Consider the following 144,179-nt stretch of genomic DNA (forward strand, 5'->3'; position numbering starts at 1 on the left):
AAAAAAAAACAAACACCCATAACTGCGGTTTCAATCTGAAATACAGAACTGATCACTGATCTATGCAGGACACACATCAAGAATGAATGAGAAGAAGCCACATAGAGTGAAAATGTTTCACTTATCTCTTTAATATTGGATAAAATACAAAGATTGATATATCTTTACCATATTTTGTATAATAACTTAACACAAATCTAGTAGAGTGATGTTCACCTTTGTCCTACAACCATAGAATTTTTGTTTTTTTACAATTTAGTTTCACTTTGACTCTTCTTTGTCAATATCGCCACCTGCTGGATCACTCTAAAAAGCAGAAATGACTCTGGACTTATCAGCCATTTCACCATTACTCACCACTTTAGAAATATAGATGTGTTTACCTTCTGCTGTGTGTTTTGAAGTCCCAATGTAAAAAAGAGATTTGCTATTTATTATGCCAATGTTTATGCATCGGTTTTAACAATTAAAGTGTCAAATCAAAGTGTGCTGGTCTCCAACCAAAAATGATATAGAAGACGAAGCAAAAGTCTGATAAACAAATCTGCATTCTGGTTTTAAACTTTTCCTGAATTGTTGCTTTTGTGAAATATTGGCAAATTCTTCCCTCTCTAACCCCTTTTCACATCTGGAAGGAAACTAATAACAGCAGCTGTCAGATGAAATGTAGTAAGGTCAGATATTACCAAAAAAGTATAAGTGTAATATATAAATACCATGGCATGGGAATAGTCAAGTACAACCACCTCAAAATATACAGTAGCCTACTTGATAAAATGTACTGGTGATCAATAATATACACAATGAGCCTCAACAACCCATTAAAAACCATAATGTATTTTATTAGAATATAGATACAATCTAAATGTATTATTTTGATATATAGTGTAAATATGAAATAGGACAGTAGAAATGATGCTGAGTAATAATGCCAAAACTAATAATAACAGTGCCACAACATGACTAACTAAAAATGAAAGCACAACTTTTCAGCCATGACATACTTAATCTTAAAGCCTTTAGGAGAAACAGCACTTTCTGAAAACCATAATTCCCTGGTCTGCTGAGCGCACCAACGCATATTGTGAAAATGAGTTTTTCTGCACCGAATATAGCAACAGAGTATCTGTCTGAATAAGATTTAACAATACGTAATGCTATTTTACCAGTGCAAAAATAATGTTAGGAGGAAGATAATACAATTGCCAAAGCACTTGGTTATTACAAAGGATAAAGATGTAGTATTTGCATTTCTTTTTTCAGTTCCCACCCTGCACTCCTATAATTTAAGCATTGAGAGCATTGTTTTTGTCACATAATGGATGAATGAAATATATTCTTGCATTGATCATCCTCAAAAGCGATGTAGAAAGGTTCATAAAGGAGACAATTTTTTCTTTCTCTTGTAGTTAAATGTTATGTTTGTTTTTACAGAGAATGACTGGTATTATTCCTGGGTATTATTCCTGGCTAAATTTGATATTTGTAAATACAAAATTACAGCAAACTGAACAACAGCAGCTCTGAATAGCAGAGTCTGTGTGTTTTCAATAATAATGTTGTCGTATGCACTCGGGCTGTTTTTATTCATGAGAACACACATTGATATGTGTTCAGTTTAAAATGCTTGTGTCTGTATGACTTGCTCAACCTTCAAAAAGTATTGAGTTTTTTTATGAAAGGGTTTTTGTTTGAATATGATGTCAGCAGACAAGAAGAGAGAGAGACAATTTAGATTCAAAAGGAGACACAGGAACATTCAGCGAGGGAAACAAATATCTTGTTAGCGCTTTAAGTGCAGTCTGATCAAGGACATCTCAACACTCAAAGGGGGACGGAAAGATTTTCATGTGAAGTAATGTAATGACTTTTTGACTTTTATGGTGAAAAGCATGACAAATGAAAGGAAATTGAAAAGGAATTGATGGAAATAGAGAAATTAATGAAACGATTAAACTGAAAAAATTAGAGGGGGGAGGATGGAAAGTAGGCAAGACAAAAGAGAAGGGCAAGAGACTGAAGAGAGGATGAGAGACAGCCCTGCGGAGTGAATAAAGAGAAAAATAAGAAGACGTCTTGAGACAAGTGGCAGCAGCTGAAGATTAAAAGGTAGAAGGAAACTGAGGGGACAGTTCTTCTTCATCTAGAAACAAGGTTACAGAAAAAAGAGAGAAGGTAAAGTACAGACAGAGTTTAGAGCTTCTAATGTATAACTTAATTATGAAGACTAAAACTTTTTGAATGGTCAGAAAATTAAGTGGCTGTCAGGCAAATAAAAAGTGATCGAGGGTCTGAGGAACACTCAGTGGGAGGGGGACAAGACTTCAGTTAAAGCATCTCAACAGAGGCCCACAGAAGTTTAACGAGACGCCTGGGGAGATCAGAGCTGATACCCCTGCGGATTCTCCTGCTACCAGCGCTGCTTTCAGCTGGCTCAGGGGGAAATCTGAAAGCATGCTATGAGAGAACCACTGGCAGAGCTTCAACTCTCTTCATCTCAAAGAGATCTTTTTCTTTGGTCCATGACAAAATCATTGCATTATGAGATATGACTCTGAAATGTACTGAGAAAATGTTGTGGGCAACAACAGAAGTGGATCAGTCTCCTGTCAATCATTGGAGAGCTGAAGCAATCGTAACCTATGTGTTTTTTCATTCATTACAGTTTTAATATTGCATCGGAAGACTGATTAAAAAAAAAAAAGAATCGTACCCCAAAGAGTCAACTTTCAGCAAGATAGGTGGTTCCTGTTCAAAGCTTATATTTCAGCACCAGCAGAGGGCAGCGTAGGACCAAACAATGGGAGACTAAGTTGTAAAGCTGCACATGGTACAGTAGGTTCAACTTTTATATTCATTTCTTTTCATATAAAGCAGGTGGAGTACTTGTCAAGTGACATTGGAGAAAGTGGAGTGACATCATGTAAAAAACTTGCTTTATACCCCCCCCCAAAAAATAAATAAATAAATAAATAAATAATTGTTCTACTTTCACATGTGCAACCAGCAAATTAGCTGTTTTTCTTTTTTAAACACTGGTGAAACATGGAAAAGGGCGACTCAAAGTATCTGTAATATGTAATTACAGGTGTCAGGCCAATGTGTGTGAAGATCATGAATGGAAAGGAAATGTGAATATTTGCTTTGCAAGTAGTGTGCGCCCCTATAGGTTTTCTGTTTGCGCTCCTAAAATTTTTAATTAGGGGGCCACTGTGTAATAAAAAAACGTTAGTCTGGAGCCTTGCAGTTAATAATATACAAAGCCAGGCCTTGCCGTTTGTACTCATGATATGGCTGCCGAGCACAAGCGTATGTGTTTGGATGAGGAAAGCAAAGCACCTGCAGGAAACTCATACAAACACCCAGACATCAAGGACTGAACCCTGAACCCTGCTGCTGTGAGCAATTAAAATGTCTGTTCTCATTTTACATTATCTTAATATATCAGGTGGTTCATCACACACATTTAACATCCTCTCACTTAAAACCATGCCGTGAGTTTTCTAGTATAAAGTGCTCCAGCAGGGAATTTTTCTGCCTCACTTTGGTTCACCGGTCAGATTGATTGGCTCTGCCCAGCCTACAAGCGCTCTGCCATTGGTCATAAACACACAGGCCTTCAGGTGTCATTCCTGCTTAAAGGGAAGACTTGATGGCTGACCAGCAGTATCTCACTAATTTACATAGTTGTAATGCACATGTAGATAACATGACTGAGCTCACTCGAGTCTGACTGGGTTTAGTCATGCTTGCAGAGGCTGTGTGTGAGAGAGTTAGATAGGAAGATTCATAACATGTGAATCTTCTACGTGTGTTTATATCTGTATTGTATATCCTGAATCCGTGAGAAATTCAAATTGGATTTCCATCCTATGGAACTTGCTGTGTTTCCAACATTTGGGATGTTGCCGGGTTCATGAGATAAGAAATTTTGTTTAGGGTTTTCATCGTAGTCCAAAAACAGCTGCCCCGGCATCCTGTTTCCTTGCAGCATCTCCCATGGCTCAAATGCTTTACTCTATCGGGTATTTAGAGGTCTGTGTTGAGTATTCTGCACCTGTGCCAGCTTCAGGGCTCCTGCTTCAGGCTCTTTGATGTGTGGGTGAGGACAGGCGAATAGCAAAATGGACAGCCACAACAGCTGCTCCTCTCCCCTATGACCACCACCTCCCAGGCTGTGGGGGGGCTATCCTTAAAGCCAAAAAACCTACACACACAAACAGGCATACACAGAAATGCAAGTGTCTGCGTGGGGTTAGCCAGCGGCACAAAGACAGTGTGAGAGTGTTTGACAGAAATAGTTCAGAATTCATATCTGCTGCAGAGTGTTTGTCTGAGCAAACTCACAGACAGAGGTAACTGATACCACAGTGGCTCCAGTAGCATAGTAGCATGTTGTCTTAACATGTGAAGCATCTGAACATGGCAACCATTGGTTTTGGCACAGGACTTATATTCAGAAATAATAAATTTAAAGCTTCATTCCAAGGTATTAAAACTTGTTTTCTTTCTTTAGTTTCTCCCTTTAACGGTAAATTATCACCAAAGAATGTCCATGAATGTTTACAACATTTTAGTTACCAGGGTTACCAACTTAATTGTATAATTTCCAGAGACATTTTCTCTTATTTGTATCATGAACAACATTTTGAATCCACTGACCTCCGATTTAAAACTAATGCTGCGTTTTAGACAACTCAGAACTCGGAATCTCCTAGTTGAAAACTCTGATTTCCGGCTTCAAAGAATTTGAGGCGCACCACACCAGAATAACCAAAAACATGGCGGACTGGGACAAACTTTGCATCAAAGTGCTTTAAGGCATTAAACATTGCAAAGGGCAAACAATTAAAAAAAAAAAAGCATTTTTAAATAATGAAACAGATCATTTCAAACTGAAGAGAAATAACAACATTTAGCTACTGTGTCCCACAACATCCATATCAGGTAATATTACAAACTGTTTTAACGTATTTTGGCATTTGTAAAAGCTTTACACCTAATCAATGTTCTACCATTGATGATGTTTGACTGCACCAGTGCAGATTGTTGTGTGACGCCAGACAACTGATTCTAGAAGAAGTCGGGGTAGATTTTTTTCTCCAACTTTCCTGAATGGGAGCTCAGACATGTTGTGGCGTTCACTTGCACTTTTTCAAGTAGGAGGTTGGAAAAACCCAATTCCAAGTTGAATCTCGAATCCAGCATAAGACCAAAGTTTTGTAATGCTAGCCAACGTTAGCATTAAAGAAACCTTGATTCAGCAACAGTTTTCATCCATTTATTCCTCAAGAGCTGTCTCCAGCAATTAGAACATTTTTGTTCTCCCTCTGTCTCTTTCTTTTCTGAAGGTTGCACACTTAGCCTACTAGTTAGCTCCAGCCCAGTAGCCTAAACCCACCTGATACAGGGCCACTGTACTGCCACAGCCAGTCTGAAGAGGTGTGCTGCTGAGAGGACATGTTCTAACCTTGTGTCTGGCACAAAGGAGCTCTTGGCAAGACTAGTGAGTAAACAATTGTTAATGCAAACAACTGCTGTAGCAATACCAAAACTTACAAGTAGCTCTTTTAGCAGTCCATATGAAAAGAGACTGCATGTAGAAACTGTTTCCTATCTCCTCTGTGGATTATGTACTTACCGCTAAATTGCTTTCTTATCTTTGCCACTGTCTCTCTCGGGATGACATTTCATTTTTTTTCTATCTCTACATCTGTTTGTCATTTTGGTGGTTTTGTTCTGTGGCTGCCAACTCCTCTATTTTGAGTTTGCCTGTTTGTCTCCAACCATGTGTATCCGTCTATTACAGTAATCTGTCACTTTCTGTATATTTGTTTCTTCTCCAACCGTGTGCGTGCTCTTTTTCCTTCAGACTGTCCCACTGCAAGTTCTTTAGCTTCGCAAGCAGTCTTTAATATTTTAGTTAGAGAGTGATTGATTGGTTCTGCCTGGCCAATCTAGAGAGAGGATCAATCAATGAGATGGATGATACAACAACGTTAGCCTATTCAGAAAGCCCATTCTGTTTAAAATCATAATTTTATATTTTACCAAACATCCAATATTACAGAAGAATTAAAGACATATAATGGGGCAGTTCATGACAATTCTTCGAACAGGAAGTACAGTTACCCACTGCTGCCACAATCGCCTGTGGGTGCAGGTGCTCCCTCCGTGGCTGCTGAGCCACACCAGTTAATTACTACCACTCGAGTGTGTCAAGAGGAGGGAAGAAAAACTGCTGCAGTTGGCAGAAATAAAGATTGAGTGACTTTTTAAACTTTTAAACTTGATTTCACCTCAAAATAGAATTAAGTTTTTAGTAAGAGTTCATCCAGAGACCTAGAATAAACAAACAAGCAAAGACCCACACAAACACAAGCACCATCATTATGCACATATCATTGGTGCCAGCACATGGTTGTGGCATTACTTGAGCGTGTAATACACTGCAACTGTGACTGAGGCGTAAATTTGTGGTGTTCATGGTTTGTTTGTGTTGACGTGTGTGTGTGGATCTACCAAGACTTGATAGGCCTGACATCCTGTTAACTTTGATCTCTGAAATAGGCTAGTCGTCACATTCATTTTTTTTCTTACATTAGGTGACATTATCCCTCTGATTCTCTTTCGTTAAGATTCATGGGCATACTGTGTAATCGTCAGCCAACAAATTCACAGTCTGTGTACTGTATGTGTTTGTGTGTGGGTGTGTGGTGTAATTGACACAATGTGGTTTGTATTCCTGATGAACAGCAGTGACCATTACAAGAGAAAACATGATTAAAACAATCAGAAAGATGGGGAACATCTCCCAGTTGGTGTCTGCAAGCTGTCATGTTACCTTCATCTGTCTTCAAGCCTTCTTTTCAATGACACTAAATAATTACACACTCAGCCCTCACAGCTGCTGGACCGAGTACTCGACATAATCTGTTCACCACACTGGGCCGATAAAGTCATTCTGATTTTTATTTTTTATTTTTTTCTACAAAAATATTTTACATTAGAAAACACAGCTTAAAATATACACAGCCCACTTGGTTATGCAATACCTGCAGAACCGTTCAACTCAAATATATCAGTCTATAGGTAAATATATCTTTACAGCAAGAATAAATCCAGGGGCCATGTTGTGACTCTTGTCTTCAGAAGGAGCATGGGGGAGGTGAAGGAAATTGTCCGACAGTCACAAAAAGGCTCTATGAACTCTATAACCTGATCAAAGTAATGTAAAATAATCAAGAATATTATTTCATCTGAATCTGACACAAAATATACAACAGAACTGAAGACGAGGGAATGCGACTGACCCGGAGGTGAAAATAATAAACCCATGGAAATATGTTTGTGAGCAGGAGGTTCCTCACTTCGGAGTGGAGTTGAGGGATTTAGGCGAGGAAACCGGTGCTGAGTTCATCCACCTACTCATCCGTGCATCTGTCTAGCTCTCAGTAAGAAGTTTTCACACTGTCTGCAAGAGTCGGTGCCAAGACATTCATGCTTATCACAAGCACTTAAGTCGAGCTGGGTCTGACCTTACATTAAACCTGGATGGATATGGGTGATTTCCGGGGGTTTATTAACAGTCAGCTCCCCAGTTTACAAAAAGCATTCTCTCACTTCCCTGTGGTGCTACACTGCAATGCACAAACATCTGGTGTATTTACTCACCAACAGAGGTGAGCCAAAATTGTCCCAATGAGTTCTGAGGATTATCGAAAGCAATACTGATATTGTTTTTGCACACAGGCACATTATTATCGTGAGGGTTATCCAAATGTCACTTGAGAGCCCAGTTTCCATCCACCTCTTAAGGGAAAGACAAAACATGATCTGCACAGCTAGATACCACCACAGGAATGTGTGAAACAGGTTTTTTGTACTCTTCAACTAATTTTGTACTAATTTTGGTGAAATGACCTTGTAATAAAGCTTCTACTGTAATTTTATAAAATAGGCAACAATGTGTGTGTTGGCTTGTTGTTCACCTTCGCACCTGCCAACAACTCAGGGTGCCTTTCATCTGCCATCTCGTAAATGAACCTTTGCTGCTGTAAACTTGCTGCTTATAAGGAGAAATTACCACTCGCCCTCTTCATTACAGAGATGAGGCAGTTTGACCATTCAGTAACAACTCTGTAAAGCATTGTGAGTGGGTTGATGCCTATAAGGACTACATAAGTTGGCTGTGCCCACCAAATGACACGTAAAATAAATAACAGCAAAATTAGAGCAGAAAAGATACCAAATTATATAATAAAAACTAAATATTCCAGTTGTCTGTTTTACTTAGTGTCCACTGGCCCTCCACCAGTCAGCTCAGGAACTTTGTCCCATGCTTTGGCATCATAGCAGTTCAGAGTGGAGGGCCAGCGAGAGCGTCCAGAGTGGTGGCAGCAGCCAGAGGGGAGATGGGGAAAGGCGGACGCCCAAAGGCGAGGCGGTGTCAGAGGTGCAGGAACACACCTCGTATCCGTTCTCTGCGTGGTCTGGGCGGTAGTGCCCATTGACTCTCGTCTCCGTGCTTTTGGGCTCTGTGTTCGGAGAGTCCGACTGCATCTCGGTGCACAGCAGCCAGTCCTTAGCGATGAGGCGGGGGAATCCCGGCTCCACCTCCATGTCGCTGCCAGGCACTCGCCAGTACTCTTTCCCCTTGAAGAAATAGGACGAGCCTTTGGAGGGAGAGGGCAGAGGGATGACATTAGTATCTGCCTGCAACATGGAGCAAGGCTGTATACTCCATTATTCATATAGAATTGTCTGCGCTCTCATTTGAAACACACAACAAGCACAAAACACATAAAACAACACAGGCCTTAATTTCGTGAACCACTGGTCCGATCCAGAGTGGAGAGTGCTTACAGTATGTTTGGTGCTTTCACACCGGTATTACCTCACTGTCTGAGATGCAGTGAAAATAATACTTTGATCAGTATTACTGGAGATATACAGTATATCTGTGGGTGTGTAAAAGCACATCATGATCATGAAAAATCATAATTTTTCATTCAACACTGTAACAGTTTTGTTTCACACTCATGAGTTTTGGACAGGAGAGTTCACATCAGTTGAAAGAGCAGCATTGATTGTTTCTTCTGTAGCAAAACATTTTAAAAGTTTGGACAAATAATAGTTTTCCTAGTTTTTCCTCCAACACTCCTCTTGTCTGTAGAGAGTAGTATGATCAGTTCAGTGTTGTTTCCTGTAAAAGTTGTATTTTTACTTGTTAACCTCCAGCTACACTCTCCTGACTGAAGGAGAACGTCTCCAGAAAAAAAAAAACAATTTCACAAAACAGCACTTTGCTCAATGTGATCACATAAAACTGGAGCTCTTACTCTATTGACACAAGCTTGGTGTAAAAAAAAAAAGCATTTGGCTGGTGAAATCCATTCTTTATATGAAAGTAAAATCTAATCTGGCACAGACCAGTGTCGCCAGTCACCAGGTATTTTTTTTCCCTCCTTTTGTTGGTATTGGATGTTTTGGGACTGTGATGATGTAACCAGGGAATCTGATAGATGATGTGATCCAATTTGAAGGTGGCAGATGCAGCCTGTATAAACTTGGATCTTGTGCAGAGAAGCTGGGTTGTAGCCAATAACTGCTAGTGATAGCTGCAAGATTGAGCACCCACATTGGAGGAGACTGAATAATTGAAAAGCAGCAGCCGCAGCATGCACAAACAATCCCTGAAATAGACTCTTTGGATAGTTGGTGTATTTTGTTTGATTTGAATAACTTAATTGGTAAGACCATAACCAAAGTCATAATATGTTTATTATGTAACTACATGTAACCTTATGCCAGTCCTACAGAGGACAAAATGTCATGGAAATAGCAATAAAAAATATAATTTATGAATGATCAATTGTGCAATAAAATAGACATTCATAAAAAAAAAAGTATAAATAAGAAAAGAAATTGAATAAAAAAAAATAATAATTGTAAATCAGTGTATTAATGTTTTAGGAATCCATACATGATATGACTACAAATACGTACCTAATTAACTGACAATTGGCTGTCGTAGACTGATGTGTAACATTGATGTGGGAACTAGGTGCTGAAGTTGATGTTGTCTCCAATGGCACAACACTCATCATTTCACTTGTCAATCAAATGTTGTATATACGTATGTGTTGAATATTTCAAGAGAGTGAAAGCAAAGGTGAAATCTCCTGGTGCACAATTATGTTCTTCTGGGTCCCTGAGCAGCATTAGAAAAGATAGTTAAGGTAGGCCGTGGATGTGGCTGTTCAACCAATCAGAGGGCTTGAGTCATGCCATCACTAATTTGTCTCCTTGTGCCTCATTTTAACAGCACATGGCCCAAAGTGAAGAGGGTAAAGGGAGAAGTTACATGATAAGGAAATCAAACAGCTAATAGGAAATGGGAAAGCACATTGTGCTCTGACTAAAATCTGGATTCAACCTTTCAGTTCAACCGTTTTTTCATCTTCTTTTTTTTTAACAGTTTGTTAATGAATTCATTTCATTTGTAAATTCTCATTATAATGCCTCTTCTCATTGCACATTAATTGTAACGCAATTCATTGTAACAACTGAATTCATATAATTATAAACAAATTGAACACACATGTCCATTTTGATGAGACAGTGAATAAAACCAGCCAGAATTACATAGATAAAAGAGTTTATACTGCACATGCATCAGAATGAATGTAATTTTGCAGGGTCTCTGTGGGGGTGTTTGGCAGCACAGATCACAGCGATCGTGACACTGTAATTGCACTGTGCCACTCGATCATTACTGGACCACCCCCATCCCCCAACCCCCCCCTGAGCCTGCCCTTTCACTTTAGGATACTTAAGTTAATTGGAGTAACCAGAATACCAAATAGGAACTGGCAAGATAAAAGAAAAGAAAAACTACAGCCTATGTGCTTCTGATAAAATACCACTTTGGGGGAACAGTCCTTCAACTGCATTGTGTCATTGTGAAAAATAGGTTCACTGTCCAACACAAGTGATAACCTTAATGATAACAACAGTCCTTTTTGTGCTTTAAGTGCTTGACACAAAGAAATCTATAAAAATCTTATTTTGTTGATATCAGAGGTTTGTGCACATTCGCGAGATTTGCTGCGTTGTAAATCATTAGATGATGTAAACACAGAAGAACATCATCCGCACAAACATCAACAGAGCCACTGAGAGCTACTACTACAACAAGGCTAAAAACAGAGATCAAATACATTTTTTTCCGAACAACTTTTTCATGTCGCGGCTTCAGGACACTTGGGTCAGTACAGACAAGCAGTATGGAGGTATTTGGATGTTTCATAGTGTGTGTTTTGGACAATTCAAAAGTGAGCATTATCCGCCGCCATTATATGAAAATCTGTTGCCAGCTGAACCCCGCCTGGAACTCCAAAAGTGTTTTGATGACTCTGAAAGTTCTCCAAACCCTTCATTGGCTATGACGGTGAGTAGAAAATTGGTGAATTATCTATTTTGGGTGAAGTATCCCTTTAACTGACCAATTCCATTTCCATGTTTTTCCATATTACATGTCGCAAACTTTTCTTGTTTGTATACAATATGTATTGCACGTCTACCCGTCCTGGGTGAGGGATCCCTTCTCTGTCGCTCATCCCAAAGTTTCACCTCTTTTGTTCCTGTTAAGAGTTTTCTTGGAGTTTTTTCTGTCTAAGGGCAGAGGATGTTGTTATAATACTATGTAAAGCCCTTCAAGACAAACTACTTTACTGTGTTAAACATTTGGCGTCTAGGTTTTGAAGCGCTTGTTAAAAGGTTTAATTCACTGGTGTGGTTACACGGTTGAGGTGATTGACTGGATTGTTTTGACACCTGTGATCATGGTTGTGATCGTTTTAGAAAGGTCTGCATTATGATTTTGTGTTAAGAGGAATACATGAGCTGTTGTTGAGAAGTGCATGAAGAGTTGTGAGAGTGAATGACGTTTCTGGTGTGTGAAATGCATCAAAGCAATTGAGATAAACTGTAACACCAGTGTTAACTCTGTCAGACCTTAGCTACACAGGATATTGTTAAAGCAGAAGTGAGTGATATATTTGTGTTAATATAAGTCTTAAATAGTTATATCTTCCGACAGCAATCACTTACATAGAGTGTTTGGACTGAAACACGGGTCTCTCAGTCCCTCTGCTCTGCTCTGAGCCGAAGAGAAAACATTTATCGTATCCTACAGTTTTTATCCAATGAGGAGAGAGAACGGCATGCAGGGCTGTGTGTGCAGCCAAGGAACGCCGTGAATGTGGTGACGTAGCGACGAGGACTGTTATGGTGCGTTCAAGGAAACTCGTATTTTTCCGACCGTGAAGTGGTACCAGTTCGATCTGGTACGAGTTCACCGGTCGGAAGTTACGAGTGGCCGTTATAGTGACTTTCACCGGTAAAACAGGTCGGAAAAACACGAGTGGGTTGCCTGGAACGCTACAAAGTCGTAAGTTGTGACTTGAAGCTGTAATTTACGATTTCAAAAGCCTGCCTGGAACGCAGCATTAGCGAAAACGACCGGATCACTCACTTCTGCTTTAATGCTAGTAGGATCAATTCATTGTTGGTTGTGGTCATTTTAGGGGATTTGCTGACAATAAGTCAACAAAAGATACCATCAGCCTTCACCTTCTCTCTTCTCTCTTCTTGAAACTCTATTAACTGTAGCTGGAGAAATGTCTGTTTCAGGTGGTTTACTCATTTCCTGCAAACACCACCGTAGTAAAAAACAACTCAGTTCAGTTTAAGTTCATCCTCATTTTAATAAAAAGGACAGACGGCCCTCAAAATACCTACACTCTAAAATTCCTAATGAAAAACAAAAAGCAAAAACCTGGACTCACTTCCTGAGTACGGCAACAGAGGTTATAGCTTCGACTCTGCTGATGTGACACAACTGATATGTGAACTTCCTCTACAGGTATAGATAATATTCATGCCTGAAAAATTTCATTTTCCTCCTTATGGCTAAAAGGCTTAACTATTCTTGGATGCCATACTGATGTCAGCAGCTATGATTATTGTCACCATTAGAGCTACATTAATACCCTTAATGCTTCTTTTTTTCCCTCCACAGCAACCATTCGCTATGGTTTTACTACCTTCTCTGCCTCTCTGTGATTTCTCTATTTGTCCTCAGAGTCAAACCATCTATCTTTCTAACATCTCCTACTTTTCTATCGTTGTCTTTATTATCTTTATCCTCAGGTGTCCCCATACCGTATCTCCTCTTGTCTGGATTCACCTTCGCTTCCTCTTTTCTTCCATCCCTCCCACTCTTTCTGATCTATTTTCATAATGAGGTGTTGCTGTATCTTCTCCCTTCTTCTTGCTGTCATATCACTCTTTTTCTCTCCCTCTGTCTGTTTCTATCTCTTTTCTTTCTCTATTCATCCTGAGCTGGTGAAACAAAAAGAGACCAGGCTTTGATGTGGCTCCAGTTCCCAGGCCCCATGGTCTTTCTATGCGCACTTGTGCATGTAGGTTTCCAAGTTTACCCTTCCAGGCACTGAGGTGATAATGGCCGGGGGTGAAGCAGAGTGGGGACTGTGCAATTGGCCTCTCTCTCTGTCACACACGCACACACAAACAAATGTGTGCACGCATGGATATACACACATGTGCGTGCACACATCAAAGAGCTTGGAGCAGGACCTCCGAGTCTACAAGCTCAGAAGACAGAACACAAACCACTAAACACCTGACAGGGAAAGAGCTTCCTTGTATTCACATGCTGCAGGGGGGGATTAGGGACATCCTGGCTCCCACTGAGAGTGGTCTCGAATATCAGCACTCTATGGTTGTTTTTTTAAGGGGTATTTTTAAAATCTAGCACCACCCAGGGCCAAATACACACAAACACACATACACATACACATACACATACACATACACATACACATACACATACACATACACATACACATACAGGCCAGTCCAGTCCAGTACAAGAGAGATGCTGCACAAATTTCCTCAAACAAATGCCATTTGACTACTTTACACCTCTTGCAAACGTGATTGGATGAGTTGATGTGTTGATGGAAGCAGGCGTTGTGACCTTGACACTCAGCTGTTACAGTGGAGCTGCTCATTGTGATTACACTGGGCCTGCTCCAAGGTTTGACTGTGTTTGACTGTGTGAATGTGGAGCAGAGTGTTGGCAGAGACGACCGCGTGTGCTACGTCAAAATAACAGATAAAGGTTAAAAAAAAATATTTTGACATATGAAAAAAACAATCAAATGCAAATGTGCCTCTAATCTGCATACTGCAGCTATGGCAACAACCAGGGACTGCCAAAATACAATAAACTCAAAAAAAAATGAACGATATAAGAGAATGTACTGTAAGAATGACCATAAATGTTGGAATATGGAATATTTTCTTTCAGACGGGATGTTTTATCTACCGGCAACAGAAGTCAATTCAAACTAATAAATAAATTCAAACTATTGTCACAAGTATTATGTAATACTAGCAAACAGTTAGTGTTAATGTATACTTTTTTGACAGCAAATGTAAAATACCACTGATGAAATTCTAAAATTCTAAAAGCCATATTAAATGTACAGTATGTTTCATTCATGTTGCATGTTTGCCGTCTCTGAAAATAATAAAGAAGTTGCTGATAAACAAGAGTAGCCTACTCAAAAAAGTGGTGTAAAACCCTGAATAAAAACAATAATATCATATCAATCATATCAGTATAACGTAAATTACTATCTTTGTCACCACCTATTAAGGTAAAATTGAGGTAATGTCACCAGTTATTACTTGAAACATTGTACTTTACAGAATATTGAACCCAGTGAAAATCTGACCTGATTATATTGCTGAATAAAAGGTAAAGGGGAAACCAGAGTTCATACTGTGAGCATTAACAGCTGTACCAAATTTGATTGCATTAAACAAACAGTTGTTGAAATCTCAAAACCACAATGCCAACGTCATGACAGCACAAGAGAAAAAGTCATGGGATCAATAAAAGGCTTTAGGATACACCATCTTGGTGTCATGGTTTGTCTCATTTCCTGTTTTATTTTGAAGTTCAGTGTCCTGTCTTCCTGTGTGCTCCCTGCTATGGTTACCTCATGTGTCTCACCTGTGTGATTGTATCACCTGTGTCTCGTTTCCTGTCTGTTCTGCATTTGGGTCATTTTTCAGCAAAACAGAAATGTATTTTTGGATTAAGGTGCTGTCTGTAACAAATATTACGGTAATAATCCATCCAATACTTGTTCAGTAATGTCAATAAAAAAACAAGAATATCAACCCCACAGTATCATGCTAAAGCAAAAGTCAAGGGATCACCTAAAAAAATGTAAAAAGTAATGTGCAGTCAATTGTCAGACTCACATTTCAACCCCCAAAGTCATGCCACTAGCATGGCTTTAACTACAATGTTTTACTACTCCTTGGAAGTTGCCTCAGAGTAATCATTTGAGCCTGTAAGACTTTATTCAAGGCTTGAAGCTGCATGTTTGCTAACTTGCATAATTGTTCCATCCTTGTCTCATATTCTCATATATTCTGTCTTAGTTCATACTTCTCTGAGGATTTCCTCTGAGAAGGATATTGCACGGTCTTGCCTTAGGCCCCAGAAATACCAGAGATACCAGTGGTATCTGATAACTCTGGTGGAGTGTTTCATCTCTATTTTTCTCTGAGAAATATAATAAATTATCGCTGGAAGAAACAGACAGTGGTGATTCATCATCTCTGCATCGAATGTAATCAATCAGAATGTCTTTATGATCAATTTTTAATCAAGATAGAGGAGGTCAAAATATCTCACTGGCTTCTTTCTACACACCTTCTCACTCAATGTGATGGATCACTTTTGGCGATAAAGTCGTGATCATTTATTTTGTGAAATATCCAAAAAGTAGCAAGACAACTTTATTAATCTTCAGAAGTTCTTTGAAGAAGTTTTGTTTTGATATAGAGAAATGCCAAAAGACTGCTTTTTTATTAGTCTATAAACTTACCATTTTCACATCTATGGGCTCAAGAGTTAAATCCTGTCCTTGCTCAATTGCAGCAGTGGGTATGATTGTCAAATTGTCTGTTTTGGATAATCAAGAAATTGAGTGTTAAATGGTCTGTTTTTTGTTTTTTTAAGCATACTGGGAACTTCAACCCCCAAACAAGACTTTCAATGTCAACGTTCACCTTCAGTCTCAAACTGAAGAGTGAAACAATGCCATGAGACTGTGTATGTCAGTAAATCAAAGGACCTAGTTTTCAACATTGGGTCTCTTTTGGGTTGTCTTTTGATTTGTTTTTTTTTAACAACACTAAAACTAAAACCACTAAAAGGACTACATCTCCCAACATTTCTGAAGTATACCTGGGCATATCTGAGAAGAGCTAGATGAAGGTTTCTAAGTTTCTAGAGGATACAATTCATCATCTTTCAGTGCTGTGCCAAGCATTACTATGGACACTGATGAACATAGAAAGTGTTGGTTTTTTAGGCTCCTTACCGTCAGACCACCTCATGGCGTCGTCCAGCTGTGGCGGCAGCCCCTTCCAGAGCGTGCTGTCTTTAGGGTAGCCCAGGTCCATACGCCTCAGGTGGTCATCGTAGCGCCAGTAGCGGCTGTCCTTGAAGAAGTAGGTTTTATCGTTGTGGAGCCAAACAAAAGCTGCATCTATGCCTTCCAAGGGTAGGCCAAAGTCACTGATTGAACGAGGGTAACCTTCCTCCACGATATTGTCTTTAAACACCCAGTACTTTAGACCTGAAGAGAGTGGATGTGGAAAACCTACAGTTATAAACATCACTCACAGGAGACAGTGTATCCATTTTAGATGATACATTTAAAAAGATGAGAGGCATATTTGTATAAGGACACTCTTGAAATAAACATAAAAGATTTACACAAATTTTTGATATGCAGCCAGAGATGAACGTTCCCTGCCTGGAAAGCTGTTTTGAATTTCATCAAATCGTGCCCTTGTTTCTGCACCTCTGTTTTTTTTATTTATTTATAAATTGCATTTGTACCTTTTCTGCCAAATGGCACACAGAGAAAAATGTGCCACATTTTCCTTCAGAGTAGCAGCCACATTGTAAGGGAGCTGTGAACTGTCTCTTTTCATCAGGCCTCTTTATAGTGAGAATGAATCACATTTTAAAAAGTCAGTGGGTCGTCAGCAGTTTTTGGGAAAATGTTCTGGATGCACTGTATATGCTTCTCTATGCATATTTGAACCATTATATTTATTTAAACTCATTTCATCATTAACCTGTGACAGAAGGATAAGGAAAAATATCAAAACATCAAACCATAACACTATTGAACCAGACTAAACCAAGCCTTGACTGCGTATTTTTGTTGCTGTACCTTTGAAAAAGACTATTTTGTGGTCTCCAGGTCTCTCATAGACAGCGTCTACACCGTCCAGATTTGTTGGGAGGCCCCTCCAGAAGCGATGGATCTGAGCCGGACGCAGAGACACCAGGTGCTTCTCCCGAGTCAGTCGCCAGAAGTATTTACCTATGAGGAAAAAAGACGGATTTGAGTCAAGAGGACCAGCGATATTCAGGTTGCTGCTGACGACTGATAAAGGGGTCTAGTGGCTTTTTTATCCGTTGCCTGAAGGGGGAAACTTAAAACAGCGCAAGAGCATATTAATGTGATGAGGACTTAGACGGTTCATACTGTCATTGGGCTGTTTGTGTGTATATAGGCATTTTATATTTAAGAGGGTAGCCCCTTGAGATGAATCATCTCCATGAGACACACAACACAGAACATACAGTACACATTCAAAGCCAGATTCTATCCCACCAGCCCTTAACCCCATCATAAGAACAAACAACCAGAGGCAATCATCAGCGATATCAAAAATAAAAACATACATTGAGGATACAGTGGGTAAATTATGCAATTAATTGCAACAACATGTTTGGAGGTCTTAAAGAGACGTAACCGATGGACGGATGTAACAGATGTGACCGATCTAACATAGGATGTTAAGTTGTTCCAGTCAGAAGGAGCTTTGCATTTGCATGCACGTCTACTATTTCTTTGGAAACCAAGTGATGTGACACCAAGTGTTGAGGAGTTTTATGATCTGTATGGAACTAAATATTGTTTTAAGTGGGATGGATAATCGAAGTGGCTGGACATTAACAATGAGCATGTTGTATCTCTATCAAAGCAGGGACTGTTTCCTTTCATCAGCAGTTCTCTCATGGTCATATCGACATTCAGCAGAGTTTACCAACGTGCTACGTTTCAGAACATGTTCAAGGCTCAGTGAAAATGAGGGTTTACATTCTTTACAACAAAACAGATTCATGAATGCCAGACAGTATTCTTGTGAAAGACTGGATCAATTGAATGTCTGAAAAGAACAACAACACTGAAGATACAAAGTGATTTTAACAATGATAGTTTGTGTGATCTCTTGTGACTTATATAGAGGATAGAAAATGGTTTACAAAGCAGTCAGTTAAAGTTCAGGAAACTTTGTTAACACAAGGTATGTGAGCCTGCTTCTTGTTTCTGTTGTCAGTGCGGCTCGGGGTGATCCCTCCGGAGGGGAAAAGCATGAAAGCCTGATGTAATTTTTGGACTGCAGTCTCTCAGCAGGGCTCAACTGGCTCAGTCGGGTGTCTACAGCTAACCCACCCCCCCCTCCCTCTCCTCCAAGCCCGCATCCTCATCCTCTTTCCCTTTCTCTGTCCTTCCTTAATGTGCGTTTCCTCCGCTTACGTCCGCTCATTTAGCTAATTTCTTTTTCTTTAATTTTTTTTTTTTCCCCACGCAGCTCTGTAGCTTTGCGTCCAGCTTTCTCTCTTTTGTGTTGCTGTACCTTTGAAAAAGAAGGCCTCCCCTCGTATCTGGGCCACAGCATCAAAGTGACTGGAGCATCTGTCTGGAGCATCTCGCGCCAGCCTGAGAGATGTGAAGAAGACAGAAGGAGGGAGGATTATAAAAAAGAGAGAAAAAGAACTTCTTGTGTATAACTGGACATTTATAACACTTTAAATCTTTAAATAGCACAAAGCATGTTGTCTCTGAACTCTGATGTTCCCTAACATCTAAAATGACGTATTACATGAGCTACTGTATGTATGAAAAAAATGATATGACTGAAAACCATGAATAGATGTTTGCTTTAAATGAGATATGTTTTCATCATCTTCTTTATCCATCCAGATTTTGTTAACACTTTTTCTTTCGCCCCGCTGTGTCTGGAAAGATGAATCAGTGAGAGCAGGCAAAATAAAGGAGGAGATGCTCTCACGTTGACAGGGTGAGGTCCTTCATTTATCCCCAAGGTTTATAAGTGATTTAAAGCACTGATGTGGCCCGCCTGCCAATGACGAAGCCATTAGCACCACGGGGCTGTTGAGTGGGAGCTCGCCAGGCCTTATATTACCAACAAAGAGCTCTATTAACACCATTCACTGCCTCGTGGTCAGTATCGGTGCTCTTGTCAGGACCTAATCCAGCTTTTTTTTTTATACATTATGAACCTGATGGAGTCAGTGGGAAATGACTAATAAAGAGAGTGGAGGTCTGAGACTGGAGAGCAAAAGATGGTTAAATATAACGTCACTCCATTACTGTTTCCTGATGCCTATGTGTGAATTCATATGCTTGAGTGGTTTTTTTTTGCGAAACTAATTTGAATGAAGACATTTAGAGAAGTGTTTTTGGTTGGACCTCTTGGGGGCTGCTTTATGATGAATGCTTGGTGGTTTGGGTGTCTGTGCGTGAGTGTGAGTTTGTGTACATTCAAAATACATAAATGGACAAATTTAAGTCTAATTATCCGTTATAATCTAAAAAATACGGTTGATAGACTCCCAAACTTGCTTCAGGGAATTACTTAATTAGACAGACAGGCTCCCATACTCACTCTCAGCCTCTTAGCTAATTTGCTCTGTTGGCACCACACAGTTTCAGATCAAGGTCCAAAAAAAGTGCTTTTACAATAAATGTAAAGTATTCCTGCGTGGATTCATTACCTTGTATCTGAGTGGAGGTAGGAAAAAAGTCAGAAAATTAAAAAACAATCACAATGTAATTATACTGATGCACAGGGAATCCTCATAGAACCCTCTACAATGACATGCAGTACAGTTACACTGCAATAACATCACCTGCGTGAAACCCATTGAATTTATCTTATTGTCTTAACAGCATCGTCACATTTGCATATAAGCTTGAGACTGAGAGAGGAAGTGCGTGATCAAACTGAGGCCATGAGACATATCAAAAAAACAGCATGTCCTATAAGATGTGTCCTGAGTCAGCAGTGGAGCAAAGCATCAGTTTTGGTACCAAAATTGTACCGTGCCATTTGATTTTTATTGACACCGTTCTCTCTGGGGCACTCCTGGCAGGCAGTGTCATGTTGAATGGGATTTACAGAGTGAGCGAAGGATGGAAAACATTTGCTTTCACCCAACAAAGCTGCAGCATTGATGATGCAGGGTCACTGCTTTTTATCTGGGCATGAAAGTAGGCTCCTGCAGTTAGAGCCTGAGGGATTGTTGAATAAACTAAAGTGAATGTTTTTTTTTTCTTATTTTATGAAGTCTAGTTCTGTAACTTTTTTTGCTGCACGTCAAAGTTGCTGGATCTCTATGAATATTTTACTCACAGGACGGTGGTTCTGTTTTCGGGAAGGTCCAGCAGGACAGGAGGCTCGGCCGTCTGGGAGGGGTTGACCGGTCTGTTTGTGTGGGACACCGAGTCCCTGACACCTGGGAGGAGATACATTTCCAAATTACAACACATTATATTCTGCTTATTTTTCTTCTTAGGTGTTTGCTCTAGTCACGATCTTGTGTAATGTTGTTACTTTCCCATTTTGTCCCATTTGTTCCAGGAATAATTCTTCTCTTTTCTTCTTTTTGTCAGTTTCATCTCTTTCTTCACCTCACTCCACTTCACTCCACTTCAGTTTGATTTAATTCACATGCCCTCACCATTTATTTCTGCACTTCACTCACCTCTTCATGTTTATCATTCTCCTCTCTCACACTGCTATTTCCTGTATCTGGGAACGGTGTGATAAGGTCATGTGCCATAACGAAGTCCAATTAACTCCATCCATATTTTCATTAAATCAATAACCTTGCTCTACAGAACTCATCAACTGCTTCCAGTGTAAGGAAGGTCTCACTACCTTCAGTTTGCTGAGCTGTCACCAGCGACATACATAATTACAGAAGAGGCTCATGAGTCATGGTCAGTGGAGTAGAGGAAGATTGTGTGTGTGCAGATATGGGCAGAGATTTCACAGGATTGATCAAAGAGGAAGTAGAGACATCTTCCAGAAATAATGATGAATTATAATAATATATTCTAATTATACCTGCTGCGCAGCAAAGGTCGGGGCCGGACAATTTTAGGCAAAATTAGGCAATTTGAAAGTGAAAGTTCCAAAGCTGTAGCACATTGATTTGTTATGAATTTTCAAAGTTTTGAAATTTAGAGGCGTGCTGTAACGCCACCATGAGGACTATTGTCATGTGTTTCCAAGTGAGGACATCTAGCATTTTGATGTGTCATCATCATCACCCTTGCTGGGGCTTGAACTCACAACCACCAATAACCAGCTCCTAACTCATTGAGCTTATTGGCCAGCCAGCAGTTGTCAAGGCAGATTTCAAAAAATGTCAAAATGTCAGAAATACTGTTATTGAAATCTGTTTTTGCTTCATAAGAGAAAATATGATGTTTAAAAATGCCACTCTTACATTGACTGCAGTTGTTCCCATGAGAGCAGAATTCAAAATGTTCTAGAAAATTCAATTTTTGAGATATAATTCTGATATTTACCAAACTTCATCAACCATGACTCCAAAATATTTTCAGTTTGTTTTTCAGGAATAATTGGATGGTATATGGTTACAGTACTGTTTACAGTCAAATGTTTTCATTCCTGGCAGCTTACGCTGCCCAGCACCTAATAAAGCCACCCGCTTCATAGTTAAATGACCACTCTATTTTATATTTTGACAGCACGATTCTCAGTTTTAATCACTGACTGAAATATCACTTTTGATGTGTGTGTGCTCACTTAATATTACACTTGAGGCAGATTTATTAATGGAAATTCTAATGAAAATGCAAATAGCTTGATCCCTCCTCCAAAACACAATCACACACACACAGAGTAGGTTGACTTCATGTTCCCTCATACCGTAGAGCTGCCAGACGCGGACCTTGTCTTCATAGGGTAGGTCGTATTTCAGAGGGTCTCCCACTGGACCCTGGTAGTACGGCCTCATGATGGACTCTATAGCTGAGGTGTGGACCAGGCCGATGGCGTGACCGAACTCATGAACCGCAACTGCAAACAGGTCCATGCCGTGGGAGTCTGGTGGAGACAGAGAAAAAAGATAATTCAAAAAAATATGCCAACAAGATGATATCATGATGGGAAACAGTTCAACAGTGAGAAGGCAAAGCACCAAACAGCACAAGCCAAAGGTCAGTGTAGGCGGATCCATAGACCTGCTTCTGACCCTGGTTTAACATGGACAGACACTGCTCAGCATTAATGCGAGGGGGTGAACATGTGTTTCTATAGTTACAATATACTGGTAATCACTTAGTAGATAAACATGGAGAATTTTCTTTTTTCCCAGTCACCAATAGCCTGGTTTAAGTGATCAAATATGTTTAATATATTGCAGAGTTTGTGCATGAAGAGGGTATGAAAGGGATTCAATAAATGACTTCTGGAAGATGCAATGGTGACATTTGCCAATGTCACCTTTCCGCTTCATGTCTGTGTCCTTAAATGACCCGCTCAAACCCCTGTTCAGGTATTTTATCCTTTTTCAACTCATCTGCTTATGGTGCAAATTAAGAGGCATGACAGACAGCTCAGGAGGCTTTGAGTGCTGTTCGGTGTGTGGTGTGGTGAGATAACTGTGGTAATACTGCCTGAATCCCTGGGCTGCCAATCAAAACCTGAGTGCGGAAAGACACCTAAAGAGCCTGCAGGCTATTAAAGCACATTCCCCTCGATGTTCAACTAAAAAAGAAAAGAGAAAGCCACCAAAACTCCTTGTCTGGCTCTGCGGAGAAAGACAAAACCTAGGGCTTGGAGATTTGGATTTGCAAAAAGTATGGAGAGCCAGCATGTCAAGCCAAGCTAGCTTAGAGTTCCTTGGTGGCTAGGATCAAGTCTGCATTCAGTTAACCTTATGTTGGCCTCAGTCTGGGACTTGCACTCGTGCTTTCAGTACCCACCTGGGGTATTCAGGAAGCAAATGCCAGCTCTAATCTACAGGAGCACATGGTGCAGAGAGGAAAGGTGAACAAAGGGAAGGATAGAGAGGGAGAACAGGGGCTCAGAGCAGAGTATGTACCATATCATCATATTTACGGCCCACGTGAGGTGGACAGGATAGACGTGATGCCTGTGGACAAAAGTAGCAGCAGAGAGAATTGAGTTGGATAAACTAGATTCATTTAGGGAAGGCAAGGACAGAGTGAAAGACTTGTGTAGCTACAGAGACTAGTGAATTCTGTTATATTACAGGGTTCAGTCTTTGTTCTGCTGGAGCCACTAAAAAGCTTTTTTTTTTAAATCATGCTGAGTGTTTTCAGTGCATGATGCAGAGGAGAGGAATTAAGGACTTCACTCCCCAGACCTGTAAACGTCCTGTCAGCCATTCCTCCCCTGCTCAAAAATTAAGATCACAGCCTGGACTCAGTTGCTTTGATCTAGTTCAAGACGACCTGTGCAAGACATCTGTGTGGCTACCTCAGATGTTTCACACATCCTTTGCTGCATGCCCTGAAGTTAGCCTACAGGGCCGGCATGTTTATGGATGATGCAGTGGACAAGAGGCTGGAGTTTGGACTTTGACAACAGTGGGAAGTTATTCTAGGAAACTGTTTGAGAAACTTAAATCTACCATTGGCAAATTCCTTTCACAGTTCATAGTGAATAGTTCATTTACGCTAGTGATTTACAAAGTTGATCTGCTATAAGAATTATCTATAGCTATAGTAAAGACAATGCAAACAGGAAGTCACTTCACATCTCAAGATACGGTATAGGTTATACAAGTGAAAATGAGTGAGAAGTTTACTGAGAAAATTATGCTTATAGCCGATATTACCATATTTGGCAATTTAGGAAAACAGTGCTATACAGTATATGAGATCTTAAAGAACCTTATTTCTGTTAAAGTGTAGTTACAAATCTCTCAATTTCCCATATTAAAGATCAGACATGGCGAAGCCCTGAAATACATTTTTTTTTTTTTATGCACAATTTAAATTTCAGATTTTTTTGGTCTTAAAAAGTAATACCTTAAAAGCTGAGGGCTTTTTCTACATTTTAATAAATGTGTGAAAACACCACCCTGAAAGGAAATTATTTTGTTGGAGTAATTATTTCTTGGAGCTTGTCATACTGAATTCAGGAGGAATGACATCCTGACAGCCACATTTCCAGCTGTCAGGATGTGTCCCCCCACTGTTATGGTGGCAAATTTGGGAATAACAGGCTAAAAATGACAGGGCTTAGTTGTTATAGGTGGTAAAGTCAGCCTGTGATCTTCTTGTCATATACTGAATCCAGGGGGAACAATATTTGACAAGCACATTTCCAGCTGTCAGGATGCTGTTATGATGGAGAATATAGGTAGTCTAGTAGATAAATCAGTTGTATCAATGTGACTGATTTTGGCTATAATTTCTTTAGGCTAATATTTATGGACTGCTTCTGTGGACTTACAGTCTTATATCAGTTATGACCATGGCATGCAACACTGCACACTCAGTCTTTTAAAATCCAGATGTTTCCATAGAGATGTGTCAACAAGATTGCTTATTATCTACGTTATACCTGAGAGATGATTCTGTTACGTAGCAAACACTATAATTTGGCAGTTAACGCATGCAAATATCTTGTAACAATCAGTCTATGCACAAGCCTATTGGTGTGGTGAGATGTGATGTGTCCATCTCTACACTTTGTTATTACTAGTTTGAACTTTTGAATAGCTGCGGTGACTGTCTCCTGCTCTCTCAACACTACTCTCACTGGATTTCCAAGTCAGGAACATCACAACGTGACATGACAGGAAGGAAAAACAAATCAATACAACATGACACAATGAGTCACACAATCCAAATCATTCAAAGTGCCATCTTCCTCTGAGGTGACAACTTTAATTCATTCAGTCAAAAGGGGGATGCACTCAATGCAACAGCTGAGGATATTCTGCCTGTCAATGACTGTGGTGGCCCACAGCCAACAACCCGTCCATCCGCTGTGACACAACACACTGCTCTGTGGTTTGGGCCACACAGGGATAAAGACTAGACTAAACAAATAATTGAGCTACCAGAGTTCATTGCCAACAACATGCCCATTCTCCAAAATATCTGCTACACCAGGCCCTGGCAGTTTACATCCAACATCATTAACAACTGCACCCATCCACATCATCAAACCAACTCTGGACCACTGGAGCCAAAACAGCCAGGCACCAAAACAACTTCTTCTTGTGACTACTGCTCCACATCGATGCATCTGCAAACTCGTAAACAGAATGGCAAAAAAAGCACCAGAGTATATATATACACAGCAGCCATTGACCCTGTGCTGGTCATTGTTTTCTCAGCCAAGGAGGTTATGTTTTCACCTGTGTCTGTTGATTTGGGGTCTAGGCCAGAGAAGAACACATTCAACTTTGGTGCTGATCAGTTTACAAGAACCAGATCCTGGATCACTTTTTCTACCATTGCAATGCCGGGGTAATTCCTCATGAATGTAACGGTCAATTTTGTGCAGATTCATAGTCTTGAACTAAAAGATATGCATAGGATTGTTTGGTCTTGGTGTGGGTATACGTTCCATGCTTTTTCTCCTCCCTCTTGACAGAAAGACAAAAGTCAAAGCTGTTTTAACAGCACTGGAACATATCCATACTTATTTCTAGTCCGGAGTGCCCTTTACAGCTATATTTATCTTTATTGGTGTTATTATAACTATAAAATCTCCCACCAGTACAATGTGAAACCGATCGAAGCGTTTTAGTGGCAGTTCTTCTTGCCATTTAGTCGTCCTTTTACATTCCTATTCAAAGGGCAAAGAAAAGGGTTATTGTTACACATGTATACAAGAAAGCTGATGAGAAAATGGTGAAATGCAAGCTGAATAATGGACCTAGAGTAACGCCTAATTAGACAATGATGTGGCAGCTGCACTCCTTTTTGGCTCTGTTTAAACCAATGTGACAAGGTTATACTAAGGTAAATATTCAAAATGATGAGCTATTTGTTTGCCTCTGTGTTACTGGCTAAGACAGCACTTTCCCAGGTTGTAAAAAGACAAACAAAAATACTCCATACATAAAAGAACAGGGTTCTTTGTGTTGTACAAAACAGCTGAAATGTTGAGCTTGCTGTGGATCAAATACTGTGTCACACGCATCTACTGTATCGATAGTATTTTGTGTATGAAATCACCTTGATTTACACAAAACCCTCCGGTTCTCCAGGTAAGCATCATTTGTTGTGCAGTGCAGTGAATACAGAGCAGAAGAGAGCGCCATTTATTGTGATATGGAATGATGTAATTACCCTGTCCTCCAGTACTTGGGTAGTCTGTAGAGTGGAAAGACGCAGCTCTTATATTACATGTGAATCTTTGTAACACAGTGACCAACTACTACATATTGCAGTTGAATAATTTCAGATAGTTCTTAGTCAATTTTTATGAGTATCATATTATTTCATGAAGAATATTCTGGAGAACAGATAGACATTATCTCCAATGGCATAGAAATGGAGCTGAAACTTTAAATTTCTACGGCCGCTACAACAAACAGCTCTCTCCACAGATCTCCTGCATGCTCATTGAGCCCTCATCGAGCCATGTGCATGAACACAGCCCTGTCTTATATCATTTAAACCTGCTGATGTTGAAAGCCTGTTCCCTTCCCACCCATCTAACAGTTGTTCAAATTCAACAAGAGTGACCACAAGCAATCTAATGCATGTGTTGCCTCATATTTCATTCCAAATTCAGTAGACAGAGATACATAAACACAGATGCATAAAACTCTCAGTCATATCCTGCATGCAACAAAGACTTTTTTGTAACTGTCACAAAGCATAACATTTTTTTTTATTGTTGCAGAGTTCTATCATTCTGTTCCTCTTGTGTTTATACCTTGTCTACGTTTGTTTATTGTCCCTGGATTGTGGCCCTATTGCTGTTTTCTGGGTCTGAGTTGTTTAGCAGTATCGTTTTCTTTCGGTTTTCTATTCTGTATGTGCTTGAAAGTTGTGTTACTTTAAGCACCAGTATAGAAAGGTAGAGTTGTGAAATCCAGGTCAGGTGTGATGTAATACACTGTAAAGTGTGAGTTTAAAGAAAAATATTACACTTTAAAATGATTTAAAGAAGTAGCAATGATCCTGCCATGTTCCCTGTTCTATTAGAGGCTATAACTTTACTGCACAAGTAACAACTACCTCCTCTCTACTAACAAATACGAATAATAATAATGGTTTACATCTATATTATAGTGCTTTAATTGATACTCAATATCCAAAGCACATTACAGAAACCATTATTCATTCATGCACATTCACACCAGTGGTGTATGCTACGTCTGTAGCCACAGCCTCATACGCATTCACATGAGGCAAGGTGGGAAAGGTGTCTTGCCCAAGGACACTACGACAGTGAGAGAGATTCGAACCACCAACCCTCCGATTATTGGACGACCCGCTCTACCTCCTGAGCCACTGCCGCCCCAGACAAACAATCAATGACCATGACCTAAATTGTTTTCTAAGGAACACATTTCCGACAGTACCTTGTAAATATTTACATGCCTAAGGGGACACCAGAATTTCCACACATTGTTGGCTGTGTGAACTCATTCTATTTTCTAAAAAAGAGTTGAAATATCTTGAAACAACACCAGGCTAAAACATAGTAGAATGGGCCATGTGGTCAGCGCAATAATGGGCATACATAGTTGAAAACTGTTGTGGACCCGCTGTAAACATCTGAAATAATACTTTTCATAATCATAGTTGCCTTGTGCCTAATGTCAGCCAGTTTCAGCCCTCTGTTTGTTTCTCTCCTCCTCTCCCTGCTCATATGTAGCATTTCAATTCAGCCAAATTTTCAGAAAATGTGTTTCTGTTGTCAGACAACAGAGCAAGTATGAAATAGTGACTGGAGTGCAGTCAATTAAGACAAACATGTTAATTTCCATGTCATTTCCAAGCTGCTGCTCTGCTGTTAAAATCCTTATTCTATAACCATGACATCATCTGACAAAAACACCAAACAAACATAAACAAATCACAAAAATTAAAGACATGAATGTGCTGCGATTTCGACTTTCTCTCTTTCTCTAAGAAAAAGGGGCATCACTGACTCTTCTATGGACAGTAGCTACTGTAAGGTTTGTCCAAAAAGTAGCTTGATTTGTCACTTTGTGTTTTTTAGGAAAAAGAACCCACAACCTCAAAATGTAGTGACAAATGCACTAAGTTAGAAACTGTTTAAAAACATATTGTGAAAAAGCAAGAGCCAGTGAATATACTGAGGGTCAGCTGTGTGACAAATGATGCAAGTCTGTCACTCAGTCACACAGATTCACATTTACATGTTAAGTCATAGCCAAGAATTACCAACGAAAATCTTCAGCTTCAGTTCACACTCTTAGTGACTGAATGATGATTTATAGACAAAAATCAAAACAAACAATTTTCTTCCCTATCTTGATACTTTCCCCTCTTCAACAACAAAACAGGCGATTGTACAAATGCTTAAGATACAAGGCCATACCTGTTACATCTCACTCATCAAACTAATCGATCTGTCTCCTCTATTCTCTCTGACATAAACAGTACACACAAGGCTGCATGCAACAACCACACACACACAGAAATTGGACACCATAAAAATTCACCTGCTTAATGATGCTTTTGTTTTAGTCGGGGTAATCAGTTTGCAGAAAACAGATTGCCGGCAGAGTGGTAATTAATAGAAGCAATCTGCTGCCCGTCAAAGCAAAAACAGCACTTCCAGACCTCCACATATGTGATCTCACTGAGATTCAACCTCTCACGAGTCCTAATGGACGCCAGGACTATCAGTCACACAGCAGGGGTGGACTGGTCCGCTAAATGTGATGCTTAATAATATTCCACTATTCAGCATCATCAAACACATTAGGAAGATGGCCTTCGTGGACCCAGATTTAGGGTCCTGCTGAGAACAATGCACCGGGACATGGGGGAAGGGAATTAGCAAAGGCAATTACTTACTCAACTGAGGATTTGTCTGATAAGGTTCATTTTTCTAAAGATGATTACAGAGCTCTACAATCTGCTGAGGCACCAACATTCGCTTTCACCTATTGGGCTGACCTAACGACTTTACATGGTCTCAAGGGATTGCGATGCATTTGAAAAAAGAGCTGCAAAGAACTACAATTTATGGATCCCAAGCTTTGCAGGAGCTGAGTCTAACAAGCAGAGAGATACGAAGAGGCAGATACTGACATCAGCTAGACAATGCCTTGGAGACAGACTGGCGATGGTGGAGGAGGAAGAAGAAGTTGTGAGACAGCAGCAAGGTGAAGCTGGCAGAGTGTGACATGAAGAAATTAAGAGTTCTTTAATTAACTTTTTTTCTCATCACGCCTCAGTGCGTCAGTCTAGCAGCTCCAGAGTTGTAGACAAGGCAAATTCACCTGCTGCTATAAAACACAAAAAATCCAGAGGAAGGCTGAGCATCACTCCCGAACACCACAGACGAGGAGAGCTATCTACCAGGTCTGTGGCTATCTTTGGGGAGCCGTTTAAAGATATTTGAAGAGAAGTTTCTGTCAGAAGATTAAACAGTTAAAAATAGCAGTGTGCACTTGCTTTACAGATGAAAAAAATCCGATGCACTGGATGTGAAATTCACCCTGGAGGGGATTCATCACAATGATGGAAAGAAGCAGCCTTGAAAACAGAAACGTCGAGCAAAGGTATGATTATTTGCAGAATCAGTCCATATCTCCTCCTTCCTCCACATCGAAGGCCAGTTTAGTGTGCAAACATACTGTGTACCAACACCCTTCAATCTCCCTGAAGTATATAAATGTGAGTTGCTTTGCTCACATAGCTGAAACTGACACTTTTTGTGCAAATACCTTATACTTTAGATTGAGTTATACTTAATTTATACTGTAGATTACAGTCATATAGACCAGGTCAAACCACTGACCCCTCCCTCATTCACTTGCTGCTGCCATTAACCAAACCTATATATTTGCAGCTGTTCTTGCCCACCCCTCCACCCCTGATTACCCCCACAAACTTATTCAACCCCGCACCCCATCACAACAGCATAGTGCGCCTGTCCTTCCACTGCTGCGGCCCGGTGGGAGGTCTAATTGGACCAGATTGAGCTGCTGTCCAGTGACATATGGTTCACAGCCCTGACAGCGCAGAACAAAGGAGGGAGAGCCACACAGGTCCTGGCCCCATCACAGACTCACCAGCTGGGATAGACAGGCTCATACGCAGACACACACACACACACACACACACACACACTGCACTCTCCATCCTTCAGGCCGGGGTGCAATCTAAAACATGAGGTCAAAATGCACCATGGGGCACTCAATCCATCTATAGACCTGTCTTACTAACAACGGTTAAACACAGTGGTGTACCGGCCATTGGGACAAATCCGAGCTGGCTGCTACAACGGTGTGCCATTCAAAAAAAAAATCCATGCAGTTTTTACCAGCCTTGCCCATTTCTTCACTGGAAGCATACTGCAAGCATATTATTGGACCGGGCTCATTAACATTTGTAATCACAGCCTGCCACAGCCTGCCACATGATCTTTTGTTCAATTTGTCCATGTAGCCTTAGTGAAAATAATAAATCCAGGGAGGACACTGACCCAGAAACAGAGCTGCAATACCTAGTCAGTTTATTCAGTTTGGAAGTCGGCCCTCGGGGTCAACGATATCATACTGAAAACACACTGAACTTCTGTACTCACAAGATATTTGTTATTTTCTGCCACGGGGCTGGAGGAGCAGGCTAGTTCATTGTCAGTGGCGAGAAAATAAATCACATCATGACAAAAGGACAGTCTTTGATGTTCTTGGAGAAACCTGAGCAAAATTCAGATGACCATGACAATTTATAGCACCAAGATGACCATGCCATACATCAAAGGCAGAAGGTTTCTGGTCTTTACTGGGTGTTAAGTTATAGAAAGTGAAATGCTTATGGTGTGTAAAAATACATTCCCTATACATGGTCATATATGGATTGTTTGAAATTAATGATGAAAAAGGGTATAACACCTGATAATTTGCCTGGATGCTTGTGGGATGTTTGTGCAGGATTCATCATGGCGATGCCCCATGAGAGGCAACTTGTTCAGAATGAAGCAACGTCAAAAACAGCACAATGGCGCAAGTGAGCTGTCCTGTACAGTGCATTAAACAAGATAATGTACACATAACCCTGGAAATTACACACTGTCATTAAATCTGTGTGGTAAAATCAGTCAGAATGTCAGCGCTGCTGCTTCATAAAACACAGCATGCTTATACGGATCGCTCTCTCTCTCTCTGCTTCGCTTCCAGCTGTGGAGGAGGTATTCATGTCAGATTTTGTCAAAAATTCATCTTTCATCCAAGAATTATTCTATTTGGGTTGTCTGAGGATGAAGTGAGGAAGAGATGTTGTTGCTGTAGGGTTGCCAAGTCGTGCAGCCCTCTTCCTCTCCTGTAAGGAAAACGGCGTCTTTTCGTCACGAATCAGAGTAGGAGGAGTTATAGCATTCCCACATGTCACAAATTTTTTGGCATGACTTCACTTCATCTTTTTGGCTTTGGGGACTTTTTAGCAGATGGTTGTATACAGTAGTACATGGCATGGTAGTAATAATTACCCTCGCCCTGCGTAGGTTCTATATTTGCAATTCTATAGAACCAAACACTAAATACAAACATCTGTCGCCCACAGGCTGCACATAAGTCAGTGGAACACATGAGTCTACAATGACAACAATGCATCTGTTCATCTGTGACTGAGACTGATTCATTAATTGTGAATCTGACAATGAGAGACGGCGACTTTATGAACCTACAGGTTTCTCACCCAAAATGTATCATGCGATGTCAAGCTGAGAACCACAAATAGTGCCAGTCTGCTTCAAACTATACGCCTGTTGAAATGTCTGAGGATACACATCCACACCAATATTTTTTCATTTTAAAAACCCTTAAACCAACAATTCGACAAGCACAGTTACTTCCACATGGCGATCAGCCAGAAGTCGCGCAGGTGAGAAAATAGGCAGGACTGGATTTTCTCTTTCAAGCTCTCTCTCTCTCTCTTTTTTATCGTCCTTCACACAGCTACTTCCACGCAACACTGTCAATTCCTTTGTGCCAAAGTGTGTACAGCATATCCAAGTTGTTAGAATTTTATTGTGCGACACAACAGGGATGGGCAGGAGACATTGAATTCTTGGCAAAAGATCAGGAAGGCAGTGTGGTAAGGCGAAGAGCAGGATACTGAAGACAGGCGCTGAGTGGAGGTATAAAAACTGATGCTTTGTGGGTGAGTATTTTTCAAGTGTGTCAATCTGTTTCATTTCCTGTGGTACGTAAGATGACACTAAATTTACTTTTTGAGTGTTTGGGACTTTAAAAGCTGAAACCATCATATGTCCATCAGCTCAACTGAAATCACAGAAGATAACAAAACCGAAAAACAATTATATCCCAACATTTTATATTGATTTATATTGTTTATCTTATCAGCCACTTCAGCATCCTCAGGCCACTTGTCTACCAAACTTTTACTTTATCATGCAACAAAATCAGCCTGATAGAATTTAGTTCCAAAATAATTCTGATATATTATCATTATTTTATTTATGTACAGTAGTTTAACTTTTTTGTGTCCTAGGATTGATCAACTGAGATAGGTCTAAGGGTGCACTTTATTTTGAGATAACATTCTCTAAACAATAATCACTGCAATAATGTCACAGACTTTATTATAGTCACTTTTAGCCTGTGAAGAATTAGAGCTAGGTGAGTTTCCCTCAGTGACTGGTGAGTTGTTTTGTTTTTCTGCTGTTTTCTAAGGTCAAATTTGAACTTTCATGCTTGACTTTTCTTCTCTTAACTGGAAGCCTGTGAGAAATGCCTCAGTGAAATATTTCTCCCATCATCTCTGCCTCTCTTATCACTACACTCCCTCTCTCCACTGCTGTCCATCCATCCTTCAAAAAGAAGGGATGAATGGAGGTACAGAGAGAAGGAGAGAGGAATGTCATTTTAAGTTAAATCACCCACATGAAGGGAAGAATAAAGAAAAGCAAGTCAGAGAAAAGTAGAGTTAATGATTTATGCTGTCATTCATGTGACCGCGCTGAAACAGCCTCTGTCTGACGATGCATTCAGTGCGACTAGATCGCTCCATCCGCTCATTTAATCCAGATGAGTGGACTTAAAATGCTCCCTCGCCCTCTTCTGCTCACCACCTCCCTCCCTCCCTCCCGCCTTCCATCCTTCCGTTCTTTTTTCCCTCTTTTTTTCAGTAGAGCAAAGGACAGTGGGCAGAAAATGAGCTTGATGCTAAGTGACAAGACCACAGAGGTTCAGAAAATGTGACCATTTAGTCACATTTTCAAACGTCTTGTTGGACCACCAATAATTTCATTTGCACCACAGTGAACACACTCACACACATGCACACACACACGCAGCAACACGCGCAGACTTCACAATTATTCATAGGATAACGAGGACACGCACAGTTCAGCTAAAGTGCAAAGAGAAGGCGAGTGCGTGATGACGTCTGCAGCCACAACAGATAGTGCACTGTGAGCATGTGAATGTGAAAACAAGTGAATTAATTCATCAGTGAGTGTGAATCCCAAACACCAGAGCACGCATGTGGTGTGTTTTCCCAAAGCTGTCTAAGAATGATGGATAATTCCAATATATAAGCTTGTCTAGTTTTGATTGACAGAGCTGATTGAATTTCATTTAGAGCTGCTGTCATCCTGTCCTCGTTTCAAACTTGCACATTTCCCTGAGCGAGTAATCAAGCTCTTTGAAAACTGTTTCATGAAAGGAATTTTGGCCGGACCGATCCCACATCACTCAAGGCAAAAACACACTCTATATATGTGTGTGTGTGTATGTGAGTTACACTGGAATAAGCTAAATACACAGCCTGTGAGCCCAAGACTAGAATAAACACAGCTTTAATAATACGGTATAATATCTAATGTGGCTCAGGTCAGTAATTCATAGTACAATGACATAAAGGGTCGGTTCTCCAAAAACACCAAAACAAAATGAATAAAAACAAAAACTGAGTTCTGCCCTCAGACAGGTTCAATAAAAGCAGGAGAGATTTAATATATTTTGGGTTGTAACTAATATCTATACACATTCATCTTTTTTTCTATCTATAATGATGAATTGTTTGCTTACTGAAATGTTCGGTAACAACTCTCCAAAACCAAAGACATTTAACTTATAGTGATATGATTTAGAGGAAAAGCAGCAAATATTTAACTTTCAGAAAATGAAACCAGGCAGCGTAGGACATTTTTGACAAATGCTGGGCTTGATCTGTCAGCTGACCTCATTTATCAACCAGCCTAGCTCAGTGGCAGCTTTGCTTTGAAAAACAATGATATTTTTACTTGGAGTATAGTTCACTGACACCACAGCCAGCAACTTCCACTACTGTCTAAATATTTCAGGGTGTCATCATGTTCACAATTAGCTCAAAATATCAAAAATCTAATCTGATCTAATCTAGTATGATATAATATTACTATGTGATTAGGAAGTAATCAAGGGGAAACTATTCCCAAATGGCCCAATGAGGGCTTTAAAGAGTCAATTTCCTACTATAAAAAAGAATATGTGTGCCATATGTGAAATGCTGCCATTACATTATGTTTCAGAGGACATACACATATTGTAAAATTGAGTTTATTTCAGTCTGCTGCTGGATCAAAATGGATGCTATGTGTGATCAAATGCAGCAAATGGAAACTGTTCTATGGGCTGATTGCAATGTGTTTTACCTGGTGATCTGAAGGTCCACGCCTCATCATCATCAAAGTGCGTATCCCCGGCTGTGAACCTCTCTCCGGGGAAAAACGCGTGCGCCACCGTGCCCCCTGGCCCGTCAAAGGGATATCCATCATTGTGGTCGGCCTTAGTGAAGTCGATTTGAATGTCTGCATCGCTGCTGGCCACCTCGTGGAAGTTAAGCGGCGCGATGTCGCTCCAGACCTTCAAGGCGTAGTACATCAGGGCTCGAACCGTGTCCCTGCCCAGTAAGGCCGAATCCTTTGGAAAGGTCCTCACTCTGAGAGATGAAGAGGAGAGAGGGAATATATTATATACAAGAAGAGAGAGGAGAGGTTGAGGATGTGGTAAAGGACATGGGAGAGTTGAGAGGGAAGAAGAGGTTGCTGATGAGGGAGGTTGACAGGAGTCTTGGCAGAGGAACAAAGAAAAAGTGAAGACAAGAGAGGAGATGTGGACCAAATGAGAGGGGAAGAAATGATGAGAGACAAGAAACAATGAAAGAAGAAAGAGGAAAATTAAAGGAGGAAAGGGTAAGAGGGGTAAAATCTGTGGGAGGTGACAGGAGAGGAAGAGTATGTGAAGCACAAGGGTGACACATCAGAGCAGAACATGAAGACAGGGAAGAGATGAGACGGGTAAAAGTGTGGAAGAGGAAGTTGCTGAGCACAGCAGACGGAAACAAGTGAAAAAGGAAAAGAGGAGGGGTTGACATACAGTAGGAGGAAGGATGGAGAGCTCTGAGCATAAATCAGAAAGGCACAGAGGTCAACTGTGTTTGCCACTGGGACAGACCTGCGTGAAAACGAAAATTCCTGTTTGCATTTTTAAGGCGATTCCATCGGTTTTTGTATTTCATGCTTAAATGCTCCTGTCGCTCACTTATACGGATGATAACTTCAGAGTACAATGTGAATTGGAGGAGATTATTGCAACAGCATTCGGGATCAGCTCATCAGCTTTCACTGTCTTTTCCATTTCTTATTTAATCCCCCCACCACCACCACCCTAACATAACATTTCTCGAGCCATTTCTTTGTGACAGCCACAGCAGAGACGGGACAAGAATAAACAGGGAACCACTCAGACGTCACGCTAACTTTGTCTGCCCTCTCTCCTTTCTCCAGTTTCTAGTTCTCCTCATCTTTCCCCCCTACTTCTTTCTCCACCCATGAGCCCTTGCCTTTATCCTGCTTCCTCTGCTTTTACATGATGCACTTGCCTACTTTCTCCCCCCCCACAAGAGCAATTTGTCTAAATACAAAAAGCAATTTGGCCATTTCGGGCCAGGAAATTCAATCAGTGTTCATCTGTAAGAAAGCAGGGCTCTGCCCCGGGAGGAGAGAGAGAGAGAGAGAGAGAGAGAGAGAGAGAGAGAGAGAGAGAGAGAGAGAGAGAGAGAGAGAGAGAGACTTGTTTTACCATCACAGCTGGTTCACAACCTTCAAGCAATAAGTTCAAAATGAACAAAGTGGGACACTGAGGGAGCATACTCTCTATATAGGAAATCTAAAGTGAACAAGATGGAGTAACAACAAGACCGATTATGTTACCAATCCCTGCAATACATGAAAAACACTAAAGGTGTTTTATATTTCAGAACATTTTCAAATGACTTCCTTTCACTAACTTCCTAACATATTCACAGCGTGTGAATCCGGGAGCACTTCATATACTTCACAGCAAGATTTTATTGACAATTCTGACTGCAACAAATAAAACAAGACAGAAACGCTCAATAAAGAAAGGAGCACAAACATGCATATTGACTCAACTATTGACTGTCATAGACAGACCTGAGGACTTGGACAATACGACAAGGCAATATATCCCACACACTGTAAAACCTAACAGTACATGTTAATAAAAGAAGTAAGTTAACGTAACTCAAACTCTGAAAAAAGTTAGAGTCACTTATTTCCATTAATTAAATGAACTCAAAAATGAAATGTTGACGTAACAACTCAGTTGCTTTGGGTGCAATTAAAGTTTTGGAGCGTTTAAGTGTTGGTGATGTAATTCCATTTCATTCCACTAACTAATTTTCCATAAGTCATGTTTATATTATTATTTAAAAAAAAAAAAAAGTCCTGATGACCATCCTGCCATTTAGCATGTTTCATTATATTTTTGTCATTTTGGTTCAGAAATCAGTTTATTGTGAACAAGTAGCCTAAACCAGAATGCATTAAAAAAAAATTAAGCTCTCATAAATCTGTAAAGCTATTATATAAAAAAAAAAAAAAAAAAAAAAAGTAAATAAATAAATACATTGATAGGCTACACTCAAATGTCCGAATGGCCCGGCTCGTGGTTGACCCCCCCCCCCCCCCCCCCCCCCAAAAAAAAATAAATAAAACAAAACAAAACCAGAGGGAAACACTTTTTGTGAGGACTCCAAATCCCTACTGTAGTTCAGACAGTGAATGCACCACTCGCAGCCTAGCAACACACAACCCACTGCACTCTGTTTGCACCGTTTGCACACTACCGACGCCACTCTCCGCCACCAACTTCAACCTGGCCCTTCTGCTTCAACCTGAGAAGAACCTGTGCTGCAGACGGAGCGGGAGGCAGGAAGTCTCGCTACGTCGCTCACGAAGCCTGGGATATCTGCAGCCTGCCGCCGCCGTGAGCTAACGTGGGCTCCACACTGCACAGCTGAGTCTCTCCTCCTGACGAGGTGACGTTTTTTCCTTCGGCGAGCTGTTTGTCGGACTGTTTGGACTGAAAAAGCGCGCTGGAGTGAGGGTAAGTTAACGTTAGCTGACGCTTTTCAAATGTTATGCACTAACGGTTAACGGCTAGCACGCAGCGGCTCAAAATAACCGTCCTGCTTTTTATTTGTTGCAGTTACATTCGTTGAAGAAAGACGGCTGCTGAGTCTGCGTAAGTTAACGTTATATGTGAACTGCTTGCATTACAACATACATGTTAGTTTTCAGGCTTCCCGTGTAGCTAGCCTGAATTTATTTAGTGGGAGCCTCGACTCCATTTGGCGCCTTTTATAACGTCTCCGCTCTGCTGGCTGATAACTGCCGATAAAAGTACAAATTAATTTGGTCAGGGAGAAAACTACATTTCTGCAGTGGACAGAAAAACGTGTTTACTGAGCAGACTTGTAGAAAGACTAGGCCTAATTGTTTGATGAAAGTAGGTCGAAATGTAAATTGCTTGAAAATACAGTTAGACATTACATGGCCAGTATTCTAACTTATGGTTTCCCCTTTGCCTTGCCTGTAACGTTAACTGGCTAGTTGCTGTATGCATCCCTGTGGCTGGTTTTTTAACTGTATAAATAAATTTGGGGGGTGGGGGGGGGGATCTCACCCTGAGGTTTCTCCTGTTTTTTCTTGGGAGTTTTTTCTCAGTAGATGTGAGGGTCAAAGGGCAGAGGATGGGAGAGAGACAAACTGTTTTTTGAGCTAATAAACTTGCCTTACCTTGTCTTTTTTTTTTCATGCAGCTCTACAGTGAATTCCACAGGATCACAAATCTAAATTTACCATCTACATTCTATGCTTCACTTGACAAGTACACACGTCAGCTGCTACAGCTCTACAAAAAGAGGAAGACTGGCACTTTTGGAGAGAAGATGGAAGCAATTATGATGGCATATTAGGAACAGGTAATCTTGTATTTTTATTTCATGAATTACATTATTGAATGTGAACAGTGAACACTTACATCCCTTGCATACACTGTCTTTGTGCAACAGGACAAAAATCTGTGCAGCTCAAACTGCAGCCCTGGCCAGCCTACCACACTACTTGAAGGAAGATTCATCTGAAGCCTTCAGAACATGCAAGGTATTTGTGTGTTCTGCTTTCTCTTTCTTGGTGCTAAATTCTGATTTATTGCTCAAATTAATATTTTTTCAAAATAGTTATATCTTCCGACAGCAATCACTTACATAGAGTGTTTGGTCTGAAACACAGACAGTCACTCTGCTCTGCTGTAAGCCGAGGAGAAAACTTTCCTTGTATCCTACAACCTTTATCCAATGAGGAGAGAGAACGGCATAAAGGGGCGGTCCTCCTCTTAGCGCGGTATAGCGTGTGTCTATGTGCAGGCACAGATGAGGGATGGTGTTTTCTTTTTTTAAATAATCATGCTAGCATTTCACCATCTCTCATCTCTACCAGTCAGCCTGGAAAAAAAAACTGGGGATTACATTATTGCAACTAATGGGTGTTATAATAAGATTGAGTAATGAAACACTACATTCCTAAATTAGTCCATTCAGTTATAGTTTAGAAATTCTTTATTTAGTTTCTTCTTCAACTTTCTTACCAAAATCTGGAAGGGATAATGTTATGGATTTTTATCATCAGACTTTTAATAAGCTTGATTTGTAAAATTATACTTTGACATTCCTTTCTCCTTTTTTTAGGATGGCTTGGAAGCCGCCCAGGAGGGAGCAGTGGCTCTGGTGACAGTGGTGAATGAGGAGGAGGTGCTTCAAGTTCCCTTCAAAACCCACCATGTGTCCATTGTTCTTGAAGATATGGTTGTATGTCACATAGATCATGGACCGATTTACTGGTGATTTTGTTTGCATTGGTGTATACACTGCATTTGAAGTACCCGGAAAAGCTCAGTGGCTTCTTTGAGTTCATTCAGGTTATCCTCCTTGACCTGGATGATGGCAGGAAGCAGCTTAGGCCTCAACTACAGGCCTTAAAGGACAATTCGGGCAAATTCAACTCGGGGATGTATTTTCCTAACATTTTAGGTCTAAAAGAAGGAATCTGAAGATTTTCAGTTTAATTGCTCCTGTTTTGCGGTGGTTGTGTCTGTCCCCGTATCGCCACGGCAGCGATGAATGGGAGCGGATTGAAGTTCTGCTGCTTAGGCTGTTTACATCCCTCAAAGCCGCAATTTTTTTCCACAGACAGCGTCAGATGGCAACTCAAACATGCACCGAGAAGTTTATTTACTTCAAGCAAGCCGACATGTTTGTTAAACTAGATCTAATTCAAAGTCTCGCGCTAGACCCAAGTTGCCGTGCTCGGTGTATTCAGGTGCAGTCGGAAAGCTACCGTTTGTGTCATAAACACAGGAATATCAACTCTTGACTTGCTGTAACGGTAGCTTTCCGACTGCACCTGAATACACAGAGCACGGCAACTTGGGTCTCGCGGGAGACTTTGAATTAGATCTAGTTTTACAAACATGTCGGCTTGCTTAAAGTAAATAAACTTCTCGGTGCATGTTTGAGTAGCCATCTGATGCTGTCTGTGGAAATTGCGGCTTTGAGGGATGTAAAAGCAGAACTTGCATCCGCTCAGGAGCAAGTTCTTAAACGGGAGCAATTAAACTGAAAATCTTCAGATTCCTTCTTTTAGACCTAAAATCAGGGTCCAAAACTAACTTTTTCACTTACCAGCCAGGCTGGCTGGTAAGTGAATTTTTTTACCAGCCAGGCAGATATTTTACCAGCCAACCAACTAAAAAGTGCTGTATTATTTAGCGTGTCATTTGGGTCTTATATGCGATTCTCAATCAATATTTTAGTAGTATGCACTAATACTAGCAATTAGGGGTGTGCAAAGCATCCGGTATTTGTATTTGTTGAGGGGGGGAAAGTATTTCTATTTGTATTTGTGTTTGAGTAAAATTCAAAATAGGTGTAAAAATCCAGTTTCTTTGAGATACACTTCTAATTCTAATCCATTATGAATCCCACCACCACCTGCTGAACAGACAGAACATAAATAAATGAACTATCATCAGTTCAAAAATCTCTCTCTCTCTTACAGTTGTTTAGGATTGTGTGTGGTGTTTTTAATCATATATTTTTTAAAGAATAATAATTAGTTTAAAAAATATTTTTATCAGTAATTTCTTTTTTTCAATTACTAGACGCTTAAGGCGACCCCATCTGAATTCTAGGCGACCCCACATGGGGTCCTGATCCCAAGGTTGAAAAACACTGCTCTACTGTCTTTCCTGTCTGCTCTCAGAGTGTGTGTGTGGGGGGGTAATGTAGTGTTGATTCTCTCTCTCTCACACACACACACGCGCACACAAACAAACAAGCGCGCGCGCACACATGTTCTCAGCGGTGAGGTCTGACCAGAGCAATCGACATGTGTCCAACCACCAACCCAATCAGACGCGCGGGTTCGGAGTCCGGACCGAGAATTAAAAGTTGGACCGCGCTGGTCCGTGCTTCAGCACCCGCCGTGTGTCGGGCCGCGTCTGGTTTTAATTAATACGGGGATAAACAACAGCGTCGCGGTCACCGGAGCTGATCACTGCCCAAAGCAATGAGAGCATTTTTTTTTTTTTACCGGGCGCGCTAAACCACACAAACGGGTAAACAGTAACAACAGTTATCCACCTCAACGCTGTGAATGACGGCCTGACGCGCATACCTGACCAAAGATCGTCTCTGCTGGAAAGACACATTACTCTGTCAGGAAACAACATACCAGCATCGTTCTCCACCAGTAACGAAAAAATGAAATTTTCGTCTGTAAAAAATAACTCGCCAGAGTGGCGAGTGGTCTTAAAAATTTACCAGCCAGAGACAAAATCTACCCGTAATTGGCGAGTGGCGAGTGTTAGTTTTGGACCCTGCCTAAAATGTTAGGAAAATACACCCGAGTTGAATTTGCCCGGAATTGTCCTTTAAGTAAAGTTGTTGTAAAGCATTTGTTGTCAGCTGTTTCCACACAAAATACCATGTGGCTGGCCAGTTGATTTATTTTGTTTAGACAAGTGTTAAGTGTAGGTATGGTTAATCATTTTACTGTGCATATTTGTATGGTGTAGTTGATGCTGTACCGTGATTGATCTGAGCCCCAGAGAGGCTTAATAATTTCACTATGCATGTAAGGTGTCACCAGTTTCAACACTGTTAAGATACTGTGATCTGGGCCCCAGAGAAGAAAGTCTCTTTGGTTTTGAGTGTTAAGCATTCAACTAAGTATGGTAAAACTTTTTTAATGCTTAATAATTTTACCATGCATGTAAGGTGTCACCAGTTTGAACACTGTTAAGATACTGTGATTGATCTGAGCCCGATAGAGGCAAGTCTGTTTTGATTTTGTTTTGGGTGTTAAGCATTCAACTTAATAAAACTAAGTTATGATACACATATTGAGTTTGTATTATGTTAATAGAACTCAAATTATTCAAGGCAATCGGTTTCCTCAAATGAACTGAGTTGTCAGAACTAGAATGTAGTAATACAATTTAAGTTACTATTACTTGATTATGATCAATTAAATCAACACATTTTAAATGAGTTTGTAGAACTGTTACATACAAGTGAAATATACTTATTAGTCTTAAGTTCATTGAACTGAGTAGACTGGTAATTATAACTCAATTTACCCAAGGTACCGTAACAATAAATACTTAAGTTACTAGAACTCAAACAATTAAACTACAGAAAAATATTTGGTTTAAGTTTGTCAACTTAAATGGTTCAAGGCAATCGGTTTCCTCAAATGGTTTGAGTTCAACTAACTCATCAGGTTTTACAGTGCAGACAAAGACGGAATTGGACAGGCACATGCAGATATTGATGCAGTTATTGGTGTCTGAATCAGAAAGGAAAACATATCGGAAGTCTGAGGTAAAAGAGATGCAGCAGGTTAACGAATATTGGCATCCCAGTGTAAGACAACCTCACAAGAAGACAGATTTCTGCATTGACTTGTACCAAAAGAAAAATGACCATCTGTGAAACAACCTGAGTTGGTAATTTATGCATGATTTACATAGAAAACGGACAGTGAAATTTGGTTAAACAGTGCATGGAGAAATGTTGAGTAGGTAAACAAATACTGTAAACTCTGTGTGGAGAGTTGAAGGTGAGTGTGCTTATATATGTGACTTTTCAGTCAATGCTGGATAAAATGGCTTATAAATTAATTCAGTTTTACTCAAGGGAAAACCAGTTGTTTATTCTGTCAGGTTGGTGTTTTAATCCAGTTTTTATAAGTATTTTTTTATTTGCTGTTGTAATTATAATTTCCGTTCCAACTTGGTCTAAATCCATTGGTTTTGAAACACGTGGACTGGCTATTCTAGGGGGGCATGATAATAAAGCGATAAAAATGTGGAGTAAAGTTAACACTGCAGTCTGGAGAGGCAGCAGGGAACATGGTACACTAACAGAGCAATGTGTTGCTGTGCACAGGACCAGAAGAAAAAAAGTGTCTTAGACGCCCACTGAAATAACTGGTAAAGTGTATGCTTCATGTTGAATATTTTCAACATTTGTCTTCAGCACTGCATTTTTCTCACTGGTTGAATGATTGTGATTCCTACACACAAGTGCTACAGCATGCTTTGTATTAGCTGCAGGTCTGCAGTATTTCTGCGTGAATCAGAAGGAGCCAAACTTCCCTTTGTTTTGATGGGAAGAAGTAGTGCTGAACATATTCAACATGAACCACGCACTGGAATGGATATTAGATTGTTTTGGTGGGCGTCTTTAAGAAGTGTAAAAAACACGTTTTGTTTTTTTTACTTTTGTCCCCCGTGCACAGCAGCACATCACTCTACACATGTGCAGTGTTCCCTGCTGGCAGCACTGATCCAAAATATGGCAGGTAACACGCTGGCTGCATGCATGACTAGCTCACACAACAGCCTGTCAACTAACTTGCAATATCTCTTAACTCAGGAGTGTAATTGAAAAAGTAGGAGCAGACAGACTAAGCAGACCAGCATTTTGTTGTATCTGTAGATCCTAGTTTTATCCAGTCCTTCCAGAAAAATGCAGTGTTTTTGTGATTGTTGCAGCGGGTTTTCCTTAAAAATACAATGGAATATGCAGGGTATTTATGCAATTTTATGCCATGAAATTGCAGGAATTTGCTAAAACTGCAAAAACTGTGGGAGCTGGGAAAACATGCGATTTGATGAAGAAGAATTGAATAGTGATTCCCCTAACACCCTGTTCTCACTTTTGTGTCTCTTGGACTGTCTCTTTACACACGCACCTCGCTGTCTCCTTTTGTTTTTATTTAGCTATGCCTCCACTTTCACGTAAGACATCTGGAAACTGTTTTGCACAATCTTTTGCACTTATTTTTATTGGTAAATGAGACCGATTTGTCTTATTCACCGCAGGGTTTGATCTTCTTGCACGGGGCGATAACGTTTCATACTGCATAATTGCATCACTTCATAACGTTCCCAAGGCAACAGGGGGGAAAGGGCTGCTCCTGTGTGAAGTAAACATGCAGTATTGTTCAACTTTCTCTGAATATATTCGTGACTTCTTTGCAACAGAAATGCGTCATTATGAAAACGGCCGGCCCCTGCATATCTAGCGCATTTTGCGCGGAAATCGACGATTTATGTGGCGAAAGTGCGTTGTCTTCGAAAAAACCGGACCTCCGATAATGTGTGGGCTTTGGCTGATTACACGTTGAATTATGCGATCGCATAATCGCAATCTTCTGGAGGGACTGATTAACCCACACTTGTTGTTCCCAGTTGTGACAACGCGTGTCACCATATCAACCAGGACTGAAATTTTGAGCCAGCTGTAGCTACAATGTTCGCCACCCTCTCTCCCACTGCATGTTGCATTTACAAATGTCACTCCACAACAAAAATACCACAAGAACCTTATTATTTCTGCTAAGTTTAGACAGGCTGCAGCAACCATGGGGCTGTCAAACTTAGTTTGTGCCAATCATGTAAAACATTTGGGTCACAAATAAGTTCAGAGACTGAGATTCTGTCACTACAAACAATAGTGTTTGTAAAAAGCCCCCTGTCAGCCCCATTCCTTCTTTTGTTAAGTCTGGCATCTTGAAAGCCAAGTTTCTGTCAGACAAATCATTTGTTTGACATCTGCTTCAATTCATACTTGAATTGTTTATGATTAGGACTTTATACTGAGCACCGGTGACTCATCCCTCTGACTGGAGATTCACCCCCACAGGTTGTTTTTCTTCTTTTTTTGTTGCTCTTTTACCAGCCTAGGATCAGTGGTCATGCGGGAGGTAGCCTACCACAGTGATTCATACTGAGAGTTTCAAGTGTTGATTTATCTTGTATATTTATATCTTTCCTGATTAATGGTGAGCTCCAAAGGTTGGACTGTTCTTGTTTAAAGACCAGCTGAACTGTTAAAGAAAGATTCAAGAGAGATTCATAGTATAATCAGAATATTTGGGCATAGGTCTTTTTAATACGTATGGTTAGCGTTTCCCAGTGTGATACATTTACAGTATAATGACCCGAACACCGAGACTGAGGTGCCTTCAGTTTGGTGACATTGTTGTAAAGAGGAATTGTTTGTCCAGCTCCCTTATCGCTGTGAATGGCTCTGTGGACTCATGCCAACCCTGACAGCTTACAACTCACAGAGGTTTGAAAGTTAATGCGTTCCAGCAACATTCAACTAAAGTTGTAATTCAGGTGAGTAAAGGCTGGGTGGCTGCGTGACACTCGTTTCTTTACTTCAGAGAAGGTCACTGAACATGTTCAGTCACTAAAAACCCCCCACAAAAAACAAATAATAAAATACTGAGAGAAAATGAAGAAGAAGATGAAACCAAGAGGACAGTAATGGAAGAGGAGGAGAGAGACAAAATTAGTTGGAAAACAGAGCCCTAACATCAGAGTGGGTAAGAAAAAGACGGGTGAAACGGCAGAAACAGGCACTCTGCTGTTTCAGAAACATTTCTGACAGCTCCCTGTGGCTTCATCTTCAGCAGCTCTAACTGTAGTCAAAATCAAGCGATTTGTTCTCCATAAGAATGACGAGTTCCTTAAGTTGGAGCGTTTCTCCAAGCTACTACACTCAGAGGGATCAGTGATCACACAGACACATTTCCGTCTCTGACAGAGGATCTGATGTCTCCTTTTCCTTAGCCGCCAAAAATGTTCCTCATTACAAAGAGCTTTTTAAAAATGGCTTCTGTTACAGACTTGTTAGGTGGTACAGGAGGTTGAGCATGAGAGAGCGAGAGAGACAGGGAGGGAAAGAGAGGATCCCCTTTATGCTGATGATGGATAGGTGTATGTGAGGGAGGGCAAAATTTAGGGTTTTAAAAATGTAAGACTTTGTGAGTGCTCTTTGCTTTAACAGACACCTTTATCAAATGAACCCATTATGTTGAATTGGTCAGACCACACAATAGAATGTTTATTTATTTCATTTTTACACCAGAAGCAATTCATTGTATCAAGGCACTGTTACCTTTACCTTTAGCTGGCTTTAGGGTCAGCTGTCTTTTTCAGATTAATACTGTAATTATACATAATAATATGTAAATCAAAACTTTTTTTCCCCCTTTAGCACTGCAAATTTGAGTTTTTGTTATTATGTTTTTCACTTCTCAATCCAGAGTCATGTTTTCAGGACCAACCTGGTTCTTTTTTTTCCTCTTTCTCATTGTTTTCTTTAGTCACTGTATGATATCTTTAAGTGGAACTGTTGTTTCAAGTTTTATTAAACATTAATGTTTTCATGTTATCCTTTTTTTGCTATCTAAACCAACATTGACTTGAATGGACTTCAGGATTTGTAGGTCAATCCAAACAAGCAATAACAACAATGACCTGGTGACACTGGATAATTTAAATTGTACTACTTGGTAGTAAACGTTTTATATAAGTATCATATGCCAGAGCAGGTTTGTTGTGTTGCTATATTTAGTTTTAACAGCTCAGTGTTTTCCCACAGTGTGGCATTTGACTGATGTGGATGTACCCAGGTTATTTTCTGCAGCCAGAATTTACAAATGTCCCCTGAACTCCTCATAAACAGACTATAAATAGATGATCAGTTACCGTGGAGCACACAACTCCAGAGTAGCCGAACTAGAAATGTGGTCAAAAATGGGCTAGTGTTTGAAAAAAGTGGAATAAGGTTCTAATGTAAGATGAATGTGATCTGTAAACTGCTGGTCTGCTCACTCTAGTAGAGCCTATACTGTATGTACAGACTTTACACAGCACATTGGTCTGTTCCATATCAGACCTTCAGACCCATTTCCACATCACATGACTACCCATCTTTTGTGTTAATTTGTCATGTTCCGCAGCTCCATCAGACACGCAGGCGTCCCCAAGGTAATGGAAACAGCCCATGTTGCTGTTGTAAACTTCAGATAACAGCTGGTGCTGGCATTTGAGTGACAGCTGAGGGAGCGCTAGTCTCAATTTAGCAATTTAGGCATTTTATCATCATTCAAAAACAAAAGCTCAAATTAATCAAAGTAATTCTATTTGGCTCTATTTCAAAGTCATATCAGGTCTACATTTCTCTTCACAGGGGACGAGCGAGGAACACGTCTACAGCTCATCTTGTTTCCTGCTCCCAAAGATTAGGAAAAAAGTGATTTAACAGGATGAAATTAGTGGGAAGGACGGCAGGCTGATTAAGGTAGACTTAATTTTCTCGACCTGTTTAATTCTGTGGCACGAATTTGCTCATTTGATGAATGAATAAGAGCAAACCAAGTTTACGTGCAGGTAAGTGGGTGAGCTTAAGCTGAAATGGAAAGGCGCTAATGTTTGCACTCCAACACGCACGCACGCACGCACGCACGCACGCACGCACGCACGCACGCACGCACGCACACACACACGCACACACACACACACACACACACACACACACACACACACACACACACCTGTTTGACTTTTAAGTTCCACATACTTCTTACAGACCTTTTCCACACGTGGAGGCAGAATGATGATTCAGATGAAGAGAGGTAGAGGGGGAAGGAGAGAGGGATGGAGAGAAACAGATCAAGAAAACTCTGAGTCTCTTTTGCTGTCCCCCGCCTTCAGCCTCTCAGCAGGCTCTTACCTCCTGTGGCTCTGCTGTTCCACAGAGACATGAGCTGACATCAAAAGTAAAAAGTACATGGGCACACAAACACACTTCCACACACACACAGTTACACACACACACACACACACAAATAATATTCACCTCCTGTGCTCCACTACCCTCCGTAGACATAAGCTGATTACCCTGCAAATTGAAAGCTCATGTGCTGACGGTGATTCATATGCACCTATGCGTTTGCAGAAGCGCACGTGCAGGAGCACGAGCACGCAAACATACCCACAAACATGAAAATATTTTGCTGACAAAGACTCATGCTGTGTATTACCAAAAAGTCCTCATAGTTCATTACACACACTCACACACAGGCGCGCGCACATCATGTCATTCAGGCTGAAGATGAAAGACACTAAATTAAAAGGCTCTGCATGAGTCTCCCCTCTCTCCACAAATCTTTTTCTTCCCCTCTTCCATCCTCCTCTCTCCGTCTTCCCTCTTCCCTCATGCTCAGGCTATTACAGTCGCCGACTCTCAGATGGTGATGTGACATGTGGAGAAAAATACGATGGGCGCTAATAAGATAACGCTGAATCACGGCGTTATAGTTATTCTTAAGGTTCCACTGAGCAATTTCACAGGTTGGTGGCCTCGAATGGCAGCAGGGAGATGAATGCAGAGGACTTCAGCACCCCCAGAATTATGTAGCACGCCGCCCATTAACTCCTCTGTGTGGAAGAACCACTTTGTGACACAGACACAATGATGGATTTGAGATTGACCGATAATAGACCAATAATATGAGGAAAATTCAAGGCACATGCCACCCTGGCATTGCAGCAATCTATTACCCAAAATGGCTAATTCAAAAAGAGGGAGGCATCAATGTGATAACTTTACTGTGTTCAAGCTGTACAAGAATGTATTTTATTTTTAAAAGGTGATTATTCCAATTACTGCCATTTTGTTGCTACATTTTTTACATCATACTGGGTGCATTAGCCCTCAGTCCTTGCTTTTCGGATTTTCTGTCTTTCAAGATCAAAGTCAATCAAATCAGTTCAACCTGCTTTCTTCGTTTGCAAACGGCACAGGATTCGGTCCAACTTAATCAGCTGATGAAATCTGAAATATGCATCACAGGTGCCAAAGGAATAAGTGAATGAAAGAAGCATTTGGCATGCTGTGCTATGCCTGGCCATTACTGCTGGCAGGTTTATGTTATTACTTCTTATAGTCCCAGAGCTACTTCTATGGCTATAGCATACCAGTGGATACAGCTGTGGAATTTCCTAACACTCACTCACAACAACTGTGAGCTATAGCTATAATTGGTACTTTGATGGACTCCTGCTGCTGAGTTATGACTATGGCTACATTTAATACTCTCATTACCAACCGCCTTCGTCTTGAATATGGCTTTGCACTTTTTTAAATAACCCTCACTGGGGAGTTTTGAGAGCTTGACTGTGGCTACACCACACAGGTGTCATAAAACAACGGCTTTGAGCTTCAAGCTATGTTAATACAGTAGTAATGCACAACGTAAATGTAAAAAGCGCAATGCCACTATGGTACCTACATCAATGGCTTTTCATGATCATTAAGTGCGTCTTGATGTTCCTCCATCTCTCAGGCTTGTACTCAGTTCATTCTCCTTCATTAGAAAGATAACAGCGCAGGTCTAAAGAGATGGATGAGTGCCAGTGATTTTGCAATCCCAAATTAGTGTGTAAAACATACTTACTAACTGTATTAGATTGATTAGAACATATGCAGAAAAAAAAATGTTTGTGATTTCTTTCTTTCTTCTTTGTTATTGTTATTCATCCTCTTCCTCATCTTTTCTCTCCGCCACTCAGCTCGCTACACCTATCTGTTTGAGTTATCAGTCGGGCTGCTAATGACTGCCAGGCTGTCTGGTGTGATAATGGGCTAACAATATGAGATAATGAGCTAACAGTGGGCTGTTACACAACTCGGCTGTTAGTGTCTGTAATATACTTGGGTGAGTGTGGTTTATCAGTGTGGGTAAAAGACTAAGAAAAAAAAGGTAAGCAGGAGTTAAATTGGGATTAAGGACTCAACTCTGGCACAAATTCTCCCACACATAAAAATCTTTTGAAAAATGACAGTACGTGAATAAACTAACACCTCTGCATGTACACTGCATTGTTTTTACTTGTACTTCTTCTTGATTTTAAAAGAGCTGTAAGCAACTACAGTAGCCTATATTACAAGAGTACAACTGACAAGCAACCGAGCCATTTTAACTAAGTTGCTCCAGTAATGATTGCAGTCTTTCTGTGAGTAATACAGTCTGATTAGGTTCTTAACTTGACAGCTTTCTCATTACAAATCTAATGGATGTCAATTTAGTATATCACTTGCTGGTTATACGCTAAGTCGTCAACAAACTGTTATAAAACCCCAATAACATGAGACCTAATAAGACTGATTTGGGATCTGGGAGCAGTGGTGCTGCATAAACATACTGTCAAAACCAATCACAGATTGATACAGAGATATGTATATCTGTATCTTTGTATTTTGCTTCAGTTTGTGAAAAGTCAGTTGTAGTTGGATCCAAATCTGTATTGCAGATAGAGCTCTACAGGAATTGTGGTTTGCAAAAAAAAAAAAAAAAATCTAAATATCTAATACAAAAAGAACCTTGCTCTCAATTAAAATGAAAAATAAACTCTATACATTTGTACAGTAAAACATCAATGGACTACTTTATTTTGATGTATTACTTTCATAGCTGTGGGCGGTATTGTGGTTCAGTGGTTAGCATTATGACCCCACTGAAAAACGGATGTGAGTTTATGGCTGGCCTTTCTGTTTGCATGACTTCTTTGTTGGGTTTCCTCCACCTGCTTTCTCCCACAGTCAAAGACGTGAAGGTTAGATTAACTGATGGTCCTTAATTGCCCATAGTTGTAAATGTGAGTATTTGAGTCATTTATCTCCATGTGTCAAAGCTTCTTGCCCTTCAATTGGCTTCAGTCCATCCCCTGGTAACCCTCCAATATAGCTAAATGATGGATGGACCTTCCTAGATTATTAACAACAATGAAACAATTAAAATTGGTATTAATGTGATATGTAGGTTTGAGCAATATAAGTAGTTCGATTCTTCTTTAATTGGACTGATGTGGTGGATCAGCGTGCTAACATTTAGTATGCATGTCAGATTGCATCTGACTCATTGGCTGCTTTGCGCATTATCTCCATTTTGTCAGGCCTGTTATTCGCCCATATAATCTAATGAAGCAGAGATACCATGAAATATTAGATGATAAAAATAATTTTCTAAACCAAGCAGTGAGGGAATCACTATGCAAGTGGGTACCACATCAACTGAGAAACAGAAACAGAAGCCAAGGCAGCACACCCAGAGAATTACAGCGGAGGCCAACATATGCACAATACGAGCGCTTTGTTATGGCGCCTTACTGAAAATCTTCTCCATATGGAAATCTCTCTGGATCAGAAGTTAGCACGTAATCCACAACTGTTCCTGTGCACTGTTCTACAAATCTGAATGCCGTGAATACAAAGGTGTTTCACTGGACTGAAGACAAGCCCGTCTTATTTCAGAGTGGAGCGAGCTGACAGGAGCACGGTGTATGATTGGCAGCAGTACAAAGAGGAGAAAGAAAGTTAAAGCCCACCTGGAGGGAGGCAATGCATACATATCTGCGTGCATGTGCATATTATCCTGTACAATGCATTCTGATAGTACTCAGATTGTCCTTACTTTTTTATTTGCTCCTGGGATCCTTCACTGCAGAATTGTTTTTTTCCCGTAGGCTTTTCCACATCTGTGGCTGAGGCTCGACACAGTCCTGTCTGTGAGCTGTGCAGGCAGCTCCTCCAACCACATGGATTGGTTATACTCTGATATGCTAGCTGTGAGTGCTTATGTGTGTGCCTTTCAAAATCATGTCAATCAATGGATTTTATCCAGGTGGACTCCAAACAAGATGTAGAAATATCCGAAAAATCATCAAGAGAAATGGGAGGTTAAATTACATGTATCATAAATAGGACTGTGAAACGATTAAAAAAAAAGCAAACTTGATTAATCGCAATACTACTCTGTGATTAGTTGCGATTAAAATACTAATATCATATATACTTAAAGCAGATATCAGTGGAATGTTTTTGTTAATATAAGTCCTAAATAGTCCTATTTTCCGTCAGCAATCACTTACATGAAGTATTTCAGCCTAAACACGAGTCTCTCCGTCACTCTGCTCTGCTGTAACCCGAGGAGAAAATTTTCCTTGTGGGATACAAGTGTTATCCAATGAGGAGAGAGAACGGCATGAAGGGCTGTGTGTGCAGCCAAGGGATGCGCGTGAATGTGGTGACGTAGCACGAGGACCAATTGATGCCTGACAAGGGCGGGGGCTGCTAACTCATGGTGCGTTCAAAGAAACTCGTACTTTGTGTTTTTCCTTCCTGTGAAGTCATACCAGTTCGATCTGGTACGAGTTCACGGGTCGGAAGTTACGAGTGGCCGTTATAGGGAACTTTCACAGACAACAGGATGGTAAAAACATGAGCTACGGGTTACCTGGAACGCTACCAAGTCGTAGTTGTGACTTGAAGCTGTAACTTACGGTTTCAAAAGCCTGCCTTGAACGCAGCATTAGCCGAAACGGCCGTGAAGCTGATATCTGCTTTAATGGGAATAAAACCGCCCCTTAATCCTCAGGACCTCTTTGAGCAGGCGACAATTAGACAGGAAAATGCCAATTTGACTGATAGTTCTCATGTATTGAACAGTGAATATGCTCTTCTGAAATCTGGGAAAAGATATAGGCTTCCTTTGTGCAGGAACAATCGATATAAACATTTCTTTGTGCCTGTATCAACCAAGCTTCTCAACAGTAAGAAATGAATGTGACGTTATACGAACATATAGTATATGGAAATTAATGTATACTTATGCCTCAAGCTATGGATACATGCAAGTGAATGGATCAATGTATGTTATGAGGTTATGTGATATCGAAATGAGTATGATTCCAGTTAGTGTATGGATGCATGTGAGTGCTGGTGTGAGTGGATATTTACATCTGTATACTGTATGAGTGGGATTGTCCAGTGTTGGTCTGTGCTTACTCCACCAGTCTTTTAACCTTATGTGTTGCAACTTGTTCCCTATCTCCAGGACAAATTTCTCCCTGGTGGAGACCAATAAAGTAACCTTAACCTTAAATGCCTGTGTATCCGACACACCTCAACCTTCCTAGACAAATCACATCAGAGGCTTCGTTGTGAATGGTGAACTTTGTTCTCCTGAAGCTGCCGTACATCTGACAGGCCACTGTCCGACACAGGAAACACTTACGGACATAAGTTTACAGCTAGTCTGCCATGGCATTGAGTTTTACCTGATCACAGGCAGAGTGGGGTGGGTCTTCACAGAACACAAGATGCTGCATTCAAGACAGAAATACGGGACAAACCCCATCCTGTATTGATTCAAAACAGGATGTGCTGTTTGTTCCTCAAATATAGGACGTTACTGTATTTTTTTTAACCCGTTAACTTGACAGCCCTAGTCATAACAAATTTGCAAACATTTCAGAGACTTTGTCATGATGTGGTATTGAGTTTAAAATGAATTTCAACGCATCAAGCTGCAACATCACAATTTGTGACAAAGGGATTTTATTATTTTCTGAATGTTTTATTCCTTTTCCTTTTTTTTTGGCCTTAAAATGAAGCAAAATCCTGCTGAGCCTTTCATAGCTGAGGTGTGTACTTCCACAAAAGACAGGTTTCATCCTAAGGCTCAAGGAGGTAAACTTATCAAATATTTCACAAATCTGAATACAAATCAGTTATTTTGGTCTCTAATTAGGACATCTGTGTTCTGATTGTAAGGATGTCTCTGGATTTAGTGTTTGAGGATTCACCCCTGATTGGAAACGACCCTCCCAGGCAGCAGCCTACATGATGACAAAGATTCACAAAATGACTACAGAGGGTAACAAAATGATGAAAACACAAAGTAAGGACAAACAGAAACAAAACAATGACACAGATAAATAAGTGACACAAAAGACTACAAAAAGACAACAATGGATGACAATGAGACATGAAATGACAAAAAATGAAGCTGCCAGAAGGATACACACTGACGAAGAATGACAAAGTACAGTTCCCAGTGATGACATTTGAGAGATTCTAGCAACATGTTGTCATATTGGTTTCTGGATGATGAGTCAACAAGTCAAATTATATTAGATTTTAAATGTTTATTTTTCTATTTATTTGTTTATTTTGTATATTCAACTGAAATAAATAATGCAGGGACCTTAAGTTTCCAAGACAGAAAGTTAGTGACATGGTGTCTAGGGGAAAGTGTGATGGAAGATCCTGTCACCATCTCATGCTTCTTTACATTGATGACACTCATGAGATGTAAAGATGGTTCAGTGCAGTGAGCAAATTGTAAATCTAGTAGCTATATGGTCTACGATCTGATTGATTCAAAGAGGATACAAATCCATCACCTTGTCATTTTATCCTATTGGACATCTCTGTTAAATTGTGTCATGATTACTGTATAGTCTCATGAGTTATGACCAATCCACCACAACCACAGCCCAAAAATGTAATGCCTCCAGCCCTGGTTGGTGCCATTGCAGAGGCATAAAAGTACATGGTGTGTTGCGGTACCACTTTGAAAAAAACAAACCACAAAATTCTCACTGACTTTGGTAGAAATCAATTAGGACTGGTTTGAGTATTATTTTAATAGCAGAATGCATGGATTTAAACCACTTAATATCATGTCAGTTCAGTTGATCTAATTAACATATATACAAATCTGTCTGTCTGCACCTTGTTGTTACACTGAGGGAATACTGGTAAGTAGCTAACTTTTTATTTTGTAGGCCTACATTTAATGAGGTATCTCTGTCCAGTGAAACCTCTGTAGATCCTAAGAAAAGACAGATGTGTTTGTTGTTTATTAAAGGTCTCGCTAATCAGCCTGCCACTTTTACAAAATGCCCTTCCTCTGAGCCAGAATTGATCCAGGAAGCAAAAGATTTCCAGCTGGAGGACGAGTCGTCGAATTTAATCTAAGGTTGCACAAATGAAAAAAAAAGGTGGGATTTTGGTCTCCACGCTGATGTGACATACTCAGCTGGATCTAAAAGTGTAGGTTCAGATAAAGTGATCTCATTTTGAACAAATAAACTATTAAACAGACTTTTTCATTATACAACTATCAGTCCAAATTTTAGGCCTAATGCTAACCTGACCCAATCACTGGTGTTTTCTCCCAGAGGAGAAAACAGAGGAGAAAACACCAGAGGCCAAGGGAAGCCACACTTTGTTTAATAGTTTTGGTCATTCTTCTGTGCCATTGTTACCATCTCTTACCCATTTCACATTGAGTATTTCACAACAACTGAAACAACGCCCCTCTAAATGAATGTGTTGTGAAACACTATTGCACCAGTATTGACTGGAAGGTCTGAGGGGAGGCCAGGCATCCCTTGGTGAAAGAGAAAATAATTATTAACCAATCAGATGAGGCTATTGTCACGCCACTGTCAAACTGTGATAAGTCAGGACTATGCCAAGGGAGGCCAGCCACCCTTTGGCTTCACATCAATCAAATCAATGTCATTGAAATCAAATCGGCTAGTAGGAGAAATAACCGTCAGCAACAAGTGCAGTCTTGGAGGGTGGAGATTTGGAGGTTGTTTTTTTTTGTAAAAAAACAATTTAACTAACTCCCACTACAGCAGCAACTTAAAACTAAATCCAACGGCAGCCAACACCAAAATTACAGTTGCGTATGGAGAGGAAACGTGGGATTCGGACTTTCAATGAGGAGACACGGAGTGGCTAGCTGGTAGCGCTAACCTTCAGCGGCTATTTTGCTGACCGACAGGCAGGTCAATGGCCTTCCTCTTCAAATAGAGTGAGTAAAATACACACATCCCTTCCTCTATGTCACTGACTCAACAACCCATGTGTGCATTTTCTTTTCTTTTTTTTGATGTGGTTGTATTGCTTATTGTGCCCTGCTTGCTTGGATTTAGCTGTAGACAGTCCACTGAAGTAGTTGTTTTATTGCAGTTGTTTACATAAAGAAAGCATCATGGACAGCACCCAGAGGGCCAGGTTACCTGAATAGATGTGATTGTTTATAGCTTCTTTTACCCTTAAACATTCTCAATAGTCATTTATTTGATAAATGTTGCCAAATGATGTGAATCTAAAACTTGAAACGTCTAGGAAATATCTCTCTTGAGTTGAGTTTGTGAATGAAAGCTTCTTTTATCAAACTTGTACTGTGCATTAAGCAGCCAGTCATGCATTTGGGTAGCGGGGCTGCATAAAGTTGTTTAGGAGGACCATATGTATGTGAGAAAGTGTGAGGTGTGAGAGAGAGCGCTTGTGTATCGGTCAGCACTGTTGTGTGTGTGTGTGCGCACATGTGTTGAAGTGCCGGTTAGATAACAGGCATGTGCTTAGATTAAAGGTCTTGTCTCATGGCCTCCTCAAAAGATTTCCCCGCACCTCGCCACTGGACCCAATTTGTGAGGGCACCATTAGTGAATCTAGGACAACCACTGAATATCTCAAACTCAAACCCTGTAACTCACAATTGAAACCCAGCAGACCCTTCAGAAACACACATGCTAAGTAACATACACTCATCTTTTTTTGTAAACATAGGGGTGAATTGAACATGGTGTGTAGAGCTAATATGTCATAGTTCCCTACCTCCAGGACAGATGCCTCTTATTCCATTTGTTCTGAGGAGTGAGGCTTCGTTTCCTGCGGCCGACTGTCACCTCAGCCTCAGACACATCTGGCAAAGAACATCTGGGAGTTTTCATTAGGCCCAGTGTGGCTTGGTCTAGAGAGGGCAGAAGAAGAGTGGCTGACTGAGTCACAGAGTTGCTGATTCATCTCTATGGAAATCAAACAAACCCCCAGCCACATACCAAAGACTCCGGTCTCCTTGAGCCCTCCAAACTTCTGCATGGCTTTGATGGCCTTGGTCAGGGCCTCCTTGGTCTGGAGCTGGCCAGTCACTGGGTCGGGGGGCGGGAGGTAGCCGAACCTGCTCAGCCAGTCCTGGAGAGGAAACAGTAGACACAGAGTTCAAGAGTCACACCACCAGGCATTTCAGTGACTCCAAGCATCCCAAAAGCTGCTGAGAAGGTCTGACACCTGCTCATTTTTACTGTCTGTAGATTCTGAGTGTGTGAACACATGTGCATTTAAGCTCTAAGGTTAATTACCATACATATCTCACAGCTTCTCATTTGTGTGAAAGTATGCATGCGTTGGTGCAAACAATACTGTATTCACAGACAGAGAAAGAAGCCTGTAGGCCATGACAATCAGTCACTCACACATTTGTGCTGTTAGAAATGTGTGTGAACTACTGCACCATGGGACCCCAGTCCTTCTATTTATTTTTATACCTCACACATCCTGTACCTTATATCTGCAAAGTTCAGTATGCACACAAACGATTGAGTGAAAGACGTAGATTTTCAGACTATTCAACGCTAATGATGCTAATAAAGATTTTTGATGCGTGTGAGATCAGTTCACAGGATGATTTGGATGGATGGGACACAGAGTCCAGCAAAACAGAAGCCTTGTGTCTATTAAGGACAGCTCTGCAGCTCCATTTCCACTTGAGACCAGTGAAGTTGCTGCCAATCAAAGCAGCCCAGCTGAGATCATTGATTGGATTTGAAGCGTATAAGATCTCACTGATGGAAGCGTCTCAGCTGCAACCTGAGCGCTGCTTTTCTTCTTTTTTTCCTGGTCTTTTTTTTACCCTCCCCTGAGATATTTCTTTGTCTTGTCTCTCTCTTGCTCTCTTCCCTTTATTGGTGTCAGCTGCACTAAAGCCTCCCCCTCCCTTATGATCTGACGGCCAACAAGAGATGTCAGGTTTTAAATAGCTTTTTGATCAGCGCTCATCAGAGGTGAGCGACACTGATCGATACAAAGACATCCCCTCCCTCCGTTGACACGACTGGGAATGACTTAGCTGGGCTGAAGTGATGCTCTCTGGTGGCTGATGATATCAGCCTCCTCATCCTTGACTTTACCATCCCTGCACTGGGCTGGGGAAAAGTATTATGGGTGGGGAAATTGAATTGACCCACAGCAAAACCTTAGAGGATGAAAAACAACAATTTCTTGAGAGAGTTTCAAAGTGTAATGCCAGGGGGAAGTGGAAGAGGTCAGAAAATTCAAAATATAGTTGTTAAGTTAAATTGACTCTATGAATCAACTATCTTTCAATGAACACAAGCAGTGGCAGGCAATAAAGTCAATAAAATCCCCAAATTCATTTATTTTCAACAGTTATTTTTGTTCACTTTCTCAGTAGTTATTATGAGCAATGAGTGTACAGGCAAATATGAAAGAGGTTGGCGATTTTTTTTTTTTTTAATCCAAATAGTTTTTCTGTAAACAACCTTCACAGTTTACTGTCTGTTGGTGTGGCACAAATCCATACAACACATTCACTCTCATTCTCAGGGTTTGAGTCTGTTATGTGTTTAGACTGGGAAAGTGATCAGATGAGGCTCTGCCACAACTCAGAAAGTATACAAGAACATTATTATATACAAACTATATTGTGAAAAAAACAGCATGCTGTATGGAATTACATTGTCATGACTTCCATAACAATGAAAATAACACCCATGATAAGACATTTTAGTGGTGATATTGTCAGATATTTTCTGATTTTTATTTAGTCAACCTCTGTCATTTCTTGGCATTTCAGTCTTTGCTTAGTCAAAGACAACAGTAACTATATACAGTAAGGCCAGTTTGTAGTCAGTGCCTGTAGGCGGAGTGCTGCTGGCCAGTGTAGCTGCACAGGAAATATAACTGCTGCATTGAATAAAATAAAATATTTTATTATCTTGTATCCCCCCCTAAATGATATCTGTTCAACTGCAACTCCCCCTTTTTTCTTCTTTTTTTCTGTCTTTTTTAACACACTGCCCATAAACTCCTCCATCAAACTTTTTTTGTGGAGCCAGCAGCTAATTCAGAAACTGACATAGTAGCTCATGGGGGATAAAAAGCTGTAAAACCTGCTCAAGAGTTCAGTGACGTGCTGAAAACAAGGTGGGGATAGTTCTAGGCCTGTGTGTAAAATATAGGGCTGTCAAAATTAATGTGTTAACGCATGCAATAAATAGATAGAACCTAGAGTCTGTGTATGCAGTCTACGGGTTGCCACCCGTCCTTTGAAATACGGAATCTGCCCATAGGAAGATTGAGGTGTGCAGTCGGAATCATGCATTTATTAAAAAATAAACTCTGACGTGCTCACATTTCAAATGTTCTTCCAAAAGCATGCTTCATGGTCTCTCTGTCACACTTCAGTGTGCTAGTATTCCGCTATGGCAGTATCGCCACTGAAGAAGCCTTTTCATTACTTGTATTAATAAAGTCAGAGAAAGAGAGTTCATATCGCAATGAATCACAGAGTAGTATTTTGATTAATCGAGTTAACGTTAATTGTTTGACAACCCTAGTAAAATACTGCTAACAAGTTGTCCAAGTTTGAACCAAGAAACAAAAAACAGAAGAAAAAAAATCTTCAGGCTCACAGAGTGAAACGGCAGCAATTTAGAAACAGGTTTTGACAGTCTTACTAAAAAACAACAACAGTGATTTTCCCCTGGGAATTTCCCCTTTGAAATAAAGTTAAGAGAATTAACAGATCCTCTCTAAATCTGTTATCAACCACAAGTCAACAGATACATACCGTACATATGTAATAGACTGGCAGCTTGTCCAGGATGCACACAGCCTCTCGCCCAGTGTCAGCTGTGACTGGCTCCAACCTGTTTACCAGTGGGAAGGTGGTGCTCTCAGATATTTGGACCCAGATGGACTTTGAATTCACAACCTCTATGTATCACTGTGCTGCATCCCAACATCAAAGCCCCTTTGCCACTGTAGTAACTTGTTTGGATGCTGTGTTGTGTTCAGTTCTTTTCTTCTGCAGACTTGTTAACCAAAACTAAAGAACATCTTGAGTGGCACTGAGTGAAGTTTAAGCTCTGCTTTGAGCCAAAATCAAACAACTAAACGCTGCAAGTAAAGTTCTTTTTTATTTTTCTGTTTTATTGTAATTTATTCAAGAAGAGGAGTGTAGACAATAAAAGTTTACAGTCATAATAAACAAGACTTAAAGGTCATTTGAAGAAAGCTTAAATCACACATATTAGAAGTCTTGTTCATAGCTTTCTTGCCAAGTCCTTGATAGACAGTCTAGACAGAAGACACTTTATAAAGTATTTTCAAAAAACTTTTCTTTCAGTTTACCCTTCAAATATGTGTACAATAAGTTAGTTATTTCATAAAGTAGCAACTTTATTATATGACCAGCAGCGATATGCTATCTCATAATAAAGTGGAAGTCAGATTAGAAAAGTTCGCAAATAAATTCTAAAAAAAAGAAAGAAGATGAAAATGTAGTGACCCTCACAAAGAAATCCTCATTAAATGAAATAACACTGGAAACACTGTGGCTGCTCCTAAGAAAGGTTATTTGAAAATGGCACCCACTTCTCATTAAACAAATAATTATGTGTGCGTTTTTTTTTTAAGTAATGCAACAGAACTCATTAATTAAATAACCTTGCGACATGAGAAAGAAAGTTGTAATCAAGATCAGTTCACATCACACTAAAGTTTAAATGAGCAAACAGAGGCTGTGAAGTTGGGACTCTCTAGTTAAATGACAAAATACGGTCTTCTTTTTATATCAGGTTACTTCCCTTCATCTGTGCAGTTCTTCTAAAATGAATACAGATAAAGCAGAGGCATCAGCTGCACTGAGGCTGGTATTCACTGACTTCTTGCAGGGCAAATGCTTGCTGACGTGGGGGCTTGACCCCATGTCCCAACTAAGCACAGGGGGTCCTTACCACCTCTGCTCAAATGACCTGACCAGTCCAGGTTTATTAGCATTCAGTTTTTATGTGCTGGTGTTTAAGTCTTTTGAAAAGACAGACATAGATTCTTAGAAAATATATTGTGTGTGCAGGACTCTAAATAAAGCATCCACAGCTTATGGTTTAAGGAAACTCAAAGCAGGTGATTGAAGGAAAAGGGTGTAAGGTTGGGAACATATTTTGGTTTACTACAGAAAAAGACAATGTAGTATTATGTAGCCAACAGTTACATCTTATTTTTTGATCAACATACTGTAGCCCTGTGAGCTCCAAGTGTTTACACAAACTGGGGCAAGTTTAAAGCAGAAGTAAGCGATCCGGTCGTTTTGGCTAATGCTGCGTTCCAGGCAGGCTTTTGAAACCGTAAATTACAGCTTCAAGTCACAACTTACGATTTTGTAGCGTTCCAGGCAACCCACTCGTGTTTTTCCGACCTGTTTTACCTGTGAAAGTGCACTATAACGGCCACTCGTAACTTCCGACCCGTGAACTCGTACCAGATCGAACTGGTATGACTTCACAGGTCGGAAAAACACGAGTTACGGGCTGCCTTGAACGCACCATAACAGTCCTCGTCCCTACGTCACCACATTCAGGCGCATCCCTTGGCTGCACACACAGCCCTTCATGCCGTTCTCTCTCCTCATTGGATAAAAACTGTAGGATATGAGAAAAGTTTTCTCCTCGGCTCAGAGCAGAGCAGAGTGACTGACAGACCAAACACTCTATGTAAGTGATTGCTGTCGGAAGATATAACTATTTAAGACTTATATTAACACAAATATATCACTTACTTCTGCTTTAATGTAAAATCAGATGTTCAACAGCAGTGAGCACCCTAGGATCTTATTTTCAAAATCACATTTTGCAACGATTCGACGGCAACATTGGCAGTGAAATCAGACTTTGCTGAATCAAATCAATGAATCGTCGACTATTTGGGATCAGCCAAAACCATAAAACATCTGCTAATATCTAAATGTCAGGTAGCCTATGGGAAATTCAAGTGTTTTATTCCTGCCAAAAAGTTTGGGGTCAAACGAAGTTTCAATTTTTTGCATCAACTCACACTACACCCTAACTATAACATTCATTAGCAAGAAAATAGGAATTAGTGTCCACAGGAAACCCAATAATTCACAGACTAGCCCTACCCCTACTTCATCAACTTTTACATTGATTTTTGATTGGTTGCATTATATTTTGGTATGCAAAATTTAATAATACTTGTTTTTTGAAGTTAGTTTTTTTGAAGTTAGTTCAAGTTTTGTTGTAACTCAAAGACATTTTACCTTTCATCCAGTAATAACCATAACCTGCAAATCTCCACAGGCGTTGAAATTAATCCTCCATCAATTCATTTACAGTCGTGTCATTAATTGTGCAGAGCCCCTGCAGCGTTCTGCAAAGCGACATACTCATGTTTTCCTCCCTCCTCCAGCTACATTATGTGAATACTGGCAGCTGTGCAGCATTTAATCAATCCTAGCAACACTTTTCATCACTGTCAATAAGCTGACATTTATCATTGGCTGTATACTTTGGGGGAGACAGGGCTGCACTCATGCACAACTTCTCTAGTATGGTAATATTAGACTGCCTGCTAAACTAAAAGTGCCTGAAATTGTAACACCTACTGCACCAGCAGTCAATTTTCCTCAGCATGCAATCCAGGCAGATCCAGCTGTTTATCTCAGACAATTCTCTTGCCTCCTATGTTTGCTTTTTTCCCCTTGTTGTCTTTTTTTCATTTGGACACCTCAAGTCCCATGATCGGTTGACACACAGACAGTTACGTATGATGTGCAACTGTGAGGCAACAGAAATTACAATTAAGCTGTCAAAATATTTTACTATTTTTACTGAGGTAGTCTTTCTTTCATGTGTGTGGTTTGTATGTAGCTATTGGAAAACGTCGAGGGGATCTTTTAATCTAATTTGCCATATGAGATCATTTTCTTTCCTGTTCACCGAGACATGTTTCACTAAAACAAACACAACCCACACATGAGAAGAAGAAACCTGTGGGGAAGACTCTTGTAAGCTTTACAAATCTGCAATTTGCGAGCAACAATTACAAGAGAAACGTGACGCTGCCACCATTTGTCATGAATGTTTGCTGCTCACTTTTGTGAAATCAGCCCACGCTATGTCCTTGGGGGGGATTGGATTTACACTGTTGCATGTGATGCAGCACTTTGATCTCAGGTATTCCCTTAAATTGCTTATTTTGATTTCAAAACGAGTTTCTCAATTTCAAATTCAAATGGTGTGAGGTCCTAAACATGTCGGCTGCAATTCCTTCCCAATAAAACATTTCTCAGAATTAAAAAGCCTCAAAAGGGGGTTTACTTGCAGTAACTGCTCTTCCTAACTACCTATCTACATGGTTTGAATGATATCTTGGAAGTAACTGGACAAAAGCTTCTGCCATATGAGTGTGATATCAAGTCTCTTAGGTAACTGCTGTATCTCTTGGAGCATCACCCCTGAAACTATTGGCTGGTGTGTGTTTCAAACAGTGTCTGTGTACTTGAGTTCCTCACTATGTTTCCATGGTGTTAGTAGTGAAAAACACCACAGGGACACCTTTAATTAACATTAGGTTTGAAGCCCAGAAAAGCTGTCACCTAAGAAACTTCTGCTTATAATGCACCGACTAATTTCCTACTTACAAAACTTCTTCTCAGATGCAGTTCATTAAAATACGAACAGTGCACACAAACACACACACACACACACACACACACATGAGGATCACATGCTAAAAAATACATGTTCAAATCTTTTATTTATGTCCACACTGGTCCATTAATTCACTGAGGACAAAACACACACTGCACACACACACTTGCCTTTCACAGCCTCACATAGTTGAGGCAGGGAGTGGGTTTTACAAGGTCTGGGTTATTCCCAGAGTGTGATTCAGTATCTGGATATGAATGATAATTCATCTCTGTGACCTGGTCCCTGTATTCCATTAATATAATATCATCTAATGTAGAAAAGAAGTCACAAATTCATAAAACAAATACAGACAGAGGGAGAGTAGGGCCTATAAATATTCCTCACAGAGCAAGCAGGCCTACATCTCTCCTCACCTCATTAGAGTTTATGATATTTATAGTGTGGTACTTAGAGTATATTCTGGTATGATGTATTAAAAGTATTTATAGAGCTTGTTGGAGATAGGAATTAGGAAATGACCCAGACTAACTCTTAAAATGACTTTGCTCACTCGCAATGTTTGGTTGTGGACAAAACAAACTTAGAGAGAGAGACGCTGCCTCTCTGCAACAGAGCTGCTGTATCAAGCCAAGAGGAAAAATCATTTTAAAGTAGAAAGTCAAATGTCATGTGCACGAGACACTGATGAATGTGAAGTGCTGCTGCTGTGTTGCAGATGCCTGGTCCCTGCAGCACACATGCCCATGTAGTCCCACTGTGGTAGTTGTGGGTTTACTGTAGGTAGGGTAAAACCCACACTAATCCCAGAAGGGCCTCACAGAGATTTGCCCCCACAAGGGCACACATGGCCTTTGCCCTTTGAGACCCTCATTGTAGACAGGACAAAATTGTGGGCTTGCCCAGGGAATGCCCACATGGGCCCCCTACAGCTAATTTGCCCTTTTGGGACCCCATTTAGGTTTTCTGTGGTCAACCCAGCGTGGGCTCGCCCGCCCAAAGGGGCTGCAATATGTGTTAGCCTACAGGGGTCCCACAAAGGTTTGCCCACACAGGTCAACATGGCCTTTACCCTCTGAGGCTACAATGTCAGTTTGCCCTGTGTGGGCTCAGAAAACCCACAGGAGCCCCCAAATATATTAAACCAGACCAAAAACTGTGGCCGCAAAACCATGACACAAGTCGAACCATGGATTTTATGAAGTGTTCCACTCATAATACCACAGTGTTTGGTTATGTGCCATATGATCCATTTAGCTTATATACGATGTTGGCTGATGTCAAGTTTGGCAAGAGAAAAGAAAAATATGTTTTTCTATCGTTCAGACAGAAAATGCTCATGTGTCACGAGTTGTGTTAATGTGCAAGCAGCATCTAAAGAAAGTTAGCTTCTCTAACTGTTTAGCTCATCTTACAGTGACATAGGTGAAAGGTCACTGTTGATTAACTTTGACCTCCAAATAGAAATAACAGCATCTTGTGTTTTAGCACCTGCAGCTTTCTACAGTTTTACACAAATAGATAGCAAACGCCTCACACACACACATGACGTCCGTGAGTGACTACAGTGCCACCGTTACCACAGCAACATTTCTCAAAAGCAGAGTGTTGAAAGAAAGAAAGGAGAAAAAAACGTGACCTACTCTGTCCCACAATACCTCCCTGTTTATCCCTGACCAACAGCTGCCGAGCTCCTTCAGCTACAGCCTCACTGACAGGAAATGAGTCACTGGAGACATTTAACCCCGCGACCTCAGTGACTCTCAAAGGGTCATGAAGTAGCACAGTCCACTATAGTGTTTACATTGTTCCTCACTACCTCGAGGATGAGGTCAGATCTGCTGCCGACCTCCTGCGCTCTTAGAGGAATGCCAAGCAGCAGTGGAATAGAAAGAAAGTTTGTGGAAAAGTGAAAACGGTGAGCGATGCACCATTAAAAGTTTTGAGATGCTATCATGTAAGTCCATTAATGAATGCCAATTAAGGATGAAGCTTTCCCCGCTGCCTCCGGGGTGCTTTCAGCTTGACAACAAAACACAGAGACTTTTGTTTCACTCATGAACAAAAGAGAGGGAGCAGAGCAGAGAAGAAAATGTTACACTTCATGCACACAATGCAACAGATAAAGAAAACAGAAAGGCAGAACTACTGAGGTTGCAAGCTTCGAACTTTTCCTTCCTCCCTTTCACTTTCAGAGGAGAAAACACCACAAGAATCAAGAATCAGGATCTTATCCCTGGACTTATAGTATCTCTGTGGAACTGTCTAAACATATGTTTCTTAAATAGCTGAGCAAAAGTAAGTGTTGGAGGGTTAGATGAAAAGGTTGTTATACAGTATATTTGAACCAGTAACAGTGATCCTCACTGCTACATGCAATGCAACTAAGGAGTAGAGAAAGCAAAAATGTATTATTAATAAACAACAGTAAGAACAACGTATGTGCAACATTTTAAAAATAAAAACTGTCAAAAGGCAGCCGACCACAAAAACACAGCAGATATGATGCAAGTTGCATGGAAAGCACCTATAAGAGCATTGCACCAGTGCAAACAGTGCACTATTCTTTGTATTGGATGTCTAGTGATAAACAAAAGTCAAAACACGAGAGTCAAGGAAATGACTGCGTAAAAATCATGCAATGATTTGTCATCATTTGTTAATCTCACAACACGCTCCAACAGTAGTCGATTTCATCAGCCAAAAAACAGTAACCATGGAAACAAGTCCCAGGTGTGTCCAGGTCTGTTCATCACTGTTTTATTGCCCCCCGGAAACTTCTGTCATTCTCTGTTTGGTTCTTCTGTTATACTTGGAGAATTTATGTCTGGAAACGCTGAGCAATGAATTAGACCGTAGAGGTTTTCTTTACTTGCTTGGGTTTATTCATTTTATTTTATTTCATTTTTTTTTTGGGGGGGGGGGTTATTATTTATTTATTTGTGTTTCTGTTTTTGTCTGTAACTGGTGGCAAGGTAATATTTTCCTTTTTTGTACACTCTAATTATTTGTGCCTCCTCTAAACTCACTTCCTAGAAATCACTAGAGAACCACAAAGAATAATTGAATAGTTCCAGATGACACACACAAACACGCGGACACGCACACACACATCCATGTTCTCAGCTTTGTTGTTCTGTTCACTGCACTAAGAGAGGGGGGGGGGGGGGGGGGGGGGGGATCTTGGCTGTGAAGCTCCTTCATGCAAATTTGTGATTTGTGATATTGGGCTATATAAATGAAATAGAAGTGACCTCATTTTACTTGACATTTGCATCTTCACTGACCAGCAGAATCTCGTTAGTGCGATGCGGGTGGTATACGATCTCCGAATGCAGATTAAGATGAGACAGGAATCAGACAAGAAGGCCCCACAATGCACTTTTTTTTTTTTTACCTGATTAAGAAACAGCTTTGACCAAACAGTAAGCATAGATATTTTTCCTCTTTTTACTTCTGTTAAAAAAATGTTCTGTCATCTAAATGACATATAAACCGATAAAACACATATCACACAGATGTAAATGTCTCACATCCAGAAACCCTCTGCTTCTCATGTTGCGCTGCACCGAGGAGATTTCTCTCAACCAAATTTTATCATAACATCCATGGCTGTTTGGAGTCGGCGCAGAGATGCTATCATTATTCAAAGCGGTCGCAGCGCTTCACGTGTTATATCACCAGCTTATTCAGAGAGAGATGCTTTACTCAAAGTATTACACTGGGATGATGTAGGATCCGAGGAATGAAAGCTTGCTTAAGTGTGTTTGACTGAGAAGCTCCTGAAAACAGTCCAATGGCGTATCCTGAGTGTAAACACAATTTACTGACGAAATGAGGATTTAGTCTCATTTGTGCAAACAGATACGATCAAAGGGGGAGAATAGGGAGGAGAACGAGAGAGAAATTGAGGGGTGGGGTGGGGGGGGGGCAGGCAGCCTGAATGACACCTTTAATCGAACAGAAAATTGAGGCTAGATTGCCATGCAGGCGGCAAAAGAGTGAGAATTAATCCATGGCTGGAAATCATCCGTCTACTACTGATGCAATTCCCTCACCTTTCCTGTCACCACCCTAAACTAAACATGACCTCTTTCTTTTTCTCTCTCGTGGTGCGTATGCCTCCATGCGTGCCACAAAGAATTATAATGAATGACTTGAGAATTAATATGAATAAATGGGATCTAAAAACAGCCAGTGTTTGAAATAAGATAAGTATCAATTTCAATTTGGTCATTTGCGTTAATTACATAAACAAAATCTGAGATTCCTTTAAGAGAGTTAAGAGAGCTGTCATGAGTCAAGAACTGAAACTTTATGACATACACTTGAAAAGCAGTAACCCACAGAAGCTATACAGTATATCATGTGGAAAAGACCTTCATGTATCAAGAGGTGCACTCAGGTCAACAGGCGCGAGCACTGAAATTGAATCTGAGTCAGTGGTGAGAAGAAGATCACTGACCAGTGATGTGTGTGTGTTTTCTTTTTTTGGTGACTATGACTGAAAGCTCACCTTACACAGGTCAAACCAACTGACTCTAAAAAACAACTCTAAATAGAAAAACAGAGGGAAAAGTCTGAACTCACACCAGTGATCCATTTTCAGTTAAATTAACATGGACCGGTCAGACAAACTGTGTGAATACGAAGAAAGACAGACTCAAGAGAAACACAGTGCAGTGTTTTCAAATGCATTCTAACTGATAGAAGTTACAAAATGTTAGCAGGCCATTGCTTTGTCTAAAGTGAGTTCTACACAGGCTGAACATACGATTAAACCAACATTACCAACTACACTTTTGGCCAGTGTTGTGCAACGCACTCAATGATCGCTGTTCATTTGCAACTAATGAACATGAACATAAGTGGGGGTAAAAGCACTATAAAGCTGCCAAGTGCAGGAAAAAAAAACATCAGAAGAAGCACTGTTTTACAGCAGCACTCGAGAATCGACAGCACCCGGCATAAGACTGGTGCTCCCAACATAAACGATGCAAAGCTGCTGATCCTGCTGAATCTAGTTTGTATGAAGAACTTTTTATTAATAAATCAGTCCACATTTCCATGGAAGGAACTTCACATTTTTATGGAAACCGTTCCCGCTGGGTCTGGGGAAAAAAAGAAAGTCCAAACATCGGCCACATCGACATTAAATTTCAAACGACACATCCAACCAGTCTTTTGAAATATCTGCGAGTGATTGATGATCACAAGAATTCATTAAGAAAAGATCATTAGGAATATGTTGAGTGGATGTACAGTAGTTCAAAATTGTTCCCTTCACTTTCTTTTTTTCCCCCTTCACTTTCTTTTACCAGAGGCGTTTTCTTCTTTATCATTCTTATTATTTAATTCCTGCAATCAGCTGTGATCAATGTTAATAAATTGCTGCTGAATGCATTTTGAAATACTTTATTCTTTTCTGGGTATTTGTCAGTTAAAACCATAAGAACCTAAAACAATGAGGCTTATGTTACTGATTGGACCAACATCCACACCGCAGCTTATACACCTAATTATCTGGCCCAGTTGATATATTTAGCATTACTTGTGAATATATTGCATAACATTTCCAGGGGATCCACAATGAAATTCTTCACGGTTGCATCTGCTCAACTGATACGTAACAATGCCCAACAAGTAGGCGTCAGAAAGAATAGAGTGTGTATAAGCTCTTATATCCATTTGAGTGGACACCAAAGAAAAAATAATCAACAGAGTGGAAGGAATAAACTCCTTAAGCTTCCCGTGGACTAAAATGGTCTGTTTTCTTTTATAAAATAGGTGGGACTTGCCACATGGTTTGCTCCAACTGGTCCCCATCCAAACTGGTAATAAACCTCTAGATTTGGTTTTGTTTCATCAATTTTCATTTTTATTTTGTAAAGGGGAATTTATTTTCAGTTAGAATGAGTTATAATTTAACAGTTTTTCTCAGTTTGTATGCAGTGAACAGGAAAGACAGATGATGGAGAAAAGCATGGCATACAATAAAAGTCATCAGTTAGATTCCAGCCCACTATTTTACAAGCAGATGGCACACACGCCACCCTGCTGAAACACTCAATCACTTCGCCTCAGGAAGTATTTTGCTCTGCTGCAGATACAATGTGCATATAATGGGACACAAGCCTGACTTGATGAAAGGATACAGAGCATTCAGATGGATGTTCTTCTCCTGATGCCCCGTTTCTATTCAGGCCGAGGTGTGAATGTCATTTCCTAGACACTCGGGAGTCGAATCTGCCCTAATTTGCATGTTTGTATGCGTGAGAGCGTGACAACGAGGATTAAAATGTGACTGTAAGTGAATCATTTAATCCCTGTTTTAGGAACAGCTGGTTGTACGGAAAGCCGAGACTCCTGTCTGTTCCTGTAGGCAGCGAGGAAGGGAGGTGGAGAGACAGAGGAGGTGTTAAGGGAGAGATGGAGAGAAAAAGAAAAGACAAGAGAATACAAAGTGGAAAGGGAGTGGAGAGAAAAAGAAACAGCAGGGGGATGCAAGAAGAGAGAAGAGAAACAGTTCATGCCCAGAGAATATTGTCGTGCAGAAAGTAAGACACTATGGAGATGACGAAAGAAGGTATAGGAAGAGGAATGGTAGGAGAGGTAGTTGGATATGTTTTCATACGCCACAATAAGCGAGGGTTAGGGCTCGGCGATATAGAAAAAAAGCATATCGATTAAAAAAAGAATCATTTTGATCAATATCGATAATTATTGATAATTATCTTATTTTTTTAAGTGTGGCCCTGGCCGTTTTATGCTATTGCTTAATGACCTACTTTTAGTAGAGAACACACAAACACTGAATTCAAATTTAACTCTTTATTCAACCACCTTTTACTGAAAGTTCTGAAAGAAAAAGAAAAAAGAAGTAAAAGTAAGTGACCAGAATAAACTAAAGTGACCTGACAACAGAAAATCTAATAAATAAATATTTAAATAATTTCTTGATGAAAATAAATAAAACAAATAAATAAATACCGTATTTCCTCAAATAAGAGCTGATATTCAATAAATAGCAGCAAAGTGCTACAGTGTGCGCAACAGCGACAGAGACCTATGTCCGACAGTGCAGTGAGGAGAACAGCACGTGGATGAAGATGAGCCTACTGAAAGATGAGCTTGGTCTCTAATGTGTTAAAAGGAGGGATTTAGAAAAAAAGAGAGAGGGGCAGCAGCGGTGTTTTTCTATCTAACTTTTTATCAACCTGTTTTTTCTTTTTCTATCGCACCACGCGTATATCAATCAATATTGTTATCAAATTATCGCCCAGGCCTAGCGGGGGTCTCATTAATCAAGAGCAGGTTTATAAGGGGCCATGCTATCCACTTTGCAGAGCCTGCTAATCACTGGTTCATCAGAAGATTTTGTTTCCCGGCAGCAACTCCCCTCCATCTCTGGGCTTTTCCTGCTTTTTCCCCTCATGTCTTCATTTGACAGGGGAAAGGAGAGACATGCAGTAAAGAACTCACCTCCATCTGTGAGAGGCCAACGAGATGCATCAATGGCATCCCTGTGTGTATCTAGGTCTTACATTTCTACAACGGACATTTCAGGAAATTAGATTCACTGCAGCCTTAAATTAAAGGTTACCAAGTTAACCTGCTCATCATTGCAGGAGACAGGGGATACGTCCTGGCTAATGACTCAAAGCCACAGGAGCAAAGCTAAAACCAAGTGCATGAGTGAAAGAAAGGCCCACACACACGCACGCACGCACGCACGCACGCACGCACGCACACACACACACACACACACTTGACAACCACATGTATTCTGCATGTGAACAAGCATCGTTTTCTTCCCACTTCCAAAAATCACTCCATTAAAAGAAGGGAAAAAAGCATGTCCGCTTATCAAACCTTTTATATGTTATGTCACTTTTTTGGGACTGAATGTGAAAAGAGGACTGAAGACATGTCAGCGAGAGATTAAAGATAAACAAACTGATGGAGCCAATTAGAACAACCCCCTGAAACTGGGGCTTAATTTAACAAGCATAAATTTCAGTGGCTCCACGGAGGGAAAAAGCCCCCAAACCTTCTTTGAAGTTTCCCTCTCTGTGGGCGGTAGTGTGGCATGGCACCCAGCCAAGGCCCACAGACACAAGGAGCGAATAAAGTGAATAAAGCTCGCCCAGTGTCTCCTGATAGAGAGGATAGAGCAGGAGGCTGTAAAGTTGCACACAAATGCACGGTCACAAATCAAACACACACGTGAAGGGTTAGGCTCTTAACTTATCACAAAGTCAATCTTTATTTGTTTGAACACAGTCTGTGCGTGTTTAGATTTATAAAGCCGCATGGATCTGAAGACAACCTTCTCAAGTTTTCTCAGCCTTTTGTAATGTGAACAAATGTGTCAGTGTTCATTATCTGAGAGGGATTGAAACTGTGTTTGTGAGTTGCATCTTGTGGAACTTGTTTTCCCCTTTCTCTCTGCATCATCTTTAAGAATTCACAAAGGTCATTTGTAATGGCATTATAACTGTTTCTCTGTTAAACACAGAGTTAATCAATATCACATGTAGATTGTGTTTAATCTCCGTGACCTTTAAGGAAATGGAAAATGTCACTCAAATCCACTTCCGTAGAAACCGGGAGCGGTGTACGTCATAAAGCGATCTTGCGTCATTGTGTTATTGTGCACCTTGCCTGGGGCTCAGACAGCGGAACGTATTCTATGAGGGTATCAGAGATGGTTTCTATCTTTGTAACTTCCTCTCAGAGTTACATTCAGGAATACATGCTACAGACACCAACATGTATTTATGGACTGTCCTTGTATGAAGTTTGCATGAAAGCCAGAGCTGCCATGTGCTGTTATAGTCATCCTTACAGACAATGTCTCTCCAGTGTTAGCTGAGGAATGTGGGCAACTGGCATGTGCACAGTATGGATGCACATGCAGAAACACACGCACATGCATGTTTGACTCTATTTTTAAACTACAACCTAAAAGAGCATGGGCCCTGTTCTTAACTTTAACCCAGGAGCGAGATTAAGCCTTTAGTCTAGATTGCAGTTCGCACAGTCATATAAACTACAATCATGAGTTCCACTTGAAATTCTGCAGACTTACTGGCTCATTATATTCACTTGATAAGAAGTTGAGTATCAAGACTGGACTAAAAAAAAGTGGCCTAATTGCCAGTGATAGTTGGATGGAGTAGCTTATCTCTGCCACCCACTCAATCTCTCTTGGTCTTTCTCCCCCTCCTGTCGAATTCTCTTCATTTCACTTGGACCTTCAGAGAAATGGGATCATGAACACAAAACTGTCTTGAAGTTGACTCCAAAGATGATAAGCAATCATCTACACCCCCCCGCCCCCTTCCCCACCCCCATTTCTTTCTTTTTTCATCATTCGCTCCGCTGTGACTTGTTAAGAATTGACAAATGCTAATGAGAAACAAACTATGAGATCACCAGTGTGGCAGTGACACACATTCACATGCAATTGCAGAAACACACAATCCATAGTGACACACAAACAAGATGAAACTGACTCGCGCTCTCACATGCAAACACACAGACAGACGCACATACACGCACACAAGCCACATTTATTATAATTCTGCCAATTTCTGCAAGCAATTTCAGAGTAGCTTTGTTGTTGCTTTCGGGTTTTCTTGATCGTGCTATTAAAGCCGTCTATTGGCAGTTCAGTTGGCAGGGCTATAGATTATTTTAGGTCTCGGCATGCGAGCCAGCACAACACCAGAAACCACTGTAATTACAAGATTCAGTCGGTCCTTTGAATAGCAATGGCAACTAAAACCTTGATCTGGTCGAAGACAACGAGGAGGGGCAGCGCTCCTCGGGTTAAAATAGAACTGTCCACATGGAGTTGATTTGAGGTTTTCTATATGGGGAGGCCCGGGGTGGGCCTGCACAAGTAATGAAGTCAGTTGAAGCCAATGGAAAAAGACCATAGCATGCAGCTTTGTTGTGGAAAACGGCACTCGCCTGCCCATGATATTAAATCCATCACTACTGTAAAAATCAAACACGAGCAGACAGCGTAGAACTCCTCTGCTGTCCTTTAAGTTCAACTAAACTGATAATTATGAGTTCTTGAGAGACAGTAGCACAGCTCAGTCATTTTACCACAACATTAAGTCACGGAGCAAAGGATGAATGAATTAGTTTGCACGCATTTTACTCAGAAATGCACATGCATGAATAAACTCTACAGCAGCAGTTCAGCCAGATTCACTCACGCCAACCACTTTGATCAAAGAGGGAACCAGAAACAGACGCAGATCTCAGTCCACGTCTCAAATACAAAGCTTTCCCATAATATCAACTTAAAGTCACATGCTCATCCAAATTTACCTCATGTTGTCACACATACTGAAAAGTGCTGCAGCTGTGACACATTAGTCCCACACCACCAGGCTCCCAATAAAGTGTCATGGCCGTTAGGATCCTTGTTGAGTTTAGCCTGTGAGGATTATTATAAACTCCAACAATCCACTCACAAACTCGTCCCTGGAGGACTTTTACACTTCACAAAACTGTGATGACAGATTCGATAGGTGCAGACAGAAGAGACCGGTCGGTTTCCACAGTATCTCCTTCTTCCTGAGAAGCCGAGAACGTGCTATGTATCATGCACTTGAACAGTCTCCTGTGCTCTCTGTCAATCATTACACAGTGATATATTCTATCCTACTGCGTAGTCATCTCCTGCTTGAAAGAAAAGTGCCCTCATCCTTGATAAAAGCCCCATGATACGGAGCTACAGACAGAAAGGTCACACCGCTTAATGGAAGTGGGGCAGCGGTACTGAATGTACCCGAACGGTCCAATGTGACAGAGCAATGAGCAGAAATATGAGTTGGCTTGTGTGGTTTCTGCAGCTGCTGAGGACAATTAAGTAAAAACATCTACACATCCAAAAGTGAAATCTCTCCCTGAACCAGCAGGCATCAAACTGTTCCTCCAAGTATCGTCTTCCTCTTCGTTCCATATGTGCTGCCTGATTACTTATTTCAGTACAACAATCCCTCCACCGTATACCGCCTCAACTTTCCCTGCATCCACTTTTCTGTTTGAGTCCCCTCTACCCCTGAGCCTCTGGGTGCAATCAGAAGAGCCATAATGCACTGGTAGAAGAAAGTCTCCTATTTGGGGCTGGAAGAGGGGAATTGAAGAAAGCTGAGGGGACAGAATAAGATATTGGTAGAAATGTGCACTCATGAGAGGCAAGAGAGAGCTAATGAGGGGTAGTGGTGGAGGAGGAGGTGGGCAGGCTACTTGCATGAGAACTCAGTATTATGAGGTCTGCTGAGGAGGGAGAGAAATGGAAGAAGCTGGAGGAGGGTAGTCTCTACCAGCCTTTTTTCACTCACTCTCTTTTATTCAGTGCGTTCAAGACCAGATGGTATTCTCATTGAAGAAATTATAAGGCAAATATGAGACTGGCAGGGTGTGGTTGTCTCATCAGGCAGACGCCACTCACCCATTTGCTTTTATTCCTTAAAAACGCATAAAACATGACAGATATTTAACTGTCCTCAGTGAGAAGGATTAAAGACGCCCCTCAAGGTCATTTTCCACGAGATTAAATGGTAATATAAGGACTTTTATCAGCAGCCGATCTGGTCACCTCACTATCTTACAACAGCTGCTAAAGCAAGTACAGTACTGCTCTGGAAGACAAATAGTCTCTTTAGAAGCTCAGTCATTCTGTGTTAACACAGGAAACTGCCATCGGGAGTAAAATGATCCAGTGAGCAGAAAACATAGTGCAGATCGCACTGTAGCTGTTACATAGCAGCTCCCTCAGATGCTTAAATTGCAAATTGGTGGGCGAAGATAACAAAGCTTGAAAACTGGATGCCTAAGAGCTCTGGTTAAGTTTGTGGTTGAGTTAATTACAGTCACAGTGTACAGTATAGTTACAAAAGAGACAGATATGTTCAGAGCTCAAGCTCCACTAAGAGCCAAGTGAGGCAGCACGGCGGCGCTGCTGAAGTGTAATGGGACTGCAGAGCAGCAGGGCTGGAGATCAGGACACGGTTCTGTGGGTATAGATGGCTGTTTTTCTGGATCAAGTCCCAAATGTATAGCGGCTATGAACACAACTGGGCCGAGGTGGGAGAACCTCATCAAACCCTCAACAACCAATTATCCACCTGCTCCCAACAGCTGAGAGCAATTTCAGGAGGAGTCCCATTTAAAAGTCGATCAGCCCGTGGCAGGGGGGGAGGAGGGAGCTCCTCTTGTCTGTCTGCCTGCCCAGGTCCCTCAGTCATCCCACTGTAGACCCCCCCACCCACCATCGCAAACCAAGCTGGGAGAAATCTGTCTGCTTTCAGTGAAACCGTTTATTGTACTCCAGTGTGTGATCCCATTCGCTGCAAGGACACTCACACTATACACTCTACCACTATTGAGTGCGAGGGAGAAACATCTAATTAGAGCTGAAATGATTAGTCCGCTAATGATCCTTAATTATCACCCACAGTATTTTAATGATCAATACATAATTCTACTCATTTTTCAAGCAAAAATAACTAAATGGTTGACGAGTCAAGCTCCTCAGTGTTATATCATTGTAAATGAGGGTTTCAAAGGCTGGGCGAACAAGACACCTGAATACTTTACTTTTGCTGATAGATTATTATTATCACTTTAACACTAAAACAACCATGTGATAATATGAGAAAGCAATTTCTCATGAATTAAATTAATAATTAGATGCAGCCCTACTTCTAAAAACAAAGTGGATCCTTCTGAACTGTCTGTGAATCAAACGATATGTTGACATCAAAGATAAAATCATGCTCAGAAGAGGTGAAAAAGTGAAACATATTCAGAGTAGGATGAGAAATTCCCAGCATTTTTTATTGTTTTTGCAGGGATTAGAAATCTGCCACATCTAAATCTGCATTAAGCAATAATTGGATATTATCATGGGATCAAATCAATTCCAATGCTAATGTTTGCTTGTGCTGCCAGTCTCACTGAGAATAAGGATTCAGCTCTCTGCAGCTTTAAGCCGCTTTCAGCCCATTGTTTTGGTTTTGGTTTGTAGGTTCATGAAAAAAAAAAGAAAAAAAAACCTGCGGGCAGCTGCTCCCAGCGCAGCAGCTCATACAAAGCAGCTGAACAGCATGAAATGGTGGAGAGCTGCGGTGAAACACATAGCTGATGAGATAAAAGTTTTAACTAAATCTAGATACTTTTCTCAAGAGCTGGTGAGCCAAACCAGAGATAAAAGCGCAATGAATTTAACACTTGAGATTGGATATGCGGTGAGAAACTGAATCCCAGCGATGCCCACGTTGCTCTGTTTCTGCTGCTGATGTGTAAGATGCCGAGTGTTTGCTCACACACTCACATAGAACTTGATAAGGGATGATATAGTATCAAGGCAGGCTGAAACACCAGATGAGACGCATCCATCTACCCAACGTGTTGAATCTCCAGCGTAAAAATAAGATTAAAGCAACCGATTATAATGATGAGAGAATGCACTGTTTGACAGTGATATATATGGATCTAGAGCTGCAGATCTGTATTAGACCTAAAATATAATAATTCATCTTTTAAGACGTGCTGCACAGTCCACCAGCTCCTCCATGTGCATGTTCTCCTACTACATCTGTATGACTCTGTGCCTGCTCCTCTCTGTGCATGCACTCAAATGTGCATCTACACAATGACATGGGACTGTCCTCAGCAAATAGAGGGACAATTTATGTCTGCAGCTAAGTGTATCTAAAACCAAGGGGATGAGTTGTTGTCTCTCTAAAAAAAAAAAATAGAAACACAGAAAAAGAAGAAACAAAATGACAAAACACTGGAAGATGCAAGCACACTGAAGTTGCATGAGCAGTGTTGTAACATGAGGAATTGCTGTGGAGGAAAACTGAGGACAAATGAGGAATTTATGTTGACACCAGAAACATGAATGCAAACAATTCATTAGGCTGTTGTCTCTGGAGCTGCTAATTAGCAGAGGCACTATTTCATCTGCAAGTTCTCTGCTCATTAAACTTTCAATATACAAAAGCTGAAGCTTACACTCAGTCTAACCTATTGATGAATAGCTTAAGTTTGCTATGTGATGATGATCATTGGAGGGGTAAAGGGTGAGTTACATACAGATGCATAACTATATGACTTATTGATATTCCAAATATTATATTTATTCTTTTTTTTTTTTAACAAAATCATATCCCAAAGAACATCCAAATTAACTCATCCTAAATAGTCTGGAGTGAATTATTTATTCTAATTATCTAAAATGAGGCTCATGAGCATCTGCTGCTGCACGACCTCTCATTTTAGGCAACCCACTTTAGTTTAAACTTGGAGAAGCCTCACAGGCATGACTGAGATAAACTGAAATAGCCAATAAGGTCTTATGGCTTGGTTTGTCACTGCGCTGGAAGTGAGCCTCGTTTGCCATTCATCAGTGCAGCATATATTCTATGTCAGCATGCTGTGGAGGAGGTCGATATTCCGCCAAGGCAAATACATTTACATTTATTTATTGCAAGCCATTACAGAGACCCTGATCCGTGCTTTGGAGAACAGGCTCCTATTTTATTTCCCATCACACCAGCCTACAGCCTGGAACCAGGCGAGCTCACCCGTGCACTGGACTGCTGCTGCTGCTGCTGCTGCTGCTGCTGCGAGGTGTTAAAATTCAAGTCAAGTATGGAGAAGACAGCGTTTGCCTCTGACATCCAAAAGTAGGGTAAACTGAGCTTCCTCATGGAGCAGTGCGGGTAAGAAGACACATCACTGAAGTCACTTGTGACATCAAGTGGGAAAACTTCCCACCCACCATGTTCAAAAGTGATAGCAAAACTTACAACCCCCCCACATGCACAAGAGACAGCAAACTTACCACCCCCATGTCCAGCTGCTCGGTCGTCAGGGAAGGAGCCGCTCCAGTCACTGGTAAAAACCACAATATCGGCACCAGCAGCAGCAGCATCTCCGGAGAAATATTCCTCATCCACTTGTGAAGAACCAGAGAAACCATGATGCCCTATGACAGGCTGCTCCTGCAGGGCTCAGACACCGACCCCGACAGCTGCATCCACGGGATAAATCACACGCCGACGCTCCGGTAAAAAAAAAAAAAATGCCCGAATAAGTCTACCTCACTGTTGAGCGCAAACACATAAAACACATTAAAACCGGTAGCGGAGAAGATGGGATCTATAAGTTTGTTTTCCCCACAAAACGCCACTAGTAAGTATCGCTTAAGTGGAAACAAATAGGGGAGAAACAATGTGTGTGTTATTGTCCTAGATCAAGTCCATCAGAGGTGATATCCCTGCAGCGAGCGGCGCGAGCTCCTCTCCTGTTCCAGCACTGGAAAATGAAAGCAGCTGCGTGCGGTTTTGTCCCGAGCAGCAGCAGCGGCGGCGGCAGCAGCAGAGACCGCGCGTTGACGCACACGCGCGCGCACGCACACACACACACACTCAGTGGATGAGTACTTGGCCCGAAGGATTTAGGGAAAAGGAGGGAGCGAGGGAAAGAGAGCGAGAAAAGGGGGGGAGAGAGGGGAGGAGGGGTTCAGTGCGCTTTTCAGCCCACTTGGACACTTTTGAATTGATGACGCGCTCCGTGCGTAATTTGAGAGTCTCAGGGGTTAAGACCAAAGCCATAAAGTACAATGTCTTGTTGCTCTGGTGTCGTTATGTGAGGAATTTGTCAGAGTTAAGTGGATATGACTTGCCTTGGAGTGACTCCAGCTTTGAATCAGTAGCCTGCATTTGATTTTAAATTTTACGTGTGGCCTTAAAAAAAAGAAAGCGGAATTACAGGAAATTAATCAGGTTGAATAAATCTTACCCTGAAAAATAGGGAACATTATATGACTTGCTGCAGGCTACTTGTTTGCTTCTGTTCAGTGTACAGTAGACCTGGGGCATACGATTTGGCGGTTAACCTGATCATGACCTGAATGCTAATCACCATCATCATCATCATCACAACAGTGTCCAAAGACATGAGTCAGTCATTCATTGCCTAAGACCAGACTTAAAGGGCCATGGGGCAAAAATGGGATGTGATGCCTGATTGATCCCTCCTTGATCCCTCCAACCACAACCATCTCTCTGTATATTGTGTACTCTATGTACTGTGTAAGAAATAAATAATAATTTGACCCAATATAAACACAATAAAGTGTTAAGACCAGTCAGTCACATTATTATTCTGACATTGGCGATGACCTGACCTTTCCTTTAACTCCACCATGACGCTGACACTTGTGGGATTGCAGTGAAATTTGGTTCATATAGCCTAAGGCCAGGAACACACTGGATGTGTGTTGTGTGCATGGCGACTGTGGAATGTCTTGGTTTTTATTTCAGCGGCATGTTAACTCGCTAGAGCGGACTCAACTGCTTGTGCGACAAGTATATGACACACAGACGCTCATGCATTGTATTTGTGTGATCTGGTGATTCATCATCTTGCCTGTTTTTCCACGCGTGACGTTCCTTTCTCCCGACAAAAACAGACGGAATAATGACCTCGTTGATTGTCATATTGACTTCATGCCTCCAACTTTACATACAATAGGCTCTTGTCATTGTTGTCTGGTTCTAGGCTGATGCAGGAAGGGCTGGCAGTACGTAGCAGCAACGTTGCAGACGCAAAACCGGTGTGAACATGTGCGTTTGTGACACAGTCGTCCACCACGCACACACAACTCTGGCAGTGTAAATGTAAACCCACAGGAGGAAATTAAAAACTTTGGTGACTCTCTCACTTTCCAGGTAGCATCATCAGGTCATCTTTTGGTTTATGTGAACAAAAAAGGCTCACGCACATCCAAAAGTGCAACCAGGTGTTGAGTCCAGGAAGGCGAACATCAAAAAGAAGAAAGGACTCGCCACACTGTAGAAGCTCCTATACAAAAATTTATTGGAGGACTACATAAAAAAAATGTATGTAGTCCTCCAATAAATTTTTGTATGGGAGCTTCTACAGTGTGGCGAGTCCTTTCTTCTTTTGGTTTATGCCAAACATTCCCTTGCGTTAGATATAATTTCCCAGTTTGGGATCAATATCTATCTATCTATCTATCTATCTATCTATCTACAGTATCTATCTATCTATCTATCTATCTATCTGAGGAGGTAGACTAATCATAGTGTTGGAGTTTCTCCAGCTCCTCCTCTCCTTATGGTAAAGTGTTGTGAACCCCAGAATAGGCTTCATGGTCAGTACAACACTTTGTTACCATGGGTTTCTATGTGAATGAGATGCCTCACAAGCCTCACAAAGGCCACGCTCGGGCCTCACAGTGGCAGCTAGAATGGCTTTAGACTCTAAACCTTGTTGACAGTGGCTCCTTCTACCAAGACTGTGCCTGTAGATACTGTAGTAATATACTGTAGCATCCTGGTTTAATGGCCTTGTTGTCACAAATTTAAAACTAATCAAACAACCACTTATCATAAACTAGTAAAATAGAGTCTCCATATGTGCCCCGAGTCCTGGGACAATTTCCTGCTTTGACACGTTCATATCCTTAAATTTCACAATGCTTTTTATATTCTCAATGTTCCTGTCCTCATTCATCGTAAATTGCCCACGCAGCAGTAAAATACAGAGGAGACACATCTGTAATATCAACGAGGACATCCAATATGAAAACACAATCTTGTAAAGTCTTCACATGGCCTGTGGTAAATGCATTTCCAGTGAAAGGATCCAGTTTGAGGTGCAGTTATATACAGTACTGTATTCAAATGTCTGCAGGGATAATCTTCACTTTTCAGAACACCATCATCTTTTATATATGCTTATATATATCATATGTCAATGTGTTATTAAATAGTTCTATTTGTAATTTTAAAACAGAGCTCTCTATGTGTGTTTAATAATCATCTGATATTTTTGGCCTGGTCTGAGCTGGGTTTTGAGAGTCACGACTAGAAGGGATGGAGAAACAGAAATGTGAAGAGGTGAGGGAAGAGGGAGGAAGTCATTTTTCAGTCTTGAAACTCTGAACGCAGTCTCCACTGACTGTCTTGTTGCTCTTTCACTGCATCACCAATGAGAAATCTCAAACCAAATCACAACAAAAGGTCATTCAATTATTTCCCCTCGAACCTCAGTTAATCACTATCATACATACTTTATCGACCCCCCTGCCCTTTGAGAGCATGTAAAGATGTCAATCAAAAACACTTTCAAGGAAAGCAAATGCTACAGCTGATACTGTACAACTACAGTAATACGGGCTTGCTATTGAAATGTGAGCAGCGAGGATTCAAAGTTGAATTATATCCAATTAAATGTACAAATCAGCAGAAGCTGGGTCACTGAAGTAGAAAAACTGCATATGTCTCTGAAATGCAAAGATGTTTTATTTTGTACCCCTCATTACATTTCTATTTCCACCATATATGAGGAAACATCAGAGGAAAACACAAAACAATTTGCTAGCTGCAGAGATAATTATGACATGAAACAGTGGTTTGAGCCAGCTCCTTGTGACAAACGAATAATATACTTATTGTGTATGTGTGTGTGTGTTTGTGTGAAAACTATTTAAATCCACCTGTGATGCAATGAAGGAGTATACTGCAATGACTAACAATCACTATGAGCTACGTGTTGCATATTAACAATGTGACTGATCGCTTGATGTGCCAATAAAAGGAGGATTCGAATTCATCATGCTCTCCTTCTTGATAAACACAGACACACATGCGCAGATGTGCACACTTCTTCCACTTCTTATTCTGATCCATTACAGCAGTCATTCATCAAGGGTCCAGAGGACAAAGACATGAAAAAATATGTTCTTTACTCAGCAGCATTAAGTTCTGCTAAAGGCCTAAAATTCCTAACCTTACTTCTTCCAGTCCCAGTCGCCAGAATATTATGATAATTGTCACATCTGAATATATTGTGTCCTCAAGCATATCTTCCGGCAAAAAAAAAGAAGCTTCAGTTATTCGGTTTTATATTAACAGAAGGTTAAAAACATTCGTTTACTCATCTCAGTCTGCTGTGCATTTTACCTGAAGTGTTTCCACATAGTCAGAGTGTTAGCCAGAAAAATATAGCTCATTTTCTTTGGTCAGATTGTATAATTAAAGCTCATTGCCGATTGTGGACATTAGCAGACTTGAGGTTTGTTGCCTGCTATCCTAACGCATGAGCTGTAATATTTGTTGCCATCACACTCTGATGGTTGTAGACCTCTTGCAGTGCTGATGATAAATGGATCTAAATGAATCTCGTCAAATTTTTCTGTTCCATCAATGTGAGTGACATGAATGTTTTTTTGTCTTTCTTACAGTGGGATGTTGTTTGAACATGGAGACAGTGTTTGATAATTGCTAATAACTTATTGAAAGCATTCTTATGTCAAAACAACACAAATGAATCTGTTTCCTTTTATTCCCGTCTTTCATGTCATTGTGTGTGTGCATTTGCTGAATAACAAGGAAGCCCCAGTGGAATATGAATGCAGCCTCAGAATAGGGATGATTGAACACCTTGTCATAGTAAAGTTAAATAGGCACATAGATAAAACTCCATATAGTATGTGCTCTGCACTTTGAGGATCGGAGCAAATTACAGTTTTTTCCAATTGCTAAAACACAATTTTGCAAAATAGGCTGGTTTTACAAATACTTAATACAATTCACAAAACCACACACCCAAACTGCAACATACCTCATATCCTGCAAAATGATGCACTGCAACCAAAACTACATATACCATTATCAAAATCAATCATCTTTTGCACCAAACATCACACACTTTATTCATATTCAAGTCTTTGTCTAACCAACTACAACACTGTTTGGCATAATGAAAAACACGCTCATCTTTAGTATGCTTAAATAATAATACTAAATACTACTACATAATACTAAAGTAGTTAAAGATTGTTCATATTGTATATATGCATCTATCTATCTATCTATCTATCTATCTATCTATCTATCTGCAACATGCACAGCAGATATATTTATATTTGAGTGAACAGAAATATGCTCATAAAACGGTACACTGAAAAAGAAAATTGCTGAAGAAAATATAGATATAGAACAACTATCACTCTTCTCACCCTCCCTCTTCCTCTTCCTCTCTTTGCAACATCTTCCATTGTTGTAAAAAGAAAAAAAAGGTGCTCATGCACCTGTGGTCTTAGTGCTTACTTCCTGATTGAAGTGGTAACAATTATCCATTGAGGTGTTTGGCCAGGTGGCACATACATTGGCCAATTGGCTCATGTAGTGTCATTTTGAATGGCAGTGTTTTGAAATGTGACTTTATGTCAGATTGTTGAGTCTTATGCAGAGAACCGTGTTCAGTGCATTTAAAAAGTGCCATTTTGAATTGCAGAATGTGTGTAAAGCAGAAAATGTGTTTAAAGTTTTGGAGACTTGAAAAGAGGTTCTGCTCTCTGTGTGTCAGTTCAAATATTTGTGCTATGCATGCCATTTTAGTGTGTTAGCAATTGGGAAAAAAACAAACTAATGTGGAGACTTGGTTCAATCAAAGGATGTTCCCATCAACTTCACCCACTCTCTGTGGTGCTGAAACTTTTCTAAAGCCTGTTAACAAACATTTATGCAAAACCCATCTACAGTATATAAATTAACACAACATTTTTATAGATAAGAGTTGACATGACAACAGATCTCACTGTATAACTACACCCCAATTAATCATGTTGGAAATCATGTTGGACCAATCAGATCATTTGGCAGCAACTTGAAACCTGGCATCTGTTTGCATTCCCATCCTGTTTCCATATGCTCCCGATTTTGATGAAAAGTGATATAAATCCAATATGGGAGAGGGTGTTGGGGGAGGGATAAAGACTCCTAACCATAGTTAAACTTTAAGAAACCAATTTATTCTCTGAAATCCATCTAAATATTGATCATTTGTTCTCTTCCTGGGCTGCGTCTCCTGTTCTATTCTACCATGTAGTTTTATTTCCCCTCCAGCATACACTGCCATGCATAAACAGTGTACAAACTTAAGTTGGTTAAATGCAAATCGTCACCCATGGGAAGTTTGAATGTAGTGAGCTGTGTTCAGCATGCCAACATGCGTGAGTTTCACTGCTGGTAATGTTTCCAAAACATTTGTTCTGTTTGTCGATATCTTTCTGGACAGTAAAATAAATCATGGTCGTGGTTATGGATGAGTTGCAATTAATCAGCCTCATATGGTGTACATGTGTGTTTGTGTGGGTGTGTATGCGACGCAGCTGAAATACATCCTTCCACTTCCAAATTTCGCCTCTCCGTCCCCTCAAAGTCTCTCTCATCCAATCTTACTGTCACAGACTCACACACTTTGATGTACAGTTCTCGTAAGTCCACGAGAGCTCCAGGCCGCCCCGCCATTAAATCTATGGTGGAAACGCATGAGGGCTCTCCCGCAGACTTTCTCCGGCCTTTATGCGCGCTGTTCTGTGGGTAGATTTTGCTTGAGGATATATTCCATAATTCATACTAGCGTTTCTCTATGAGTGTGGAGGAAGCCCAAAAAACAAATAAACATAAAGAAAACAGAGAGCTGGCAAGAAGATATCGAGGCCTGTGTGTACATATACTGTCAACATTTGTCCGTTGCCAGCGGTTAGTTTGTCCTGTAGTGTGATTCTTTAGCTGTGCTAGCTAGCGGTCCAGACTGACATATCTCAGCAGCTTCTGGATAGCTTGATTTTATACTGACATTCATGATATTGAGATGATGAATGCTACTGACTTTGGCCACTTTTCATCTGGCTCCACTATCAGCAGGAGGTTTAATTTTGTAATTTAATTTGTCCAATATCTGGGCCAATTCAAATTATATTTGCACATAACTCAACACTGTCATACTTTTGTCTGTAAACAAAAAAAAGTCATGTCATTTTTTAGATTATATTTCAGAAGACAGAAGACTGTATTGATGACTTAAAGCAGAAGTAAGTGGTCCGGTCGTTTTCGCTAATGCTGCGTTCCAGGCAGGCTTTTGAAATCGTAAATTACAGCTTCAAGTCACAACTTACGACTTTGTAGCGTTCCAGGCAACCCACTCGTGTTTTTCCGACCTGTTTTACCGGTGAAAGTCACTATAACGGCCACTCGTAACTTCCAACCGGTGAACTCGTACCAGATCGAACTGGTACGACTTCACGGTCGGAAAAATACGAGTTTCCTTGAACGCACCATAACAGTCCTCGTCCCTACGTCACCACATTCACGGCGTCCCTTGGCTGCACACACAGCCCTGCATGCCGTTCTCTCTCCTCATTGGATAAAAACTGTAGGATACGATAAATGTTTTCTCCTCGGCTCAGAGCAGAGCAGAGTGACTGACAGACCCGTGTTTCAGACCAAACACTCTATGTAAGTGATTGCTGTCGGAAGATATAACTATTTAAGACTTATATTAACACAAATATACTTCTGCTTTAACCTTACAGTGCATTTTTTTCCTCTTCTGTCTGTCTGCTGCTTGATTTCCTTCAGAGTCTGCTGTCCAGTGTTTGTCTCCATGAATGAATGGTGGCAGATTCTGACTGTCATGTGTTCACCATCCATGAGGGCGACTACCCTCTAAATTGTTCCCTGTTTACAAGCACTTGAGCACAGTTCCACCTACAGACAGCTGTAGGAGCCACTTCCTATGAAGGGGGAGGAGAGTATGCTGGATACAGTACATATATAACTCCAATTCCCCCTCCACACTGCCAGTGTTTGTGTGCGGAGTCCAGCACATTTAGTGTCATTCTTATCCAATTATCCTTAAGTGGGAGTGGGTTTACTGGGTTATAAAGCCCTTCAAAACTAGAGTGTGTGTACATCAGACTCTCAGAGATGTGCACACATGATGAAATTAGAAGTTATATTGTACTTTTTGTGTATCCAAGAAGAATATGTGTTGCTTTAAAAAAAAAAAAAAAAAAAGATAAGATAGATTATCTTTTACATACTTATTTATTTGATTCTGTGATATTTAGTGTAACAGCCTGTCAGTGTGTTTATACTCTCACTCTTAATTAAGAGACCCTCCACATCCATGAACGTGACTCAACAGAGAGTTACCCAGCACAGAGTGGTTGTGTGTGTGTGTGGTGGTGGAGGGTCACTACACTCCACCATGCAGGAAACTGTCACCATGCATGCCGATAGACTTCCTGCTTGCCCAACTGCTGTGTCTTACAATGTGTTACATTTAACTCAAAGTGAATTTAGTTTTAATATTTTAAGCTTAACTTTTAACTTCACTGCTGCCATGTGAGGACAAAATGCACTGAGTCAAAGTTTCATGTACAACCCCCAAAATTTCATCAGTGTGGTAAAATGGAGTTTACATGTGGGATGTTTGCTCCATTTGCCTGCATGTTCTAGTGTTTCCTTTTAAGTTTAGTCAAGACCAGTGCATAGTATTGGGTTTTAATAGTTTCCTATACAGTACTTCACTTGAATAATGCAATCATATTACATTTTGTTTCCCACCCTTTCTAATTCATGTCTGCTGTGAGCTTTCTGTCATTTGTTATGATGTCAGAGGAAAGTGACAATGCTTAACACAAGTGAACCTCACTATACTGTATTAACTAACTATATTAGTTTAGTTCTGCTGCATTCAGAGGTTTTATGTTTACTTTCTATCTTTGCTTTATATTTAGTGCATCTCCAGTCCTCACCATCTCTGTGCTCTCTGCTCTAACCCGGTTTCAGTTATTATTATTTTATCATAAGGAAAAGAAGGTTTAATATAGGTTTAATATTATACAGTTCACAGTCAAATAACCACGGCACAGCCACTGTCTTTAACTTGTGCACAGTGATTTTGTCAGGAGAGGTCCTGGTTATAAAACCAGGACCATGCAGAGGATTTGTGTCAGTCGTGTTGATTTAACTGTCACCAAAAGTAGATTCGAAGAAAATCCATACTTTTATGATAATAAGATAATTTAATTCAATTGTAATTTCGCCTTTGTTGTTGATAAACACATATTTGAAAGCAGTGCTCTGCAGCTACACTCCTGAAAAACAAAATTATGAGTAAGAGCTGATTTCTGTGGCCTGTAAGACTGCTCTGTCTGCTCTGGGATCTGGTAGGCTGGATGATTAATGAGGCATGGTAGAATAAGGGCAGGGGAATATAGGCAGGGCCTGGACAGTTTCTGTCACTTGGTGACCTCACTCTAGTTATGAGAAAGACCCAAACAAGTGTCTGGATGTATCATTCATTAAGCAAAACCCACAACCTCTTCAATTTCACTGAGATGTGTTCAAAAGCTGTTATATAACTCTTGATGTCAGGAACCATAAAGATGGCTTTGTTCAGACGTTAAAAGAAAGACAAGACATAAAACTGATGGCGTAAACAAATGAGTGCTTCACTGCAAAGAACAACAGAGGGGGAAAGCAGAGCTGGAGAAGTGCCACTTCAGTACATGGAGTACTGTACTCTCACAGTGAAAACTAAAATCATTTGAAAATGGTTTGTGTACAGATGAGGGTGCTCTATCTATCTATCTATCTATCTATCTATCTATCTATCTATCTATCTATCTATCTATCTATCTATCTAATTTGCTCCATCACCTGCTCCTGTTTTCCACATTTTATTTTAAGGCTAAACCCATTAATCATACGTTATTCACATATTACTGTGTGTTGGTCCGTGCACACCCCTGTGATGTTTCTGCCTTGTATCCAGTTTTGATGCGATTGATTTATGGGGGACCTAAAATACCACTGTAGCTCTGAAAAACTGAGATTCACATCAGGTACCGAGGTGTTCCCTCAATCACGCCACTATTAATTAATGACTGAATTAATACAATTAGGGCTCTGAAGTGGATGTATTGTTGTACTAAATTATTCAGTACAGGTTACACTTGATGTAAAAGAATAGGGGAGGCTTCAGTTGTGCCACTGTGATAGTCATGTTTAATTCATGGATCTCTCCAACTGCTTGATTTCATACAAGATGCAGCTCACTGGGCTCTGTGTTTGCTCCTGTGAGGTTCTGCATGTGTGAAATGCATATTGATCTCCAAATGTATTTGTGATTAGTGGCAATAGTATGATTAGACCGTTGATTAAATCTGTAACAGCCTAGCTGCCGCACTGCATAATGAAATCTGATATCCCGGCTGAAAGGGGCCACATGCAGACAAGCAACATTATAGCTGTAAAAAAGATGAATGTCCGGAGGTTTGGCATCTACCCTCTCCCTCTCCTTTGTTCCCTCAAGTGTAAAAAAAAAGCCAGCAGATATTGGATAGTGAAATGAAAGAGGCCAAGAGGTTGTGCGGGCAATAGATATGCACCTTTCCTCCGTCCATGTTAATCAGAGTGGAGAATGGTCTCAATGGTTCCTCCTGCCCAGAGGCTCTGTGAGAGTTGTGTCCTAGACTGGGGGTGGTTTTCTGAAACTGTGCCCGGGGCTTGCCCTACACCTGCCTGGAGGTAATCTTTTCCTTCTCAGCCTCCATGTTCCTCCAGCTGCAACACAATGGTGGTACACACAGAATGAAAAGTTACAAGTAGCTGATACCTTGCTACAAGTGATTGTTTGTGTTGGTTTCTGGATCCAGACATGGTTCTGCTTTGTGTATTTACAGTTCCCCTCAGTCGCTTTGCTACTTTTTCTCAGATCAGAATCTAAATTCTCAAAACTACTTGTTCAGCCTCGCCATCACCTAGTCACTTGTGCACATCATAAAACCAATTTCTCATTATTTTTTAACAAATTGCAAATGCTTTGGCACATTCATGCAAATGATTATGAACAATTGTCTGCTGTTTCCTGCATTGTTAAATGCTTATCTCATGTTGATCAAAATGCATTGCAAAAATGTATTAACAGTTGTCATCTGTCATGGATATTGTCTATATTTATATATTTCAACTAGAATTTCTTTGTAAATAAAGTGTTAGTTCAGTTAGTTCTATGAAATAGCACAGAGGTGCAGCTCACGTACCTCCAACAAGCAAGCCAATCTAGATGGAGCACAAAACAGTTGACAGAGAGGAAAACAAGGACATGAGCAGTTTCTCTGAAATAAGGGTCACAGTTGTGGGTTATGTTCTCAATCATGACCGTGCAGTGACCAAGGCGGGTCAAAGGGTGCAGCTGAACAACTGTATTCTCAATCATCCAGATACTTCGCAAAGAAATAGGTCTATAATTCAATAATGTGCACTGTACTGTATCATACTTCACATAACAGCAGCCCACTTTCACACTTTCCATTATCCAGGAAAAAAAGGCCCAGCTTATAGAAATTACATACTGCAAGAATAAGATCAAAAATAATATAAAAACATGTACATTATGTGGCAGGTCTGGCGCTGAAGGCCACACTAGGATTCAGAGAAGCACAGTACAGAAGCACAGAATTTGTTGCCACCATTATCCCTGATCCCTGCCACCATTATCCCTGATCCCTGAGAAACATTATTTTAAGGTAAAAACTGCTGAGACAGCGGAGTTTATGTTGAACAGGTAATCTTTGTTTTTTTATTGTGGAAGTTGTGAACTGTGAATCCAACATTTTTACTCTGCATACAAAGTCGGCGCCCTGTTTGGTTTCTGCTGGCAGGCTTGTTGCTCTGCTCTGCTGAAGGAGGTGTGTCATTAGGAGGCTCTGAGGGGAGGGCCATACAAGCTCGGAGGGTAGGGGTGAGTGTGTGTGTGTGTTGGGGGGGGGGGGCTTTTTTCAAATCTTTCTCATCGTCTTTCAAATCGTAGACCATAGCTTTAAAAGGGGCAGAAGGCCCCTTTTTACACTTCAACAGGCATGGGCTTTTTGCACCATGGTCACAACAAATAATGCCATTAGACTAATGGAGATACAGAGTGCTCGTTTGTTTGCATCTCAGGTTTCAGCAGGGTGCTGAAAATACACCAGACGAGCTGTATACAATGTACCATTAAGGACTGATGACGGAGTGAAGGGGCTATAGTACCAGCATGTCTATGTGCATACAGTACATGACAGTCGGTGCACAGGTGTGTATGTATGTAGATGTGCTATAAAACACACAGCAGCTCTTTACCTTCTTAGTCTTCCTAATGACCACAGGGGTCTGATTTAAGCTGATTTACCAAAGTCTGTGGCAATTTTGGGATAATGAGAGTGTCCAGCACTCCAACACCACCAGATTATGTGTGACCCACTACAGGATAGGTACTGTTAGAATTACTCCCATCCTACACCCCATTCCTTAACCTGATAGAACAGTGCTACTCAGCATGGAGGTGTGGGCTTTACAATCACCAGCCACATACTAACATCACCCTGCTGGCTGCCATGGATGCAGCAAGTGAGGACATCGCAGCAGAGGCCTGAACAAGCTGGATAAACTTTCCAAAAGGGTTCTCAGGAAGATATCCACTGTGATATGGATTACAATCTGTGGCTGAGTGGTAGGAGTGTGAAGAGGTGGAGAAAGCCTCGACTGAATTTTCCTACATCGCTGCATGTACAGTACATGTGTTTTGCCTGTAGTGTTTCCTTTTGATCTATAAATAAAACAAGCAACGAGAGTATGAATCTGAATCTTTACAATCAAATTACCACATACAGTAATATGTAACTTTGTACTGTTAAAATTGGTATGTGCCATATATAGAAAATCATCTTGTGAATCTAGCTGTAACTGCTTTGCAACTGGGCAATTTGAGGAATGGACCAAAGCAACTAAGAAAAAGTGTTGTGAAACTGATTTATCTGATGTGCACATGTTAAGCATTGCTTTCTCTGCCTACTGTATACAGTATGTGTGTGTGTGTGGGGGGGGTGCTTGGCTTCATTTCTCCAATGTTAATAAGTGTCAGTGCAGAAAGGGCCAGTTAGTATCGCCTGCTCTCCTGCAGCTCAATGGTTCCGTGAACCTGACAGTTAATAAAGAGCTGCACCATGGGGGATGCAGCCAAACAATACATCATGAAAGCAATGTTCTAGTCTTTTCTGCTTCCCTTCCTGTTTCCCCTTCACCCCCCTTTCATCTCCTCTTCACATCACACATCCTGCCATCACATCACCTGTCAGGTTGTTGATCTAACACTATGGCGGCACTACTACATTATCACACCAGATAGCACAGACATATCTGAGCATATCTGAGGTTGAAGCAGTCTAATCTGCAGTTGATTATTGCAAAAGATGATTACGGACAAGGAACAGCAAAAACAGTTGAAGCATTTATTGCAGAATTCATCTGCATCTTCAACAGCTCACATCATCATTGCTAAAGGTCTCCAAGGGAACCCCAGAGTTTCCCCAAAGTTTCCACTTTCAGATCTCAAAAACTTCACAGTAGTATGGACAAGAGATGAAAACATGGTGAAAGAGTTGTATTTTAGATTGAATGTGTATAATGTGGGTAGTCTATGTTATGGGATATATATATAACAATAGGGATTGTTGTCTTTGACTATTAAGGCAACAAAACATTTTTTATCCTGACTTTTGTCTATCCTCTTTGTTGTGCTGCCTCCAGCTGAGCTGACAGAGGAAATGCACTACCATTTTCAATAAATAATTTATTTGTGTTATAAACACAGCTCAGAAATTCCTTTGTTAATAAATGGGAAGAAAAGGAAAGTGTGAACAACACAGATGAGCCTTTGTTTATGCACCAATGTGTTCAGTAGCTGAAAAATGAATATACAAGAAACAGTTGAAGGCTTGGTTGTGTTGAAATTTTAAAACTTTCGATTGTATTTTTAAGAAATATTCACTTTTGATTGATTCTGGCTTGTTCAAAATATATAAAATATTCCCAGATTTTCATCTGACGAACGAAACATAAAAAAAAAAAAACGAGCCAAGGAATCAGCTAAAGGCAGTCAGAGGATTGTTAATGGTGTTCAGCAGGTTCTGTTTTACATGACTTTTAAATCCACAATGGACAGATACATCAAGTGTGAGGAATTTGTTAATTACATTGGAAACATGCACAAACCCTTGCTTCTGACATTCAAGTACAATTAAAGTGAATAGAGAGCATATTTTGCCCACACAAACAAAAAAACAAAAAACAAATTTGTGACCAACTATCATGAAATGGATTGTCTTCAAATTGTCGTCACTTGCTACTTGCCTCACAAAACAAGGGATGCTATGGAAAACAACTTGAAAGACTGAACAACAAGCAGGTAAATAACTTGAATTACCTTACTGTCATAAACAAGAGATTACGGGTTATGTGTTGTGGTGCTGCTGAGATGAGAACTGGGACACCAGGGCGGAGGCGCTGATCTTGCAAGGTTGGTTTTCAGTCAAAAGACGCCAGGTGGACGGCAGAGAGCCTCCATAACAAGTCATCTAACCGTCACAATTACTCCGAAGCTGTGATAATTGAAACTTAATAAAAAGGTAAAAAAAAACGTTGCATAGTTCCTCTTTAATTTTCTCCTAATAGATGTTTGAGTTTAAAGCAGAAGTAAGTGATTCGGTCGTTTTGGCTAACTTCTTGTCAGCTGATGGAGTTAGCAGCCCCCGCCCTCGTCATGGATCTATTGGTCCTCGTCCCTACGTCACCACATTCACGCGCATCCCTTGGCTGCACACACAGAGAGGACCGCCCCTTTATGCCATTCTCTCTCCTCATTGGATAAAGGTTGTAGGATACAAGGAAAGTTTTCTCCTCGGCTTACAGCAGAGCAGAGTGACTGACAGACCCGTGTTTCGGACCAAACACTCTATAGAAGTGATTCCCGTCGGAAGATATAACTATTTAAGACTTATATTAACACAAATATTCCGCTTACTTCTGCTTTAATTGTGTCATTATCAGAGTATAAATTTGTGAGTTATGGACAAAAACGTTAAGTAAACTGTCCTATCTCTAGTCCACATGAAGCCACAGGTAATATGGAGCTGAAACTTACATCGCGGAGCTGCTGACAAAGGACAACCAACATCCAGGAAAGGCAGACAGAAACCAAGAACGCTGAGGTAGTACTCATAGATGGGGACAGAAAGCTGAGGTGATTTACAGGCCAATGACGAGGCAGGTATAAGTCCAAGACAGGTGAGGCAATGAGAGGTTATTTCAAAGGTGTGTGCTGGAAAGTTTTGCATTAAAAGGCAAACAATCTGGCAAAGGCTGAATGAGTAAGAGAGATTTAAATTCTTGATTGGAGATGAGAGGCAGCTGTGTGCACAGGTGAACAGAGTTAACTGATGAGGTGGGCGTGGCCAGTAGGCTGAGTAAATCAGAGGTGGGGTCAATGGAAGTGGGAGCAGGGTGACTTGATTTACATGTGTAACGTTCTAAGACCACCATTTTGAAATTTAATTTTTTAATTTTAAAATCCCCATCACTTCTCATTTTGGAGAACTTTGATGATCAAATTAATAGGATCAATCAAGACGACAGGTTCTGCAGGTCCCTCTCAATGGTTTCAGCTTTGCTGCAGTAAGCCAGCAGACTTCTTTTCTTAGGTACCTACTGTCACCTTCTCTGCAGGCGGTCGTGGGCAGATTGTATAATCTTCCCATGTGTCTCTTGCAGGTTGATGTGAAATGAAGTTCTAATACACTTAACTTTGGCTATATAAGTTTAAAAGAGATTACTCAAATGTATTCAAAATTAAATCATGGTATTATTAATTAAAAAGTAACAAGAATATACTTAGGCACTTCTGTTGCTTCATTTAGTTGGTACTATAGAAATAAAAGACTCGTGCAGAGACAAAAGAAAAAGTTACTTGGAGCATGTGGCAAAGAAAAAATAAAGAACATGCAGATGAAAATGATAGAGAGAAAGGAAATGGAAAAAAGCAGAGTGGCATGTAGCCAAAAAGCAATGTGTGAAGTGATTACAGCAATTTTATTCCCTTAGGAACTTTTGAACCATTTCATCTCAAGTTACTTATAAACCTTTATAAACCTAGTAAGAATAAGAACAAGAATAAGAACATTATTCATCCCAAAGGGAAATTAGTGAAAAGGAGAAATGAAATAATGGTGAATAGGGAATAAAATGAAAGAAAAGAAAGGGGAATAATGGTGCTAATAACAACATAAAGGAGCAATACCAATGTAGATTTCAAAAACAATTTTAGCATAATTAAGTGGTTACTTGATCAAACAACATAAGAGTATCTGAGCTACATGGTGGTCCTAATAATTACATTATTTTGAGTGTTTGAGGTCTGTCACCTTGTGTGAAGGACACTGACTGTATTGTATGTGGGTGGAGCTATCACACAGAAAAACTAAAGAAAGAGTTCAAAATACTCCTTGGCCCATTTAGTCCATTTGTTCCTGACGGTTAAGCCACAGGTTCTCATCAACATCACTTTGGATGTTTTCCCTGGCAATGCACCAAGGGAAAAAATGCCGTTCATGGCGTATCCATCCCTGCACATATTGCCAGGCAACCAGCATTCATTGCCTCCAGGAGGGACATCTGGCTATATGGCTGGTGATCATACTCCTTCTATCTCCAAGCAAAGAGGAATTCCTGAGCGGAGTTGGGAAAAGGAGAGTATATAGGGAAGGATTGCATCATCGTATGGGATTGTGCTGCAAACCATTCACTTACAAAGCCAGAGCTGTGGAGGGCAACACTGCCCCAAATTATGAGTATGAGTCAAAACCGCCCTCCCTCACTGTGTGAAACCAGCCTTTCATTCGGTGCATCAAGAAATGTGATGACATGTTCTGCACTGTATGGGCCCATAGCTGGTACTTGAGAGCACATGAGGATATCGATGTCCCTCTGACCTGGCACTGTGACGGTGACCCTGTTCCCCATAGTGCTCCTTCTGCAGCTCCTTGTTTATGAGAGGTTAATTTTGGCTGATTGAATATGTGATGTGCTGCTTTACCTTCAACTCAAATTATGAAGCATACTGGATACTTTACTCTTCACAAACACTATAGAGCTGCTTCATTTTGACATGGTTTTGGTGTAAGGACTCAATCAGTAGCAGACAAAGTCACACTGTTGATATGAAACAACTGTGTGCACAATATGTCTCAACTTTTACCTAACCAAGCCTCTCTGAAGGAAACTTTTTTTGTGACCCTAAAGCCACACCCTCTTATTGTTGTTACTTGCAATTGGTCACTTTGATCCATGTTTGGAAATTGTGATTCATGATTACCAAATTACTTCTATGAGATGTGATAGAATAGGTGTTTTCCTCTTAGAACAGTTCATCTAGTAGACTTTGGAGGTCTTACTGTTCCAACTGTTTTTAAAAATGGGAGAAAAAATATGTGTGAGCCCCGTGAAAAGCTGTTAACACATTTGCTGTCCAAGTAAGTATCAAGCAGATCTCACTTTCATTAAGCGTGTCTTCGCAATAGAGAAAAACTGCATTCACTCCTGATTGATTTCGACCCGTTATTCATATGCAAAATACCCACATTATTAATTCCCAGATTTTTCATTTGATAAATGACACCTGAAAATAATGAGGCCAGGAATCAGATGAAGGCAGTGGTTGAGAATCACAGGGTTGTTAATGCTGCTCAGGCAAAGGATTTGGCAGCTTTACACGCTACAACAGAAAGACGACAAAGAGGTCCCATTTTTACACGTCCCTTAAAGCTAAACTAAAGCTACAATCACCGAATGGACTGGGACATTGAATGTTTGAGGAAATTGTCAGTTACTTTGAAGATAAAATCATATCTTAAGAGGAGAATTTAAAGTAGCTATCCTATAAAATATTCACAGATTGTTCATTGTGGTAGATTGAAAAACATCTTTTCACATAATGCTTCTTGTCTCACAGAAAGGCCATGGAGGCGTGCTACAGAAAACAATTAGAATGACTGACAACAACCAAGTCTATAAATAAATGATAAAATGAAGCTTTTTCATGTCCAACTAACTGCCAGATCTCACCTTCCTGTGAACCCTTTGAAAGATCCAACAAGTATATAACACATAAAAACTCTTCTCAAGTGAAAAACATCTAAATTTTGGACCTTCTCTGACCTTTCGAACCTTTCCATTAAAAATGCACAGGTCTGACTTCAGATTATTCTGGCCCCAGTGTGACAGTAACTGCAGAAACCTTCCAGGACACATATATGCTGAACAAACCTCGTCTGAAAAACCCTGTCATTAATAATGTCTAGTCTATACACACTTGTGATCGAAAGTTGTGTTAATATTATTTTCTACTACCATTAAGTCCCAAATGTTTTTTTCCAGTGTTGTCCTGCTCTGAGAAACATGCAGTGTTTTCAGCATTAGACTGACCTTCACACCAACAAGTACAAACATCAGAGTGAAAATAAAACCAAACAATATGTTAATAATCTATGTCAATCCATTCTTATTTAGGAGATTAGTCTTTGTAACTTGGGATTTCATTCTTGCGCTAATCTTGTTTACAACCCATCGTATCCATTGTGTTCAAGTCTAAGATGCTGACCAAGTAATCACAGGAAGACGTGGTTCTGTTTTCTAAACAGGCCCTTGAATCCAACACAATAGACTTAGTATTCCCTAAATTTAGAGAAAGACTGCTGTCATTAAACTGCTCGCTGATCTCACTCACAAATTTTGCCTGTAGACAATTCGGGTCCCACTGCACAGCACTAATTGCTGAATAAGCATAAAAATAGCTTATGTGGACAGTTAAGTGTTGGAAAAGTGTTGGAAAAACTACCCTGACACACATCATCATGAGCTGCTGAAGGTCATCAGGTAGTGTAGCATTAATCTGCAGTCTTTGGTGTGACATACAGTATGTTATTCCTAAAGCTCTGAAGTTGAGGACTATGACCACAGATCACATTGCCCATGACAGGACCCATCAGCTAATCTTAGTCTTAGTCCTTACAATCGATATTTAGTAGACTGGGTTAAAACTTGTTTAGCACTGACGTAATTCTGGGTTAACTACTCAATAGCAAAGAATTGTTCTTACCCAGTAATGTTTTCATTTTTGGAATCAAACTAAACTAAACTATGGTTAGACACAACTCAGTCTTAGGACAATCATATACAGTAGCTCTTATCCCATCAATGAAACTGTCACCAACATTTATTATTGAGATATATAAAAAAAAAGAAAAAAGACATGGTGTTGTAAAACCACAAAGATTACACATTGTATTAACATTAAATTAAAAAGGGTTAGATTATAAATTATAAATTGGAAGAAGTTCCAAGCGTGTGTTCACAAATATGACACATACCTACAAATAAATGGACAACCTGAAAACCAAAATCCCTCTGGCTCAGGCTGAACAGGTTAAATACCACTGACATTGGATCACAACAGATCCCTATCTCAGGTGGTTCCTACCCAATGATACTGGGTAAAGTGAAACCACTGCTGTGTTGGTGCTGCACTATATTAACCCAAACCCTGCGATTTTTATTGTGTTAAAGTGATTGTGTGACTCTGCAGGGTCATGATGGCACCTGTGTCAACTGAATTATTGTCGTCTTGTTCTTTCTCAGTCTCTCTGACAGGTCAGGGTCACATGAAGGACAGAAAAAATACATCATTGCGAACACATCTTAGCCGCTGGTGTCAGCCCTGGCATTTTGCAGACCTGGACTGTGAAGTGCTCTGAGGGAGTTGTTCTCCACGACCTTCAACTCGAGCCACCTCTGTCTGCAGCCTTGCATCATGTTGTGAGACCACTGCTGTCAGTTTCAGTAGGTCTTGATTCTCCTCTGATTCCCCGTTCCACTGCTCTGTGCACAACATCTGTGAACACCAATAAGTCTCTAGAGCCCCTAGGGTGAAGCAGCCTCTTGGGGGTTCCTCAGCAGTACACTAGATTAGGCTGATGGTGATTGGTCAGGAAATGGATACCAGTTGGTGCTTTGGGACCAGCATCACAATGAGTACTTGCGCCTGCGAGCGATTGAGACATAAAAGTCTTTCAAATACGTAATAGTGAAATCATCATCTAACTGGATCAGCTCCAACACGCTATTCACAGTGACCATAGAATAATAAAACAGACAAAACCAAGTTTCTTCTCTAATACCTACATCATTCTGTGCATTCTGTGAGAGGAGTTACAGAAATAATATCCTTGGGCAGCATCTGGAGAGGACAGGTGGCATTTTTAGCTTAATGTTGGCAGGGGAGAAAAGGTTGAAGTGTCAAATCAACAATTAGACGTCATCTTCTAACAACCCTGAACATCCATATCATGCCAACCTGGACAGGAGTAATTAAGATATTCTGCTTTGGAGGAACCAACGGGCCAGTTGGCTGACATTGCTGACACAAGGTCCAAGAGGAGAAAAACATTTAGATGACCAAACTCAACCATGTCATAAAACTCACCGCAGTAACAAAACCAGCAAAAAAAAAAAAAACACTGTAACCCAGATAATAACAACTCATGTATAAACTGTGCCACAGGAAAACTATGGATTAGAGGCGTAAGCATGGTCTGACCTCCACCTACATGAATAACAACGACAAATGAAAGGCAGCTAGTGACTCATTCTGTGGTAATTATATGATGACAGTTTCAGCTGGCTCTTGGCTTACTGCAGATAACAAGCTATTAGAGATGATGAAAGGCCCAAGAGATTGTTAGAAGAACTCATGCCTGCACACTGAGTCCACATCCAACTGCCAGAGTTGAGCTGAGACATTAATTGGGTGTAAAAGTCAGGAACTGGGAATAGTAAGAGACAACATTAAAATGATTATCACAGGTGTGTGGCTTCTATGAAAATGTAATAGTTCTAATTACAGAGTCGGGCTGTCTGTTTTATTTTTCAGCTTTAAGGTTCATGTCTAAGATGCTGGTATCATCATACGAGCAGATCCACTTTCCCCCACTCCCTGAAACGCACTCCAGAGTCTTTGTATTATCTCATGAATGTAAAATAATATTAAAGTCATTTGCAGCTGTTAAGATGTAAATACAAGGTCTCAATTAGCAGCTTCTTCTGAGTGGATCTCATTTGATGTATCTGAATGAAAAATATTAGACTTTCACACATGTCATCATACAACCCTTGAGATCTATTTCTGCTTCCTAACACGCACATTGCCATTCCTTGAATTCTCTTCAAATGCCACATGTATGGCTCAGGCGGCTTCTCTTTGGCACAATAAAAGGCTGCAGAACAACCACCTCATCCCGTTAATTTATTAATAACTGGTCTTAACCTTTTTCCTGATTATTTATTCATAGGAACATAGTTCAGATGAATGTGCTCTGCTTTGAGCTTTCAAAATATTCCATTTCCCTCTTTGATTCCTCTGTTAAATTAACATTAATGGACTCATCAGAGTGCAAGTAAACAAACTTCACAGCATTTTTCTGCTGCTCGAGAGGAATAGGCATGGTTCTCGATTCCTCTCCTTTTTATCCGACAGTCCAGATTGTTGCTGAGCGGCTTCTTTAGAGACAGTGATCACTGACCAGCCATCAGCTCTCCTTTTTGCTTTAGCATTCAGTTTGGTGAAAGGGGAAAAGAAGAAAAAAAAACACTCTGTACTCCAGTCATGCTCTTTTTGCTTGTTTGTGTTCATACACAAAAAAAATAAATCAATATGAGATTTCAGTCAGTCATAGCAATAAGCACATTTACAGAACTAGTGTGTGATTGGCCAAAGCAGCAGGAGTTTAACCCAGCCTCCTCTTTTGAGGTCACAGTTCATTTATTTGAACTTTGCTGTCCACACAGCCAGCCTGCCTCTCACCTCCTGTGGTCCTGTTTGCAAGTTATTCACCACTTATGGAAGGCAGGAGCTGACTTTAACCTCAGGGACACTGTAAAAAAAAAAAAAAAAAAAGTAAAGAAAAACATGAGTTTCTGTACGTATAGTAAGAAGTAGCCTCTCTTACAAACCTGATGACTTAAACAAACAAGGTTAACCATTACTCCTGTTGTGCTGTTGAGCTGCATTGCATCATACTGAGGCCTTTTTCTAATATTCTTCACCGTGTTTAGACCAACAGTTGTAGACAAAACACTATCTCAGCCCAACATAGTTGAACTGCACCCTTCAAAAAAAAAAGGAGAAAAGGTTGTGACTGATGCGATGTCCAAAACAACCATAAGGTTCAATCACCACTGCTCTGAAACAGTTTCAGATTAGAACCATCGCGAGTGATTGATCCCGCAGCCGGCAGTGGAAAATATCCTCCTCTCTTCCATCTGCTTTCTATGGCACCAGCCGATGACCTCTCCCACAACCAAACATCCCCTTTTCTCCTCTGCTCAGTCTGTCTCCTCCTCCAACACCGACCATGTGGAGAAGCCAGTAGTTTGAAAGCCCAGGCCAGTGGTTGCCTTTAGACTCTGTCACAGCAGTAGCACTTTGTTAATGTTTTGAATTCATCTGTGGAGCAGAGGAGAGAACCACTCCGCCGGCCAACCTAATTGTTTGTTCATCCATTTTTAGTCATGTCACTTCAGCCTGTGCTGCTGCTTTCTCTCATACTAGTGCCTGGACTCTCAACACAAGGTCTGCACTGCTACATAAATACACAACCACACAGAGGATATTCAAGTTTTTCAATACTGCTTTGGTAAATTGTACATTTCTAACAAGTCTGTCTCGGGTTATTGAAAATTCTCTATTATTCCTTGTCTCCAAATATTTGGTTTCTGAAATGTAGTCATATTTGTGTCTGTTCATTGCGTCAGAGTTGCTGAAAAGTCGCTGTCATAGAGCTGATAGATGTCAGGCCAATGCCCATTGTTCAGCTGTAGCTTTTCACCTTTTCTATTCCACAATCCTGTTTTTTAATTCAATTTCCAGCAATAATTTACTTTTTAATGGGGCTCAGTTCTTCCACAGAATTACACAGTCCTGTTTCTGTGGCTCAGTGTTGATAAGGTGCAGTCTCCTTTTCATTTTTTATACAAAAGAATCAAAACATTCACACAATGTCATGAAAACGATGTTTTTTTCAACATCAATCTCACACCTACAGTGTCTATTAAACACTGTTAAGGTTTGACTGTGTATAAGGTGCTTTCTGGCTGTGGTGACGGTGAGGTTGGATTCTACCAGTTTTTATTCACAGTGACACAAGTGCATGAACTCACAGCTCACCAAAAACAAAAACACTGACTAATCACTGTGGTTTCACACAACCACAGGTGTGGTATTGGCATAGTACGTGTTTTGTAGCAGAAATAAAAGTGTTCTGCTTGTCTTTAAATTATATCCATGTATTTATACCTCTAGCTTCCACACACACTATATACTATATGAAGATCTCTTTCTCCCTTCTGTTCCTGGCATTTAAAGTATATCTATATTTTCATGGAAATACTTCAGAATGGGGTCAGATCATGGTTATTAACAAAACCACATATTTCCTTCTCCTTCACCATGCTGCCTAAACCTAATAAAACATGCAACACAAGACATGACACTGTCTCTGGTGTCACGGTTTTAAGCCCAACAACCCATCCAAGTGCCGTGCTTTTAGCTTCTTTCCAGACTAGGGTTGCCATCTCTCCTGGATTAGGTTGTAATATTGCAAATTAACTTGGTCATTTTTCACGTGCATTTCCGGAAAACATGTTTGCCAGAGGACAGCAAAACTTGTTTTGTAGGGAGGAAGTTGGAAGTTTCACGGAAGCAAAGTGACATTTTTTCGGGGTGACATCCACTGCAGGATGTATTTATTATCCAGAAGTATTAAAGGTTGGAAACTTCCGCGGGAAGTAGTGAAGCTACAGCATCACGACTGACTAACTGAAGGTATTTACGCAGTGGTGGAGAGTGGGACAATGTGCAGGGACCTCTCACTCTGAGGATGGATGCACAGCAGGTAAGGTGTTCAGGTCATTTCCGCTGGTTGCCTCAGGACTGAGGAGAATTCTGCATAAACCTATTGACCAGGGGGCTGGCTGGCGGACCTTTTCAACCTTTTGCAATCAGACTCTGTGCTCGAGGCTGCTGTCTAGGGCACAAAAAGAAATATTTCAAATTCAGCCTGAAGAACTGTCTCTGTGGATTTGGCCCATCAGTACGTTCTGTGCAGCTTCCTCATATTGTTACCGATAGCATTCAGAGCTCTAAATCTTCACCACCGAAATGTCTCGGGCATTAAAGGTGCTGTTTTTCATGTAATATCTTTCTCTTCTGTAACAATCATTGTAATTTGAACAGGATTTACCTGCATGGATAAAGCCTTCAATTTCAGCCTCTTTTTATCAGGTTGTACAGAAACACTTTCACACCGTACCTTTCATTCCCCATCAGATTCATATTTTAGTCAATTATGTTCTTTAACGACTCCCAACAAAACACCACAATAATGGAACAACTTGTTGAATTTGGTTGAAACTGCACTGAAAAAGGTACAGTCAGTACGTTTACATGCAGAGCTTAATCGAGCTATGCTCAAAATTCGATTTTGGCGTCAAGTCGGACTTCTGTCCTTGTCTCAATATACATGCAACTGAAAAAACCGAATAACTGATGGGTCCGCCCCCTCATGCGGTGTCACCCGTTGCTTCAGCAGGTTAATACGCCCCCCTGTCCTGTTGACTTTTCTGTCACCTGGTAAAAAACTGAATATAAACAATTTATAGCCTAAGCTTAATAATAAATTCTCAACTGCAGTTCCCGACCAGACGCGCCAGTCTGGGCTGGATGCGCGCTGAGAATAGGATACGGGCTTCCTTTTTCCTCTCTCTCTCTCTCTCTCTTTTTAAAAAAATAAAATAAAACACTCTTGCTGGTTGCGCTGTGTGAAATGCATTGAATCGGCGCTGATGTTGGGTTTTTTTCTTTACTTTGCCGGGTTCGGGTGGCTTCTCTGCTCCACTTGGTGCAGTCTCTTACTGTTGTGGAGCATGCGCACATGCATTGTCCAGTTATACTCCGACTAAGGTGTATACATGACGGAGAAAACCGAATTCCAATCGCATTATCTGGGTGTCTTAATCGGAGTTCTTAACTCCGATTTCAGTCGGACTAAGGTGTTTACATGCACTTCAGTTGTCCAGTTATAGTCGGATTAAGGCAATAATTCGTTTTTTTCAAGTGTCATGTAAACGTACTGACTGATACAATAATATCAATGAATAAAACAATAGCATGTCTTTATTTTCATTTCCCTTCTTCTTTAGGCTAGTTTAGCTGAAGTTTACACATGAGTTTGTATTCACCATCTCTTAATATTGTGTGGGTTGCATTATTGTAGCATACTGTATACAGTGATGTATATGTTCTCCTATACTAGTATCCTCACCTTTGTTTTCTTTGGAATAAGGTGGGTAGTGCTTTCATGTTGTGCATGGGTGCGAATGTGTTGTGTGAATGTCTACTAAAACTAAATAATACAACAATAAAAAAATAAGTAAGTGTAATTAAAATAAATATTTGCAACCAAATTCCAATTAAAATCTGTCTGAAAATATCTGTGAGTGTTACACTGCCCGTGGCACTCTGTGGTAGTGAAGTATGGGGTCCACGTCTCAGTTGAACCCGTTGGGATAAACAACTACACAGAGTCTTCAGATTCAGAATTGCTGCAGATACATTTTAGACGCACAAAGAAAAACACCAACAAATGCCTGTCGAGCAGAGCAAATACCCACTGATAATTAACATTCAAAAGTAGAAGCACTCACTTCTTTAAGCACCCTAAATCCAGCCTCCCAGACACCCTCCATCCCAAAGCCCTCCAAACCCGAGAGCTGAGCCCAGAAAAGAGTCCCCTATACGCCAGTTGGTGCTGAGACTAAGTGCCCCTCTCAAACACCCAACGGCGTCACAATAATACTGCTTTCCAAACAGCAATCAAAGTGAATACTGTTAGAAAACAATATAAAGAAACTTCCCTGAATCACCGGAACAAAGGAAACTGAGAGCCAAATTAGATTTGTATCTTAACCTGTCCTGAATATCTCTTAACTGTCAGAGGCAGCAGCTGGCCAGACACACACAAAGACACACACAAATATGGCAACCAATAGAAAACAAGACTCAACAAACATTGTGTATTGTGTTACTGATTTCAACTACGGTAAATGATAATATAAGGAGACAGGATGCACCTTCAACTGCCAAGTTCAAACCTGCCAAATCGAGATGCCACAACCACTGGAATACATATACATATGTATTGATTGGTATTGGTATTGATTTTTGCTTTTTTTTTTTATTTCAAACTTTAGCAACATTGTTTTACTAAAACATTTGTGTTAGCTGTGCCTTCAGCCTAACACCATCAGCATTGTTATGCTAGGCTGACAAGTGAGAGAGCAGTGTGTATGAAGGTGGTTATGAGTTTGTTGTGCAGCACCATCATCATATCATAAAAGTAAAGACAGTTATTTGAGTATGTCGTTTGTTAGTTTGTGACTGGCGGTGACTGACCCAGTGTTGCTTGTGCAAACTCTTGTACTCCATGTAAAGTTTTGGGTTTATTTTCCTCACCTCCTGTCCCTATAAGTGAACAACAACAAGAGAGAGTCTTTACTTCACTTACATGTCATAGTCAACCACAAACATCCAGTTGTTGTAGGTCATTACTGCTTATTTTCAGACTTTATAGTTATTTTATTCCGCGTGTAAAAACTTGTCTGACAAGGCATACTCCTGATCTTTATTATATTATATTGCACTATTGTTGTTTAGACACCTCCTAACACAAGGCAAATATGTAGAAAAATTAATAATAGATGCACTGAGGGTTCAATCCTTTAGCGATGCCTAATTTGCAAATACCTGAGGGGGAGACTGTTTTCTTTTGTGTTTCCTTGCTGTCCCCCATTCCCTCGGCTCGGTTCTGTTGCCATCATCTTCTTAAAAAGATCAATTGTAATTCTTAGCAGAATTATTTCAACAACTAGACTGCGCAGATGGGCTGGCAAAAAAAAAAAAAATCAAAGAATTACAGCAAATAAAATAAGTGAGCAAGTGTCCCTATGTTTACTAGAGTCGAAATGAAGCACACTGCTTTAATATTGATTCCCCATGAGATTAGCCCTGAGTTTTAGATGAAGTAATGAGCAAACATCACGAAGATGCTGAGCGCGCCGAGGATGTTTGTGTGCGGCTGAAGCTGCAGCGACGCCAGCCGACATTCTCTCATGGTTCGCCAACAACAAACCGATGTCGAGCCGTGGGAGAGGTGGGAGTTTGTTGCTGTTTGCTGATGTGGTGGAAATGCTGATTGAGATGCACTATTTATTCATGCCAGCCAGAAGGATGTTTGAATGAGGAGCTCCCTCCCCACCAACGGCCCCCGGGGGATGCTGCTCAACACTAAACACAAATCACTGACTGCTGTCAATTAAACAGAGTGCCTCTATTTAGTTAGTGTGTGTGTGTGTGTGTGTGTGTTGCATGAGAGTGTAATACCGTAAATGTATCCTGAGTCAACTAGATGTACAAAGCCTCTATGCAAAACAGTGAATAGGAATAAAAACAATCAGTTATGAAATATGTTACTGTCCTTTATTTTATGCACATACAAATTCAATAATAATGAATTAACTATAATCACAATTAAGTGCATTTTTCTTATTTTTGCATCTTTATTTCCATGTAGGTATTGGATCAAGCTTTATGATGCACTTTTTATGAAATAAAATAAGAAAGAAAACACTGACAGGTTATCGCTCTATGAAATTGATAGAGCAAACTTGTTAGTGAGCAAACACAGAGCCACATTCGCATTCATCTGGAGTCAGCAGCTAAATGTTCCGGTTTCTTTACCCGCTAGTTGCTAAATTTTGCCGTCTGGTGTTTGGTGTTTGGCAGGGAGCATATGATGCATTTATCATAGCTTTTTTTTCCTTTTTTTTTTTCGAAAAATGCATTGTGCTGTCAAGAGCAGTGAGAATGAACCAAAACAGTAAAGCTGTGGCTCATAAAATCCAAACAAGTAGCTAAAAGATGCTAAAACGGGCCATATAACTGGAGGAAACTGCAGAGTCAGGTTTTATTTCTCTGTGGCTTCATCGCTGTGTTACACTAAGTATTTTTATCTGTTCCTCATTTGAAATACTGAGCAGAGCAGCTTTAAGTACTTACTGGTTTACAAACTGACAGAAACATTGATAAAAACCTACACACAGTTACTACTTCACATGCGTGGATGTGACCTTGGTTGTATATCTACTTCACTGCAGCGTTGCTACCTTTGGCATCTTTACGCTGCAGAGATGAAATCTCCAGCTTTGAAGTCACTGGAGGACAGTGGATGGAGGGTTGTGATCAGAGCTCAGTGATCACAGCAGCGAGGAGCAGGGTGAGTCAGAGCCATGCCAGCAAAACCAAGGCCAGAGAAGAGGATAAAGGCTCCTGAGGTCTCCAGAGCCCAGGGCAAAACGGTGTGTAGGAACGTAGGAACACTTCATTTCCAGAGGAAGGCACAGATCTAAAGATGGTCCATACATCATAGATGTCTCTTTAAAAAAGCTATAAACAATGTGCAGTGTATCTAGGGATTACGATACTGGAGGACTAGATGTTCCTCTGTATTTATGGCTGTATATTCTTCACAGTATTTGTGTGCATACAACTATATGTGGGAGCATCTCCTTGAGGGCATGTTCATCCCTTGCAGATTCCACTGATTGCTGCCTGATTCATAGAGAGTTAACATGTAAATACTTTAAAAAATGTATTTTATATTTAAATGCATATTTAGTTTATTAACTCTATGCATCATGTTAAACATCAACCCTGATGATTGGGATAAAATAAAAAATCTACCTTGGCAGTTACCACAAATAATAATAAAAAAAAACTTCTCTCAATTCAAAAAGAGTAGACCAAACATAAAAGTGTATTAGTTTGGTACAGTATGCTCATTTCAGTCCACATATCCACTCAGATTTGAATGTTGAATCATCCATTTCCTGAGGAAATGCACATTTATATATCTCCAATGCCACGTCAAGGACCACCATACACTCAAGAATGACTAATACTGAGGAGAATCTAGTGAATAGCGAGGGCTCTTTTTTCTGTCTTCTCTGCACCTGATTCAGTCTGAGCACCGACGAAACCTACAAAATGATGAGTGGTAGAAACGCCAGCGCATCGCATCTATAATTCAGAAAAGCATGTGTGAGCAGCTGTTTCCAGGCTCATTAGACAGAGATCATATCAAGAGTGATGATATAATGATTGATGTGATCTCACCCTTACATACTCTCTGTGAGGATCAAGGCATTTGGAAATACCTTGACAGGATATAATGGAGATGGGAAATTAATTATTAAAAACACAGACAGGTATTTGATGTAGCCGGTTTTGAAAGAAAGTAGAATACCGGCACATCGTTGTTTTGTAGGTCTTAAAAATCACAGTATATGAAAAATACAAGGTGAGTATTACAATGATGGATAAAATAGGTTTAGGATATCACAAAAAAGGAAAAAACGAATAAGAAAAGAAAATACTTGGCTGCAGTCACTACTGCAGCACTGCTCAAGGATAGATGCAGAGAGGATATGCATGATGGGGAAATTTTCTTGAAGCTATCTTTGTGAATTCTAAAGAGGGTTTAAGATGTGAGCTTCACTGCGCCATTCTCGTCTGCCTCTTCCCTTGATACAAGTGTTAGCAGATGAGTAATAGGGGGGGGAAACCTCAACATCCTGCAACTACTCAATCCCATAATGCCCCGCCTTGCCACTCACTCTGATCTGGTTGCTAATTAAGGTAGATGCTGTGACAGGGTGACCCAGTTCATCCACAGGACACGTTAATCAAATTCATTTCCTTTGTAGCTGCAGAATCGTCCCGGCAACGGGGCAGCGATCAAGTCAGTGCTTTGAAATGCGGGCACGGTTGCTTACATACATGTGTGTACTTGCGCGTTATGTTAAGTTGGTGCTTCACTGTGTACAGTATGTTTACTCTGTGTGTGTGTGCGTGCGTGGTCGTGAGCTCTGCACTTCACTGTGCTCCCATGTCTCTGTCTGCGCGCATCTTAGCGGGCCTCGTTCCGCTCAGCTGCATAAGGGCTGGATGCATTAACCAGATTAATTTGGGAGGATGGATGAGGATGGAGGGATGGGTGATAGGGAAAAGGGGGCGGCACAGAGGAGAAGAAATGCATGATAAAGTAAGAGAGTGGGTGGATAGGGAGGAGGAGGAATAAAACAGGAGGGAGTAGACAAGATGGGACTTTGTGGGATTGTGTTGGAAAGAGTTATAGCTCCTCTCTCTGTCTATTGCTCACTTAGGGCCACAGAGGACTCCGTGTGCAAATGTGTATCAGAGTCCGGGCAGCTTAGGCAGTTTCATGGAGCTGAAAAAGATGATGATAATCCAGTTAAATTGAAAAATGGGAACGACTACGGATCCACGTTCATACTCTTATTAATCCTTTCTTACATTCACGCAGCCAGATAGTTTATATGATTACTACTGAGTGGGGATAATAACTTGCTCAGTGCTGCAACGCTGAAATACCATCTTCTGCCATGTAGATGTTGACTAAGTATGTTCATGATGTAGTTTGGGAGGGGGATATGTGCTCAGAGCAGGATTTTAACTGTGCTTCGGTGATGCTTGGTTATGAATAAATCAGTGGATTTTGCGGGGCCACTTGTGTTTAATGGAACAGTTAAACGGAGTGCCAGTGGGAGAGGACAGCAGATGAACTCAGGTTATATATTAGGTGTTCATGTTTTTCTCTCTAATCCCCACATCTTCACGTGTCTGTGTGGGCTCCGTGTGGCCATCCTACACAGGAGAACTGTTCATTTCTGCAGCAATTATGAGTTATGAATTGGATGTCTGGGGGAAACTAGAGCCATAAAACATCTAGAAGGCGCAATTGTAAATTCTCCTGTCCACCCAGCTGTCACACTGAAGTCCCTTCCTCCTTGTTCTCCAGGTTCAGTTCAGGGTTAATGAAAATGGAGGTATTTTATGGCCGCTGAAGGCACTGAATCTGTACCCGATCGTTATACTGTAGAAGTAGTAATGGTTGGTTTGTTTCTATTTGAGCTTCTAGCAGCTGTGTACGTGTACGTGTATGTGTGTGTGTGTGTGTGTGTGTGTGTGTAGGTGTGTGTAGGTGTGTGTGCACGTGTGTTTGTGTGGCTGTAATAAATCATCACTCTCGCAAATGTTTTTACACAGCCCTGTCCTAGGAAATCACTAAGATTTACAAGTATCTCTGATTAGTATTGACATGTTTATATCACTCACTAGCTGAGAGCAGGCAAGGAGACGTTTTACTCTCACCTCTGTTGGTGTCGGACATTACCTGAATGTACTGGATTCTAATGAATGATGCATGTTCAGGAGTCTGTCTTGGTGCAAACATGTTGACAGGTGTTCTGCATTTTAATACTGAAATACACAGACAGGGAAACAATGTGGACAAATCACCCTAAGAAGAAGAAGAAGTTTTCTCACTGACACCTATTTTTGACCTAAATATGAATATAAGTGACATGGAGCAGGTCAAACCAGCTCAGACACCTTGAGTTACAAATATGACACCCAACTCATCACTTCAAGTGCTCACAGTTAGCTCGGTTGAGCTACTGTCCCTGAGATGCTGACCTAACTCTGCTTCTTAATAATACTGCTGCCTAATTTCTTCATAAATGTAAAGAGAACCTGACAACTAACTTCAGAAATGAGAAATATCTCCTCTGGATTGTTCGGCTGCACAAGATATATGAAGATCGGAAATTTGTTGCTGCAAATTAGGACTAGGCCTACACAGTATACTCCCTATCAGGTGAACCACCGGGCACTCCTAAAATGCTTTTAGGTCAGGTCATCTTTTCATCATGGTTAAAATAAGAACCGTATGGTTTAGGTTATGAAACTGACTGTTATATACAAATCATCCGTATGGTCTTTTCTCTGCACTATTTGTTTTAATTAGGCCGTAGTTTCTCATTTGTGGGGCAGGGATTTAGTTTGCCCATGGCGCAGTAATAGTTAAACACAGACATTGTTTTTTTTTTTTTTACAACAATTAAATAAATAGAGCACAGCGGTCAACAGGTCAATAAAACTGTCAGAACACTGAAAAAGAGCATGGCTCTGTCCTTCCCTAGACACCATAGGGAGGTCAGCATTGTGGTTCTGTTATTGCTTTGCTATCTTTTGCTGCTCGCATGTCTTATTTTGATGGGAAATTGTATATTGTCAGTTCTGCTTTGTCAAAACCAGATTAAATGCAGACTACTCCTGCTAAGGGAAACCCAGCAGGGCCATCACGCCTTCCAGTCAGAATGAGGCTCAGACAGGTTGCGACCTCATTCTTTGTTGAATGTGGAGAGGCTGGCGTGTAATATCAGAGCAGGCAGGAGGCCGCTGCTGCTCTGCTGTGACTGGCAATGAAACACGGGTGATCATGGAGAGTATGAAATTCTGCTACAGAGATGTTCATTTAAAGAAACACAGTGCCTCGTTTGGAAAAAGGGAGTGGACTTATGTAAGATGCAGGTCAAGGAAGCACAATCAGTAAAAAACCTATTAAGAGCCATTCATTTCCTGTGACTCCGGGAGTTGGAGCTGCTGTCAAGGGAAACCACCACCACCTGCCTGACACTGGTTTTGATTCTCTTGTTAACTCTGCAAGACACTTTTCCACTTTGCAAAATACACTCACCAAAGGTGTTTTTAAAATGAAGAAAAAATAATGGTAATATATATAGATGCCTATCACTGACTGTATCTGTGATTTGCTGTAATGCCCCCCTGGGAATAAAGTTAATCAAACTGAGGAAGTGAAATGACACTGCAGTAGAGATAAGACTGCCGGCACATACAGTCCTAAATTTACAGCATGCAAAACCCCTATGAGAGACAGACAATACAAACTCCCAGACTTCAGGCTCAGTGGCCCATGGTCAGGCATTCAGCTTGACTCATTAGAGGTCTTTCCAATTACAGTGGCACTGTCTGCAATTTTAATGGCACACTTATTCAGGAGCTATATTGTATAGAGAGCTCTGTCTGTGCCCCCAGAGTCTGGAGGCAGGGAGGATAGATATGAAGGAGTTTACTGTATGTTCTGGGAGAACAGTGTCTGCTGTGCTCTGCATGAGGTCCAGAGAAGGAGTAGGGGCCAAGAGGTTGCAGCAGTGACCAGGAGAGAACAGACAGGATAGATAGGGGGTGAAAGAGGGACACCAACACCACCACCACCACCACCACCACCGTTGATGCTGCTGCTGCTGTCCACTGACTCAGGCAAAAGCTCCAGCGTTCCCTCCTGTGTTCTGTCACAGTCCAATTGGCCGATTGGCATTCCTGCGTGCACCATGAAACACCCAGCTGAGACCTCGAGGGAAAATGATTTCCTAAACAAACACTGTAGCCATCCAGTGCTCAAGCAGCACAATAGTTAGACTGCAACAATTATTCCCTCTCTATCTACAGTACGACCTTCTGTGCTCTCTGTGGTTTTCTGCCTCCCTACTTCTATTGCTGTATCTTTCTCCATCTATTATTTTTTCTCTCTCTAAAGGAAAATATTCATTATGATAAAAAGAAACGGCAGTGGAACAACTCTCCAAAGAAATAGAGAGATGGATGGATGGAAAGGACTGAAGACAGGATAAGATGAAGAGTATGATCAAGACAATACTTCATATGAGAGCTGCGGCGAGATCACATTAATTTGAAATTAATGGCTGAGTAATACACTTTGTGTGTACAGAGTGCGCAAGTTGGTAAGTGGTTTTAAAAGCACCAGGGAGAACGTGTCCCCAATGCGGAGCTCCAGGAGGAGAGAAACCACCGAAGCATGAATGTGAAGGCACTCAGACATTCTTACACTGCAGAAGACTTTAGAGGATGACCAGGAAAAATGACGGAAAATACATTTAAAAGGATAATTAGTGAACTGTGTACCCATGTGTTTGTGTTCCTCTCCCTAAAAACAAAGCAGTATGAAACAAAGTACGAAAAACCTTTTTAATAGTTTTGGTATCATTCTGCCTATAAGGATTTAGGCATTTAGCCTAGCAGACGGCCTGACCTGGAGTTACTTACAAAAAAGAATGGCCACAGCAAAAATCAGTGAACATAACACCTCTGGGGGGAAGGAGGAGATTATCCACCTCACCCCTCTTTTGACATTTCTGGTGGCTGATGGTGGATTATTCTCAACCTTTTCATTGTGGTCAAACAGCCAACCAATTAACATTTACCTGTTACTTCATTTATTTGTCATTTCTAACCACGGTCTTAAATTCATTAGCCTATTTTACTGTTGAGAAGGCAATGAAAAAAAGAAGCTCTACAGTGCAGCAGCTGCATGCAACTGTGGATGACATCACATAAAGTCTGAGACAGAGCAGGCTCAGGAATCGACTCACTCTTGGAGCAGAGGTGTTTAACCCACAGTCAGGCTCAATGTGAGTCCTTGAGGTGCCCTTGAGCAAGACACTTAACTCATGACGGCTCTGGTGGGGCAGCTCATTACGACTGGATCTGGCTTGGACAGCTTTCAGGTGTGAAAATGTAGACAAATATATCCTGTGACTCTACAACACAGCTTAGACACAAGACAGCACATTAACACTCACATTCACACCTACAGGCTGTGGAGCGTTCCCCTTACATCTTGCATCTGTTTCTGTGGGAGGAAAGGAGAGCACCCCATACAGAAAGAACACACACACACACACACACACACTGGTTGCCTGGCAACCCCACCAAGATGACAAGATTACTGAAAATTGCTGCGTCGTAGCATTCCCAGTAACTTTGTCCTATGTGTTATCATCTTAAACATTTCTAGTACACATCATAATCAAATGAGACATGACTTGTTAGTTGAAACCCCCAGGTGCTGGAGAACAGTAGTACAGTACTATTATTAGCTTTATATTATACATAATAAATCAGGCCAGCTGTTTCCTGCTGCTAACAGTGCTAAGCTAACAGTGTCCTGGGTCTACTGTAGCATCATTCTGAACACTTTGGTAGGAGAGGCTTATTGATTGTCTTACTCAGCAAGAAAACTAGTAAGCATCTATCCCATAATGTCAACTAGCCTACTCAGACTCAACCAAACATCAGCCCTTCCATCAATGGTTGATCATGTGACCCCCCTCTTTTCTCCCCTAATGGTCCCCACAACGTCACTGTGTGAGCAGAAATGACTTATCACAGTGTAATTTGTACAAATACTGCAAAAATGCACATGAACTGTCATATTATATGAGAATAGACAGGTGAGTGTTAAGTGAAATGTCTTGACTGAAATGTGTTGTATTAATGTTCCTTTAAAAAGAGGATATGGTACAAGAGGGCAGACAGAATAAAGGCCTGTGGATGTTATCTCTTCACTTTGTCATTCTATAATTAATATGAGGCCAGTTGAAGTCATGCAATATTTATTACTTATTGAATTAGTCATATCAAATAATATTAATTTTCCTAGAGAGGATAACCTCATATTCCCATGTCAGTTTGGTTATATGGTCGTGCTCAGCTAACTCTGTCAGACCTTATTAAAAGCAGATGAAAGACTGTGGAGAGGAAGCTGGTGTTGGAAATAAGCATAGCAAAGGATTCTATAAATAAAACTTGGCTTTACAGCTTCACTCTGGGTTTTAACTTATGTCCAATCCCAGGTGGCATTTAAAAGTTTGCCACTGGTGTAGTTTTCCTGGAGTACTTAGCTCAACAGCAACCTCTCCCCTTTCTCCTTCTGACATCTGGAATAACACCTGAAAGAGCTGAATGTAAAAAGAAAAACACACACACATAGAAGGAGTAGGCCTATAAGAATATGTGCTACGGTAATGAAGGGATATGGGCTCATTGTGAAAAAGCTTCTTCACTCCACTCGATTTAACTCAAACTTATCTCTACCGTAGTGGCAGTGGACAATTACGTATTGAAAAAGCTTCACTTTGCTGCTTTATCAAAGCCAGCGCAGCTGTAGAGGCAGATAAAAGGCAATAATAATCAAATAAAACTATTTTCACACACACACATACACACAAAGCATTGGCCTGGGGAACAGCAGAATTTTTTGACTCATGTGTCATACCGTGTCATGGCAAGACACACACAGATGGAAGTAAGTAAGTGCCAAAAAATTAGGCCTTTTGTGATCTCATACACTTTGGGATTACTGGAGTTGTTCGGTCCAAAAACATCCAGATACACATCCTTTATCAAGGAGGCTTTGATTCCCACTGACCAGTGGTGAGTAGTGTGAAAAAATCTCTCCTCCTTAGCTGCTGTGCTGCTGTAAATTACCCGACAGTGACTGTACATTGACAAAGAATATGATCTGGCAAATGGAGCAATTTTCTGGATTTGAAAGATATTATCCTGCCGTGACCTTTTTCACATGGTGTTAAGCCTCCATTTATCCATTCAGACTGCAGGAATAAAGCTAAAAAGGATGTCTCAAGATGATTAGCCGAAGAAAAGTTACTCTGTAAAAGTTAGCAGCACCATTATACCTAAAATGGCACTACTGTGTAGACGTATTACTTTTTGATAGAGACACAGTGTCTCAGTGGAATAGCTGTACAAGATGCCAAATCCCTGAGTGTTAAAGGTCAGTAAAAAAGCTGTCTCTTCAGTGTACCCATCAACATACTACAAATGAGGATAAATGACTTTCTGCCTCGGGGTCCCCAGGGAGCCATCCATAATCGGGAGCATCTGTGTGAAGCATTGACTTTCACCAAAAACCTACATAAAAACATATTCTCTCTTACAGTTAAGTATCTGCCATACAGGTTGAAAGGTTGAGGTAGGTTGAGATAAGTTTTCAGTGTAACTCGACATAATGAAGTTGAGCTAAATTTTATCTGTGGTGCTCTGTTTCAACATATTAAGTCCCTTGACAGAAATACAAAATATTTTTTATTATATTTTATCATTTTATTGTATTTTATTTAATCCCATACCACCAACACAAGATTTCTAACTCAGGCCTCATTAAAATTCACACAATTGTCACAAAATCTATGATCCCATCAGAATATAAGTGTTATTTTCCGGTTAAGTAGTCCATAGAGTCCTCGGGGCCTTCAGAAAAGGCCAAACACATCAGCATTTCAATAGTTGCATATAAATCAATTTCATTTACTCACTACACTTACTGATTGTAATTTGGCTTCATTTTCCATTGAGTCTGCCTCAGAAATGAAGGGGCTATTGTCCTAAAACCAAAGAGAGCAAATAGAGTTATCCAATCAGATGTTTTTTTTTTTTTTTTTTTTTTTTTGCCTATAGTCAGAAAAGGTTATCTGGCTCACTCATTGCTCAGGACTTTATAACAGGATACAGAAGGCATCAGGCCTTTTGTCTTCTGTTCAGAGAAATCGGGCAGTCACTACAGTTTCACAGACCTGCTAGTTTACAATTAAAGTTACCATGCAGGGGGAAAGTAGTATATAACTGTGTGGTGACTAAGCTTTTAGTAGGTATACAGAGCCAGTGGTCCTGAGGGTATGTTTGCATCGTGAATGTTTAAGATCTTTGCCTATTGATAGTTTTGTTTTAGACCTGCAGTTAAAGACCTTCAAAACTAACAACAGGGGCTGACTAAATGTGAGTCAATGATTTAAATAATCACAAAGTGTAAATGTCATTAACCTCAATTGTTTTCTAAGCCCACTATCTATTGTGCACATAATTTCCTCATTTCTTTTCTGTCTTGCCCTACATTTCCTTTAGGACAGTAAACAGCACTTTATCTAGATTGTATCTTTTGCCTAACACGTTGTGCAGCATAAAAGGTCTCAGTCGAGCGGCAACAAGTAGCAATTTCCTTTCAATCCATATCTCCATTCTGCAATATCTACAGGAGCCTGTGAACAATAAATCCGTCAGAAATGTAATTAGTTGAATTTGATTAAACTGATGCCTCACCTTTTTAAATGCAAACCACAATAAAACAGCAACGGTTGCTCTTTTTTCCCCCTTAAACTTCATGGATACTTTCCACAAGCAAACGGTGTCTGCACAATACGTTTGTTACAAACCACAAACATACAGAAAAGGCTGTAAAACAGCAGCTGAGGAAAAATAAAAACTGCTTCTTATGTGAAACCGGTGAGGCGCTGAACAGAAAGACAGCTGGGGAGAGGAAATGAGAAAGAAAACAACAGCAGAGAGAAATGAAAGTAACAAAAAATAAATAAATAAATAAATAACAAAACACAACCCTTAATAAAGGGATACAATATAGCCCTCTGGCAGCTTCACAATTAAAGAATAGAGCAAAGAATGTCATTATCACTTGGGAGAAAATAAGAATCGTTTTCTTTTTTTTCTTAAGCAGGATGCAAGACTCTGTAGTGTATAAATTATTTACCCTACTTAAAATTCTCTGCACCAAAACACATGTCAGCCTCACAACTGATGAGCTGTTTTCTCAGTCAGGTATGAAACCAGATACGGATTTGTGCTTAAAGGTGAGCTTCACAAACAATGCCCATGACATAATGTATCAATAATGAAGCTGCTGAGGCTCCTGATGAAATGAATCTCAGATGAACACAGTGAAGAAACATCAAAGTGAAGTGAGTGTAAAAGGAGGCAGGGGGATGACGCACAGGCTTAGGTTGTTGTTTTATATGCGCACACAGCTATAGCAGGTGTTGGAACATCCAATAATAATTTGTGATAATTACAGAGTCTCTGAGTCATAGGGTGTGTGAATCATTTGTGAAGCTACATCATTTGTAATGTAATGTTTACTTTAGAAATGATGTAGCTTTGACATGCATGGGTCAGCTGTTGGCCCTGTGCAAAACCTTCAGCAGAAACCTATTCTGAAACATGGAGCTGAGTGTGGGTGCATTTCATTTCAATAGCATCATTGCTAACCCCTACATTCATTTTGGAGACCTTTTTACTGACGATCAGAACATGTGTCATACAGGTCCAGTTTGTATCATTTAGATCATTGGAAGTGGGATCATGTTGTTTTTCTTCTGCTTTTCAAAGGAACAAATTAGATGCTACAGCTAGAGGGACCACTTCTGGGGCATGTTCATTTATTTCCAGAAAAAAGCCAAATAGCCTCAAAATTACATTTTAAATGAAGACAAACTCAAGTTTGAAATTCATTATTTGATTTGTTTTTCACATAAGTTTTTTCCATGGAAAAGGAAGAAAATCTGAACGGAGGAAGTCTCATTAATACTTTTTTTTGCGATATCCACATAAAGGAAATTGTCCTACATTCAGAGTGGTTGATATTAGCAGAAATATTCATTATTGCTGTTAATGGGGTGGTTCAGGTCTTAAGGGACCAATTAAAAACAATCTCATATTTTCTACCCTTGGGCTAAATGACATTCAGTAACAGCTAGCCGCAGCTAACCATGTGTTTAATATCGTTCAGGCATCACAGCAGTCACACCAAAGAGCAAGAGAAGAAGCCTCATGTCGTCCAACATATTCTGTCCACAGTATGAGCTGAATCACTGGAGGGCTGACCCTCTGATACCTAAACTTTTCTTCTGACCAATTTAAATGTGAAGTCCTGGGTCACAAGGTTGCCAGGAAACCAGTGGAGACTCCAAGAAGTGAAATGCACCTGGCTAAGATATGGCCTGGCATATTCAACCTTGTCTGAAATGATGTGTATTTACTATCAAACTGTTTTCCCCATCATGCTGTGGTGGCAACAAAATCACTGGCTGGATTATGTTAAATACTATACCATGTTTATTAGTGGCACTCGAGTGAAAGCCAGGAATGGCATCCACAGTCCTGTTTGTGGTCAGGTTAAGCCCTTTGGCTGAGGTCAGGGGAAGAAGCGGTTTCAACTAAAAGCAAGTAAACATGTTGTGACCTCAGTCACTGTGAACTTCCCCTGTATTAAACCAGACCTTGCTTTAACCTTTAATGTACTTTCCTTAACCATCAAAAATTGCATGCTGTAATCACTATATCACAAGACTGTACTATACTGCAAAATCAGATATTTGGTGTAACTGTATTAGGTGTAAGGATGTTTGCCAATTTATAGCTATTTTAGCTATCCCTTCAACAGTCAGCCCCACAGCAGTAGAGTGAAACACAGAATGAAGGTCTAGAAACTATCATCATTTATAAAGAGGTTTGGTGCATAAGGTCCACTGGTTATAAAATCTGTACAAACAAGTGGAAATTTCATACTTCCACCGACATTTGTTGATTCTCTTTCTTTTTCCCAACAGTAACCCTTCTATTGATCACACTGATCCCAATGAAGAGCTTAAAAAAAGAAAAAGCTCACATGCACACAAAACAGAAAGAAATGAGGATAATCTCAACTCCAATGGCATACATGCGGCCTCCCAGTCACACACACACACACACACACACACACACACACACACACACACACACACACACACACACACACACACACACACACACACACACACACACACACACACACACACACACACACACACACACACACACACACACACACACAGACAAGCTCCTCTAACTGTGAAATTACTGTGTGGGCGGCTGCAGAGGTGATAGTCTGCTGAAGGTTCTGGATAACACGGCGTTACTAGAGAAAGCAATAAATACACTCAGTTGAAATACATAGCTGTTCTGATATAATATATTACTGTTATATTGAAATACACTTTCGGGAAAGTTTCCAGCCAAAATACATACTTATGTCTGCAGTGTACTTACAGCAGTTGTACCACCTGCATTAGCTATAAAAGTGATTTATAATGCTGTAACCATTCGACGGCAATCCGTCACCTTAGCAGCATTAACGGGATTCTTGACCTGCTGAGTGAAAAGAACGTTTAGGGGCTACATATTGTTCAGCTCACTGTCATTTACTCCTCAGCTGAATGGAGGTGAAACAAATGTAGGGGTAAGGTGAGTGGAAGTGGGAAAGAATCTAATCAGGTAAAGGTGAAATGAAAAATTCAATAATCTGTCTTTAGGGATAGGAATTATTAAACTTGTAAAAAAAGGCACTAGAGCTGTTCAAGAACAAAGATGAGTTGGGTACAAATCAGGACTCAACAGAAGAAGAAATGACTGGGGCAATTTTCAGCAACAGGAAATGGAAAGCGACCTCCACGTGGATACTGGCAATTTAATCAGAGCTGAAAGGCTAGAGAGCAGCAGTGAGTTAAATGAGTGGAAAGGTGCAGGCGGAGAGAGTGTGAGCGTGTGTTTTTGTGTGTATGTGTGTGCACATATATCCTTTCATGCAGTGGCCCAGTGCCAGAAAACAATGAGCTCAAAATTCCATCTGGTACATTGAAAGTTGATCCTGTTTCCCTGTGAGGCTAAGCGCTGCAGGCCGGCTGCAGCCAAATGCAGACTCTCCATCCACAGTGTTGACCTCCATCAGCCGGAGCACTAAGGCTTTGTGGACTCTTTCTTAGACCGCAGGCATTCAGAGCTGCACATTCACTGTGTTGTTAAATGCCTTGAGTTGCATGTGTTTTGGATGTATTCTGTAATGCAAATATTTCAGCAGTGAATAAAGATGTGAATCATTTCACTGATGAACACATCACAACTTTTCTGTCAAGCCAGGCAGATCACAAGATTTCACCTCTGGATTTAGACCTGTGAAGAGTTTCAAATGCAGCATGAAAAATGACAAGATGTTAAAATACTGTAGGTGTGCACCAAGGAGTCAATAAGTTATGATGACCTGGCTCTATAGGCCATAACACATACTGTAGAGGGAAATAACATAATTTAGTTCTGAGGGTTGAATCAATCATGTATGAAGTCCATAATGTTGGTGAGTGGATGTGTGAAAGATGGTGTTATATAGACACAATGAAAAGAGAACTAACAAGCCAAACAGAAGATGTAAAAGGAAGATCCAATGATAGAGTGAGACTGAGACAATGAGGATGGATGGACTTAAATGCATGCTGGGTGGACTGGCCAGGTGCATCTAAAAACACTAAACAGCAACTCTGCCTAAAGGAAAACAAAACAGAGAAGCCAAGAACAAAACAACCTGGAGGCCTTGGCAGAGCCAGAGGGTAGTCACAAAGTCTATCCCGTCTTTTTAGTTATAAGTGTACATCTAATAAGTTCAGTTAGCCAGAGCTGGCACAGAGAACCCACACTGACTGTAAAAGCCAGGAGTAGTGTATAACAGATGGTGAAAAGAGTTGTTTGCTCCCACATATATTTACAGTTTCAGATTCCAGGCAGAGTTCAGGTAGATTATCAACAGGTGGATTAGCGTGGCATCAAAAAGGGTGAAAAGGGCAGAGAATCGGAAGGCATCTATGTGGTTCTTTCAATCAATCTTCATTTTAACTCATATAGCTACAGTATACAGTAGTATGCAGCCTGAGTAGTGACCAAACAGATCAATACCACGGATACAAACAATCTGAATGAGTTTTCTTTGGCAGGAAGTCTGGGATCACCAGTAATACCTTAATGCTGCCATTGTGATCCCAACCTGGGTAAGTGGCGGTAAAGGGAGGGACTCCATTATTGAGCAACTCTCCAGTAAATGCATCCATTCGATGGGTGTTGTTCCCCATAAATGTAGCTGTAGGAGCAGCCTCAACACCTTCTCATGTAATCCATCAGGAAATTGCCCCAGAAATTACCGTTATTAGTTGCCCAGCATATAAAATCTTCCTGTCACCGCCTCTTGAAAAATATGGACATTATTAGCAGCAGTAATGCAGTATATGTGGCAGAACTCATGCAGTAGATCATTTATATTTCACTTTTTCTTCTATTTTCTACTTCTATTTCCTGCTGCAATTATCCTTACATAGCCTGTTCATTCTGTGGCCCATGTTCAGTAAAATATGGCAATAGTTGATTTTTGGCAACAGGGGCTGACGAGCTTGAGCTATAGCCCATCTCAATTCCAAAAACAAATGTGATCTTTTGGGGGGTCATCGGTTTATTTTGGCCTGCCTCGCTCCTGCTCTGGTCAGTCCCAGCTGTCACATTGAGTGCACACATAAAGTACAGGAAGGATGCCTCGAATAGACGCCGCTACCTCTCTCTCTCTCTCTTGCGACACGGTTTCGCACACAACCTAATACCAGAAAGGCCACTGGCCAAAACATCCTCATTAGAGCCACAGGAATATGGCCTAGACTAAATTTTGATCAACTCTCCCTTATTCCAACATTCTCAGAGGAAAAACTGAAGGACATATTCACTCATTCACTCAGTGAGTGCTATCTAGACCTAATTTCACATGCGCCTTTCTCTGCCAATGCAATGATATGTAAGAGATAAGTAATGGCTTCATGCAAAGCTGGGGTAAAGCCGTGCCTTGAGGATAAGAGGTGAAAAGCTTTTCTTTTCCCATCAATGCTCTAAGCATGGATTTTTCCTCTGTGTTACGTGGCTCTCTAATGCTATTTATTCATGTCTTTTTTTTGTGTCAAAACAAGGAAAAGAAAAAACAAAAGTTTTGTGTGTTTTTTAAATTACTTATCTCATATTGTTCAAACAATCAAACCAGCATGCGAAGATGTGATTTTCCTGTGGGTGAGCCAAATGAATTTGGCTCAGATTGCTGTGTTGCTATCATACCGCTCATTTCCAAAGAAAACTGGATTCTTGAAAAAAAGGGAAGAATGAAAAAAATGAGGACACACACACAAAGCAGGAAAACTGCACTCGCATTTGCTGACAAGGAGCCTCAGAAATTAATTTTCAGACTTGACATTGAGAACATGCCAGAACACATAAGTATCAGCTGATTTACACTGCTACAGCAGGATTCAGTCTGATTCAATCCAAGGTTCAATCTGTTGGGGCAGATGAATTTTCACAATTTATTCCAGACACAATGCCACAGTTCAGCTTGTGGGCCGTCAGCAAGCGTGAGTGGAACCACCAATATGTCTGAAAAAGAAATCTATAATGAAGATCAAGAAACCATCCAAATCATATCACCTTAGAAACCCCCACAAACCACTGAGGCTGCGTTACCACTAACTTTCATTCCCCTTGTAATTACAGCTAATTATAAAGCATCAGTGCTATATTGTGTGTTTTCTTTTTCTCTTTCAGTGCCTTTTTTCAGGGAACAAGGAGTGTAGGTGTAACAGTCAGTGTTACTGATGATTTAATGCTCTAAGTGCTCTTCATAAAAGTTGGAACTAATAGCTGATTTAAAAGCCAGTTTAAAAGTCTAGTGTTTACCAAGTGCATACTTTCCACTCATGTACTTACAGTATGTGTCTAAACCCTAATATATCTATTCAGGGTGCACTCTGCTTCCTGGTCAGTGCATGCTGTGAGAGAGGCTCTGTAACCCTGCTATGAATAAGTGGTAAACAGATGATAGATGAATGGATAGATATTCATCTCACTCTTCAAACCAACTAAAAAATAAAATAAAAATAAGCAGAGGCTCTTTTTTTCTAACCTCAGTGATGAGTTCATTTTCAAAATAAAATACCACAGTTATAAAACAGAAGAACAAAGCTAGAACAGAAAAGGCCCAGAGAGTCGATTGTCCATCTCACTCAGAGATATCACAAAGCTGTCCAGTCAATACTGTACCTTTCACTTCAGCTCGACAGATGAATGGCACATACAGCGGCCGAACTTTCATTAGTTATTTATTTTTTTACCTCAGGATTGTCTCTTTATTCTTCCCATCCATCCTGTCAGTCTCCTAATTTGAACTTTGTCACATAAATACAAATAAAAACCGCAGACATTCTTGGTTATTAGTGCCAGAGGCATGACCTCTATTAAATAGCTATGGCAGGTGTATCACGCAGGTGTTTTAAGTCAGACTATTAGGAACATCTGTTTGTGGTGTTTATCACCTACTGTCAAGGTCCAACACATACACACAGAGACACTTATTCACACAAATGCACACAGACAGGTTGACAGCTCCTTAATATGTTGATTGTGATTGTTGATCACTGATTTGATTCCCATGTTGACAGAGATCAATCAATCAATTTATGAATTACAGACTCCTTTGATATCTCATCTCATCTTATATTATATTATCATTTCCCTTATTTTTCCGACCCCTTTCTCCCATGCATTTATATTAAGTTGCACGCACACACACAGATCATCATGTGTCTGTCTAATTAGCTCTGTCTGTGCAGGAAGGTCATGGGTTTGATTGACAGTCACCTACATGTACCTGGCAGCATCCTCCTTGGCACAATTTGACAAAAGTTCTGCGAGGAACATTTTTGTTTTGTTTTTGTTGTTATTTTTGTGCTGCTATTTCACAACATAAATTACATTTAATGTGATTTTTATGTAGTTTATTTCACAACATACAAAAATTTCAATATAGATGAGGTCTGATTGATCACTCACAGCCCTCTCATGCTTTTCAGACCCGCTATAGCTCAGCAGCTACTGATGGCCTCTTTCTCTCACTCTCCTGCTCCCCTCATGCTTGGTGCGCTTCGAATTGATGTAGGCTACTTTTCCTAGTGGGAATAGTTGGGTCTGTCTTGATAATAAAGTAAGGTGCAAAATATGTTTTGGCACTATGCAAACAAAAGTGAATGATAATTGAATGAATTATAATATGGCCAATTTACATTCCCCAAAGAGAGGTAGTTATGCTACTGACTGAACCGCAAGCTTAAAGAGGAAAAGAAATGTATCTGATGAAAAGATTAAAGGCAGACATGAAAGTGTTTCAAAACTGAAACATAACATAAAGAGATTGTCAAGATAAATGTGAGCAAATTTGAATCAAATTTTCCTCTTTATGTAATAATTGTTATCATAAATATAGAGAGCTTTTCACAGCATAGTGAGGTTAAAGCAGAAGTGAGTGATATATTTGTGTTAATATAAGTCTTAAATAGTTATATCTTCAGACAGCAATCACTTACATAGAGTGTTTGGACTGAAACACGGGTCTCTCAGTCCCTCTGCTCTGCTCTGAGCCGAAGAGAAAACATTTATCGTATCCTACAGTTTTTATCCAATGAGGAGAGAGAACGGCATGCAGGGCTGTGTGTGCAGCCAAGGAACGCCGTGAATGTGGTGACGTAGCGTCGAGGACTGTTATGGTGCGTTCAAGGAAACTCGTATTTTTCCGACCGTGAAGTGGTACCAGTTCGATCTGGTACGAGTTCACCGGTCGGAAGTTACGAGTGGCCGTTATAGTGACTTTCACCGGTAAAACAGGTCGGAAAAACACGAGTGGGTTGCCTGAAACGCTACAAAGTCGTAAGTTGTGACTTGAAGCTGTAATTTACGATTTCAAAAGCCTGCCTGGAACGCAGCATTAGCGAAAACGACCGGACCACTCACTTCTGCTTTAATGTTTCAAAACAAACACACTACACTACAAAACTGGCTTGTTCCTTGTTTATGTTGTTTCACAAGAAAAATGTGCCTGTTTGGATCAGAAGTGCTCGAATACAGAACATAAATGTCACTGCAAGCTGGCATTTGGAGAGATCTGTGTTCAAATGAAAATGAAAATTCAAAAATTTGTACACTGTTGAGAAAAGTAATAGCACACCGATCCCGATCAAACCGCACGTTTTGATATAATTTGTAGCGAATCGAAATCTGGCCGGAAGATGAAGAAAGAAAACTAGAAAATTTCCTCTGGGGAAATTTTGAATGGGCCACGGGGCTACTGCCGGTTTTGCCATCTCTGTCGACATGGGAATCAAACCCACAATCTTAAAGGGATAGTTCACCCTAGAATGATATTTCGCTCATTATCTACTCACCCTCATGTTGACTAAGGGCTGGAAGAATTTTCAGAGTCCACCGTCCCTTCTCTGAGTTACAGGGGGTCTTGGCGTAGCAGTGCATTTCAATGCAACGGTTGCAAAGGGACACCAGAGCTCTTCGTAAAAAAACACACACAAAAAAACATCCAAATACCTCCATGATGCTCGTATGTAATGTCCGTCTTGTGCTGAAGCCCCAAATTGCGTAATTGTCCCGAAAAAAATTAAATAAGTCCACATTCCAAGCATGTCTGTAGCATTAGCTCCTAGTGTCTGTTGTCCGGTCTTCCGCTGCCAGCGCGCATGCGCAAGGTTCGCACTGATACTGAGACCGACTGAGACTCGAGTCGGTCTCAGTGCGAACCTTGCGCATGCGCGCTGGCAGCGGAAGATCGGACAACAGACACTAGGAGCTAATGCTACAAACATGCTTGACATGACACACTGCCCGCGGAAGCGGCAGTTTCTCCTGCTCTCTCTCTCTGCGCCGGTCAAACATCGACCCGTCTGTAGGCTACTCGGTTTTCCACACACACAGGTCTGTCTCTAGCGGGGGGCGACCGCCATTCCGAAGGACCGCCATTCCGACGGTCTGCCAGTCCGAAAATTCCCGAAGGTCCGTCATTTCGAACTTCCCGAGGGGCCGCCGTTCCGAATGTGTTTTATTTTGAAAATTGACCGGATTCTCTCGTGGTTTGACTTCCTGCCCGGCTTGACACGACGCGCCGCGGGGACAGCGCCCGACCGGCCCCTCCCCCTCCCCCTCCAAAGTTTCACCCAGGTGCGAGTCTGATGCATTACATCCATGGTCTGATGCAGCCGCGGCACTCCTGCTGAAAATAAATGTCCTTGCTCTGTGCTTTGGTTAGGTTTAGGCAATGTAGAAAGGAGTTGGTTAAGTTTAGTAAAAAGGTTAGGTAGAGGCCAATAAAATCGCAGTTAATATGTATCTCCCCCGGGAGTCGAACCCTGATCCACCGCGTCAAAAGCAGATTCTCTGACCACTACGCTACCACCGCAATTAAGCCTGTTTACTCCGTGCCGTAAACCATTCAAGATTTTTTCAGGTTCGGAATGGCACCCTTTCTTTCAGGTTCGTAATGGCACCCTTTTCCCATAAATAATTAAGGGTCGGCATTCCGACAAATTAAAGTAAACGTTCGGAGTGGCGGCCCTTCGGAATGGCACCCTGGAACCGTCTCTAGCGCTGTATGTAGCCTATGGATGTGTGTCTTGTGTGCAGACGCAACTGACAAATATTTATAGACGGACAAGCAAACTTAAAGCAGAAGTAAGTGGTCCGGTCGTTTTTGCTAATGCTGCGTTCCAGGCAGGCTTTTGAAATCGTAAATTACAGCTTCAAGTCACAACTTACGACTTTGTAGCGTTTCAGGCAACCCACTCGTGTTTTTCCGACCTGTTTTACCGGTGAAAGTCACTATAACGGCCACTCGTAACTTCCGACCGGTGAACTCGTACCAGATCGAACTGGTACGACTTCACGGTCGGAAAAATACGAGTTTCCTTGAACGCACCATAACAGTCCTCGTCCCTACGTCGCCACATTCATGGCGTTCCTTGGCTGCACACACAGCCCTGCATGCCGTTCTCTCTCCTCATTGGATAAAAACTGTAGGATACGAGAAATGTTTTCTCCTCGGCTCAGAGCAGAGCAGAGGGACTGAGAGACCCGTGTTTCAGTCCAAACACTCTATGTAAGTGATTGCTGTCGGAAGATATAACTATTTAAGACTTATATTAACACAAATATATCACTTACTTCTGCTTTAATCATCATTTATTTTATTTTGAAAATTGACCGGATTCTCTCGCCTTTTCTGTGCCCGACTTCCTGTCTGGTACGCGCTCGTTCTATCCATCTTGACGGCGCTCGTATTTTTTTCATTCAGCGCACTCAGCTGTTGTTTCAAGCCGCTACTCTTGTAGCCTACTGTTACATGATCAGCGACTAGTCGACGTCAAGCTCAAAACATCATTGTGGAGCAGGGGACTAGTCTGTGCAACCCCTAGTGGAAAACCTGCTTTACATTGTTTTAACATTAAAAAAAAAAAAAAAAAAATCATCATTCTTAAAGGGACAGTATGTGAGATTTACCCCCATCTAGCGGTGCGGTTGCATGTCGGCACGTATTCTTGCTGTTTCGTTTACGTAAACTCGGGCAGAAGTCAGAAAAACAACACACGCTGCATGTATCAGGATAAACAAGCCTCTATGTAAACAAACGGTCCGCCAGCACGAGGCAAAACAATACAGGCGTGACAATATGTTGTCATGGTGATGTCGTATTGTTTACCTGACCCACGTTTTACCGGCTTTCTCTCGTCGAGTAAAATAACATCCAGTTGGTTTGCCGACGGCGTCACTCACGGCGTCATTCAGGTGTCTGACTGCACCTGAAGGCAACACCAGTGCCTCCGTCCTTCCTCACACTAGCTACACTAGACACAGAAAACTTTCTCCCCGAGCCGAGAAGCTCCGGCGGCCCGAGTTTGAGGTTACTTACAGCCACGGTGACACTGAACGTAAAACATGGCGATTCAACATGGCAGAGAAGGTTCGGTGAACCCCCCCTGTATGTTTGTAACAACTTGTAACATCTCATTCTAAGGTACGAGAAAGCGCTCGTTTGTATGCGGGCGCGATTCCACTTCAGTGAAATACGTATTTATGAAAGCGATATTTGATTTTTGTCAATAAAAAGCCAATAAAGTCCCATACTGTCCCTTTAAGGTGTGGCGGCTTTTATTTTGCCGTGGCGGTGCGCCACGATCAATTACATGTAGCGGAAACCCTGTGTTACCTGTGTGTTTTGACGTGTGTGTGTGTCTGTAACTGTAATCACATGAAGCTGGTTCTAGAGTCTGTGTGTGTGTGTGTGTGTGTGTGTGTGTGTGTGTGTGTGTGTGTGTGTGTGTGTGTGTGTGTGTGTGTGTGTGTGTGTGTGTGTGTGTGTGTGTGTGTGCGTGTGTGTGTGTGTGTGTGTGTGTGTGTGTGTCTGACTTGACACATGTTATGAGCTGCATCCTGTGTCAGTCTGATTTAGCTGTGTGTCTGTGTTTATAAACATTTAAACGAGCGCCAGGTGGATTGTTTATGAAGTTAACGAGCTCTGGCCTGAGAATCACAGAGGTTACCACGGCGATAGGGGCCCCCCAGGCTGAGACAGACAGAAACGTGGAGAAAAAGAGCCATTTTCTGCCTCTGCACTGGTCTCGCAAAAGGCTTAGGGTGACAAAACGGTAACTCCTATCAGAACAAAACACAGATCAACGGTGCTCTAAGGACTTCCTGAAAAATTTGGTACGATTTGGTGTTTCTACAGTAAATATTTTGGAGACGCTGGCAGTTTTAAAACATCGGTCCGTTCTGCTTCTCTCAGAAAATCTTTGTATTGATAGCTTTCAGTGACGTCACTTCCCAGGGCCCTGGCGGTCAAAAGCAACATTCCAAAGTGGCCCCGCAACGGACTTTCTATGGACAAACAACCGAGTAATGACTTAAATCATCTGTCAGCAGCCGAGAAAGAAAGATATAAAAACAACTTTGAAGTTTTGGGCACTTGTGGCCCATATTCAACACCAGCTGCTGTATACCAGCTGTTTAAAATGACCAGTTCCCTGCCGAAGCTCGAGTTGGGCGATGTTTACATTTACCTGGTGGAGAATCCATCATCCTCCACCGCTTGTAACCAATATTTCCGGTGTTATGGCTCAACTGGTGTCTGATTAAAAGCCCCATTTTGAAGTTTTTTGATCTTTAAATAATGTTTCTGAACTCGTTGAAGTGGTAGAAATGTACCTGTAACTTTCCTGTGCGGGAACACCGTCCTGGTACCGCAGCTCCGCTGAGCTCCACAGTCTGAGCTCCAGCCCACTGAGCCCAGGCTCCCTGCTCCTCTCACCCACAAACCAGAGCCCTTAGCTGGGCTGCACGGTGACCAGCTGCCCCCCCCTCCCCCCGGAGCTTTGCTACGCACCGCTACCGACGGCAACGATGACGGCGGTCCGATAGCAGCGGGACCGGCGGCGGCGGCGGCGATGGTAACCCGGCGGGACCGCCGCCACCGGACACGGCAACAGCACCGCCCGCGGCATCAGCGACACGGTAACGGGGGTCGGGACGAGGACGATGTTGTTATTGTATTTTTGTTTTCCACTAGTTCGTAACTTTAACGTAACTTTAACATGACAGGCTTTGTCATAGTGTGCAGTGTTGTGCAGAGTGAGAGAAGTGTGGCGCTGACTGACTGTAGATTGCCTGAACAGGTTCACTCACAGAAGCATATGGCTGCAGTAACATGTGAACTGCGGCTTGATTTGTGAATTTGTGACAAATCTGCGGACGGAAGTGCAGCACAGCTGTTGTTCGGTACGGTAACCAGTTAAATCAGACACCAGTTGGGCCATAACACCGGTATTTATGAAGCAGCAGGGAGCAGTGTGTGTTTTTCTGCCTTGTCCTAAGCCGCAGACAGCGGGGAAGTGGATTGTTTTGACCGCCAGGGGGGCGTTCCATACGGGCCGTGACGTCACATGAAAGCTATCAATTGGAGTCAATAAGGAGCAGAGACAGATGTGGCCGCACTCAGAGGCTCATTCTGTAAATTCTGTAAGTCTCTCTGATATTTTGAGCACATGATGAGAGACAGCACAAGTTTGTCTTACAAATTCTGAAAAAATCATTTGGTAGAGTGTAAATTGTGGCCGGGCCGAGTGTGGAAAGAGAAAAAATCTGGAGTTTTTCTGGCATCTCTCCCACTCTAACCGATGATGTCACCCACTCTGACACGAACATTCCGTGCAATACACAACCTTTATAATCTCATAATTTCTCCAAAAATGATCATGGTCATTGATCAAGGATTGATCAAAAACTGTATGACCTATCAAAACGTGGAGTAATACGCCAATACACAAGACTTGTGTCTAACTGTTTAAAGTTCAAATGGAGTCTCTAGGTGAAAGTATGCCTGAGCAGTAGACGTTTGTTAAACTCCAATGATTGGTCTTTTTCGCTCTTTTTTTTCCGCCCCTCCCATTAACTTAAATGCAAAATTTTGCGCAGTTTTTTGGGACTAATGTCGCTTCGCCCGGGCACTGGACCCTGCAGCTATTTCATAGCTGTAGGGATCAGTGCCCGGTGCGATGGCCCGTGGCCCTAATAATACAACTACAGAGGGCTACTTTGCTGCTTCAATTTCAGGGACCTGATATTCTGCATGTTGACTCACTGTCACTGATTTAAGGGGCACTGCAAGGAATGTAGCCATTGTTGATGTTATTAAAAACACCTTAGGTTTATCAATGATGAAAGTCACAATGTCTGCTGTGAAAAGGCTGGTTGCCCATGGAGAAAATACCACACGCCATTGATTCTACTGAGTATTGTTTGTGACATTTGGATTTGCCTTGTTCGTGTATGGTATATCTCTGGTCACATGTTTGTGCATTGCCAACAAATGACATGACAGCAGTCATACTTGTGAACTGGATCCTCTAACTAACGTATTTTACCCTCAACAGTTGTTTGCACACAAAAAGGACAGTGCCAATTCATGGGCTGTAAAAGCAGGAAAAGTCATGCTGAGTCTGGATCCTGTCATGTGGATATTACCACAGCGCAGTTTCATAAAAAGGAAATTAAGCGAGTAAGTACAGTGTTTACTAATATCCCTTTTTCCACCAAGATTAGCTGTATCTGCTCCTTTTCAAGTCAGCAATGGAGTCAGACAGGGGAGGATTTATCTCCTATTTTATTTAATTTTTATATAAATAGTTTGTCAAAAGAGTTAAAAATGTGTAAAACTGGCTGTATGCGCGTACATGAGATGGTTTACCGATGTACTGCCAGTGGTGAACCATCTCATGTACGCCGATGACTGTGTCTTACTGGAAGATTATCATTACGTATTACTTGTACTGTACATAGAACATCCAACAGATCCCCCCAACCATCACATGTGATTGCACTGAACAGGCAATGGGCAAAGCCAATTTTTTTTTCCAAAATTAGTGTCACTTTCATTTATGTTAGTTGTTGGCTTAAACTTAAAAATACTAGAATAATTTCAGTTGAAAATGGAAAGTTAGATATGAAAATGTTCTATTACATGGGTCACTTTGGAGCCTTCGGTCTAATTTCTCATTTATGTGAAAACACTTGTGGCACTGAGACAGAGAGAGAGCAGGAGGTAAGGCAGGTCTGAGTTAACACTGAATGCTTTTTAAACTTGCCCAGCAGAGTGAAAAGAGGCCATGTTCATTTAATCTTCACTAATAAAAAGAAGAAATGATGGGCAGACAGAGATGGTGATCAATGAATAGAGACGAGTGGAGGAGAGACATCCAAAGTGAGGACACAGAGAAAGACAGATTCACTGATAAAAGACAGAAAATTCTTCATTATGGGCAGCCAAAGGAAACGGGGAGGAGGAAACGAACAGGAGACAAGAAAGAAAAGAGAGAGAGACAGCCCCCACCACCACCACCACTTCGATCTGCTTAATTTCTGGCTACTTCACTTACTGTAAGTGTTTCTTAAAACCCGGTACTTAAATGATTCCATCTGTAGAATTTACTCAAACGATCATCTGAATGGCAGAGTAAAGTAGGCATAATTACAGCCAACTGATAATGACAAATTGGCCTGAACTTCCGAGAGGAAATGAATGTGAGAGGAGAATGTGGGTACAGAGAATGAGATAACCCACAGATGGCAGAATTAAAATGAAGCTGTTAAAGTGCTTTTGCACTGCGCATATTCCCAGTTTAAACTTGAGTCATCACGCTTCTCTTCAAAACACTTTTTGTTGACTCCAAAATCTTGACAGAAAACCATATATTTAAATTTGAATGCTGTTCAATCTGAACATAAAAAACCTCTCCAAAATAATATTATTTTACCCTCATCACATAACAATGTAATCCATATGAATATGGTGCAACTAAATATCAGGCACTTATACAGTTCGTCATAATCTCAAGTGTTTTTGGATTTAGTGGCCACATGAGGTACTGCAACTTCCCCATTTGTCATGTGACCTGCGTCTCCGACTTTCAAAAACTAATCAAAGACTATAAAAACAACCCAAAATTCCTCTTCTCCACAACTGACCATTTAACAAACACACATTTTAATAAATCCTCCAAGATACCAAATGACGCCCCCTTGTGAAGACTTTGCAGACCACTTCAGAAGTAAAATCAATGACATCAGACTCAGTCTTTTACCTCAACAGATTTTAAATGTCGACACACCTGGATCATTGATTTTACTTGTGGAAACACTGGAGAGTTTTGCCCTGGTTGATGTGAGGACACTTGGTTGAGTCTTCTCCCAAGTGAAGCCCACAACCTGCCTCTTAGACCCAATTTCCCTACCATTTTTTAAAAACATTCTTTTGGATTCTTTGAGGAACAGCTATTACTTGCTCTCTTCAGACGGGTGTCTTCCCTGCCTCCTTTAAAATGCCGGTGGTGAAGCCCCTTCTGAAGAAGAGCGATCTAGATATCAACATTTTTAATATCCAACTTACCTCCAAGTAAAATCTTGGAAAAACTTGTTTTTAATCAAGTAAATTCAAGGTTCAAGTAAATTACTTTTTATACAAACAACATTTTAGAGAGGTGTCAGACAGGTGTTTTTTTTTTAGCATTTATGTCATTTATCCTATTTTACTGTGTTAGTCTTAGCATTTTATCTTATTTTACAGTTTTAGTCCCTCATGTTTTTAGAATTTATTCTTTTTACATTATTTTACTGTTTTAGTCCTTTAGTTTTTAGCTCCAGTGTTTCCTCATGGGGGCCTGCCAGACATAGAGTTGTCTGTGGTCCACCATTGGGGGTGCCCGGGTGGCTGGAGGGCTCTGCACCTTGGTGTGGAGCCTCCCGTCTGCCCGGGTTGGGGTGGTCTCTGTGGCGGCGCTCCCTGCGGTCATGAACCGGTCATGGACCTCTCTCAGTGTGGTTAGCCCCCAAAGGTAGCTTCTTCCCAGCTGTGTGTGGATGTGAGTGTGTGGGTCTGTGTGTGGGAGTGTGTTGAGTATGTATATGTGTATCTCTGTGTGCATATACAGTATGTGGGGGTGGGAGAGCCGGGTTTTCTTAATTTTCCTTTTTTTATTTTCTTTGTTGTTTTGAATCTCTGTGAGGAACTTTGTGCTACTTTTTGTATGAAAAGTGGCATACAAATAAAGACTGATTTGATGCGTCAGCCCAGGAAGCTTGTTTTCCAGCCAGAATCAGCCACATCCTGGTTTGAGTTCAGCTGGTGACCAATATCATATTTCTTTCTCCCTTATTTCCGGCTATGTCTCTCCACTGGCGCTTTCTGATAAAAAATACAAAATGCCCCCAAATAATAATAATTCAAAAGCCCACCTATCATCCAGTGATATTTGCCAGTCTATTGTACTTTGTCCTGATGAAATTTCCTCTTCAAATGCCTAACTGAGACTGATGTGAGATAATATCTGTGAGGAAAAACTACTGCGCTCCTAATGATTTTAATCACGTCTTCTTTTGATATTACTGCTCCCCATAAAACTAAGATAATTAGGTCTAACAAAAGATCCCCAAGGATAAATGATCTGCTTAAAAGGACATTATATGTCCTATTGCTGTATATGAGCCAGTCACCACCAGGAGCCACCAGTCAAATCTCAGACTCATCATGACATTCATGCTGCTACTACAGACTTCCATGGTTTTGAGGAAATCCTTTATTTTTTGGTTGACAAGACTGAGTATATTTGACAGATTTCTGTCTTTCTGTGACCAAAGTTATTGTAAGACTTTCCCAGAGGAGATCATTCTTCTTCAAAATCAAAAAATAAATTTGCTCATCTTAGATCATTGACAGGGAAACAGAAATGATCTTTGCAGATAATAATCATTTAACAGTATGGTTTCATAATGAAGGATTAGTGAAAGTTTCTAATATTATAAAGTTTATTATCATAAAAGGTTTTTTAAAGAAAAAAGAAACAACAGCGTTTCAATAAATATCAAGAATTACATCAATCAAGGAACTTTTTATGCATAAAACTAATTTCATTGATAGTTTAAAAAAAAGTCAGTATGCTGTTGGATTTACTTCAATTTAAGAGATGAATGGTCCATTTGTTTCTAGACATTGTGACTGAACATAATCCAGGGTTTGCTGAATCATCAAATCAATGCAGATCACTTTTAGCTGAGCTGGTCTTTCAACAACAATATGACACAAACAGGGTGAAACAAAATTGGTATCACAATTAGCCTACTTTAAAAACTTTTATTTTAAAAGCAGAATGCCCCAGGATTCACATAAACTTTGTTAGTACCTTCTTCCTGCAGAGCCAAAGAGAGAAACAAAGAGAGAGAAACTTGCTTTGACTGTGGAAAAAAAAGAAAAAGAAATGTTGTATGTTATCCGGCACAATGCAGCCTTCAGGCTTCACACTTAGTTTTAACTCTCTACCCCTAAGTGGCTTTAATTACCCAAGTGTACCACTGTCTGCTCAAATTAGATTAGTGCCCTGCTGAATACACATGAGAATGGAGAACTAACCCTGTGCAGCCATGAGGGTTAGGCAGACTCTGATCATGTTTTCATTAGACACAAGTAAAAAAAAAAAAAAAAAAAGATAATTAAGATCACAGTGCTGTACTGGTGCCTGTCATAAGGAATTCTTGATGAATGGTAGTAGATGAGAGTATAGAACACTGGCATGCACTCGTGATTTAGATAAATATCTCCATCTGGAAATCTTATGGAATTTATCTGCAATCTGAAACCACCTTCATTTTTAAATCATCTTTGACAGTAAACATTTGGTTGCAACTTTAATTTAAGGGTGGAATGGTTTTGTGGTAATTTCCTGAAAATGAGCTGATATACAGTGATTGATATTTCTCATGAAGAACAATGCATAACTACCGTAGGGAAAATGGATTGTTTAGTTGGCACTCCTCAAATTAATTAACTCCAATTAATCACTAGTGTAACCAGTGCAAAACTTGCACAAAATGTAACAGTGTTTTGTTTGGTTGTTAATCACATGAAATCTTTAATGTGAATCTGTATGCGGCCCAGTATCTCATATCAACAGAGTTGAAACAAGGTCTGTAGCAGCACTCCAGTCTTCTGCCGCTGAGCTGTCAAACAAAGACTGGGGGAATGATTTCTTGATTCTGGTCATTAACAAGCAAACTGCTGTTGCACTGCTGTGGATGTAGCTATACAACAACAGAGAAGAAAGTCACCTCTAGCTCACGATAAACTGAGGGGTATCCTTTGGTAGAAAACTAAAGAAGCTGCACTATCCTCCTGAATAGTTATGCTCACAGGTCTGGTCCAAACTCACAGCAACAACACCAGGGCCGGTGAGTTCAATAACAGCCATCCACTTCACATCAAGCTGTCAAATAAGACAGACTTTAAAAAGGTCACGTCAGGCTTAATAGCATGGTGTGACAGGTTACTAATGGAAGGTTTCACGAGTCACTGGCTACAAATGTGGCTGAAGTTATTAATTAGACATTTGTAACAGTTGTATGGCAGTGACTTGGTGACTTACACTGATGTAATTTAAGTTGTCTGTCTTGGTTTGTAAGACCATGGCAGCATGTTGGAAATACGTGCATTTTAACAGCAATCAGTCAAAAATGAATCAGAGGATTAACTGTTTGGAAAAGTAGTACATTTTCTTTCATTAGAAAAGTTTACAAAGTCATACCTGAGTGAACCCACTGTGCACATTGCCTCTGCTCTACAAGAAATGCCAAACAAGAAAGAAAAGAAAATCAACAAATTTGAATCCACATTGACATTTTGGCATTTCATATGGAAGTAAAGACAGGCAGCAGAGAAAAGCAACTTGGTAGAACTTAATGTAAATGTGTGTGCAGACCCGTGTCCACAAGACTGCAACATTCACATTGGAAGATTGTGCAGTGCAGGAATTACAGTATGTCCACTGCCAAAGCAGGAAGCAGTATGGGCCCTGTATTTAACAAGGTGGAAACAAAGTGCATGAATGTCGGGTGGTGGATTGGATACGTTATGCAACATCGTAGAATGCTGGCGCACTAAGGTAGATCATCTGTATGTTATTAATTAACATAGAGAATATTAATATTCAATTATAACTTTATAATGAACCAAAGTTATCCTCAGGGCACCATCCTCAAACAGGAAAAGGGTAGCCAATAAATAAATAAACAACTATAACCAACATTGCCAGATCATAAGGAACACTATGAAACTGAAAGACTAAGAACAAAATGTCGTTAACAAGTAAAACTGCTCAAGAATGCCGAAGATGGCCGCAGAGACATTATGCGGGAGAGGAAAGGTGTAGGTTTCTTTGTCATGACAGTTCATGTGCTAGGTTAAAATAATAAGTAGTGTGCCAGTTCTATACTGGGATGTGCATGTGTGTGAATGTAGCCTAAAAGTATCAGATGCACACTGGGACTATAACCCCAACCTAAGCAGACATTACAACCGTTAAGAGTCCTGGGCTTAGGGCGGTGTTTAGCTCACTTGGTAGAGCTGCCGCCCCATGTAGAGGCTACAGTCCTCACTGCAGGCGGCCTTGGTTCGAATTCTGCATCAGGCAGCCCTTTCCTGCATGTCATTCCCCCTCTCTGCCTCCCCATATCCTGTCTCTCTCTCCACTGTACTGTCAATTAAAGGCAATAAAAAGCCCAACAAATATACCTTAATACTGTATACAATATATATTAACCTGCTGAGGAATTCAGCTGTTTGACTTGTGCCGTAGCTGCTTGAGTGGAGAACTTGCTCACTCTAGTTAATCCTAAAAAGGCTACTCTCAGCAGCTGCTGAAGAGGAGTGCTGTAGTCTGTAGGGAGGAGGTACTGTACTGTATGTTGTTCCAGGTAGCAGTGGTGTTGACCTGCTGCTGGGAGCCTTGTTACTGTTGGTGAGGTTGAACAGCAATGAAAGAGATGTTGCTCCAGGACAAGTTAGGAAGATGGGGAAAAAAATGGAACAATGGATGTTTTTTGTTTTTTTTCTCGTAATACCATGGGAGGTCACAACAATGACTGGTCAGTATGGTGTTTGGGTGAGGGTTGTCCCCTGGTGTGGAAAGTTAAGAATTGTGGGGAAATTAGTCTGTAAAAGAAGATCATGTAGTTTGCACCAACCTCATTGTACTCGAAACAATTTACTGGGAATCAGATTTCTGTCCCATCACTGTGCTGTAGTTAATGTTCTTGCAGTGTCAATCTTCTCAGTCACTATAATCCAGGCTGAAACATCAACAGAGGATGCACGCTAATCCCTTGACTTTTCCTCTAGCACTCTCGTGACGTTTTGAATTTCTCAACAGCCATTTAATGGATTGCCGTGAAATTTAGAGACATATAATCCACACCAGAGTTACAGGCTCTTTGCGTCTTCTCATTCAATCTGAAATAAAGTAATTGATACTAAAGAGCCTCACAATACTAATGTCCCAGCTTTATTTTGATCGGATTCAAGTAGTTATAGAAATAACTGTGTTAGAGACACTGCCCCTATTGCAAGGGTTCAGAAGTAATTGGATATTTGGTTCCTAAATGCAGCTGTGAGTTGTTTCAGCCCTACTGTACTGTAGTTAATGCATGAAAGAGTATGACTCATTGTTGACGGAGAGTTGAGGATTGCAATTTGGATTGAGGTGGAGCTGCCTGTCAATAAGAGGGGTAAAAGGGTGACCATGCAAGTGAAGAAGCTAAGAATGAGGCTCACAACAACAATAATGAAAAATAAAAAAAGGGAAGCTGAGTTGCCAAAATCAACAGCTGGGCACATTCTGAAAAGCAGGTGCACAGGAAAATGGCTTGTTTAAGTTCGGCGCTGAGCTTGTTATGGTTGAGGTTATGGTAAGCCTCAAACAAATGTGTGCTTGTTTATGATTTAATGAGGATACACTCTCACTATAATGACTAAAATCGTCCCTGTCTATCCCAGAGAAGGGGAATTATTGTCTATATTTATTTCCTCGCTTTCCATCTTCTATCCTCATCATTGTCATCATTGCACAATTTTTCTGCAAAGAGCAATAGAAGGAGAGAGAGACATAAATAGCAAGAGAGAGAGAGAGGTTACCAAAAGTGACAAATGGAAGAGGGAAGAACCAGAACGGGCAAAGAAGGCAAGAAAAGAAAAAAAGAGTGGAGAAATAAAGACAAAGCTAAACAGCACAAGATTAAGTGTCCAAGAAAAATGCGGGGCAGCAAGGGAGATAAGGGGATGATGCTACCTCTCTGGTTTTGTACTATCTGGTGTTTGGGCTGAGGGAGAGATAATGAAACAATATGGAGGGAGATTCAGGTTTGAAATTAGGACTGACAACTTGAAATTGTGTCCCAAAACCAGATGAAGAAGTACCTAGTCTGGGAAACCTGCCCTGTCGAGAAGAAGTTTGGAGAGAAGAGGATAAGACAAGAGATAAAATCTCTCCAAGTGCAAAATTATTAGGGAAGGAGCAAAGTTCAAAAGAGATACCTATGCGACTAGAGGAGGTAAGATGAGACAGGTGCACTGTTCATAGAAGGATAAATTATTGTGTACGAGAAAGCAGTAGTGTGACGTGGGGGGTGGGAGTAGATCATCAGCCAGGCAGGGTGTCAAGCAGTGATATGAAGCCAGGAAATGATAAGAAGTCATGGCAGCAAAAGTGAAAGAAAAAGAAGAAGAAGACACAAAGAGCTGAAAGCTGCCAGAATCCACATCTTTTTGTCTGAAAATAATCTGCCTAGGGTCACCTTATTCAGCACGGCTGTGTCCCCTACTGACTCCTGACTGCCATTCCTTGGATTCCTAATTCTGTTCTGCGGCACACACACACACAGCACAGTCTTTGGCCAAGAAAATAATTCTGCTCAACTCAGTTTTTGAGCTCTGAAAGCATGTAAGGATTTAAATGAGTTTCCTAATGTAATCCAAGTCCTTAACTTGACTAGAAAGACATAAGAAGGTACTTAATTTTTAAAACTCAAATCTAAGACATAGCCCAACCACTGTCAGAGCTTTTTACTCTTTTACTGTACATGTAGGTTTGAATCCATTTTCAAGGAAATCACAAGTCTTGAATCTCAAAGTAAACTCATGAGGAAGTTCACACGTCTTAAGTAAAATGCAAATCACTTGTAAGCCTCTGCCTAAATGCTTATTATCTAACAGAATTTGAACATTTCCTATGAAAATGTACTTCTCTGTAGGCCTATAAGCACAACGACGGCCGAGACTCTTGACAAGTGGCCTAACAATCACCACCACCTGCTCCTAAAAGAAAGTGCACCGCTAACATCAGTTGGCTTACTAATTAGCTAGACAGCTGCAAACCAGGTCCCACACTTATATCATTTTTTTCTTGGTGACCTTAGAGGTACAGTAAGTGTCATTCTTCTTACTTCAGTGCTAACAAAACACTCACAAACTCTTCCTGTGGCTTTGAAAGCTGTAGTCCACAGTTTGTCTCGGTTACCCTGCTGAGACTTTCCTTTCAATGCTTTTAAAAAATCATTTCACTGCTCTGACTTAATCCTGAGTCTTTGTCAGAGCAAGTAGCTATTCTGACAAAAAGATGTTTTAGTAAGAGGCTGCCTACATCCCAGCAGCATGATGTCTTCAAGGCAGACTGGAGTAAGGTTACCAGATTTCTGAAATGAAAATTGGGGACATTTTCAATACAGTGGTCACAATTGAGTTATCATTACGAAATAAATAACAAGGGCAATTACATGTAAATTAATTTTGACAATGTGCATTAAAGCAAATAAGCAGCCAATAAGACGTTTTGGTCGTCCCAACTCAAGTTTGAATTATAAACTCTCAAAGTCACTTCTAGCTAGTACCCATGCAACAGCATCAGCAAGACTTAACAACATCAACAAATACTACTGTATTATAATTAAAGAATAGCCACGTCTATTCAGGCTGCATGAGCAAGGAGAAAAACTACAACAAAACAGATGCCAGTGCTGAAGGAGGCTTCTGCCACAAACAATGAAACACTTTCACACTCCTGGGTGGATTCTTAGCTGTTCTAACCACTTATACTTGTTGTAAGGTGACTTATTTAACATTTATTCAAACAAACTACACTGTATCACAGCAACCAAAAGTAAACGATTCTGACTCGTATTCTGTTTCTTGGTACCGAACATAACGTCAGCATGTTAGTTTAACTGGCTACTGTAATAACGAAAGTAGATGTAAATAAGGTTCTATGAATTCTGGATGACCACCAGAGACAGTATGAAATACCTGGATAAGCATCACGCGCATGCTTAGACATAATAATACACATAATACCAATGACCTGGGTGATGCAAGCAACCTTATAAAGGGGGCAGGCACCCAGCGATCGTCTCCTACAGAATCTTCTCATCAAGATTCCAAGTGACAATGAACTCTGGCGGTCATCCAGATTGAAGCATCAATGGCAAGCATCTGATCTAGATCATATTGGGCAGTGTCTTTCATGGCAGCCAAAGCCCTGCAGTCACTCGGCAGGTGAAGGAAGTTCATTGATGTATGGCTCAGAGGGTGGAATCCTGAAGGAAGATGGTTGAGGGGCAGGAGCAGCCTCTACAGGGGCAGCATCCAACCCAAGCCGTGAGATGGCCAATTGGATGGCCTGTTTCACTGTGGAAAGACTGGCCTCAGCATCCCTCAAGGAGTCTGCACCCGATCCATGAGAGTCTGTCACCAAGGGAAGGGGGGACCCCCCTCCAGTTCTTCCTGTCCCCTTGCTTCATCATCAGTAAAGAGATCCCAGAGGCTGCAATAGAGGGTGTGTCCTCGTCTTGTGGGATGAAGAAGCTAGGCTATCACTGTCATCATAGCTCTGTTTTGGTTTTCTGAGTGGTGGCTCTGAAGCAGCAGTGCCAGCAGTAGCTGAGGGACCACCAGGCTGCAGATTAAGAATTAGGTATTTAATCTGGTCAAAGTGTGCACTTTAAGGGCTAAAGGTTCAATATTTCTTCCTAGCAACGGAGGCATCTTCCTGTGCATGTCCCTGGCGTTTGGGGCTGGGAAGAGGGCTGTACACAGGGATAACCCAGCCTCAGCAAAGCCACTATCAAATTTAACCAACCTCGTGTCTTGTTATTCACATAAGGTTCGTACAACGACGTATTCGGAGTCTGGCTTTATTCAGCAACTCGGCAGTACAACAACACGGATGTATTATCTGATACAACGGCACTCCGCTCGCATGTATCCCACAATGCCCCGGGCTCACAACACAGTACTGACGTCACTCCCCCTTCTTAAAGGCACTGAACACTATTATAACATAATACCACATCTCCCTTTCTGTGAGAACAAAGGGTGGACTACCTTTGTCTCTGCAGGTCTTAAGGGGTTTATTCTGCCCTTTTGCTGGAAGACCTGTCCCTGATCTGTCCCTGTGTCAAGCATGCAAAATAAGAATAATACTTTACACATTACCGCACTGTGAACTATTACTTTAACAGGTTGTGCACTTCAGAACTTAAACTCTCAGGTTCCAGATAAATGTAAACAGCAAAGCAGAACAATTTCACAATCACATTTCACTCTCTCTTTTTTTTTTTTTTTTTTTCACATGGAATCAATATGTCATATGTCCAGTCTCTGCGGCATTCTAACCTCTCTCCCACACCTGGTTCGCACAGTCTCTGTGGTGGGGCCCTCTCTGCTGGGTGATTGGGTCGTTGGTGGAGCTGGCTCTGGTGTAGGCAGATCTTCTCCTACCGGTGGCTCATCAGCCTCGACCACCCCACTGTTGGTCTGCAGTGGCACCAAGTGCTGCCGGTTCCTCCTCAGTGTGCCCTGAGGCCCCTGGATGATGTAAGAGCGAGGGGTTTCGTGTGTAGATAGTACTGTGCCCTGGACTCGTGCATCGGTTATCCACACATCCTCTCCAGGTATGAGTGGCTCCAGGTTTCTCGTGCCGTGTCTCTTGTCAAATGATTTAGCATCGTTCCTCCTCTTCTCCCTCTCTTTGGCCTCCAGCACGTTGTAGTCAGGCAAAACTGGATTCAGCAGGGTTGGGAGGGCAGGGACTGTAGTGCGGAGGCGGCGGCCCATCAACAGCTCGGCTGGGCTATAGCCGTTCTGTAGAGGGGTTGCTCTGTAGGCCAGCAAAGCAAGATACGGATCTGATGCCTTAGTTAGCAGATTCTTCACAGTTTGAACAGCACGCTCCGCTTCCCCATTACTCTGAGGAAACTTGGGGCTGCTGGTGATATGCACAAAGCCATACTCTGCTGCAAAGGCTTTAAAGTTGCCACCTGAGAACTGAGGCCCATTGTCACGTTTCAAAATTTCGCAAATGCCATGACGAGAAAACATGGATTTCAGGTGCAACACCACATCTGTGGACCTTGTGGGTGACAGCAATGCAATTTCCACATACCTTGAGAAATAATCTACTACTAGTAGATAGGTCTTGCCTTTCAATGTGAACAGGTCAGCTCCCAAGGTTTGCCAAGGCCTGTCTGGCATCTCCGTTGGCATCAGTGGCTCTTTGACGTTCCTTCTCTCTTGAATGCAGGTTCTACATTTCAGCACCATGTCGTTCAGCTGGCTGCTGAGCCCTGGCCACCATACTGTCTGTTTGGCCCGGCCCCTGCACTTTGTCACCCCCAGGTGACCCTCATGTAGTCTCCGCAGCACATCACCTTGTAACGCTGACGGGATGACGAGTCTTGTGCCCCGCAGCAGCAGTCCGTCGTGCACAGTTAGCACTGCTCTATCAGCCCAGTAATGTCTCAGCACTCCCTGCAGTTGACTTTTGTCTGGCCAGCCACCTGTGCAGTACTCCATCAGTGCAGAGCATGTGCTGTCTGTTTTCAGGTGCTCACGTAGGCTGCTCAGATAATCTCCACCGACAGGAATGTTGCTGACGACAGTGTCTACATAGATGTTGGTGTCCTCTAGTAAGCTTTTATCAGTGTGCGTTCCTGCGGCCCTCAGAGGAGCACGGGATAAGGTGTCGGCTGTCCACAGGTTTTTGCCAGGAACGTGATTGACTGTATAGTTGTACCTCATAAGTCGCATCCTAAATCTTTGGATTCTTGGCGGGAGGTCATCCAAAGCCTTCCCTCCAAGCAGACTCACCAACGGCTTGTGGTCAGTTTCCAGCTCGAATGGTCTTCCCAGGATGAAACAGCTGAATCTTTCACAAGCCCACGTTGCAGCCAATGCCTCCTTCTCTACTTGAGCGTAACGCTGCTCAGTAGGCGTCATTGACCTGGACGCATATGCCACAGGTGACCACCTGGTGTCACTCTTCTGCAGCAGGACTGCCCCCAGGCCAAATGAAGAGGCATCAGCAGAGATCTTTAATGCACTGTTTGGGTTGTATAGTGCGAGCACTGGTGTGGATGACAGCTCTTTTTTTAAACGATCAAAGGCGGCCTGCTGCTCTGTCCCCCAGTACCAGTGGTTCTTCTTGGACAGCAGGTCTCTCAGCACCTTGTCTTTTTCAGCCAGGTTAGGCAAGAAGCGGCCCAGCTGATTAACCATGCCCAAAAAGCTCCTGACTTCGCTGACGTTTTTGGGTGCATCCATCTCTTGAACAGCCCTTGTCTTGTCTGGATCTGGCTTCACTCCATCTGCCGAAATCACATGACCCAGGAATTTGACTGTGTGGCGTGTGAGCTCACATTTTTCCATGTTAAGCGTAATGCCGGCCTTCTGTGCCTTCTCCAGCACCGCATGTAGCCGCATATCATGCTCGTCCTGGGTCTGTCCCCAGACAAGGATGTCATCCATGTGACACAGTACTCCCTCCAGGCCACCGGTCACTTCTGTCATCATCATTCTTTGAAAGTGCTCTGGGGCGGAGGCTATGCCGAAGGGGAGGCGGTTAAAATAGTAGCGCCCAAAAGGCGTGATGAAGGTGGTGTATTTGGCAGACTCTTTTGTCAATGGTATTTGCCAAAAACCCATATTGGCATCTAATTTGCTGAATACTGTTGCGCCAGCTAGCATGCCCAGTGTGTGTTCAACAGAAGGCAGGATGAA

At 41.0% G+C, this 144,179-nt stretch overlaps 1 protein-coding gene and 1 long non-coding RNA gene across 2 annotated transcripts; one reads left to right on the forward strand and one right to left on the reverse strand.

Moving 5' to 3' along the window:
- Positions 1-8,349: 8,349 nt before the first annotated feature.
- On the reverse strand, positions 8,350-78,599 carry LOC310994349 (matrix metalloproteinase-17-like; the record flags this gene model as incomplete). Its single annotated transcript, XM_083983000.1, has 10 exons — positions 8,350-8,675; positions 16,494-16,751; positions 17,358-17,510; positions 18,835-18,917; positions 20,635-20,737; positions 22,183-22,359; positions 35,116-35,402; positions 56,670-56,805; positions 56,894-57,026; positions 78,462-78,599. The coding sequence occupies 10 exons, from the start codon at positions 78,597-78,599 to the stop codon at positions 8,350-8,352; spliced, it is 1,794 nt and encodes a 597-aa protein (XP_083839126.1).
- Positions 37,999-39,676, forward strand: LOC310994350. Its single transcript, XR_014595789.1, has 4 exons — positions 37,999-38,011; positions 38,589-38,750; positions 38,841-38,931; positions 39,516-39,676. It is a non-coding gene; the product is annotated as an uncharacterized lncRNA (long non-coding RNA).
- Positions 78,600-144,179: the final 65,580 nt, after the last annotated feature.

This window comes from Trachurus trachurus (genome assembly GCF_905171665.1).
Source record: "Trachurus trachurus genome assembly, chromosome: 12".
Classification (NCBI taxonomy): domain Eukaryota; kingdom Metazoa; phylum Chordata; class Actinopteri; order Carangiformes; family Carangidae; genus Trachurus; species Trachurus trachurus.